At 39.3% G+C, this 131869-nt stretch overlaps 8 protein-coding genes and 1 long non-coding RNA gene across 27 annotated transcripts; 4 read left to right on the top strand and 5 right to left on the bottom strand.

The window, feature by feature from the left end:
* Positions 1–15411: 15411 nt before the first annotated feature.
* LOC144714253 (ubiquitin-conjugating enzyme E2 22-like) lies at positions 15412–22470 on the bottom strand. 12 transcript variants are annotated; one of them, XM_078588963.1, is made up of 8 exons: positions 22256–22470; positions 21830–21890; positions 18746–18886; positions 18513–18657; positions 18329–18406; positions 18008–18120; positions 16517–16620; positions 15412–15940 (listed from the first exon to the last, which is right to left on the bottom strand). In XM_078588963.1, exons 2-8 carry the CDS (start codon positions 21857–21859, stop codon positions 15661–15663), a joined length of 891 nt encoding a protein of 296 aa, XP_078445089.1. In that variant the 5' UTR covers positions 21860–21890; positions 22256–22470; the 3' UTR covers positions 15412–15660. The 12 variants fall into 12 exon arrangements, with proteins under 12 accessions (XP_078445089.1, XP_078445087.1, XP_078445085.1 ...); XM_078588961.1 differs by having other exon boundaries at positions 21827–21890; XM_078588959.1 differs by having other exon boundaries at positions 19063–21890.
* Positions 22471–34954: 12484 nt separating this feature from the next.
* On the bottom strand, positions 34955–41167 carry LOC144714235 (CBL-interacting protein kinase 32-like). Of its 5 annotated transcripts, none has more exons than XM_078588931.1 (15): positions 40981–41167; positions 39923–40139; positions 39749–39811; positions 39609–39680; positions 39361–39477; positions 39196–39276; positions 38485–38538; positions 38256–38381; positions 38087–38176; positions 37868–37990; positions 37685–37795; positions 37485–37598; positions 37345–37401; positions 37198–37272; positions 34955–35352 (listed from the first exon to the last, which is right to left on the bottom strand). In XM_078588931.1, the coding sequence occupies exons 2-15, from the start codon at positions 40091–40093 to the stop codon at positions 35329–35331; spliced, it is 1278 nt and encodes a 425-aa protein (XP_078445057.1). In that variant the 5' UTR covers positions 40094–40139; positions 40981–41167; the 3' UTR covers positions 34955–35328. The 5 variants fall into 5 exon arrangements, with proteins under 5 accessions (XP_078445057.1, XP_078445056.1, XP_078445055.1 ...); XM_078588930.1 differs by lacking the exon at positions 34955–35352 and adding an exon at positions 35802–36228 and having other exon boundaries at positions 39361–39468; XM_078588929.1 differs by lacking the exon at positions 34955–35352 and adding an exon at positions 35802–36228.
* A 3003-nt stretch (positions 41168–44170) lies between these two features.
* LOC144714236 (uncharacterized) lies at positions 44171–46201 on the top strand. Of its 2 annotated transcripts, none has more exons than XR_013584289.1 (2): positions 44171–44312; positions 45879–46201. It is a non-coding gene; the product is annotated as an uncharacterized LOC144714236 (long non-coding RNA). The 2 variants fall into 2 exon arrangements; XR_013584288.1 differs by having other exon boundaries at positions 44174–44312; positions 45883–46201.
* Positions 46202–51513: 5312 nt separating this feature from the next.
* LOC144714524 (RNA-binding (RRM/RBD/RNP motifs) family protein) lies at positions 51514–52110 on the bottom strand. Its single transcript, XM_078589276.1, has one exon. It carries the CDS (start codon positions 52027–52029, stop codon positions 51667–51669), a length of 363 nt encoding a protein of 120 aa, XP_078445402.1. The 5' UTR covers positions 52030–52110; the 3' UTR covers positions 51514–51666.
* An 8979-nt stretch (positions 52111–61089) lies between these two features.
* On the top strand, positions 61090–63732 carry LOC144714486 (RPM1-interacting protein 4 (RIN4) family protein). Its single transcript, XM_078589236.1, has 3 exons — positions 61090–61247; positions 61563–61745; positions 63534–63732. Exons 1-3 carry the CDS (start codon positions 61230–61232, stop codon positions 63579–63581), a joined length of 249 nt encoding a protein of 82 aa, XP_078445362.1. The 5' UTR covers positions 61090–61229; the 3' UTR covers positions 63582–63732.
* Positions 63733–67721: 3989 nt separating this feature from the next.
* Positions 67722–82845, top strand: LOC144714296 (DNA gyrase subunit B, chloroplastic/mitochondrial-like). Its single transcript, XM_078589018.1, has 21 exons — positions 67722–67919; positions 68000–68129; positions 75855–75935; positions 76032–76145; positions 76463–76519; positions 77257–77358; positions 77896–78046; positions 78124–78200; positions 78971–79081; positions 79174–79244; positions 79389–79530; positions 79616–79714; positions 79797–79925; positions 80086–80200; positions 80622–80689; positions 80764–80877; positions 80938–81054; positions 81588–81641; positions 81710–81815; positions 81882–82012; positions 82542–82845. The coding sequence occupies exons 1-21, from the start codon at positions 67780–67782 to the stop codon at positions 82608–82610; spliced, it is 2178 nt and encodes a 725-aa protein (XP_078445144.1). The 5' UTR covers positions 67722–67779; the 3' UTR covers positions 82611–82845.
* Positions 82846–91600: 8755 nt separating this feature from the next.
* ZIGA4 (ARF GAP-like zinc finger-containing protein ZIGA4) lies at positions 91601–99519 on the top strand. Of its 3 annotated transcripts, none has more exons than XM_078588880.1 (14): positions 91602–92080; positions 92166–92227; positions 92684–92771; positions 93778–93839; positions 93925–94021; positions 94121–94546; positions 94627–95214; positions 95300–95407; positions 95503–95643; positions 95731–95814; positions 95904–95978; positions 98560–98689; positions 99120–99168; positions 99271–99519. In XM_078588880.1, exons 1-14 carry the CDS (start codon positions 91985–91987, stop codon positions 99323–99325), a joined length of 2061 nt encoding a protein of 686 aa, XP_078445006.1. In that variant the 5' UTR covers positions 91602–91984; the 3' UTR covers positions 99326–99519. The 3 variants fall into 3 exon arrangements, with proteins under 3 accessions (XP_078445007.1, XP_078445006.1, XP_078445005.1); XM_078588879.1 differs by having other exon boundaries at positions 91603–92080; positions 95297–95407; XM_078588881.1 differs by lacking the exons at positions 98560–98689; positions 99120–99168; positions 99271–99519 and adding an exon at positions 96075–96515 and having other exon boundaries at positions 91601–92080; positions 95297–95407.
* An 88-nt stretch (positions 99520–99607) lies between these two features.
* On the bottom strand, positions 99608–103005 carry MOS4 (modifier of snc1,4). The gene is made up of 6 exons (XM_078588882.1): positions 102715–103005; positions 102451–102617; positions 101212–101295; positions 100076–100145; positions 99876–100009; positions 99608–99753 (listed from the first exon to the last, which is right to left on the bottom strand). Exons 1-6 carry the CDS (start codon positions 102949–102951, stop codon positions 99699–99701), a joined length of 747 nt encoding a protein of 248 aa, XP_078445008.1. The 5' UTR covers positions 102952–103005; the 3' UTR covers positions 99608–99698.
* A 3580-nt stretch (positions 103006–106585) lies between these two features.
* Positions 106586–109243, bottom strand: LOC144714211 (uncharacterized). The gene has a single exon (XM_078588912.1). It carries the CDS (start codon positions 109241–109243, stop codon positions 106586–106588), a length of 2658 nt encoding a protein of 885 aa, XP_078445038.1.
* Between the last annotated feature and the right edge of the window lie 22626 nt (positions 109244–131869).

The following is a 131869-nucleotide window of genomic DNA, read 5'->3' on the forward strand; positions in this document are numbered from 1 at the left end:
CATTAATGATTTAGTTACACATATCAACATTTTACCTCTCATACAATCTGCTCATTACCTATTGCATCTATTCACATTCATGTTTCATATTATTTACCACTTTACAATTGTAGGTCCTGTCGTATTTTAACCCACTTTATCTACTTTCATTACTTTGGGACTTGTAGCTTAAGCCATCATTTTCTCTTAATTTCTAAACCATCCTAATGGGATTTTTATTCATCTCTTCAAAGTTATGTTCCCTTAATATAGTTTCTCATCTTCATCTCCTCCATTGATAAAGATATATGTTTTCATTGCAGGGTATTTAATGTATTTAAATAAATATTATTGGCTAATTTCAGATCACTTAATTCACCCTACATTTGAAATAATCAGTAGCTAGATCTTAGAGGTTTTAATTTATCTCCACTAAAATTCATTATTTGAATCATATCGTTTCTCCTTAACCCAAAAATGAAATTTAGGGATTCATCTTAGGCTTCAAATAATAGTGATAAGGTTAAAGGTATCACTGTAACCTCATCATTTTCAAATTAGATATTCCTTATGTAAATTAATATAATGGAGCAACTACTTTTAGTACAATTATCATTAATAAAGTAAAATATTTCAAAAAAATCTTATAGTTGGACTTTTTTGCTCTCCCTTGCTTGAATTATGAATTGTCATCATTACATGATGATGACATAGGAAGAAAAAAATTAAGCTTTTGAATTCCGATGGCTAGATTACTCAAATTAATGCACTATATATGCAGATAATTTGTAGGAAAATTATTAGGATGATAGAAAAAAATTGAAGAACGATGGAAGTTAAGATGGAAGTTATAAAAAATACATAATAAAAAATGGGAGTTATATACAAGTGCCATGTGACGGTGCGAGTGGTTCTTCAACCATGATGATTTAAAGTCTGTGCCATTGAATTAAATTATATTTTGTCCTTGGATCAATGAATAATGATACAATGGAGTGATGCAACTTCTGAATGATGTCTTTTCCATCCCACTATGCCCTAAATTTTTATGGAAATAACTTTCAGATGCAAGTTAGAAAATTAGACCATATTATGAAAATGGAAATTTTGATAGTATAGGAATACAATTTTAACTTATAGCATTGTCATTGGATTTATTCCAAAGCTCTTGGAGTTAATTGCCACAATATTGACTGATATTCAACATTGCCCTTTTATTAATTGATCACCTAATGATGATTCATTATTCGGGCATACAATTTTATGCATTTTTATGCCTATAAAATATAGCTTTGCTTCATAATACATATATTACTAAAAAATTTCATTTCATGAAATATTTCACTCCTCTTCCCATTTTTTAATTTTAAGCGAAAATTTAATCTTGACTTTGACTTTCTTTAGAACATTTATTCGCTTTGCCCCTTCGCCCCTTTGCTCGCGCCGTCACTTCTGCTCATAAATTCGCACCTTGCGCTAAAGATTTTTCCATTTTCGAAGGTTTCAATTTTTTAGAGTAAAAGTTTAATACGTCTAAGAAAGATGGGCTTGACTTTCGTAACTGAGTATTTCACTCCTCTTCCCATTTTTTAATTTTAAGAAAAAAATTAATCTTTTCCAGAAAAATAATTAATTAGTATAATATCATTATTTATTTGTATTGTTTCATCTATTATTTGACCTTTCCACGTCAAACCTGTCTTCAGCTAATTTTTTCTCGTGAGATATTGCTATTTGGGAATGAATGAATAAGAATGAATCAAAGAAAAGAACAAAAATACTAGAAGAATAAGAATAAAACAATTGGCCTATTGCTGAGGATCAACCCATAAAATGCTCAAAACACTATCCAGAGCACACCAAAGCCTCAGGCTATTAGAGCAAGAGCCATCTCAAAACCAGCTTAAAAAACCAGCCCAAAGGGACATGGGATGGAGAAACATCAGAAGGACATTCAAAAAACATTTAACTGTTTCCTCATAAAGAATATCATTTCATAAATAAGAGATGATGGACTCCGTTTAACAGAAAACTATTTCTTGTCTTCGTAGATGTCTCACTATATAAGTTAGATTTAAACTACAACAGTAGGGGTTCTTTGGGGAAATGTCAATTCCGTTGCTAGTTCCCAAAGCAAAGTGACAATGTGGCAGGGTGATGAGGAAACAAGGGAAAAAAAACTATAAAGATACCGAGAAGAAAGAAGCAAGAGAGAATAAAAAAGATCAGTGAAGAAATGGGTTGGCGTTGGAAAAAAAATAGTAATGTTGGAAAGAGCCTAAATTTATTTTACGCAGATGGCACTTATAGGTGATTACTCGTCAGTGTTTGTTGGCAAGTAAGAACTCTGTCTTTAACACAAAATAATTTCCCGATCAAGAAGTAGTTCGATGTTCAAGAGATATAGGCATAAAATATCGCCAGATAAAGAAGACTCTCTTAGAAACATTGTCTTCATCTTAGAAAAAAGGCCCTAGATTATCTAAGCCCTATACAATGGATGCCGTTGTGAAGACTTTGAGGGGAAAAATGATATTCTTTCTCTATGTTCATCCATGACGACTCTCTCTCTCTCACTCTCTCTCTCTCTCTTCCTCATTTTCTCACTCTTCTCTCCCATCTCTCTCTCTATCTCTCTCTCTCACTCTCTCTCGCTCTCTTTCTCTCTCTTTCTCACTCCTCTCTCTCACTCTTTCTCACTCCTCTCTCTCTCTTTCTCTCTATCTATCTATCTCTTTCTCACTCTTTCCCACTCTTTGTCTCTATCTCTCTCTCTCTCTCTTTCTCTATTTTTTCTCTTTCTTTCTCACTCCCCTCTTTCTATCTCTCTCCCCTATATTGCTGCCATTTTTGGTGATCGATCACAAAAGGCACATTCATTATCATTGTCAATGATCGATTGTCGCACCCTTATACATCAAATTGGAAATACTATTATGGGATTGGCAGCCATGCATGGCTATGATGATGATGGAGAATGATAGTGTGAGAAACAATGCAGATCGGAGTGGTAAAGCGGCATGACAATGGCTATAGTGGAGTGTAAGATATACGCTTCAATATTACCATTTCTGGGTTATCCAGGACCCAAGACCGGTAGGAGTCAGATCTTTCCCTAATTGTCTAGACATAGTCCTCCTCATTGATCTGTATCAGACTAGTTAGACATCTCCTTTAGGCATAGCGAGGCCCACTTAGACAAATGAAATTTGGTTGAGTTCCTGGATGCTTACCTTCTATATGAATTTCATGTAATTAAGAGTATAGGTCACATTAGAATACATTTATGCATCTCATTCCAAACCTGACGTGTGCATCCCTTTTACCTCCAATTGTTTTATTTATTATTTCAATGTAACTCCCTCACTTCTATTAATCTCTCTTTATTGTACATGCTTAACCAATATATTGTCCTGTACTACATCCCTCATTATTTTGAATTCCTTCTTACCATCATCTTCTTGTACTACTGTCATTCTATTCTTTACTATGCCACTCTACTTGCATATCTGTCTCTTCACTTCTCCCTATCTCTATTACATTACGTACATTTTAAAACGTTCTTTAGTTTCTTCTTCTCTCATCATCCATCTAAAATCTAAATATCATTTTCTTGAAACTTTTCCGATATATACATACTTAGTCTTATCTCAAAATCTAAATATCATTTTCTTTCACCATGCCTACCAATGTAGGATAAAGATTTTGACATTTCAGCTTATAGATCCTAGGACATGGATGCAAAGAGGGCATAATGACAAAGCTACCCTCCAAATTTTGGCACAATCTGCGTAGTTGGTTTTCTCATTTCTCTCTCTCACTCCTCCCCAACACCACACTTGGCAAAACAAGTTAGAGAAAGAAACGTTTTGGTGATAGACTTATTATTGGTCGCCATAAATAGGTGTACTAAAAATAGTATTTTTGAAACTTTAGAATAAACAACTGTGAAAATATTAACCTAGAGTTTTGTGTCCTTGGCTTCTAAAAAAATTCGGGCCCATGATTGGGCAGAGAATTATCCAAATACACATTATGCTTTGACACATACCTCACAAAAATATGAAGTAATGAGGCTTTAATAAAATAATAACAAAGATGTGATGTGGCACTGCTAATTTTGGTGCAATGCCAGTGATGTCTCCTCACTCGGCCACTTGTACTTGTGTTCCACAGTTCATTTAGGGCCAATTAACCAACAATTTTTGTGATGCCACGACACACTTGACACATTCCATTGTATATTTTTGGATATTAATCCCTGGACTTTGGCTCACTTCCACATCTCCCAGCAAGAAACTTGTCCATGACTACTGCATTATGGCATTGCAGATTCTAGGACCACAGTGGCACCTTTTCTAATGATTGGGCCAGCAAACCATTCCCAAGTTCCAAAAAAATTATTTTTTCACAGTTTTGAATGTGATGGGGAAATCCATTTAAAACCATTATAAGCCTTTAAATAAATCAAAAAAATATACTCTGACATAGAATGGTAATAGTTTTATAATTCTATTGTCAAAAAAACTATTAAATACCCAAAAAATCCAAAAAAATATTAACCTTCTTCTAATAACAATGAATCATTATAAGCCTAGTAGCCTTCATGTAAGATTAGTTACATGCTAATAAACATATAGACACAATGATAAAAACGTAATAATTAAATAAATTTCAACGTGGAAGTTCTTATAATCCTACTTGCATGTTCAATTTATCTAATGAAGGGTTTTGAAATTCTTCTATATTATCAATTCTATAGTTTCATCATAAACTATATCTCCCCTTTCATGTTGTTTGAATTTTTTACACTGTAACTTGGCCTCATATGGGTTAATTACATGGATAACACTTCATATTACCTTATAATCTGTTATTAAATATGTGCACGGGCTCATGATTAGCACACATGATTAGAACATTCACATGTTACATGATTTAGCCTCCCTAAGGGATCATGTAATAGGTTAATAAGATCTCAAGTGAAATATGTTGTTACATCTTTCATCTCATACATATAAACTACAAAGTATTATTTCATCAAGAACACGTGCTGCCATCTCATCTGTAAAATTCATTATCTTGTTCATGAACCATTATCTGGCCCTCCCTTGATAGGTGAACATCAACTGTTTTAACTATCACTACGGCTAAAAGGTGAAATCACCTAATTTACATATATTCAGGTTACCTTTTATGTATTCTGAGTACATTTTATGTATTCATGGATTAATAGGAAATAATTGATAAATTTGAGTCAATTCTAAATTATTTGTCTCAAAGGCTAATAGAATTGAATCAGATGTATTGAATGACCCATGCATTCTATTTAAAATATATTTAATGATCCGTTAACAAAATTCTAATATTTCCTAACATCCACCGGCCATTTATAGGGATTGAAAACAAATTGCTTCCGCATTTGATGAAGATGGATCCAAGGGACAACCAAAAATATCTAGGCATGGATGATCAAATCTAGGCCCCTACAAAGATTGATTGACTCCCCAGAATATTTATTCTCTCTAAATGAGCTACAGGCCTGAGTAAGCTTAGCTCACTATATAACATGCATAAAAAAATCTCCAAAATCACCTAAATTACTTATCAAATTAATCTCAGTACAAAAAGAAATTATTCAAATCTAGAATGATTAACCACCCTAACATCACTCAAAATCTACTTAGTCCGAGTGCAAAAACTTATTGGATATGCCATTTGAAAAAAATTAAATAAAAATATATGTATTTATCAAAATTCAAATCCAATTTGAATAAATTACTGAAATTATAGAGGATGTATTTATTTCAAGCTACCAAGATAACCAGTATCCAATTTGTAAGGAACTTTCACAAATTATAGTTTAAATTTCGTCTTAAAAACTTACAAAACCAATATCATATAAATTTATGATTCTCTGAATCAAGATAAAAGCCTCTTATTTATACCATTATTAATATATTAAATAATCATCTACTTGCTTTCCCCTAACCCACGATTTGTGTTATATGTATATATGTATTAAAACTGCATTATTTTTGAAATCCAACTTTGTTAAGAAAAATATTTACACAAGTAAACTATAAAATACAGTATTTAGTATAATTCCATGATTTATGGATAACTCTCTATTTCATCGTGTTAGGTTTGAAAATTGAACAAAAATAAGGCCACATTAAAGTACTTTAATATAAAATTATTTATTTAAGACAGATCACGGTTTAATCATGACTATTACTCATCTGAGCATCTTACAAGTATTTTCCTAGTACAATGAACTCAATAAAAGAAAAGAAAGGAAAAATAAGGACAATAAAGTAAAAGGATCAAGATTAACTTGTTTGAACTTTCATGTTTGATGCCTTCTGTAGCCTAAAATGGTTCACTAGAATATTTGGATTTTATTCTGATTTTCATCTATACTAAGGGTTCCAAAATAAGTCAAACGTCAAGAATTTAGATGTGCTTTGTATTCGTATGAAAGTTTTGTGCAGAGAGTTTCCATCGGTGGAACTGGTATTAGGATCATAATTCTGACAAAGGACTTGACTAACATGGCATCATAGAACCATTAATGAGATGTAGGGAAGACAAGTGTAGACTCTAAAGAGAACCATTAAAGTGTAATATTTACAAAATAAGGGATGGAGATAAAAACATGTTATAGTCAAGAAAGATCAAGCTCTCCCTACACGTAACATGATTTCATGATGTATTGATACTCAAACTAAAATAAGAAGATCAAAATTTTCAGCAAAGAGCACTGTCTTGATACCCTGAAACCTTTCCTTTCATGATCCAGAACTTCTGCTCCTTCAGGTAAACTTATGGGACAACTCCGTTGTACTCATTCCCTATTAATTAGAAAAACAGATAAATGAACCCACATTCAAGTTAACATGTATATTAATAAGATTTTTTATTCATGAGAGTTCTTGAGAGATTAATCCGAAATCTTGACATTATTAAAGATATAGCATGAACTAAGGGGAAAAACATAGAGTGAGACAAGAGTGTTTGTGTCTCTTGGGAGGCATCAGATAATAGACTTCAAATGACTTTATGATGGACCAAAATATTTATTCAAAGAAAATAAATTCTAATGGCTAGAGGATAGAGAGAAATGGGAAAATTTAAAAATTATAAGGTGATTACCAAGTTATTGGATTCATGATAAGATTAATAATAGGTTGATTTAATCTAAATTAAATCTTTCATTACTATTTACACATGTAAATCAAATAAAGTGGTCTGTAAATCAAATATACTATTTGATTTTACATTTATTAATTAATAAAAGTATAGGATGATAAAGGGTCTAATAAATATGAATAAATATTAAATTAAAGGGCAGAGGAAGTGTAGAAACAAATGTGTTTCTATGGACAGAGATAAATGTGGACTAAGCGAGATGAAAAATATATTTTTTACAGAGATAAATCATGTCAAAATGGGAGGAAATTGATTTTAAAAGGAATTTCAGAGGAATCTAAGAATGTAAGATAGGGATATTGATAAAAAGAAGTTATGCATTTGTATCTCCAAGACACATGTATTTGTATGCTCTTAGTGATCATAATCTTCAAGAGACATGTCCATGCCTGCTCATGCCTTGGTATTTTTTTAATGCTCAAGGAAAAAATCAAATGATGAAGAAAAAAGTCTACAATTTCATTTTAACATACCATTGAATTTTTACTCCACAGAACGATTGTATCCTTCCTTCTAAACTAAGTTGGAGCAAGCTTCTAAAGTAGTTTTTTACCTTCCCTACCTCTCTAACTAACCAAAAAGGGATGGATACCAAATAAAAGATGAAACTTTTTGCAAGTTGTGAGATGCCGCATATGGCCTTTACTCTTTTCCATCCAGTTATATTCCTCCATGTGTACATGTGTTTGTCAGGCATCAAGTGCATTCAATATTATAAAGGTTCTCAATATTTGTATTGTCTATCAGTTTAAATATTTTCAGCTGTATTGAATATCTATATTTTCTTATCTAGCAAAAATACGTATTTTTAGCTTGTATTTCATGCTAAATAAATCCAGTTATTGTTTCTTTCTGCCATGTGCCCCAGTGCGCTCCTTATTACACAATGAGACAGATGGTTGGCCATTATTCTTCACAAATCAGGATGTCATAATAGCCCATGAATGGAGATGAAATCATTAGCAGAAAGAAATAAATGAATGAGATCACAACACGTGGATGCAGAGATTAATTTGAAATAAATCCTGTAACATTAATAAATGAATTTAATGACTATATAAAATATACCCTGATTTTTAAAATCATTTTCTATTAATGTTTTTTAAAAACCCAAAAATATGAGAAAAATGTGCAATCATTCTAAAGACTATTTAACTCTGTTAACCATTATATGAAAATAGGGTAATTTGGATGCATATTCTTACGTAATATGTGTGATATTTTTAAGAAACTTTTCATGCTACCAATTCATCATGATGATGATCAGACATTCATGATCAGCAAATAAAATAATAGAAGATAAATAGTAGACTTTTTAATATTGGGGCCATTAGATGTACAAAAACCCAATGAGCAAAAGAATCTAACCTCAAGCCATACTATTTCTCTATCATACTAATCATATTTGGTTAACTCTGCAAGCATGTACCTGCATCTTTATACTCCACCCGGTGACCATCAGCATCTATCAATGTTTACATCCATTTACTTGAATCTCCCATTAACTATCCTCAGATTCAATCATTTGCATTTGAATCACCAGGTACTCTGAATGTATGGCCACGAGGAACCTATGATAGTATGCACTAAGCAGGCCACATGCCCAATTTTTGCCAAATCAGATCCTATTTCCCCTAGCCCATATTTCCAATCTTCGGTTGTACATTCTTTTAATTTCCTATATTCCTCATTCTATCAGCGTTTTCCTCTCTTTGTCCAAATTCATCACTGGTTATCTCATTTTCTCTAAAATAAGAAACAACGGGTATGTGCTTAGTCCCATATGCAACTTTTCTGAAAGGTGAAAGATTGTACATATACTGTGATCAACCCCTTTGACCACTTGGGACATCCAATGATTCCCTATGCAAAACCTTTATGTTATATAAGTACCATAATAGCCACCTCAATGCACCCTTCCACATTAGTGGCCAATCTTATATCCCACGTGATGGAAATATATTTAACTGAAAAGCCAATCACACATTCCAAATATCATTGAATATTTATTGATACAAAATATATTCGTATAATGCATGTGTGACCCTTAAAATCAAGTTGAAGAGTACATGATATGACGAAGTGAATAATGATGATATCATAATACGGAGATCACTTATCTTAGAAAGTATTGTAACAATTCTTATTGAAATGATACTCAAGAGGTACATCAAAATATCCAGATAGAATAACACAATATTGTCTCATCATATGATGAATATGGCCGATCGTATTGCTATTATTGTGGTGACATTAATCATAGATATTGTGCATCCTTAAGGAAAAGGAGCTTGCGGAATTGAGCTGTATGGATCTCTGAATGTCATTATGTCATAGTTTTTTAAGAAATCCTTAGACATGAGATACCAAAGAAACCTTCTAGATCAATGATTGTGCTTTGGCTATGACCTATGAGTTATTACTCATAGAATTCTAAACTAATTTTGTTGAGATTCCAAAATAATTTCACAAAGGTGATCGAGTGCTCAATATGGGATTGTCGATCCTTGATATAAGAAGAAACAGACTGAGGAAAATGGTATAATGAGTTTATGGGCCAAGGTAGTGGAATTTCATATAAGAATTCTTAAATATCATATAAGACTTGATGATATCTTAAAACATCCTAGAATGTCATGCAGATGAAGGATTTGACATACATGGTAGCTGATGATGGTAAAGGTTCTAAAACAGATTTGATATACTCCTTTGTATCTTCTATAGCAGAAGGTGGAGCATTGACCCTGTATGTTATGTATACAAAACTCAACCAATCAATTAGTTTAAAGCAGTCTTTGGTTAATTACTATGTACATAAAGATAATTTACAAGGTTAGACAATAAAGGTTAGTTGGCCAATAGAGTTATTAACTAGAGTAATACATGGGCCTTGAGGGTCACACACAAATGATCTTTTGAATATTGATAGATATACATAAAGTTAAAAGGTTTTTATAAAAAAGTTAAATGTAAAGAGGAAAAAACCCCAAGAGTCACACAAGCCAGGGCTCTTCTGGTACCTGTCCTTCTTTTCCCTTTTCTACTTGGGTTACTCTCTTTCCAATGTTATCATAATGCCAAAATGATCAGACTAAATCAATAATGGGGATCATCAAGAGGGAGGAGCAAATTTGACATGCCAATGATTGTGTGGATACATTTAGATGCGGGAAAGTTAAAAAACTTGACATGACTCATGTGGCAAAACAAAAAATTCAAGATATGACCAATAAGAAGGTGATTTAATCATGAAGTTTTTAAAATTCCATTACAAGTCTGTACCGTCTTCTGTTATGCAAAATTTTCAATAGCCTTATGAACCAAGGGCTTAGAACTCGTCACTTAGAAAACAAATAAACATGTGATTGCTTAAAAACCATATATATTGAAATTAATCCATCTATAATTTCAAAATATTAAAAATTAAAAGTGAATAAAATTCTAGTACCAACTTACAAGGACAGAACACTCACAGCTACCCCTCCACCTGGACCTCCTATATTTTATTTGTTCATCTTTCAAATACTCAAGTTTGATATGCACCAAGACGTCAAGAGATATTAAATCTTACTCATCTAAGATGCTTAAAATTATCCTCTACTTAAACTAGTTGCATAGTACATATATTTTCCTTGTAATGAAGCTTTTATTAGTATTTGAGATAACAATCATACATGATAATTCCATCAGGATGACAAGCTCAATGTTCACATGTATAAATGAAATAATTGAATATCTAAACAATTATATTTTATTAAATGTATATTTATTAAAATGATATTAAAGTAAATCATGTTCGATATATATATGTTGTGTTTCAAGGAAGCATTTAACTGAATTGGTTGAATTCAATGTATTTAAGGTTTAAAAAACAAATATGTTCACTGAAATTGTAGAAAAATATCCAATGCCATTGGAATGGTTTTCCTTTATATACATATATAAAACATATTTTAAAATATTCAAATACATAAATACTTCAGCATTGAAAAAATATTTTTTTCTTCATTTACTATACATATTTTAAAATATTTTAATCTTATTTATGTAAACATGGTGATGGAGGGGACAATATTTTCTATCAAAATTGGCCAAGTTCTTTTCTGAATCTGCATAATACATTAAATAGTAAAAAATCCAGACAACCCTTAGTCAACAGTTCTTTAATTTTTTTCATAATAAAATTTAATTTGTAAATTTTGGAATCAAAATTTAACAATATAGTGACTTAAAATTTAAACTCTCTAGATATATTGATTATTCTTAGCAACAATCAAAAATCATACACATCATCTTTATTCTAATGCCATCACATATGTGAAAATAGCTTATTGCCCTATTGGGTTCTAGAGGCCTAGATATAGATGAAGATGAGGATTCCATGTAGCGGAAGACTCATAACAGAATCGAACGGCATCATTAAAACCATCGAAACGAAGTACCTCGGCACAGATCACATTCGTGATTTCTTGGATCCCGGAGCAAGAATAGTCGATCTGCTCAAATATGCAGCCTCTAGATGTATCCACGCGGTCCTCGGCATGTCAGATCTCCTCCTTCTCGTTGACAAGCCCCATTCAATCTCCGTTGCCATTCTTACGCCATCCCGATCGCATCGGGAATGAAGAGGAGTCATGGGAGAGGGGAGAAAAAGGGGAAGTCCCCTGAAAAATTCTGGCCTGGGTGAATTTTGTTCAGGGCATTCCCCTATTTATACTAGGCGTTTATTTTTCATAAAAACCCCCAAAACTTAAGCATATCTTCCGACGTCCAAAGACCATTTGCGTGTGACCCTCTAAGCCATGTATCAGTCTAGTTAATGACTTCAGCTGCCCAACAACCTTTATTGGCCGTTTGAATTAATTAACTATATTATCATATAGATTAATTAATGTCAGATTGATTTTAACCCAATCAATAGGTTAAGTCTCCACAACGTTGGGTGCCAAGATACACCTCATGCTCTAGAAGATACAAAGGAGTGTGTATCTACTCACTCATAGAACATGTTCGTCATCAGTTACTGTGTATAAATAGTTCATCATCTACTTGACGCTCATAGGACAAATTAGGGTATGGTATATTGTCAAACCCTAATAAGTCATCTGAGTTAGTACTGATGCGTTCATAAATCATCGGAGAACTCTTCTCTCGATATTTCATAGCCAAGGACTTCATCGCATCATCTTCTTTGAGCTGTCACCTCTTATACTGAGGGTGGAAAATCCCATCTTGACCACTCAATTGTCTTCGTGAATTTCTAGATGCACCCGAACTAAGACTATTTAGAATCCCATGATTAGGGAGACATATGTCATAGTTAGAGTACAACTGTCCGTCCACAAGACGTATTTAATGTCTCAGGTCTAAGGACCACTTACACAACTGTGAAGTGAATTAACTTGATTGATAGTTTGGTATAATACCATTCAGGGATTCGTACGGATCAATTCGGTGAACTCTTTCTTCTAAAGAGCACCCACTATCTATCCTTAATGTCTCCACACCAGTTGCTATAGGAACGGCCATACTCATCATATGAGTGAGACTAGATAGTGCTATTCTGTCCGGATACTTTAATGTCCTTCTCAAGTATCCTTTGGATGAGAATATTTAGAACACATGCTTAAAGACTAGTGGTCGACATATTATGATCTCATCATAATTCATTCAATCTGATCATGTATTCATGGACTTCATTATAAGCATCATACGTGCACTATATAAATATGTTCTATAAAGGAACATGGAACGAGATATGGAATGTGTGATTGGCTTTCCAGCCACATATATATTTCCATCAGGCCCGACTGAAATTATCATCCAGAATATCTTTAGAGAGCTAAAAAGGTAAGACCAAAATATTATAAGATTAGATATAGGTTGGATAATTAAATGTCTACGACCCCTAGTTATCATGGTCTTCATGATTCCCAAGGATTAGCCAAAGAACTCAGTATGTAAATGTCCAGCCAATGATTTCCGACTTTTCTCTCTTTGATTTCTCTATCTAGAATAGGACGAGCTTCAAATGAACATTGCCTGAAAATTGATTCCATTCTAAAATGAATATTTTCAAAATTTTAAAAAATAATGACTTGAATATTTCTTCATAAGAAAATTTAGGGTGAATTCCTTTTTGTGATTGAATTAGGGATATATAATAATGTATTATAAGCAAGGGGAATTGTTTTTCTAAGATGTCAAATAATTTCTGAATAAACCTGAGTGTAGACTGATACATGGGCATTCTTATGGCAATATACCTCCATCTTTTCACCTGCATTCCCCTCACATGGCCTTACAATCAGTATTCATACCTATACGTTTTGATCCATATTTCACAATAGCTCTGCTTTATAAACTACATTTTCATAGTAATACTACTCATCTATAATGTTAATAATTAGTCTGAACTTTCCATCTTATATTTCTCTAAACATCTGAGTCTTATCGTATTTGAATATTTTTTCTCAAAACCAGTGTTACCCATTTATTCTACCCTTACAATATACTTTGGCAATTAATAAATATTTTTATTAAAATTTATTTCACTGAATATTTTCAAAAGATAAACGTTCAATTGGGTTTGAAAAATAGCATTATTGCCTGAGAACAAGGTGTCTTGAGATAACTCAATTTGATTATTTTTACTTGTGATTATCTAATGTTTCAGAACTACGCCAAAAGAATATAATGTCCATTTTGAAAAATAATGTCTAATCTAATAAAATATTTTAAAATAGCATTATTGTTTCTGATGGGATTGGGTAAAATTTTGGTCTATTTTTTGAATCCATATTCTGGGTCATTTTGATTAACGCATTTTGCATTCATATACTTATTAAGGATAAAAAAATCCCTAATAGAATATAATGAAAGACTTAGACTCAATAGAAGGACCAATCAAAAGCATCAGATATATTTATTAAATTAGATAGCAGTGGTGCCCTAACTTAATCAAATTTAGTATAATTTAAAACATTTAAATTATCATAAATTACATCAAGACAAAATATTATTAGCTTCCTCTTCATAATATAAATGCTTTTAATTTTAATATTTTTATCTTCAAAGACCACATCTAAATCTTTTTGAGTTTGACCAGCAAATAGTGTCCCATAGAATTCATCATCCTATGATTAGGTTTAAATGATATCATAAATATTTTCTTTGCATTGAAATTATTAACAATTTCAAAAAACTAGAAAACGTCCAACGTCTATATCTCAAAGTGTTTAGAATTATGATTTTGTGCCTCCAAGGTATCCTGATTATTTCAATAATTATCTCCAAAATAATATGTGTTTTAATGAATCATAAAACAATACAAGTCAACAAAACCAATCACATATTTTATATACTTAATAAGGGGTTCTGCAGTTGGGATATTCTATCAATCATCAATCAAATTAAGTGTATTCGAATGGATTAATTTGAACAGAACCATGCAATGCCCCAACTGGTTTTGCTGTAGTTTGACTTACAAGTACTGAGAGTGTAAAAGTTGGACTCGCAACTAATGGTGTTGGGTTAAAAATAAAAACTAAGTCATCAAACATACAATAGAATTTGGAAAACTAAATCATAGAGGAAGTTAGTTCACCCCCTGTTAATTGTACAACCCAACTGTGACATAATTTGTTTCAACTAGGATTTGCCATTTTACATGAACTTTGGTAAAACTGGACCAAACTGATACCCTCAGTTTGAAATTCACAGGTTTACCAAAACTTCGCTCAGGATTCTGTCCAAAAAACAAACTGTACCAAAAACCAAACTGAATCAGAGTAAAAAAGACACACATAAAATTTTATTTGCAACCATCAGAATGAAACCCAGGCCTCCTCTACACTTTTGGGATAGCCCTTCTACCTGCTTTTATTTGAGTAAAAGAATATAAATAGAAAATCATAGTATTAAACTTAACATATTTCTGGGCTCTAGATTTTTTAAAAAAACATTTTTTTCTTCTCGAAACTTTATTTTAGATAAGTCGTGCCAATAGTATATCTATTTTTCAGTTAATCCATGATGAAAATGGTGTATTTGCCATCATGAATTGGTTGTTTCACTCTTTTCTTATCATTTGAGCTAAAATTTTGACAATAAGTTTGTATGTTTCTTCCAGAAACTAATACTGAGACCAAAACCATCAGTCCCTAGTTAACCTGGTGCTTTTAGTTTATCTTGCAAGATAAAACTGACACACCCATGATCTCTACACACAATTATTTTCATGTACATATAACCAAAAATACACATAAAGATGTTGAGACCCAAGCATGTAAGAGGAAAGGAGGGGATGACAAACATGTAGAGAGAGATTTGGTTTGTCGAAGTCTCTTCCAATATGGTGTTGTGGCTAATATCCAATGATTTCACAATGCCACTCATCATGAAAAAGTGAGCTGGATGGTTAACCTGATATGTTTTCTATTCCAAAGTGGAGTTCACACTCGGACGAGTTTACAGTCTCTTCAAACTCTTCTTCTGGGCATCTATCTTCTTCTTGTCTGCTGCTGGAGCCTTCGTCGCCGCCTCATCTGCCACCTGCATTCGCCTTGATCCGTCGCTGGCAGTAGGCCTGGGAGCTGGCGACAGGGGCTCCATGGCACTGGCACAGGAGCCATCTGCTGAGGCAGCCGTTCTTGGGCTTTGTTCAACGTTCAGTACCATTGTAGACTCAGAAATTTCCTCCATCGTCAACTTGGGTTTCGGTTTTGTTGCATGTATTCCCGTGTAGAGCCTAGGCAGATGAGAAGTTCATGATAACTGCTTATAGAGATAGAGAGAGAGACAGAGAGCAAGAGGAGTTCATGGTAACTGCTTATAGAGATAGAGAAAGAAGTAAGAGAGAGATAGAGAGAAACAGAGAGCAAGAGGAGTTCATGATAACTGCTTATAGAGATAGAGAGAGAAGTAAGAGAGAGAGAGAGAGACAGAGAGCAAGAGGAGTTCATGATAATTGCTTATAGAGATAGAGTGAGAAGTAAGAGAGAGATTGAGAGAGACAGAGAGAGCAAGAGAAACACAGAGGACTTAAGTGAGATAGTGTTTACGTATGAGTGAGATATACGCCTCCAAGAGAGGTAGAGAGAAAGTGAACATGCAGATAGATGCCAGAATTATGGGTAGAGAGAAGAGGGAGAGACAGAAGGCGAATAAAAAAGAAGAGGGAGGGAGAACCTAAGGGAAGAGAGAGAATGAGAATAAAAAAGGAGTGGGAGAGTGTGCTAAATAGAATCAACGTTAAAGAAAGAATGTGAGATATGGAGGGAGAGAGAAAGAGAGTGAGAGAGAAAGAGAGAGACCGTTGTCTCACCTGGCATGGCGGGCGTACTCCCGGTAGTCTTCAAGCAGCATCTTGGCAGCCTGTTCATTGAGGGCTGACTCGGGAAAGGGTTCGATTAGGAGGCACCGGATGACCTGTCACCATATTTAAATCCATGTAGAGAAAATTATGAAACTAGGGAGATTGAGAGAAAGACGAAGAAAAAGGAGAGTGAGAGATGAAGACGAAGAAAAATAAGAGAGAGATGATAAAGAACAAAGAGAAGGTGAGAGAAACTCTGAGTCCAATGATGATAAGAGAGAGAATGAGATGCTAGAGAAGAACAAGAGAAAGAGAGACAGAGGTAGGGAGAGAGGAGTGAGATGAAGAAAGAGAGAATGTGAGAAGAAAAGATGGTAATGAATGAGCCAGTGAGATGAAGAAAGAGAGAAATGTGAGAAGAAAAAGATGGTAATGAATGAGACAGTGAGATGAAGGAGAGAGAGTGAGATGAAAAAAGACAAGAGCAAGAGAGAGAAGATGATGATGAATCAGAGAGATAGAGTGAGATGAAGGAGAGAGTGTGAGATGAAAAAAATAATGGAGAGAGAGATGGAGATGATGATGAATGAGAGGTATCGAGTGAGATGAAGAGGGAGAGTGTTTGATGAAAAAAAGCAGAGAGAGAAGAAGATGTCGATGATGAGCGGGATAGAGTGAGATGAAGGAGAGAGAGCGTGAGGTGAAGGAGAGAGATTGTGAGGTGAAAAAAAAGAAGAGAGCGAGAGAAGAAGGGGATGATGAATGAGAGAGATAGAGTAAGATGACAGTGACAGATTGAGATTGAAAAGACGAGAGAGAAAATGAAATGAAGAAGAAGTCAAACATCAGAGAGAGAGATGGAAAAAAATAGAGACACTAAGAAAAGAACAAGAAGAAGAATCAGAGAGCAAGTGAGATGGAGGAGAGAAAGTGAGTGTGAAAGGAATAATAATAATAATAATAAGAAGAAGAAGAAGAAGAAGAATGAGAGAGAGACACTGTGTGTGTGAGTGAGTTGAAGACGGAGAGAGAGACTGTGTGTGAGTGAGATGAAGAAAAATTAAGGGGAGCGAGCGAGAGACTGTGCGAGTGAGATGAAGGAGAGAGAGACTGTGTGAGTAAGATGAAGAAGGAAAGAGAGACTGTGTGCGAGTGAGATGAAGAAGAAGGAGAGAGAGAGAGACAGACATAAAGAAGAAGGAGACAGAGATATGAAGAAGAATAAGAGGGGGAGAAAGTGGTGAAGAAGAAGAATAAGGCAACAGGAACAGAAAAGAGACAACAAGAGAGAAAGTGGAAACAATGAAATTGTCTCCAATTCTCCATGACTCAGCTGAACGACGCAACTCCCAGGGAAAATGCTAAGGAGCACATGGAGCCAGAATCAACTGGCTTTCCTAATGATTCAGGCACAGACCTCATAGGAACGAATTATATCTCCAAGTTATTAACGTGTAAGATGGAAAGTAAGAAACTAACACTCATACAAGGAAAACTTACAAGGAGGACATGGCGCAACCCAAAAGTGGGGTTCCAATCCTTTTTCAGTGTATTGACGCATATTTCACCACTTGAGGAGATGTTGGGGTGAAAAATCTTCGTCAGGAAAAACCCTACATTATATGTTTTAACGGATCATGCAAACATTAATAAAGACTACTTTTCAAATGTGCCATCATCATCCCCATTGATCAAACAACCAAAAACTCGTCAACCCCATTGAAAACAGTCAACGTCAGCAACAATGTCATCATCAAGGCGGGTGGTACATGACGATGACTTTTGTCAAACTCTAATTTGCACATCCAAGAGAGGAGGGACCTCTGGGAGGAGACTGCGGAAAATCGCAATGAAACGCAAGCTTCACCCGAAAATTGCCATTTTCATATGGTGTTCCAGCTGAAACATAGAACCCAAGATATCTTTTCCTTTTATAGAAAGTTCAAAAAGGAGATGATAGTCAAAAAGCAGTGATGAGCAAGAGAAGGTGTTGCGAAGTGCGAACCAGGGCCATCAATATCAGCAAATATTGAAGAAAAATCATCATTAATAACGACTACTTTGATTCCTTCTGGCGGAGTCTCATCCAGATTCTTCAATTCTTTAACGAGCTGTTTGATGACATTTGGTGTCAAGTTTTCATTTGTTGCCTGAGAATTTCAACTAAGCAATCAATGTTTCATAACGTTCAATATGATAATTTGAATAGTAGATAAGCTAAAAAAAGATAGTGCTAACCATGAGAGAAAGGCAGAAGTTCAAATTGCTATTGCCAAAAGATGACAACATCCAGCTGAAAAGACATTCCTCCCAAGTTGGCGTCAGGTCCCAACATTGATCAAGTCGCCAGTAAAAAAAAAAGAATGCAGCAATTTTTTCCTAGAATAAGAAGAATGCGAGTGAAAAAGCTTGATTCTCCAACATGAGCAACGCCCATGATCTCATACACTAAAAATACTCGTAGAGAAGATTCAAGAAATTGGTAAAATTTTTAAAGTAAAAACAGATAAATCTGGGTAATTTTATATTTGTGCACAAATTTTGAGGTAACCCACAGAAATAAAAGCACATAATTTCCCGTTGGACATTTCTATTAGCTGAGCAGTTAGAAATCTGAGGTCATCTGGAATCACCTGAAAAATAATACAATTCAAAAATCTAAGAACTCTAGGGATCCAAAAAAGACGATTTAGAATGCCCCGCAAAAAGGACTCAGATATTCTAAAATATCAAGCTAGTTTGATTTAAAGTTTGTCGGATAACCAAAGAGAACAAAATAAACAAAAACAAAACGAAAAACTGATAATGTTCATGAGACGAGCTTAACCAAAGGTGATGAGGTAAATATTTAAAAAGACACATCAGAAATATGACAAAAGTAATTTGGGGTAGAATCCATCTTCATATTTTGTCGCGAGATGATGAAGGTAAAACCTATGCTTCAAATTCTAAATTCTGGAATCTATGAAAGGAAATCAAATTGCATTCAAATATGCAAATGAACTTAAAAATATGGCGACACAAAGATTACAGCCACTGACCAATGGTCAATTTGGCTGATAAACAATGTTATAAGCAATGCATTTTCATAAACTTCTCATGGGATTAAATCCTAACTTTGGGACGTCAAGAGGTCCATACTTTTATAGGGAAAATAAAATTGCCCCTTTAAAATAGTATTGCTGCAGCTGCTCCTGCCGAAAGTTGAGAATCCATTTTGACAAGAAAATTTCAGATGATGTATCCAATCTGATCAAGGATGTTTTTGCCTTATCTGAACTTTGATCATCCAAGGATTACCACAGCATTCACTTGAAATTTGATAAACTCTGGGACGAAATAGAGGGAGAAAGAGAAAGCTGCGGAAACTCAAATATTGTTTGAAACTCAACAGAAGGTAATCATCATAATTCTCTCATTCTTGGCTTCAGATCCATAGCTTATCCTACTTGTTGGATGTTGCGAGGGTAGTCCTTCATGGGCCTTTTGTGTATTGGACTTGGATTCTCACTTCCCTGAAAATAGAGAAGATGAGAACATTTAATTTGAGCCCTCTAGTGTTTATAAATATTGTTAGAGTCCTGATGAGATAACCGATTCTTGAAATTGTAGTGTTATAAATACCCCCTTGTAAGGTCATTAGATGAATGATTACCCTGTGGTTTCTTGGCACGAGTAGCTGTATCTGGCTTTCGTGAGGGCAAGAACTCCCGATTTGGAGGTTCTTGAGAGTTTGTTCACCTATCGCTCTCTCTTCTTTTCTCTTACCTCTTCCATCTCTCCTATTCTCCTCTCTATCCCTCATCCCGTTTCTTGATTTTGTTACATCTCTATGGGGATCGTAACGTTTAAAATTGTTAAGATACTGAAGTAATCTTAACGATTCCAAGGAGCTGGGAATAGAGATCCCGATCAGATTCTGAGGGATCGGGTAAAGGAGCGATCTCAGAATTCGAATGCAACCAATATAAGTTGAGATTCAACGTAGTACGATAAACTTGCACACAATTGTTTCGAGATAGTAAAATGAAGAACAAGAGGGATCGAAGATTGATAGACTATCCTTGGAGTGTCTTGGAGACTGGCGGCTGGATCGGACGACATCAGCTCCGGCGGGGAGGATCTCCAGCCGTGCGATCTCGAAGCTCAACAAATTCTTGATCCCCTTCACGATGCCGCCCATTCTATATACATAGACTCCTTCCTCCCGCGCCTTTCCCGCGCTTTATTCAAATCTTCCCATGTGTCGGATCAATCTGCATGTGTGGAAATAGCAATCTGCCTCTTCTTGGTTTGGTAAGTTATCGTTAGAGGCTTATCAGTCCTTCATGGGCCTTTTGTGTATTGGACTTTGATTCTCACTTCCCTGAAAAAAGAGAAGATGAGAACATTTAATTTGAGCCCTCTAGTGTTTTCTAGTTCCATCTTGTTCGGCTCCCAGGGCGGCGGGCGCCTCCCATTGTCCGGTTTGTATCTCTTCATGCCAATTTCCAACACCCTAATTTATCCCTTCTTAACACTTCTCCAAGAACTCTCAAACCTGAGACCATGTGAAGTCTCTCTCTCCAGTGCCATCTTCTCATAACAATCTTTTGTAGCTGAGAACAGACAACCTTACTTTTCTAACCTTTGGTATCACAAGTAAACTGCCGATGAGCTGATATGACACTGGGCTGGGTTGACAACAAACGCTGGTAGGGTAAGGACCCATCCCACTATTAAAGGACACAGCAGGCTTCACACAAAGAAAGATTTGCCATAGCTGAATTGTGATTTCTCGATATTCGTCTCATCTCTCTTCTCTTTCTGAAGTCACAGACGTTCTTACCTGCACATTGGTGGCATTCCTCTCGCGTTTTGTGAAGATCTCACCTCCTCCCTTTGTCTTCTTCCTCTCCCTCCCCCCACTCTAGTTATTCCCTTGAGAGAACTGTTTGGATCTTCGATATAATTGAAGTTATTGAAGTTAATTCATCGGAATTCTCTGCATTGCATCAATAAAACTTGGGGCCCTATCGTGAGCCTACAGGAATCTACAGGTAAAAACCCAGAAAAGCTTTATCAAAAAAGACAGCAATCTCCCGAGTAGATTCGTAATCTGGACTGTACCCACTTAATGAGGATTTTGGGATTAATCTACTTGTATAGTGTACATGTGTTCCTCCAACGTCAACTTAAGAGTGAGTTTATCGAAATGACAATGGAACCATCCCACTGTCCTCAACCACTGTTCCCCGTATGGATCAAATAAATTTTAAATAAAAAATTAAAAAAACAAATGTGTAAAAAATCCTGTTGAAACTTGAACTCTTGTATCACTACTGCATATTCTTGAAGTGGATATGAACCCATCGCCCTAGACAATGTAGTGTAGTGCTTGCGTCTGAACAATGAAAAGAAAAGAGAAAAAAAACAGAAATTCAGAGTAAGGGAGTAATTACCAAATTCTAACATGGATGTTACAAAATGTAGCTTAATTTACACATTAGGGAAAAAATCAAATGTTGATGCAAGCTGAAAAGATAGAAATTCAAGGAAAACACAGAGACAAAGGCAAGACATCGCAGACGAGATGATCGGACGAGGATCGAGATCACAGTAACAATGCGACCAAAGACAAGACATCAGTGTAAATTGCGATTGATAAATTCTTGAATTGCAGAGGAAGGGTCGAACAAATTAAAACAGTATCCTACGAATAACCCATCTTTGAAACATCCAACGGATCTTGATTTGGAAGTACCTTGCCTTGTTAATCAGTAAATCCTTATAAATTGAGGATTTTTGCGGAAACCCAATCCTCTGTTCTTCACCCGTTGAGAATCCAATTGAGGAAGTGAGATCTTCAGACTGCAAGAGGTGCCCACCGACGGATCGAAGACCAGTTCACCAAGAACATCTTCATCATCGCCCGATTTGACAGAAACGGCTGGGATCTTGCCAAGTCACTCCATCACTCTCACTTCTGCAAACCATCGTAACTGTTGCAACATTAATAGACATTAATATATAGATGTTTAAAATAAGTTGAAGATTAATGTATATAGATTAATCCCTCTCATCAGCCATCTTCCTTACAGCTCTTTCTTCCCATAGAACTATGTTCATCATGATTCATCTCTCTTTTTGCTTAAACTATCTTATCTAATCCTCCTTTCCATATTCCTTGCACATCCACTTTCATCTTCTTGAGCTGTCTCCATAATCAGCTTCTAACTTTCATGACAAATTATTAGTTCATTTTCTTTAAATCATCGTTATCTTTATGTGGATGATAGACTTATCAAGTGTATCCTGTTTTTTTTACTACTGTTTTAGTATTTGATTATGAGACTAACTTTGACTTTGAATAACTGAGTGACCAGTGAGACTAAAATAACATGTTGGATCAGATGGGTTAATGACCACATTGAGATCAGATAAAATTATTGGTCTAGATAGAATTGGGCCACAAGTTACTGGACCAAAAAAGAATAATTGTTCATGTGAGATTTCCTTAGGGAAGTTTCTATGGATATTAACATCGGTTTTTTTAAAAAAAGATGATATATAAAATGGATTGTAATCCTTATAATCATCTAAATAACAACTAATAAAATTTGAATTCACCATGTGTGCATGTATTCTACATCAATATAGGATTTTCCTTTGAATACTGAATAAATGGTACGCTCATAAAGATTCCTTGTTGACCTTTTATTTTCATGGTGAAAGCTTTAACAAAACATGTCTTATCTTTTTATGATAAGTCATATTTTAAATAGAAGTAAGGCCTTTGTTCAAGATGCATGGTCAAATTTATGTACAACTATTTTTTAAAGTAAGATGAAAAAATGGAGAAGGGTCATTTGGGGCAAATACTCAAATTTCTGTTGAGTCACTATTTAAATTCTTGATTAAGAGATGGCATCCTAGAAAGCTGAGTTTATTGGGACCTTTCAGATATTTGAGTGTTTATTAGTCAGCTTTCAGTAGGGGGATATTTGTCAACTTAAGTGACCGTTCAAATTCATGTATTCATAAAGTTAAACAACCTCGGAAATCTTTCTATGTCATCAGCAATTTCTATCTCATTAGCGCAATTCAAATGTCAATGTATTTTAATGAGGGGTGTACTGTAGCATCTCTTGTAATAATTTTTTTTACAGTTTTTTGTGCAATTTTAAATTAACACCCCTTAAGTTTTTTACTCAGCAACAGAGCTCTCATTAGATCTGACTTTTTTCCTTCAAATTGTAATTTTATTGGGTTCCTTCACTTGCCACCTAAGATTTGTTTGAACATTTATTGTCACCCAAGTACATGTAGAAAAAAATATACACATATGAATGTGCTCAAACACCCAAAATACTATAATCATTTCAACATGTATTGTGTCCCAATAATGTGGCTCATGTATCATATTTTTTGCTGAATTTCATCTCTTAATACTAATCTAATAATTGCTCTCCTTTTATCCGATTGTAGATTCTCCTTAACTTTTTATGCTTCATCAAGCATTTGAACTTGAATTACATTCTTACATTTTTCATTCTCCATTCACTTGTAGATTTTTTCAAATCAACAATCGTAACTAAATAATTTGATATGAATTGTATGGCATGGTAAAAAGGTGGGGTTTATACACAATTCAATACTGAAATGATGCAAAAATTCACATTTTTATTAATAGATGACAAAATCAATGTTTTGCTCATTTTTTTTGTTAAAGTGAATATTTCTCACAAAACTAGGTTTATCACATCTAAGTTAAAGCCTTAAATACTAAAGACAAAACAAAATTTTTCCTTGTTTCATTACCTAAATCTTTGCTTCATAATAAATTTGTAAATTTATAGATCTGATTTCTATAAAATGATATGATGTGAAATAAGTTTTAAATCACCTACATAAAAAATGTTCTTCGCTTCCAAAAAACTGAAGAACAAAGTTTTATTATTTTCAATTAATATTTTTTTTGAAATTAGCAAAGTTTGCTATTTGATCAACCGTGATCGATATTTGGGAATTCAATAAAGATTCAGATGAAGAAGTCAGTATGAAGTCAGAAATTACCAAGCAAGAGAGAACCACATGCTAAATGACTTTTTACTTATAGAACGCCATATTGGAAGCTCAGGCGAGTCGCTGCGCCTACAATCTCGACAGTGATTTTGGAAGTGATTTTTCCTTTTTTATTTTTTAAGAGTAAAGTTATACTTCCAAAACCCTATGCTTAGCATACAATAGCTCCGTTACTTACATTACTCATGTTTTATTATGATTCTTCGCTTCGTGCCTTCTATTCTTGCAGAATGTGTATTCTTCTTAAAAGAAGAATATCAGATTTTATTTCTCAATATCATTCTCTCTCCTCACATTTTTGTAAAAATAAAAGCATATCTCCCTTTTGATTTACTAAGGTCCTCTTCAATCAGACTATTCCCTCTCACCACATGGTTTCTTGTCTGACATCCATTGTATATTATGAACATTATTTTAAAAATCATTACAGAAAAAGAGACATTTATTTTTTCTACTTCATTTAAGAAAAAATATATATAATTTAATTTCTACCTGGTTTGATTGTTTCAAATGTATTATTCTATTGTAATAAGGTCTAAGGAATATAATGTGTTCATTAGCCTCATCTATCCCTTTTTCGTTGAGTCGTTATGTTACGTTAATCTCATAAGGGATATTTCTATATTTTCTCTACATTAGACCTCTATGAGGTCATGTAATACTCTTGTCATATTTCTCCTCTCGTACTTCTTACGGCCACATTGATTTCATCTTCACATTTGAAGACATCAAATAGCTTTCATCATGTTGTTATAATATTCTGTAATGGGTTACTTATGTTTCTTAGGCTCATTCAGAAACTCCAAATTCATTCTTGGTTACGATAAATCTGTTACAGAAAAAGAGTAGGATGACAACCTAAAACTTCTATAAGCCAAGGAAAATGACATCCATAGGATAATCCTTTTGAGCTTATTCAAGTAATATTTTTTATTGAAAATCATTGATTTGACAGTTAAAATATCGAACAAAGAAGTATGACTTGAAGGACAACCTTCTTACTTTGCAAAGTCAAACTTTAATATATGTAATTAGGAATTGATTTTTAACCTGATATGAATGGTTTTCAACACCAATGAAGATAAACTCATTATTTGCAAGGATATAAAAAAGGAAAAACACACGTCGCATTCAGATTCAAAGTTAAGTTGCTATGGGCGTAAGATAATTAAAACATCAATATAATCAAAATATTTTGATATTTATTTTTAAAAAACTTTTCAAGTCTATTTAATGACATTGTTAGGGTTATGAGAAATATTTTACAAGGTGGTACAACAATATTTCTTAGTAGAAATGCTTGGCAGTCTAGATTATTTATTGAAAATGTATTCAGGCTCAGTACTTAGACAAGGTACTTTACAATAACACTAGATAGTTTCTTAAACTTGAATAAAAGATGTACTTCTGTTGTATTTTTATCCAATACTGGGTATCAGATATCTCAGAATTCATAATCATTAAAAATTAGGAATGCTACCGATACTGATTTTCAAATTGATATCATATTTCATTTCTGTGATGAATAAAAATGAGATTGGATATCAGATGTGCTGGTGTGAAAACAAGGTAGCATTGGTGTTGAGCATTAATTTTATTGAAATGATAATGACAATGATGATGTTGATTTCAAATCAAATAATGAATAATGTGAGGAAATACTATTTTAATCACTGCAAAACAGTTGTTATCATACCATCACAAATCATGATGCCCTAATGGGCAGTGATGAGCTGATGTGTTTTAATTTTTCTATGCTTTGTATGCACAAGAATGGAATGGACCAAAGCAATATAGATTGAAATATGAATAAATGTGGTTGCAATTACGAAATGACACATGTAGTGATGATAAACTAATTATTCCATTAAAATAATGTGTTTTTCATGTTAATTAGTGAAAAACTATATCTCTTTGTTATCAAGCTTAGAAATGATCAATTCTATTTTTTTAATGGTTTTTTTAATTTTTTGGATTTTTATTCTTTTTATTTTTTGACCTCATATTGGAAAGAAAATAATGACCAATGAAACACTTCGATTAAATTTTATGACATAAATTCATGAATAAATGTTTTTTTATAATTTAGAACATGTATTATAAGAAGTTTCACATTATATTTAAACAGATTATGTTTGACGCAAAAAAAACTATTTATTTACTTAAATATAATGTATGTGATATTTGTTTGTATTTATGATTCTTTCATAGTTTCCAAATGTTTCATGTCATGCAGGAAATGCGCTACAGGAATAAACAAGACAGAGAAAATACGATGGCTGAGAATGATCGAACTTTGAATCATGATCTGATCATCTAAGAGTTTTAGTCTGAGTTTTAAGTGTAACTTCGTCTCTCTCTCTCTCTCCCTCCTATCATCAATATGGCTAGATCTATAAATATCACCCCATTCATGCAAACATCATCGAAGAATTAATCCTATTTTAGTAGGCCAGATGCAAGAAAGTGATTTCAACATCCATCCAGTTTTTTTGGTTTTCATTGTCAATAGACATGGGTGTTCTGTTCGTTTTGTGCGAATTTGTGCAAATTGTTCGTTCTGTTCGATTTTCCGAACAGAATCAAAATCAAATTCGCACAGAACATCGCACAGATCAGTATGCGGTTCGGTTTGTGCAAATGGTGCGAATTTTTTTTGTATTTTTCTTAAAATAATACATCAAAAAATATGTCCCTCCCTCAGTCCCTCCGTCCCTCGTCGCTCTCCTGACGTCTCTCGTCCCCCTTCTCAATTTATTGGTATTTTTCAGCGAGTCGCACGGGCGTCCCTCGTCGGCCATTGATCTCCCAGCCCCCCCTGCTCCCTCTGTCCCTCGTCAGCCTTCGCTCTCCCAGTCCCCCCTCGCTCGTTGCTCCCGCCATCGGATGAGGAGCACACTGGAGCTTTTTCCGGCACTGAACCTTCTCGGTTCACCAGCTGCCTAATCTCTCGGCAAGGTACTAACTTGCCCACTCTCTCCCTCTCCCTCTCCCTCTTCTTCTCTCTTTCACTCACTCTCTCCCTCTCCCTCTCCCTCTCCCTCTCCTTCTCTCTTACTCTCTGTCTCTCACTCTCCCTCTCCCTCTCCCTCTCCCTATTCTTCTTTCCTTCACACACTTCCTCACGCTCTCCCTCTCCCTCTTCTTCTTTCTTCCACTCACTCTCTCCCTCTCCCTCTCCCTCTTCTTCTCCAATTCTCTGTCTCTCACTCTCGCCGTCACTCGCATTATCTCTGTCTTCCTCCCTCTCACTCACTCTCACCCTATCCCTCTTCTTCTCTCTTTCACTCACTCTCTCCCTCTCCCTCTCCTTCTCTCTTACTCTCTGTCTCTCCCTCTCCCTCTCCCTATCCCTCTCTTTATTCTTCTTTCCTTCACGCACTTCCTCACGCTCTCCCTCTCCCTCTTCTTCTGTCTTCCACTCATTCTCTCACTCTCACCGTCACTCTCATTCTCTCTGTCTTCCTCCCTCTCACTCACTCTCACCCTCTCCCTCTTCTTCTCTCTTTCACTCACTCTCTCCCTCTCCCTCTCCCTCTCCCTCTCCCTCTCCCTATCCCTCTCCCTTTCCCTATTTTCTTTCCTTCACACACTTCCTCACGCTCTCCCTCTCCCTCTTCTTCTTTCTTCCACTCACTCTCTCCCTCCTGATGGTGCACACCATCAAGGATCGTCAACGATGCCGTTCGCGCCACCGCCACTGTCATTGAAGGCTGGGTGAAAGAAATGCTTGATTATCATCATTTCTTGTTGTGTTTTGTGTTTTGTTCGTGTTCATCGCACCATTTTCGTCGCTACACGACGCGTCTCTACACCAGTCATTGTTGTCGTGGGGAGGGATCCTTAGCCAACTCGGAACCCCTCCCTTGTGCTCTTTTATTTCTTTCATTTTCTTTGTTTTAATTTCCCTTCTACTTTTTAATGAGGGAGCCCAATTTATAAGGGCCCCCTTAATGGACCTCGTCTTCCCTTTTGTTGATCCATTTAGGGGGCCCAAACCTCTCCCCTATATAAAGGAAGAGGGGGGCGCCCTAAAAATCAGACCAGGAAGAAGGAAAAATTGTTTGAAGTCTATCTTGGTCTCACCTTTAGAAAATACAAAAAAAAGGTGAAAATGAAGGAAAAAAGAAAGAGAAAGAGGAGAGAGAGAATGGGCGGAACGGAACGAGAACGTGTTCACGCCCGTTCCGTCCTGCCCGCGTGCCCATTCAAGGGCTCCGTTTGGAGCCCTAGGCGGTCGCCGCTATGGGCGCGCCGCCACCGGGGCTGCCAAGAGTGACGGGCGCCACCAAAAGCAGCGCCCACGCCGCCTGAGGCGGGCGCCCCCGCAAGCAGCGGGCGCCGCTGCGACCAGCGAGCGGCGCCCCCAGCCGCGGGCGCCGCCCCCAACCGAGGGCGGCGCTAGAAGCGGCGCCTACGCTGCCAGAGGCAGGCGCCCCTACCAGCAGCGGGCACCGCCGCAGCCATCGGACCGGCCGCAATCGCCGAAGCGGCCACAGCCGCCCCAGCTGACTGCAGGCGGTGGATGCTGCTGCAGCTACCGGAGCAGCCGCAGCCACAGGGCGGCTGCAACCGTTGACGCCGGACGCCGCCACCGGGCAAGTCGTTGCCCTACGCCGCCACCTCACTGGGCGCCGCCACTGGACACCTCCACCGTGCCCTGTGCCCCCACCGATCATCTCCGAGCCAGGGCGCCCTTCCTCACCGCCCCAAAGAGGTCGTCACCCCGAGCGCAAGATGTCCCTAACGACTCTTCCGCCGACCTTTACGAAGAGCTCCAGTGTTACTTTGCCTGTCGAGCCACTGTGATCTCTCTGGCAACTCTCCACCCCACCCGCTCTGAATCGCCGCTGACCGTTGACGACACTGCACTACGAGCCACCACCGACAAGGTATGCCGTCCTCTCCCATCGCTCGTTTATTTACCTCTTGCAGTATATCCTCGTCTTGACTCCACCACACTCGGGCTAGGTAGGTGAGAGAGGATGAATTGAGAGAACTACGATCAACTGAGTGTCTTACCGGTACGGACGAGTACGTCCGTTATGTGCGAGCCCTACGGATAGATTCTGTTCGGCCGTAGACGCCTTCATCGCTCTGACGAGGTTCGAGAGGCCACCATCGCTACACCCGGCGACCCCGTCCAAGCTTGGAGGTCTGTGTCTCCCTCGAGTCGGAGCTGGCACGTATGACACGTAGGACGCATCTCATCACGTCGTAGTTACATAACCCGTTAGGGTTTCATCCGTCGGACGACGACACCTTCGAAATTCAATATGATCATCTCCTTATCGGCATCGAGCCATCATACTCGGTGTCGACCAGACGACGCCTTGAGACGATGTCCAACATCACACCCTCTCCCTCTTCTTCACCAATTCTCTATCTCTCACTCTCTCCATCACTCTCATTCTCTGTCTTCCTCTCTCTCACTCACTCTCTCCCTCTCCCTCTTCTTTTCTCTTTCACTCACTCTCTCCCCTCTCCCTCTTCTTTTCTCTTTCACTCACTCTCTCCCTCTCCCTCTCCTTCTTTGCCAAGAAAGAAACAGAGCCTCCAAGGCATTCCATCCAATTACATGGAAGATAGATCAGTAGATACATTATTCAAAATCTGAGAAGATGATGATTTGTTTTTGACTTAGATATTTGTTTTTGAACATATCTTTGACCGCAAATATGTCAACGGCAAACTGTTACAAAGTGTAGCAATTGAAGAGATAGAGATTAAAAATTACAAAAATTAAGAAAAAATATCTAAATATATATCATTATTGAAATCTAATCATTCCACCCTCTAACTAAAATCTAGAAAAATATCAAAGTACACAAATTTTCATATTAGTCATTTTAATGAAATTAATTCTCAAAAAACTATTAAATCCATTAATTCCTTTCTTTTAATACCAAAATGAATTCAGATAAGTCACCAAAATGAATTCAAATGAATTACCAAAATAAAAATGAATTCAGTATAATCCCCCCTTCTAAATAAATTACAAAATGAATTCTTTAAAATAATCCAAATTTTTTTCTTAAATCTAAGTTACAACAATGACATAAACCCCTGACCTATCAGGTACCATTAAACTATAAATGCCATTATCACTAGATTCAATGACCGTCAGATTTGTACCGATAGAATTTCTACTGAAGATGGTGTGTTGTGAATTAGTATAACATATAATAAATTAGAATATTTTTAGTATAATATACTTTGGTAGATGCAAAACAATTTTTTTCAATTTTGTGCAATTTACGAATAATTATATGCAATTTTTGACTCTACGTGTGAATTATGTTCTCTTCGTGTGAATTTTGTTCGTTTTGTGCGAATTTTTTCGTTTGTGTGAATTTGTTCGTTTATGCGAATTTTTTCGGTTGTGTGAATTTGTTCGGTTTGTGCGAATTTGTTCGGTTAGTGCGAATTTGTTCAGTTTGTGCGAATTTTTTCGTTTGTGCGAATTTGTTCAGTTTGTGAGAATTTGTGCGATTTGTGTGAATTTGTGCGATTCATGCGAATTTGTGTGAATTTGTGCGAATTATGCGAATTGTTTGAACACTGTTCTAATTTTCGCACATAAAAATAACAGCACAATGAATAGACCCATGAGTGGTTCATTTGTGGGAATTTTTTGTTCCTTTTAAACGAACAGAACATAATGACCATGTCTAATTGTCAAGAGAATTTAAAAAATGAAAGAGAAGAAGGGCTTTCCCACTGTCATCAATCTCCTGGATCATGACAGAAAATGAGGATATATTGTCAGTCTTCTTGCACTTACTTTGTCATCTTCATCTCCACATGATCTATTTATTAAAATCCACCCATTCACATCAATTCATCTCCATCTACGAATTCACATCCATATATCTCATAACATCTATGTATGTCATCTATCCATCTGTCCTCGTCATTTTTTGCACCGACTTGACCCTTTGATTATATACATTCATTACTCCATCAGTTTATTTTTAATTATGATCATCTTCATCTTATCATATTCCTAATCAATAAATATGTTCTCTCAACTCCTAATCACCAGATAAATGCGTTCTAAACCCAAATATTTATTCCCGTGGAGACAATGTCCTAAACCTTGCTTATCACTAATGAGTCAAGGTTTAAAATTGTATTAATGAACTCAAATAGATGACAAATAGTTGGTTCAAATATGAGTTCATCAGTATGCACTTAAAAATCCATGACCTTAATCTGCATTAAATGCTTCAAATGTCAGAAAAGTGGTGTGACAATGTGTCATAACAACATTGGCCGAAGGGGAACTATGCAGCACATGGCGAGATGTCCCAAGGCCACACATTTAATAATATTGTAATTTATTATTTTTGTATTATTGTGTAAGGACAAGGGTCAACAATCTTTCTAGGATATCGAGGGTATGAAATGGTCTAACTGCTGAAGTGAAGCGATAGTAGTGTTGACAAAGAAGAAGAGATTTTTTAATCAAATAAATGGCCAATATTTCTCCAAATTCAGACCTTGAGATATGAAAATCCAGAAGTTTGATCGAGCTGTAATTTGTGATTGATAACATTTCTCAATGAACCACTTATGCTCCTAAATTTGTGTCTTACAAAATGTTGACAACTTATATGTGTCCTAATTGACTTTGAATCTTCCTTTACTTTCTTTGTGAAAGAACTAAAAGATAAGTTCTTTTAGAAAGAACCAGACACCTGACTTTATAAGCCGTTGTGCCTTTTTGGATTAATTTTAAACCTCTAAAAAACCTGGGGGCCTAAGGTAATTTTTCTTTATTTACATTTTATCATCTTCATCAACACTATCTACGTTTAATCCATTGCTATTTTTAATCACATGACATTTTTATCATCTTCATCACTTATGACACCGTTCATATCACCTCATTTCATCAGGGCACCATTCCTAGACCTACATATAGGTTTACATTCATTTTTAGCCTTAGATATGTATATCTCTATCAACCTTATTATCACATCATCATCACTTCATTTCATCATCCATCTCTCCCATTTTGTCTCTGTAATCAGTATCCTTCATATTAACCATATCTGTTAAATATTAATTATCACCTTCTCACCTCACCGGTACAGTAGTCTCACTACCTTATATTGTTTAAGTATCCCATATCAGCTCCCAAATCACCATTTAATGGGTGTTAACTTCCTAATCACCTTTCCCTGTGGAGATGCTCCTTATTCACCATTAATTAGGCATAATTTCTTTCTGTAAATATAATAAAATTTATTCATTAAAGTCAAAAACAATGACAATGTAAACTAAAATCTATTTTTTTATTTTCTCAAGGACTAAGATGACCTAACAATGGACTCATGTTATCATCATCAATGATAAGTTATAGCAGCTCTAATATACGCAATCACTGCAAGTGTTAAATTTATGGTGTAGCTAACCAAAATGTGGGGCTTAATCATTGGGTGTGTTGGAATAAAGTAAATGTGTAAGATGCTTTCCTTGGCATTTGCCTAGTTTAAAGTAATTTACTCTGATGGGAACACAAGTAATTTCCCCATGGTTGCATCAATCTACATCTCATAGGTGAAAACTGCTTGGCTGACCAAAAAGCACTAAAACAGAGTGCTTATTATAGACACTATTAGACATTTATGTGCAATCTTTACAAATGCCCAAGTATACAAAAATGCCTTTACAACCCAATGATGTCAGTGCATTTTCATCCCTCAAATGTGACGTGGTACATAGAAAGGTATTGAGTCTCTTCAACAGAGCTAATGAACAATATTTTAGTAATGGGTCATCAAATACCTCAAATTTAGATTATAAATTTCGAGTTGGATGGCTCATCAAATACTGTACTTTAATGAAATGGCCATTAAATATGACCATTAAAGGCTTGAACCACGATACATATCTGCCACATTTTATATTATGAGTGCTCCTGTTACGTGAGGCATTATGAATTGTCACTATACATATCTGCAATAGAAATTATGTTGAATACTATTTCTACCAAGTCATAAGTGCATTAATAATTAAGACAATGATATCTTCCCTTTCAACAAGAAAATTCCAGCACATCGATGGGATCTCAACCATCAACTCAAACATCAATAATGTGCTCTTGCCATGCGCCATTCTCTACCATCCAAACATCTATTATGACCGATATCTTCCCAACATCAGCTAAATCTCCCCATTTATCAATCCAAACAACCTCTTCATCCACAGCTTGATGACACATGCATTAGGAGGATACAAATTAGTTTGTGTGCCATACCACAAAGTTTCCTACACTATATCCAAATTAACCCAATGTCATGCAAGCCAATGCAGCAAAACAGGATGTGACAGGCAGTGTGTAAAAGGCCCATGCTCATAGTCACTATGACATGCTGGTTTACGGTAACTCTATGTTCCAGCATCACATTATTAAGTTGTAGAGAACAGTCCAAACTATGACAATATTTCTAGATTCACTTTACTTTACCCGCTTGCTTTCCATTATAATTGCCATTACAGAAATATGGCTCAGTCCTAAGGGCCATGAGGACTTGATGTCATATTCGCCTTCCTCGAGTATCTCAATAGGAATACCATTTGAGTGTAACACATACACTTTTTATTCCGGAGTGAAGCATTCTCCAATAGGCGGCTCTCGTGTGTACTAAGTCTTCCTCCACCGCCGACTAAATTTTGTCGTAGCCAAGCCTAACCAAACCCTCAACGCCATTGAAACTTTGACGTTATAGGTGTGGACAGTGAGAGAATTAAGAAATAAATCATGGATTATGGGAATGAGGTGACAACAACACCTGCCATCACATCATCTACAAGTTCATCAATATGGAATACTTGTGTTGATGTATATGATGAACAATTCCAATGATCCACCAGAAAAATGGTAGTAAAACTATCTACTTGATGCCTCACTATGACAACCTTGATGCCTCAATATGGAATACTCTTACTACAACAGAGCTCACACTCATGTAATAAATCCATGATATTTATTTATAGGGAATTGTTTGACTCATCTTCTTGACACCAAAATGTCTGTAGTTGCCCCCATTCTAATTCATCATTTATATGTTCATCTGTTCAAGGAAAAGTGCTCCGCCGTCTATATGACAACTCATAGCATGAAGAATAAACTCATTAAATAATTAGGAACATTGTCCATCATGAGCTACATGATGTGTGTGAATAATGACATCTACCATAATATATCGAATAAATCCAAAACCACATGGAGCTAGGAACGAGCATTATGAAATAAAAAGACTTTACTTAATGTCATCAGAGCACGAATCATTCTTCTGAATGAAGAAAATTACATATCATCACTAATTTCTTGACTTGGCAATATTTTTTCCCAACATAATGAGAGAATGATGATGGTGTGTATTATTTAACAATCTAAATATTTTTCAAACAAGAATATAAGAATCTGAGAGCTTAACTAATATGCAAATGGATGAACAGATTCCTCCGAATAGGAATACAAGATCGATTTCTCCATATCTTCAATAATTATTTTGAGGAAGATCAGGATCAACCAAGTAACAGAAATGCCATCATTATTTTTAAATCATACCTGATTATATAACTAATTCGAATCTACAGCAGATCATCATTCCAGTCAGTCCTTGAAGCTCTTGCTCAACCCTAGTGGAAATAAGCCACGGACTAGGAAATCATGGCTCCATAGTTAAATCACACCAAATGATAAACATCTCTTCCACGAGTTTTGTTCTGCAGCATATCCCATTTTAACATTTCCCATACTTCATTCCCTTCAAATGAATGAAATTTGAAAGAATTTAACATTTCACAGGATCAGATGTTCTAAAGTGTTCTGAATTTCACCTCAAATCCCTTAAATGATAGAGCCAGTATAAAATGTGCGAAAACAAATCCAAAAATCTATAAGTTCAGAGATTGTCATCTAAGGAAAAATTTGGAAAATTAAATGAAGAGCTTTTACTTGATATAATATCTGGCGCTTCCCATGTTTTGGTTTTGACCTCACAAAACAATAAATTGGGTGGCATATCATAATTAAGCCTTACACGTCCTCTAAGTAAATTTCCCTCCTTTATTCTCATGTTGCACCAGAATTGTATACCATCCTATCATTAAAATAACATCAAACATCATTGGTTCTTCTATCCTCTAGCTGATCCCAAATCTGTGTCTTAAAAAAAACTACTATATTGACATCAAGATGATCCCACTCTTCATGTTGTCTTAATGGTCTAAAAGAGAATTTAAATAAAATAAATTGGATTTACACGCAGTTTGAGGGTCTTTGTAGGTGTCATAATAACTATTACCCACAGAAAAATAATGATGGTAGGACCCAAAATTCAGTGGTTGAGCACATCTAAAATCATAAGACAGAAAACAATGGGGCCAGACAGAAGCAGATAGTAACCAACTGAACCCCACATCGGGACACTAGAATGGGGTGCTAAGCTGGATTGCAAATAGCATCAGGTTCATAGTGACCATCATATTCATGAATGGTTATTCTATCAATACATATAGAGGGGTGATCAGAGTGGCAGATGGTAAGCTTGTGGGAGATATCAATTAAGATCACGGCCTTGTAGATCATCGTCCGACTTCCAAACAACATCTCTAAGGCGGGTAGCTAGGGTCTTGTAGAACTGGAACACAATCCCATCAAAACTTGTCAGAATTGCCTTTTTTCATCTATCCATGAATTAACAATCTAGGTCTCTTTCCTTTTATCCAGATATCTCTCCATCAATCCATCCTTCAATCTCCCTACTTATCTCCATATCTAGTTGTATACACCCATCCTCAAGACCGTGTAATAATATTTCCATCTATCTCTCTAGCATCCTATCAATACATCTGTCAGTCTTTCCATACATCAATCTCCCTACTTGTCTCCATATCTAGTTGTATCAACCCATCCTCAACACCAATAGTTTTATTTCCATCTATCTCTATAGCGTCCAATCAATAGATCTGTCAGTCTTTCCATCCATCAATATCCCTACTTATATCCATATCTACTCGGATATGCTCATCCACGCCTCCATAAAATACAATATCCATCTATCTCTAGCTTCCGATCAATCCATCCGTCAGTCTTTCCATCCATGAATCGCCCTTTTTATCTCCATAACTAGTTGGATGTACTCATCCATGCCACCATACAACCATTCATTTATACATCCATCCATCCACCTATCAGCCAAGATGATGGAAAAAGGGAAACTTGCAAGAACAAGAGGCCAGATTAGTGTCCTATCAATAAATCCATCCACCTATCAGATTAGCATCCATCCATCTATCTCTCTAGCGTCCTATCAATAAATCTGTCAGTCTTTCGATCCATCAATCTCCCTACTTATCTCCATATCTAGTTGGATGTACTCATTCTCAACAACATAAACTAATATTTCCATCTATCTCTCTAGCATCCTATCAATAAATCTTTCAGTCTTTCCATCCATGAATCTCCCTACTTATCTCCATATCTAGTTGGATATACTCATCCATGCCACCATACAACCATTCATCTATCATCCCTCCATCCACCTATCAGCCGAGATGATGGAAAAAAGGAAACTTGCAAGAACAAGCGGCCAGATTAGGATGGGCACCTTGTGAAACTCCAGGGTGTCGCCCTTTGCCTTCCTCACCTCAACCATATGGATGGAAGGAGCCACCTGGAACACCTACATTAACCCTATAAATCAGTCGATTACCCTAAAAGTCAAACAACGTATCTATTTACCCCTATAAATTACCTCCGTCGAAATGTTCAGATTCCCCTTCCTCCCAGCCTTAACGTTTTCCAATCTCATCTAACAAAATTTACCAATAAAATAATTAGTGGCTGCATGATTAAATATTATTGAAGTATTTTTGGAAGAGATCAAGGGATCACCTTGTAGTTTTTTTTCCTGATGTCAAATCCAAGAGGCTTTGCAGCTTCTTCTATCTTGTGGATAATCTCATTTGGCGGATACTGTGACGTGAAGCGCGTATTCCGTTTGAATTCCTGGATTATCAAGAAATAATAATTGTCAAGCACTTTCCGTTCCAAACTTAATATTTCCACATAAATTAAGAAAGGACCTCTCAAACCTGCTCCGGATCAAACAAGTTTTCGAGATTGAGACCTTTGGACATTGAAATTAGGTCAAAGGCATTCATGGTCGCTGGCTGTTGCTCTCTCATTTCTTGAACGTGGTGCTCCTGCTCAATTGATTTCAACAAAATATTAAAAGAACTTTTGCAGAAGGTTGAAGCCTCTTTTCTTAGACTGACCTCTGAGTCTTGAAAAGCAGCATCAATGTCATCCACATTACCCTCGCAATTTTCTTCAAATTTGGTCTGCCTGAAGTCTCTAATGAACCATTCATCCTCCAGTATCTCCGGGATAGTAATCCTCTGTAATTAAAATTAGATTGAAGTTGAATTTACTGTGAATTTGTTTATACAACCTCCATATATTAAGAAATTGATGCAGTAAAGGATTGTGACTACAGTCAGAGGATTCGGATCGAGAATTCTGGTAATTAGCTTTCTTGCGCCAAAGGATAACCATGGAGGGGAAGTGAACTCAGCAGCAGAGATCTGCACAAGTCACCCAAAGAAACATCAAAAGAATGGGAAAAAATCATAAAAGACAACTTTTTTGGTAATTAGCGCTCACTCTTTTATTGAGGATCATTATATTAGGATCATCAAAAGGTAAGTACCCTGCGAGTAGTACGAATAGGATCACACCACATGACCACAAATCAGCTGTTGCACCATCATATCCCCTGTCATTGAGGACCTGCCGGAGAGAAATCGTGGAAGTAAAATTCCCCCTTAATAAATGGTCATAATACATTCGTGATGGATTTACTAAATGAGGGTCAGTTGGCGGAAGGTAAGACCTCAGGAGCAACATAATTTGGGGTGCCACACGAGGTGTGGAATAGACCATCATCCTGGAACCAGACAAAGATAATTTAAATAATAAAAAAATAAATAAATAACATAAACATTTGAAGAAGGATAAGGGCAAGTTCTCATCGGAGGATACTGATACGATATCAGGTGGTTATTATGCCAAAGTCGGCCTGGTGTCAAGGGCCTTCTATCAGCCCAAGGAGGCCAAGACCTGCGACTCTCAACTAGTATAAATAATGGGAAACAAGGCTTCACTGGACAGCCAATTATCACCCGTGAACTTTCTCTCCTTTATTGTATCTGTACCTCTCTCCACCTCTCACTCTTACTCTATTGGTTTTTATCGCCTTCTGCTGTCACCAAGTTGCCTTGTGGACAACGCACTTCAGAGAGATCATCAGTGATTCTCTATCTCTCTCCCTTTTCCATCTTGTTTATAGATCAGATTGAACCTCTACTTCGTTGAATGTAAAGATTTGATACAAATTCCTGTTACATTTGTTATTGTAGGCCTTATGTTCCAAGATGGAATCAGAAATAAAGGAGATTCAAAATTCAAGAAATGAAGAAAAAACTTAATTACCAAGAAAATAATACCTGAAACGTCCTAATTTTTTTTACATTAGAAGTTTATTTTGATAAAAAGATAATATAAAGAAACTCATGAAACTGTGAATTTGAACCGCTATCATTACCCTGACTTGTTGTGAGAGGGCACTCAATCCAAAATCAGAAACCTTCAAGTTTCCACAGGAACCAAGCAGCAGATTCTCTGGCTATCAACACAGATGACGGAAATGATCAACGATTAGCAAAAAAAGAGGTAATTGGGAAAAACACATTCAAAAAATGAATAGAACCTTCAAGTCTCGGTGGTAAACACCTCGGCTGTGGCAATAGTCAACAGCATTAATAAGTTGTTGAAAATACATTCGGGCTTCTCCCTCCCTCATCCGACCATGGTTGACCTCAGACATCAAGAGAAAAGAAATAAGTAAACTATGTAATTTAATGATTTACAAACTTGATCAAATGGGCGTTAATGACAGCGCTTTGGCAGAAATTAAAAGGTTATATATTTGTCGTCCTCAAGGGATGTGGTGCTTACTATTTTGTCAAACAATTCTCCACCGGTGACAAATTCCATAACGATGAAGATTCTGGTTTTGCTTCCCATTACCTGAAGACTGGAAGTGAGAGGAAAAAAAGAAAGAAAAATAGAAAATATTTTCTCAAGTATTACCAAACCTCATGCAGCCGAACAACATTTGGATGCTTTATCAGCTTCATAGTTGCAATCTCCCGCTTAATCTGTTGTATTTGGATCCAAGAAGTTGAGTCAATGATTTAACAAATTAAATATAAAACTATTATGTGTGACTAAAATATATTTAAGGGATTGATTAGGGTTCTTAATCAAACCTGCTCAACCATTTTATGCTTAAGAATTCTCTCTTTGTCGAGAATTTTGATAGCGACAGCCTCCCCAGTCTCCATATTTTTTGCAAATTTGACTTTTGCAAATGTTCCTTCGCCGATTGTTCTACCAAGCTCATACTTGCCCACTTTGTGCTTCACTTTTGAGATACTCATCTTCTAATGAATTGTCAAAAATGCAAAGCAACCTTCAAAAGTGTTCCTATCCACACATGAAACTAAAGTTTTAAACTCAAGTGGGAAATCAGATAACGATATTTATAAACCAAGAACAGAAATTGCCCAACTTTTTTACAGTAAGGGAAAAACTCAAACTAATTTCGAATTACAGAAGAAAGAAAAGGTCTTATGCCTCATTTGATTAACAAATAAAGGGAAAATTTCCTTTTCGATTGGCATTGATAAGTTCTAAGAGATTATGAGGCACGCACCGAATGAAAAGAAAAAGAACCAGATGGAAAATAAGCCATGGTTTAGACGGTTGAAAATTGGATCAACTAATCCCGTCGGCCAACATAAATGACAATCATCGACTAATATGAGGTTCTCTGATATCCAGTCAGTCATGAATGAAAGGAAGATCACTTCACAGATATTGTAAAATGATCCTCTCAAGAATAAGTCTACAATTAGAAATAAAACTGCGAATTCCCATAAACGAGAAAAAATGAGACCGATAGCGGCCGGTGAGATTCAATGTGTACTCAGAAAACTGCCTTCAAGTGATCTTCTGCTGACGGACTATGTTTCAGCTTGAAGATGATCGGAAAGATGAACTAAGCCTTTTCATGCATTCCGAAATGAACGAAAATCGACGAAGAGCATCCAAAGAACAAATGAAAAGCTCAACCACCACAGAATCTGAAAGAGATGACAAAGATCCCAATAATCAAAGCAATAATTGACGATCGAATCTCATTAAAGAAAAATACTGTAGCACATGACGATTGAGACATGATTGAATCGCTGAGGCTCGCCTTATTGATCAGAGAAAGATCGGACAAAAGTAATATAAAATAACAAAAGTATAAGGGAGATTTCACCTTAATAATCAATAAATCCTGGGATGCTCAGAATCTTGGAGAAGAATAAGATATTCCATGAGATCTTTGGAATAAAGAAAACTCCACAGACGGATTGAAGATAGAGAGAGATCAAAATATTCGCATCGAATCAAGTCAAGAAAATCGTCATCATCAGTTCTGGAATGAACGGCTGTCTATACACGTATCTTCTAGGGTTCGTTATGTCCTATACTATTATATATAATAAATATGTAATTTTCTGTTACTCAAGAAAATGAATATTCTTATTATTAAATCTGAAAATACTTTTTTTTTTCAAAATTCCTTTCTCTCTCTAGCTCTATTTTACCTCCATCCCTTGAGGTGATGTCATCATTGACATCATCCCTGACATTTGTTGTGATGGGGACCATCTAGCACTGAAAAGCAGTCTCAGCCAGTGTGTGGAGCGTGGGCTGAAGGAGAGTCTCGGCCTTCACGTAGTCAGCCTAGTCGACGGCCCCGAAAGGTTGACATTATCCTGGTTCGTGCATTTATGGTTTCTTTTCATTGTAGGCCTTGTATGTGAGCCATATGTGTCTTCAGGCCGACGTGTTTGGGCCCAAGTATGGGGCTCTCCATCTAGGGGGGGCACTTAGGACCTTCTCGTGTGGGCCTTATCTTTTTTTTCAAAGGGGAAGGCCCATATTTTTTTTCAAAGAAAATAATAATAATTTGTTTTTATTATATATAATTTTTTAGTTTTCCACTTATTTATGGTAATGCAATCACAAATTTGAAATCCTGGCAAACCCTACCTTGCCGCCTTCGCCATCGGTCACTGCCGCTGCCTGCACCCGCCGTTGTCGCTGCTGCTATGCCCACTGCCACAGCACCACTTTTCGCCGTCAAGGTCAGCCAATGCCGCCCGCCACAGCCCGCCTGCAGTCAGCACGCCTCCCATGGCCATCCTGCCCGTGGCCGGCCCTCGTAGTTGCGGCTGCTTAGCCCGCGGCTACCGCCCGCAGCCGCAAGCCGCGCCACCTACCGTGCTACCCGTGGTTGCTGCCCACGCTCATCTGCGTCGCTGCCGCCTCGCGCTCCTGCCATCGTCGCCCAGCGCTCGCTTGTGCCGCTCCAGCCCCTGCACACGCCTATGAAGCCTTTGCGTTGTTGTCCCACCGCACTACCTCTGCGTCGTTGCGCCGCCACTGCACCTCTGCACTACATCTACGCCGTCACGTTGCTTTCGCGCTGTCGCACTGCCTTTGCGTCGTCGTGTCATCTCCATGTCATCGTGCCATCTCCACATTGTCGCACCGCCGGGTCACACCCGCCACGCTTCGGCACCATAGCACCACCTTCACACCGCCATGCCACCTCTACGTCGTTGCACCGCCTGCACACCAACACGCCGTATCAAGTGCACTCTAATACCCCGGTCATTATTTGCGTCGTCGCCAATAGCTTGGCCCGCCATCTGCGCTGTTGTCACATGCCCCCCACATCCTTGACGGGTCACCTGCCAGCTCTCGTTATCGTTGGCACGGACAATAAGTTCGTGACCAAACCGGTATGCCCTACATCTCTCCCCATTTATGCATTGATTATTTCCTTCAATACTTCCCATGTGCATCTCTATCACTGGGGTTAGGAGAGGTCTAGATAGGATTAGCGCTCTATCGAGCCGTCCTTGGTTGAACCTGACGATGGTGTGCGCACTAGCATCAGTAGCCGTGTTCACACCATCGGTCTTCAACCCGACATCAGGTTCATTGGGAGCCTAAGGGCATACCCAAGACCCTCTTACAGTGGCTTATTGGTTGCCAGTATCTTTGACGCCAAGTTTATAACTTCTCGTTGACTTTTTTGCACGCCCATACACATCATCATCCATGACGGAGGCGAAAACGGGAGTTTAAATTCGTCGTTATATTGTTTTTGCTTCAATCAAATATTTTTTATGAGTAATTTTATTGAGAATTGTATAGTGTAAAGTAAGGTCGTCTCCACAGGGACTGGCCTCGAGGGATGAATTCGATAATGGAGTTGTGAGTTATTAATATTAAAAATAATAGAGATAGTAAGTATAAGAAGAAATGTAAGTAATCAATAAGTAGATAGAAAATAATAGGTCGATAAGAGAAGTAGAGGAGAGACAATATCAGATATTATATGAATATATTTTTTATAGATACTAAGAATAATACAAAAGTAAGATATTAGAGACTAGAGTTAAGGATTTAAGGATGGTATGCATATAGTTAGACAAAAGGTAGATAAGTATTTAATAAGAGTAAGTAGTTTAATAAGAGGATAGAAGAAAGAAGAGAAGTTAGATAAATGTATTAAGAGAGGATAAAAGGGGTTAGAGAAGTATTTATATATACTATAAGAAGAGAGTATTAAGTAATTATCTAACTATAGTAAGAGTGTAGATAAGTACAGGGAAATAAAGGAGTAGCGGAGTAATACTACTAAGTAAGAGGTAATTATATTAATATAAGATCACCAATACTTATAGAATACTAATATAGGTGAAATATTTATTCTAGGATTAATATAGGTACTTTTAGGTATTTTTTTTGTTTTAATATTTTGTATGTATTTTTATAGTTCTTTAAGGGAACTAAGGGGTCGATTTAGTCAAACACCTTAGAGGCGTTCGACCAAATGCCCAAAAGGGGGTTGAAATCTGAGTGAGAGGTATGGTATTTAATTAAAAGTAATTTTTTAATGTATGTTATATAGGTTTTATAAAATAATTGGGTCTAAATCTGAGTGAGATGTATGGTATTTAATTAAAAGTAATTTTTTATGTATGTTATATAGGTTTTATAAAATAATTGGGTAGAAGAGGCTGTTCTATCGAACACCTCTTGGGTGTGTGACAGAATGCCCGATAGAAGTTGGGTACGATAGGTGTTGTGTTTTTTTTAATTGTCACAAGGTTGATAAAATAGAACTTAGGCAAATTGAAAAATAATCATTGAACACATGAGTGTTCGATGAAATCCTAAAACGAATCCACAGTGCAAAATTTTAAGAAAACTCCATATCTAACCAGGTTTCTCAATAAAAATATATATATATATAAGTGGGTAGGCGGAGACTTACCGGATTTCTGCTGCTGCTTGTGATCACCGACGGCTCCTGACCCCACTCCGGCTGTGTCGTCCTTCAAGTAAGTACTTCGAACTCCCTCTTCTTCAATCACTCTCTTCACGTTCTCCCTTAAGATCGCGACACTGTCACTGTCGTCGACTGAGAGAATCGAGAGAGAGGGATGGAGAAAATGAGAAGACTCATGATGTTTCATCCATTGGAGATTGCTACGGCTTATGATCTCGCTTCAGCAAGTCTTCTTCCAGGTAATCCTTCTTGGTTTCTCTCAACTTCTATCACTCTCTCCACATTCTCCCTTCAGGTTGCGGTATTGTCACTGCCGTCGACCGAGAGAATTGAGAAATAATGAAAGGAAAAAGGAAGATCTTCCCCTTTGTCATTCTTTTATTTCAAAATTCATATTCGAGTTTGGTGAAGAAAGATGATGAATTGGGGGCCTTAGTGTCCCCTTTAATGGCTATGGAGGGATCTCCCAGGGCGTTCAATGGAGGGGAACGACCATGGGAGTTCTCCCTAGCCATTGGATCACTTCTCAGCCCCCCCTCGCCACACGAAAACAGCCTCCGGCAATGGCGTGTATGGGATGATGGCTGGGCAGCGTAGAGGACGATATTGCCCCCGCCACCGTTGGATATGTTCCTCAAATGGGTCAACGACTGCGATTAAATTGCAGCCGTGGACCCAAATTAAATTGGTGCTCCCGTCGCCACATATGTTGGCCTCGTCAACTGCCCCATCCGCATATCTTTTCTTCTGATTTGCACGTCGCGGTCCCCCATCCGCGTCACCCTCACCAACCAATCAGGGACTTGGAGATAAAAAGAAAAGAAATTAAAAAAATGGGATAGATCTCATCGTCAGATCTTATTTAAGAAGATCGGATGGTCAAGATCATATCTGTCTACTTAAAATAGCCCGAAAGACACGAGTTTTGGGCTGGTTTGGCTCGAAGCCCAGGCTCAATTGTTCTTGTTTTCTTAAGATCGCGGCCCATTGGGCCACGATCACAATCTTGCTCATCGGCCCGGCCCAATGCGGGCAAAATAGATTGTGGAATTCTGAATCCCGTATAGAAATTTTCTCAAAACAGTTGCACTATATAAATTTTGACAACTCTTCTTTATTGAATTAAAATACGATACCTCTCTTGTGTACCGCGGACTTACAATCTCTCTGTGGGCCTGAATGGGCTTTTTTGCATTTTCTGTGTGTGGCTCGATGGACTTGCCAGCCGGGCGCTGCCCCTTGTCAGATGCAGGTGGCTTGAGCGCCTGCGCTCATTTGCCTGCGGCTAGCTTGAGGGCTGATGCGCCTGGTCGGCTCCTAGATGGACCTGGCCCAATAAAAACATATTTTTGTTCTTTTATTATTTAAGTTTATTTCCTGCAAATGGGATAGATAACAAACTAAGTGGAACATTAGAATTAACAATTTCTTAAATATATTTTATTAAGAGTTTCTCAAAAGTGTTTTAAAAAGTTAAAATGATAGTAAAATGCATTTTTTATCACTTACTCTATTTAGTGCATTGATAACATGCAAATTATTGTAGAAATATCATGCATCATCATAAATATCTGCATCTACATATCCACATTCACATGTTATCATGCTTTAAACTGATTAAAATTGACTTTACTTGTGATTTTTCAAGATTTTATGGAATTTTTACAGATTTATTTGACTTTAGATTCATGCAGAAATTAATTTTGGAAGGAAAATAATACTAATTTGTAATTACTAATAGTGTTCCCTAACTTTTCTAGCCTTTGTTCCACATTTTGTCACATTTTCTAACACTAGATTTGTAGACAGATTCATTCCTTCACGTGGACGGCAAGATGAGCTGGCGCCAATTGGAGGAGAGGGAAAATGAAGAATTCAAATGTCCATGATTCAAGAAAAGTGAAACCTTGATATCTCACGATCCCACTGTCAGATCGGATTGAAATTTGGAGGTAGTTTTGTCTTTTCCTGCTCTTTCAATCTATAGGAGGGATTTCTAAAATAATGTCTGGAGGGGTGGGGGGAACCACTTCGAACTTGCCTCAACCCTAGTTTGCCAGGAAGGACATAGAAAGCTTTTAGAGTCAAATTTTTATGCAGCTTTTGAGTTAATCTGGTGAGTTTCTTCTTCTCCTCTTGTTCTTCTTCTTCTTTGTTGCCAAAACGCCAAACATGGGCAAAATAGTCATGCTCTAGGTGTAGTTATTGAGGGGAGAGCATCGCCCTAGGTCAAGAGTGCAATCTAAAATAAAAACAAATTAGATATGTCATCTACCATTTCTAGAATCTCATGTAGATTGAATCTATTAGTAACTATATCTTGTTTAGCACTTAAATTCAGTTTCCCTTCAAGATCTTGACTCCCTCAAGGGAGATCAATATCAAGAAGGGGTAGGATTTCTTTCCATCCATTTCTTCAGTTAGGTATTGATCCTTTCAAAAGCCCTAAACACTGCAATCATTCTCATCAGCCATTCAATGATCTGAATCTTCAAGAGAAGTTTCAAATTGCTTCATCCCCTTCTCTCATTTTGGTCATCTCTCTATTTATTAGGAATCCCATTAGTTCATATGATTTTTGGCTCTTAGAAAAATAAAATAAGTTCAGATTTTAAGGATAGTTGCCTCCCTGTGGATCGAACCCTTTCTCATTCTATATTTTCTATATTTTGAAAAAGGGAATTTTACAAATTTATTGCGTAAGGTTAAATCCAAACAACACAATTAAAATTGCATTTAATCACACTATTGCTAGGCTAATCTTGCATGAAATGAAAAATTCATAAAAATTGATGAAAAATACACTTGAAATGATCCCAAAATGAATCTAAAATGTGTATAATTACATGCCACATTTTGGGTCGATCAATACACCTACATTACATTTGCAAATTGACACTAGAACAGTCGACGGTCTCAATATGTCATTCCGCATCGTGTTGTTTCGTTAACTGTTCCACCTGTTTTCGTTAGTAGTCATCTTAAGTGATTTTAGGAGCGAGTCGAACTTTAGGAGTGAGGAAAATGAATAAGAATGCTAAGTATCCAGTGAAGATGAAGATTTAGATGCGAGACACTTAAGAGCGCAAGCAAATGAGGAGAAGACAGAAGAAAAGCCAGTCATTAAGTTAAATAATTCAACTTTTTATTGTAGGATGAGGGCCGATACAATTCGACAAAGCTAATGGATGATAACTATCTATCTGATTTTATGACAAGGGGAGTGAATCTAAGCTTATGAAAACACTAACAAGTCTAAGTTATGGGCACCTGGCAGCTGTAGGGTTAGCAGTGGCATTAGGCCAAGGCAAAAATTGTCCGTTGCATGGATTCCAAAAAAATGAATCTAAAAATATAACATGTGATCAATCCTTTTGTTTGTCACCATCATCGATATCGATTGTTCTGTCACCATTGGCATTGCTAATATGGGATAAAGGTTATCTACATTAGATAAATTTATGATATACATCTTAAAATTATCCCAGACTTAAAGGTTCACGGAATAAATGTTCTTTATGTTTTACTCTAGTTTATTAAAAATTATTGTTTTGGATAAAGACCAATCACTAGTCTCAAAAAAATTCTAACTATTTAAAATAGCATGGATCTTTCTCTTTAAAAAGCAAAAAATTCACCAAGCTAAGTAAGTTTTATATATATATTTAAAGGTTTTATTTTGATATGATCCTGTGAGATAAATAATACACCAATGTAGTCGTTATTATATCCATAGAAACATTGGACATTTAATTTATTATTTTAAAACCGTTATCTTCATATTTTTGTCACTAATAGTTAACTGTTCCTCTCTTTTTACTATTTTTTTGTGTGATGGGCAAAGGGAAAAATTATGTCCAATGCTTCTTAGGCTAATAATTATATATTCATTTGAGTGTATCTATATACAACATATACCTGATAAGATAAAGCATACGTCAAGTAAGTAAATTTATGGTACGTTGATGGAGAAGAGTTCTTTTTGGATAATGCCTTGAAAGTGGTGACAACAAATTTATGGGTTGGAATATTTTTTGTAATCCTTTGCTCTGAACAATTAGGATTATATGATAAGGGATAACTATGATTAGGGGGAAACTATTAATGAATCTCACTTGTTGACTTTCCCATTACCCGTATATGAGGTACAGCTCAGATAGGTAGTGTCTTGAATTTCCATCCATATGAAATTTTCCTTGCTAGAGCATGATGTGCCCATATCTGGAGTCTTTTGTTGTTTCATGACAGGTGTTAGCCAATTAGGAAATATTCTAATGGATATATTATATTTTAACAAACTCATACAACATTTCACTCCAATCATCTAATTCATAAGATAAATACGTTAATAATTCCTAAACTTGGATCCTTTCTCCCAAGATCACACATTTTTCTATGCAAGAAAAGGATGAGCAAAAGAAGAACACTTCAAAACACTTAAACCAGTTTGAACAACCAACATTCTTGAGAGCATTTTTCTGCAGTCTTGCTGCTACGAGAGAACTTCCAGAATGATGTAGAGAGAAAGAGAGAGGAAGATAATATTTATACATTGGTCATGATGTAAAATGCCCTTCTATTTTTTTCTTATTTTTTCTCATTGTCATTCCTTGCTCTTTTCCCATTGGTTGAATTTGAATTTCTATAAATCCATTTGAAATTCATGTTCCTCAATAAAAGGGAAGTTATAGATGATTGTGGACGGATCCAGTATGGAGCTCCTTTGAAGCTCAAAACTGAAGTTGCTCCAATTTGGCCCAATAACCAAAATAAATAGCTCTAATCACATGGGACGCTCTACCACCATTAAATAATATCCATGTTGGATTAATAGTTTTCCTTCTTGAAGGACATGAGGTGGGATCGTGCCCCTTTATTTTGTTGCGCACATGGTGGCTGTTGGATCGGGTAGACTTCATCCACCAGATTGCCTAAATGAAGCACCACCAGAATCTAGACGTGACCCTCATATATAGTTCCGGATTGTTTCGGACATGGACGATGGACGGGACGGGACGAATTTTGTCCTGTCCGACGTCCAGAGTAAGTTCAAGGACAAAGGAGGGGATGGTTTTTTGTCCAACGATAAAAAACTGTCCCGTCCAGTCATACCGGAAAAGTTTTTCGTCCCGCCAGTCCTCCCGAGATGAATTTTTGTCCCGAAATTTGCCCTGGAAGAAAAAACCCATTTAATATCTTTAATATATTGATATAGATTTTTTCAAGTTTTTTAGGGAATTGCTGAGAAGATAGAACGCAAAGGGACATATGTACAATTATTTCAGAGTGCGTCCATTTGCACGCACGTAAAAATACAGGGAATTATTTCAGATGCAAATAGTCATTGCGAGGCCACGTGACAACATCTCAGCCATCGGATGTGAATCCAGCGGATTTCCGTCCATATTCGTCTGTCCATCGTTCGAGACCTCCAGACGGATGGTTTTTTCGTCCCACGGGACAAAAACCATCCCGTTCAGTGGTCTCTAAGATGAGTTTTCGTCCCAAAATTTGTCCCCGCACTATAGCCTCATATCAAATAGTTCATAAGAGCCCAAATTTTCTCCCTCTCTTCTCTCCCTTTTTTCTTTTCCCACATGTTTCTATCCCACCCAGATTAGATGACATCAGTACGATGACGTACTCCCTCTCTTGTATCTTTCTCCTCTCTCCCTTCTCCCCTTTAAGGGCGTGGCATGGTAGCATTCTAGATGTCATGCCCCCTTCGAAGGATAATAGGATGGCAATAAAAGATTTCGATTTCTTTAAACATGCACTTCATTTCATTTGAAGTTATCTACATTTTTCCTCCAAAGCACTTTGTTCTTCAACCCTAAGCTTGGTGGATGATGCTCGGCACTTCCTAACCCCTTCTACAATGCAAAATCTCCCAGATTAGGGTAGATCAAACCCATGAAGCATAGATTTTGATGGATAAATGCGGTGCTTGAACCGGAAGCTTCAACAGTGGAATTTTCAATCAGAAGCCTAATCCCACATCAATAGGATCAATTATTTGCCATATTCAGGTTAGTAACACATTGTGTCATCAAATCAATGCTTATTTAGGTTTCGTTTAAGTGTTTTTTGTAGATAATTAGTGTTTATAAGTAAATTTATTTTTCTGTTTTTAAGCTGTATATAATAAGTAGTATATTCAGATATAAATATCCAATATGGAATTGGCCACATTGGCTATTTATTGAAAAATTGATGTATTATCAAACTAAATATTTGCGTAATGACACATGATATATTTATCTATATGTCATACAAACCTCAAGTCCTTATTTGAACACATGATCTGATCTTGAACCCATTAACTGACAATTGAATTGACATAAATCACTTTATACATTCATCAAAACATGTAATTAAGTATACCCCTAAAATGCTCTAATAATTAATTTTCAAAAGTACTTAAATTAGGTAATGCTCTCCTCAGATTTAAAAATGTACATGAGACTTTTGTTGATGAGATTATGAAAGGTACTCAATGCATAATAATTGTATAATTTTATATTTCTAGCTTATTCAGATCCATTTTCACCACAAAATATGGAATTCTTGATGAAACTAGATTTCAAAGTTTTAATCAAGATTAAGCGACAAATTTTGGAACATATATTATCTCTCTTGAATGTGTAATTAGGTAGTTGGCATGAATAAATAATCGCCTTCTCTGATGTAGTTTGTCTATATACTGCTCAATTGGATCTTCATCCAATTTAAATGCATCACGGAATCATAAAAAACATCAACATGATTGGTACACTTCAAGAATGAGGAGAATATAAAGGAAGAAAAATTGGACAATTTCAACTACTGTGGATTGTTGCATGCCCAGGAGGCAACCGCTTACAGTACTATGGGCGATCAAGTTAGAACATCACTACTTTATTCAAGGATTTGCCTTTCTATGATCCATGATTTGAAAATCATAGATATGAAAGATGTCATAGATATGCAGAAGATGCAGTAGTCACAGAGTAGGTTAGAGAGAGGATGTAAGTCCAGCTACAAGTGCAAATCTGCATAAATTTGAATGACGGAGAAGATGTCTAGTTTACCCAAAGAAATAGACATTCTGATGAAGGAAAAAATAACCAGAAACATGACAATGAGATAGGAAGCTACAAGAAAGAGATCAAAGACAAAAATGTCGTAAAAATCCAAAGGGATTAATCGTACCCAGAAAAGAATTTATTGAATGGGAGTCAAATGACACCGGCCTCCTCTTTACAATTTGTTCCAAAATTAGTTCCACCGAAGAGCAAATGAGGCGATTTTCTTCACTAAAAAGACACCCACTTCAACCAGCAGTTCTAACTTACCTTCCAACTACATCTCAGTCATAATTACCAGCCTATCCCATACTTCCATTACATTTGGAATATTAATGACAAAATGGGAATCTACATCATACAAAATGCAAAGGACTCACTCGTACCCAGAGAGTAATTTATATAATTGGAGCTGTAAACCACCGGCCTCCTCTTCACAAAGTCAGTTCTACAATACAGAATAAAAAGGCCAGCTTTTCCACTAAAAAATTCACCCAATTCAACCAGCTGTTCTAATTTTCCCTTTCCACTAAGAAACCCCGTACTTCTCCTGCATCCGGGCAATTTCCTCCTCCTTTTTCTTCTGATCCACCTTCTTGCTCATCTTGGCTTGCTGGTAGTAAAGCACAATAAGATACCTGTTGGCGACGTTGAACCCAGAAAGATGATCAACAGCCGTCTTGGCGTCGTAAATATCTTCGTAAACCACGAACGCCGTCCCGCGGGTGTCTTTGTTGGTGCCGATGCGAATCTGCCGAATTGCGCCGTATTTGCCGAAGATATCGTACATCTCCTCGCTCGAGATGTTGAACGGCAGATTTCTGACGTAGAGCACGCGGTTCACCTCGGGTGGCAGCCGCGCGTTGGCCTTTCTGAGGCTGATCGTCGCCATTGACGAGCAAATCGAGCGATCGCAAGAGCAGAGAGATCGCCTTCGAGAGCTAGGGCTTGAAAGAGGGGAAAACAGGAAGAAAAGGATAATAAAATTTGGGGAAAAGGGAGGTATTTATAGTAAAGTTGATAATGGGCCGAAAGAAGGCCCATGTTTGTGGATGACGATATTGCGACGCTACTGTCATGGGTGTGAGTAGGGTAGAGGATGTCACGTTCCGGACGTGACGGAACGGATGACGACATCACCGTCACCGGTGGCGTGAATAGAACCCTACTTGAACGGAGGGGTATATCTCCAATTATTTATACGCGGTGTCGGTTTGCGCGCGCAAAAAAACAGGGACTTTTGCGCAAAATGCCAGGAAATTGAAATGGACACGTCACATGGCAAACTCTCAGCCGTCGGAAAGATTAAAAATAATGATTTTTATATGTTTTTTCTGTCCATTTAAACTTTTCAAAAAATTCTGTCACAGCCGTCATGCGTGACGGCCGTTGCGTCACGTCATGTGTCCTAGGCACCCCGTCACTGTCACATCCCCATCACGACCACTTCGTCATCCGTCACCGTCACCGTGATGGACCCCTAAAACCGTCACCGTCACCATCACCGTCACCGTCACCGTCACGACCACTTCGTCATCCATCACTGTCATCGTCATGGACCCCTAAAACCGTCACTACACCGTCATGTCATCCGTCACGTTTCATTCACGATGATGCGTGAAGTGACGGATGACGCAGGCCGATCCCTAGACTAGGGTTTGATTGTCCCGATTCGATCTAGGTTTTTAGCAAAGACCTAAACATTACCTAAACTTCGGTCCGGTTCTAGTCCATTCTTGTTCGTTCCCGATCCAGTCTGGACTGGTCCCAGTCTGGTCAGGTTGACCAGTCAATGTCAAAGTCAAAGTAAAAAATTAATGTTCTTAGTAATGTTAAAAATACTCTAGATCAAGCGGGTGCCAACAAAAGGTCAAATTTATGGCGTCTACGCTGAGCTCAAGTTGGATTTGATATTTTTAGAATTTTATATAAAATATTAAATAAATATCAAGTAATATATTTCCTGTTTTGGTCTGGTTTGACCCTCGGACCTAAACCTGTTTGACAAAGTGGTTAACCCTCAAATGAAGGACCTACGGTCCTGGTTTGTCTCTTCATTCGACGTCCTGTCATGGACAAATGACAGCAATGACGAGAGATAGAGAGCGAGATTAAGAGGGACAGACTTCGAGAGAGGTAGAGACTCAGAGAGGGAGAGAGACTAAAAGAGAATGAAATATAAGAGAGACTAAAGAGAGGAATAGATAAGAGAGAGAGATATACTTGGTGAGAGATAGAAACTTAGAGAGGGATGGACTAAAAGAGAGGGAGAGATAAGTGATAGAGACTAAAGAGAGAGTTATAAGAGAAAGAGAAACTAAAATAGAGGGAGAGATAAGAAAGAGCTATACTTGGAGAGAGAGAAACTAAAAGAGAGGGAGAGATAAGAGAGAGATATACTTGGAGCGGGAGAGATAAGAGAGATATATGCTTAGAGAGATAAACTAAAAGAGAGGGAGAAATAAGAGTTAGATATACTTGGAGAGAGAGAGAGAGACTAAGAGAGAGGGAGAGATATACTCGGAGAGAGAGAGAGAGAGACTAAGAGAGAGGGAGAGATATACTCGGAGAGAGAGAGAGAGACTAAGAGAGAGGGAGAGATATACTTGGAGAGAGAGAGAGGCTAAAAGAGAGGGAGAGATATACTTGGAGAGAGAGAGAGGCTAAAAGAGAGGGAGAGATATACTTGGAGAGAGATGGACTAAGAGAGAGAGAGAGATAAGAGAGAGATTAAAATAGAGAGAGAGAGAGAGACTCAGAGAGAGGGAGAGAAAAGAGTGGAAACTTAGTAAGAGGGAGAGAGAAGCGAGGAGACTAAGAGAGAGGGAGAGAGAAGAGAGGAGACTTAGTGAGAGGGAGGGATAAGCGAGTAGACTAAGAGAGAGGGAGAGAGAAGAGAGGAGACTTAGTGAGAGGGGGAGATAAGCGAGTAGACTAAGAGAGAGGGAGAGAGAAGAGAGGAGACTTAGCCAGAGGGAGAGAGAAGCAAGTAGACCTAGTGTGAGGGAGAGAAAAGAGAGAGAGACACTAATATGAGGGAGAGAGAAGAGAGAGAGACACTAAGAGAGAGGGAGAGAGAAGAGAGAGAGACATCAAGAGAGAGGGAGAGAGAAGAGAGAGAGAGGAGACTTAGCGAGAGGGAGAGAGAAGCGAGTAGACCTAGTTTGGGGGAGAGAGAAGAGAGAGAGAGACACTAAGAGTGAGGGAGAGAGATGAGAGGAAACTTAGTGTGAGGGAGAGAGAAGAGAGAGAGACACTAAGAGAGAGGGAGAGAGATGAGAGGAAACTTAGTGTGCAGGAGAGAGAAGAGAAGAGGCGACTTAGAGAGCGAGCAACAACGAGAGGCCAAGAGAGAGCAATAGAGACTAAGAGAGATGTCGAGAGAACGAGAGAAACATATACTATACGAGGGTGAGAGGGAGAGGTATTAGAAACTAATAAATTAAAGTGGAGTAAAGCGGAAGAGCAAAGTAGTATCAGATGAACAAAATGGAGAAAGAGGAAGGAAAAGAATATAAGAGAATACTCATGATATCCCTTGGTGATTTTGAATATTCAATAGATATGTCCATTTATAGGTGTTGACATGAAGCATGTAGAGTCTAAGGTATTAGTTTGCTTTGTTCACTTTTTTCACGGTGGAAGCTACCAGATGCTGAGTTTAGAGTATGTGAAATGGGGCGGTTGTACCTCCATTTCTGTAATCATCAGATAAGTTATCACCTCGTACGTGAAGGCTCATCTACTCTACTGCCTTATTGTATTTAATAAACTCAAGCTCCAATCAAGGTTGAGTTTGGATGTCAATCCAGTTGAAATGTGCAGTAGTCAGTGGTTTTGTAAGAGTGTATTCAATTTGGTTGAGACTCGGGATAAAGGAAATCTCTAGTTCATTTTTGCTACTATTCTCGAAGGAAGCATTAATTGATCTTAATCTAGTTCTTGCGTGAAAAATAAGATTTTTGGTAGATATGTTGCACCTAGATTATCACACCATAGTATAGGGTTTTTTTTGGAAGGAAGATGTTCTTGAAGAAGGGAATTCACATATATGAGCTCAATAGTGACATTAGCAAGTGCTTTGCATTTAACTTTAGAATGCGAGTGCACAACTACAGATTGTTGCATAGATGCCCAACTATGGATTATTTAACTTCTAATGTTTGATTATGAGATTTTAAGGAGTTAAATATAATTTAATAAGAAACCTAGTGAAATTAGTTCAAAAGAATTCTAAGAAGCAGGAAAATATTTTTCCTAATTAACCTAATTTATCCAATTTTGCAAATAATTTTGCGAATGTTACGAAATTTTCTATTGAGAAAAACTAAGTTATTCTAGTTAAATACCTTAGTATGGGCTTCTGCATCCGAGCGATGGTTGATGCCAGAGGACATGAGTGGAGTGGAGAAGATGAAAGAAATACTGCCCCTAATTGTGATAGAGATGGTCGCGGATGCACACCAGTGAGTGACGAGTGAGGCAAGTGATGCAGATTTATCATCGGTGGTGGCGATGGAGATGGAGGTGGATATCTGCCAGTGAGTGGTATAGTCGGTGGTGGCATGAGAGAAAGTGAAAGCCTAGGATATTGATAATATTAACCGAGGAAAAAGGATGATGAGATGAGTCTTAAAAAGACAATGATCATACTAAGCTCGTCGTAATGTGCCCAATTGGTTGAGTGGTGTTTTTTTCGCATGTATTGATTAGGTCATTGCTCCTTCAATCCTTCGCCATGTGAACATGAGAACAATACCTCCAATCAATATTTTAAATGAGCAAAACTATCATCTAATTACAATTAGCAAAAAACTCCAAGGGTACATTTTTACAGGAATAAGGGGTCTATTAATACATCCACGATGGTGGATGGATAGATGAGGCAACGATGGATCTACCCAAAATTTCAGCTCAAAACTTCAGAATTGAGAGCAATCTAGGCCATCCTATTTTATCTCTCCTCTTATTTTTTCTCTCCGTGATCCATGTGGTGAAATTTTTTGATGACCAAAAAAAGTCAAAAACTCCTTAAAATATTGAAATAAATGCAAAATATTAGCTTATGACTTATAAAATAGTTATATTTTCTATTCACTATTGGAGACTTTCATAAAATACCATAAAATCTGGAAAAACCATAATTTCACGCTGAAAGTAGAATACACCCATAACCATATTTAAATATATCTAAAGTATATTTTACAGCTCATAAGATTATTCCTATTATTAATTTATTCTCATAAAATTCCATAAAATAGAAGATAATTGAGCAAATCAATTTTTCATTTTCAAAATATAACAAATCATTATAAAATATTTAAATAAAACTAGATATATATACTATGAATTATAAAAATAGTTTTTATGAAATTAATGTTAGAAAATTCTGATAAAATATGATAACATTGAGAAAATCTAAACTTCATTATAAATCATTTTAAGGCTTAATAACAGTCATCTGTAATCATTTCAATGAAAATGAACACATAAAATATATGAAATTATTATGAAAATTAGCTTTTATTATCAGAGTCTTGTAGGTTTTCATTGGTGCAAATTACTATCAAAATTTGAATGTTATTTATTATTATCAAGGTCTCATAAATTTTATGGTACATGTTTGCATAAGTAACAACTTGATGGCTTATGGAGTTTGGGAGAACACAAAATCTGATTTTCTAATGATGCAAATCAATTTCCAAATTCCAAAGTATAGGCTGTAGCAAGGTGGCTTATATAAATGGTGATGGAAATATATGTGGCCGACAAGCCAATCACACATTCCACATCTCGTTCTATGTTCATTAATACAACATATTCATTATAGTGCACGTGTGATGCTTATAATGAAGTCTATGAATACATGATCGGATTTAGTGAATTATGATGACATCGTAATACAGAGATCACTAGTCTTTAAGCATGTGTTCTAAACATTCATATTTGAAGGATACGCGAGAAGGACATCGAAGTATTTGGATAGAATAACACTATCTAGACTCACTCATATGATGAGTATGGCCGGTCCCGTAGCCATTAGTTTGGAGACACTAATGATAGATAGTGGGTACTCTTTAGTGGAAAGAGTTCACTGAATTGATCAGTACGAATCCATGAATGGTATTATACCGAACTGTCAATCAGGCTATTTCACGTCGCGGTTGTGTAAGTTGTCCTTAGACCTGAGACACCAAAGACGTCTTGTGGGCGGACGGTTGTACTTTAACTATGGCCAATGATTCTCGAATCATGGGATTCTAAACGGTCTTAGTTTGGGTACATCAAGAAGTTTGCGAAGACAATTGAGTGGTCAAGATGGGATCGTCCACCCTCGGTATAAGAGGTGACAGCTCAAAGAAGACGATGTGATGAAGTCCTTGGCCAAGGCAGTAAAATATCAGGAGAAGAGTTCTCTGATGATTTTTGAATGCATCAGTACTAACTCGGATGATCGATTAGGGTTTGACAGTTGACCTTACCCTAAGTCGTCCAAGGAGCATCAAGTGGATGAGGGATTATACATACATGGTAACTGATGATGAACAAGTTCTATGAGTGAGTCGATACACACTTCTTTGTATCTTCTAGGACACGAGGCGTAGCTTGGCACCCCATGTGTCAGAAACTCGACCAATCGATTGGGTTAAATCGATCCGACATTAATTAATCTATATGATGATATAGTTAATTAATTTGGAAGGCCAATAAAGGTTATTGGGCTGCTGGAGTCGTTAACTAGACTCATACATGGGCCTATAGGGTCACACACAAATGGTCTTTTGGACGTCAGAAGCTATACTTAAGTTACAGGGGTTTTATGAAAAATACACACTTAGTATAAATAGGGGAAGGCCCTGAATGAAATTCACCCATGCCAGAATTGTTAAGGGGGCCTTCCCCTTCTTCTCCTTTCTCCACACACACCCTCTCCATGCCCGATGCAATCGGGACGGCGTAATGACGACGATGGAGGTAGAACGGGACTTGTTAAGGAGAAGGAGGAGATCTGATGTGCCGAGGATCGCGTAGATAGATCTAAAGGCTGCACATTTGAGTAGCTTGACTCAGCTCGCTCCAAGATCTAAGAAATCACCTATGCAATCTGTGTAAAGGTACTTCGTTTTATAGTTTTATCGATGTCGTTATAATTCTGTTACGTGTCTTCCGCTGCATGGAATCCTCGTCTTTATCCATGTCAAGGCCTCTAGAACCCAACAGGAAACACATCGGTGTCAAACATTTTAAAGGAATTATAATCAAGAATATCACAGTGAAGACATCATTGGGAACTTATACTGTATGGATAGAGTATACATATATTTGAGGAGGTAGACAACAATTGTTATGCCTTCGTCCCAGAACTTTTGAGGCATAGACGCACGATGCAACATGGGAAGTGTTGTTTCAATGATTTTTAGTGTGTTCTATTGTTCCATTTTGATGTTGAGTGTGAGGATAGGAAATCTCATGATTAATCAGTTGAGCGAGTTGTTATGCTTTGATACCATGAGAAAAATAATGAAGTATAAGTAGACTAGATCAGAAAAAGAGCAACAAAGTATGAAATGAACAAGACAAATAAATAGGAAGAGAGACAAAATAAGAGAATATTCATAATGTCATCTAGTAATTTGGAATGTTCAATACATATGCCCTTTTATATGACATGAATTTTGTAGAGTCTAAGGTTTTAGTTTTCTCTATTCATGTATGTCTTGGCGGAAGTTTCCAGATGTTGTGCATAGAGTACATGACATGTAGTGTATTTTACATGAAACATATGTCCTGTTGGGTTCTAGTGTATCATTTTATATTAAACATTGAAATTTTGCCAAAAAAAAAACACAATTCTAAAGACAATTAAAAATTCATCAAATCACTTTTTCAAGGATTAGTGCTATGCCTTTTTAATTTCTCAAGAGAGACATGTTGACCTGTTTATGTGTCCAACCTCTAGACGTATCCATGTGATTCCTAGCATATCAAATGTTTTCTTTCATCTTAATGATACCCCATCATTTCCGTTATCAATTCCCCATCATTGTTATGTAATTTGAATCACATTCTGAGTGGAGGGGAGTCATGGGAATATGCAAGACGAAACATAGGAATCTAAAGAATTCTGAGCTGAGTGATTTCATTTAGGACCTTCTATTGCTTATAGTTAATAAGAATTTTCAGAGAAAACCCTAAATTTTAAATGTATCTTCATACTACTTGTGTGAGATACTCTAGACCCATGTATCAGCCTCGTTAACGACCATAATTAACCTGTAACCTTCATTTTGTATACCTTATTTATCATATATCAACATCTATATTAATGAATTACGTTTTGATTTAATCTAATCAATAAGTTGAGTTTCTAGCTGAGTGGGTGCCAAGTTACACATGCTCTAGAGGAGAGAAAAAGGGGTGCAATGACTCTCTCATGGAACCTTATTATCATGTGTTACCATGTAGGTATAGTGCCTCATTTGCTTGACACTCCCATGATGACTTACAATACGGTCACCTATCAAAATTTAATTGGTCATCCAAGCTGGTAATAATTTGTTGGGAAATGATTGGAGAAATCCTCTCAAATATTCCACTACTTTAGCTAAGGACTTCATTGCAATTTTTTTCCTTGAAATGTCTCCTCTTACACTAGGGGCAGATGATAACACAAATTATTAGGCTACTGACATGATATTTACATGTTTATGCATAAATATAATAATATGTGTGTGTTATCAAAACTAAAATGATTCAATCTATTTTTTAAAGGATTTTATGAGTTTTATGGATTTATTTGTATTTTGAACTTGGAATTTCGATGGATATTTTGATGTCCTTCTATTTCGATGTCATAGATAATATATTATTCAATTTGGATATTTTGATGTCCTTCTCAAGTACCCCTTTCTAAATAAATTATTTAGAACACGTGATTAAAGACTAGCGATCTCTGTAATATAATCTCATCATAATTTACTTATTCATTGAGTGTATTTGTGAACTTCATCACACATGCATTACACTGAATAGGCTTTATCAATGAAAATTAAGTGAGATATGAAATGTGTGATTGGGTTGTGCACCAGATATATTTACATCAGGCTAGGTGCGTCGTCATTCTTTGTAATCATCAGATATATTGTCACTCATATCAAAAGCATTAGTATGCTCCACAATCTTAATGTGTTTAAGAGAGAGAGATAAGGGAGAGAGATTGAGCGAGAGCATAAGACACATAGAGAGAGAGAGAGAGGCTAAGAGAGACGCCTAGAGAGAGAAATATAGAGAGAGGGGTAGAGAGAGAGAGAAAGAGAGGGAGCATGAGAGAAAGCGACAGAGAGAGAGAGCGAGTGAGAGAGGATAAGAGAGACGCCTTGAGAGAGGGAGCCTGAGAGAAAGCGACAGACAAAGAGAGAGGTGAGAGAACATAAGGGAGATAACGAGAGAGAGCTAGAGATAGAGATAGAGACAGAGAGAGAGAGCACAAGATAGAGAGAGAACGAAAGTGACTCTGAGATAAAAAGAGAGGGAGAGCTAAAGACTCTGAGAGGCACAGAGAGGGAGAGAGAGAGAGAAAGAGCATTAAACACAGAGAACAAGAGCGAGAGACTGAGCGGGAGAAGGAGCCCGAGAGAGAGCGACAGACAAAGAGAGTGGCGCGAGAATATAAGAGAGATAGAGAGAGAGAGAGAGAGAGAGAGAGAGAGAGAGCAAGAAGCTGAGAGAGAGAAAGAGAGAAAGACAGAAAGAGAGACAGAAAGAGAGAGAACGAGAGCGAGAGACAGATAATCTGATATAGAGCAAAAGAGAGACATGCAGACAAAGAGAGAGACATGGCGACGTCAGCCATCTCATGTCAACGCTAATGAAGTCGCCGATGAACGATGAACGGGTCTTTGACGTTAACAATGATGCTATCACCCACAAACATCATCATCCACACGTCAAGAATAGAATTCCCTGTTTTAGCTTGCTGTTTCTCTCGTCTTTCAACGCGACCGAAGAGGTTATATTTAGCGATGAACGCAGACGAAAGTCTTGCAAACCGCCCTTCCTGTTGATTCCATCCAGCCATTTCCCCTTCCGGCTATGGAACACTGGAAGGAGGTATGCCAAAAAAAAATTCTAACGGGATTTTTTTCTCGTTAATTTTGTTTCATTTTTTCTCAACTTCTACAGATGATAAAGCTCTACTTCAATGTTGCGATGCTTGAATCATGTTTTATTTTGTATGTCGAAACGATTTTTGGGTTTTTAATTTGAGGAAACGATTGCTGGGTATGATTATATTCTAGAGATTTTCTGAAAGATGTAACTTCGATGTTGCGATAATGGATATTTTATTTTAAAGTTTGGTGGGATTGTTGTATTTTTTTTATCTGAGGAAACGATTGCTGAGTGTGATTATATTTTAATCTGTAGAAAAATGGCTGGATGGCTGTGCCACAATTTGGAGGGTGGGATCAGAAGATGAACAAGACGGATTATTCCATGGTGTTCCAGAGGGCCCGGGCTAATAGGAAACAGAACAAGTCCCACATCAAATCGTCCAGCTTTGGGAATGAACAGGAGTTCATTGCTCATGTTCATGAAGAACCGCTATCGGTGAGAACAAACTTCTGTTTTTCACTTCTTGTTTTATCTGAATTACCTGCTCAGAATGGTGAAAGCATCGCAACATTGAAGTTACATCATTTTATGTGGGTTTTTACCTTGTGGAGGTGTTCATAAATCCATCGTGTTTGAGTTTTTTTTCAATTCATAAGGTGACTCCATGAATTTTGGCTCCATCAAATGGTACAAATCCATCAAAGATTTGAATTTATATGCACTATTTATTTAATGGTTAGTCTCAGTTACAGCATTCTATATGGGTTCTCCCCTTATGGAGGTGTTCATATATCCGTCATTTTTAGGTTTCTTTCAACTCATAGGGTGACTTTAAGAACTTTTACTCCATCAAATGATTCAAATCCATCAAAGATTTAAATAGATATATATATGTACTATTTATTTAATGTTTAGTCTCAGTTACAGCATTCTATATGGGTTCTCCCCTTGTGGAGGTGTTCATATATTCGTCATTTTTAGGTTTCTTTCAACTCATAGGGTGACTTTAAGAACTTTTACTCCATCAAATGATTCAAATCCATCAAAGATTTAAATAGATATATATATATGTACTATTTATTTAATGTTTAGTCTCAGTTACAGCATTCTATATGGGTTCTCCCCTTGTGGAGGTGTTCATATATCCGTCATTTTTAGGTTTCTTTCAACTCATAGGGTGACTTTAAGAACTTTTACTCCATCAAATGATTCAAATCCATCAAAGATATAAGCATATATGTTTTATTTATTTAATGATTAGTATAAGTGGAACGGAAATTTATAATGTAGAGCTAAAGACATTGAAAGTGTGACAGCATTCTGTCATAAAAGTAAGAATTTTCAGGCCATATCTTTCCTTAGAATGGAATTACACAATAGATAAAACTTAAAATACTTTTTTAATAAAAACCATCATTGCTTCTCTTGCACTTTAATTTCATGTTTACTTTTTCTGTAGTTTTTTATTTTTTTACGATAGATGAACATAATTAGAAAGCAGTGATAAAAATTGGCAATCATCATGTCTTATCATCTCTTGCGTTTGAAATGTCTGTTGAGTTTTTCTGTATTCAAAACCTATTATAAATACAGAAAGCCCTATTATAAAATCAAAACCTATTATAAAATTAGAAATCATCAGGGCTTATATACTCTTGTGATTGACTTGTATGTTGATTTTTCTGTATTCAATTAAAGTCAATCCAATAGAAGAGAGGAGTTAAAGAATTTTAATAAAATAATAAATAATCAGGATTATCTCTCCCCGACATTGAATTGTATGTAGAGTTTTCTGTGTTCAGTTAGAGTTTATATATAAGAGGAATGCAACTGAAGTATATTCTAAAATTAGAAATCTTTGGCGCTTATTTTCCCTTGTAATCGAATTTTATGTTGAGTTTTTTTCTAATCAATTGGAATTTGCATAATATAGGAATAAATGTAGAAAACTGTGCTAGAAATATAAGTCTTGTGGCTTATCTTTGCAATTGTGTTTCATTTGGAGAAAAGTAGAAAACTGTGTTAGAAATATAAGTCTTGTGGCTTATCTTTGCAATTGAATTTCATGTTGAAGAAAATTAGAAAAACTGTGATAAAATATAAGTCTTGTTGCTTATCTTCACAATTGAATTCCATGTTGAATTTATGTATTCAATTATAGCTTATAAACCAGAAGAAGAAAAAATCGGCATGAAAAACGGAGATCTGAATTAGTTAATGGAAAAGTGATGAGGGGAGGAGTCATTTTTTACTAATATTTAGATGATATTTGCTATTCTACAGAGGAGAAAGAAGCTTCTGCGCTTCCTGAGCTGTTGTGGAAAGGCTTGACAACTGATAAGCCTACTGATGAAGATGAAATTCTTTAGCAAACTCATGTTGTCGAGGTGCTTCGTGTCCAGTGCGTGTATTATTGTTGGGGCGCCTTTATTCATAACGTTGAGTGAGCTTATATTTTATGAGATACAAAGGGGTTATCTGATTGGTTAAATGTTAGTTGTTATGTGTTCACCTTCTTAGATTTTAGTAAGAGTTAAATCCAAACATAAATATGAAAAATATACCCAGTTGTCTTATTATTAGGACTTATAAGCTCCTTATGCTTTTGCATGGCTTGCTTAGAATATAGTCTTCCGACCTCAAATATATAGGCATGTAAGGGCAATTAGGTAACCCATATGTAATCCTTCATGATAGTGTTGCAGTCTATTACAAAAATTTCATGACACTATTTCAATATAATTGTAATAGTTATGTTTGTCATTCAATTGGATGATCGCCTTGTTCCACCAACAACATTAGTCATCAGTTTATTACAATAAGATCATTTAAATATTAAATATTCAAAATTTTCCTGTTGTCTGGTAATGTCTTGAATGCTTATATTTCGGCTTAATCTACTATTTAAGTTGCCTTTATTTGTGATTCGATATGTTTTTTGGGTATTTTATTTTTCTACCAAGCTGTTTAGGACATTTTGGGCCCCCAGTTGTGTTTTTAAGTTCTTTAAAATCTTGCGTGTAAGAACATTTCCAATGCTTAACAATACTTTAGTGCAAAAAAATAGAAAGTTCTATAATGGTTTACATTGTATTAGTTTTATGGTGGATATTATTTTCTATATAAAATTTTAATATAATAACTTAAACTAATTGTTAAAATGAAGGTAAAAATTTAGTCACATTTTCATGGATTTTTAACTCATTGGATTATATATATAATTTCTCACATGGTTATAAATAAAGTGGAGTTATTATCATTTTTTAGTATAGAAGTGACTAGGGTATTAACCTAATGTCATGGAAAGGCTAGAGACGGTGAGGGGAAAATGGAGAACACGAAGGATGAATGATACCAGGGTGTGAGTCATTGTGAATGAGTGAAATGATTTAAAAGTATACAATTTATTTGTCATTGAAATGTTAATTGATCACTTGTGATTTTCAAGATATATCGATAAATTGTCCTAAGTGTCATTTATAATGTGAATTATGTTATAACTCAATACATTTTCACATTGAATCATTTAAAATTTTGATATACTTGTACTTTAAATAGTTGAATATCAGCGTAAGTTGTTGGGTTACAGATAATATATCCAAATGTATCTACATTTCACGTGCTTCCTATGCCATTCACCAACATACTATAGTAAAAGTGAGTTGATGAATACTTTCAGAGAGTTCTCTACGTGAGTCACCACTCGATCATGATAACTATGCTATATTATTGTATCCTGATGTTATACTTATATCACTCAAGCTATGTTTTTGGAATTCAACAAATATATAAAATTTTATCAGAATTACATGATATAAACAACTTTTAAGGGTGTCACACTACAACATACATAATCCTCAGAAGTTATGTCGAATTTCACTTTGGGAATCATGACTAATAAGATTAAATATAGTTATTTATCAAAATAAATCATGGACTTGGAGTCATACAATTTAAGGGGAAATCTGATATTTGTAAGAATGAAATTTAAGAGAAATATTACCCCAATCAGGTGTCTCGACTATAATTACTTGTACTTGTTAATCTGAAATTTAATTGGTTGTGTCATTTGTTGCATATTATACTTAAAATGGTGATTAAGACGATTATTTGGGTAAATAAATTATGAACCAGAAGATGTTAACTGACCCATGTAAAATATGACATATTTATGGAATCCAGGATAAAATATCAGATATATAAGGGTGATGTGATTGCATCACGCTACATCTTGATCAGGATAATAAAAAATTAGTTGGGATATTTTCCCTTTGATTATCATTTAAAATAAAAATGACATGTTTATTTCAATCAAGAAATTCTAGACGAGGAGACATCGAGAAATGAATTGAAATTACAATACTGCTGTTTCTGGGAATCAAGAGAAAATAAAAAATATATAAGAATACAATGACAATACTATACTGCATCCCAAAAAGGTAAAAAATTATTAGTTGGAACAACTTTAGTTTTTTTATCATATACAGTGAACAACTAACATGATTATTTTAGCAATAAATTCTGGACCAGAAGGCGTTGACCACTCAGTTGAAAACAACTGAAGGAATTCAACAAAAAATATTAAACCTATCAGGGTGTCATCACCACCTTCTTTCTCAGTTGGACAGTTGAATTTGATAACTATTCTATTTAACATGGTTAAAAATATCAATACTTTTTACAAGGGTACATAATTTGTCATGCAAGGAACCATAATTAGCGTGGTTCTAGAAATCAACTGTTCCAACTGATAAAAGGAAACAATAAGTATCTTTTAAAACAAATAAGGTTACATCATTTGTCATGCAAGAAAAAACAAATAGTAAGGTTATCAAAATCAACTGTCCCAACTGATCAATAAAGAAAAAAAATATTTTTTCTTTTTTATCACAGTTTCATGGGTACATCATTTTTCATGCAAGAAAAAACAAATAGTATGGTTTTCAAAATCAACTCTTTCGACTGATAAATAAAGAAAAAATCTCATTATTTCTTTCTTTACCATGGTTTCACATGGATACATCATTTTTCATGCAAGAAAAAACAAATAGTATGGTTATCAAAATCAACTGTTCCGACTGATAAATAAAGAAAAATTCTTATTTTTTCTTTATTTACCATGGTTCCACATGGGTACATCATTTGTCAAGCAAAAAAAAATAGCATGATTTCCAAAATCAACTGTGCCAACTGATAAATAGAGAAAAAAAATATTTTTCTTTATTTATGTTGAATTCCAGCTGTTGAACTGTGGTGGCTGTCAAGGGTTTTGGAAGAACAACTGAAAAAGTTAAACTAACAAATAGTGTTTTCCCCTATTTGTGGGGTTACAAGTGGGCCCGAAGATTACAGGGCCCATTAAGACATAAGTGGGCCCGAAAGGAAAGAAAATGAATTAAAATAAAACATAAATGGTGCTGGTTGCTTCCAACAATTTATCATGGTTTCACATGGGTACATCATTTATGATGCAAGAAAAAAAATAGCAGGGTTATCAAGATGAACTGTGCCAACTGATAAATAAAGAAAAAAACAGTTATTATTTTCTTTCTTTATTATGGTTGCACGGGGGTACATCATCTATCATGCTAGAAAACACAATTAGCACAGGTATCAAAATCAACTGTCCCACCTGATACAAATGAAGAAATACAATTATTTTTCTTTCTTTATCATTGTTTCACATGGGTACATCATTTATCATGCAAGAAAAAATAATTAGCATGATTATTAATATCAACTGTCCCACCTGATAAAAAAGAAAAAAACAATTATTTTTTCTCCTTTATCATTGTTTCTGATGGCTACATCATTCATCATGCAAAAAAAATCTTGATTATCAAAATCAACTGTCCCAACTGAAACAATGATAAAGAAGACAAAATTTTTTTTTTCTTTTTTCTCAGGTGGGACAGTTGATTTTAATAATCATGCTAACTATTTTTTCTTTCATGATAAATGATGTACACATATAAAACAATGATAAAGAAGACAAATATATTTTTTTCTTTTTTCTCAGGTGGGACAGTTGATTTTAATAATCATGCTAACTATTTTTTCTTTCATGATAAATGATGTACACGTATAAAACAATGACAAAGAAAGAAAAAATAATTGTTTTTTTTCATTTATACTAAAGAAAAAAAAACAACTTTTTTCCTTCTTATCATGGTTTTACATGGGATCATCATTTATCATGCAAAAAAACAATTAGCCCACCTGCTAAAAAAGAAATAAAAAACAATCATATTTCTTTATTAATCATGGTTTATTTAACATGGCTACATGATGTATCATACTAGAAAAAAAACAATTAGCATGGTAATCTCCATGAAGATATTAACATGAGAGGGCTATTTTGGGAATTTCCCCATATATAAAATTTTCAAGCCCTGTTCTATGGCGTAGGGTTTTTGGGAGGGAAAAAAATTAAGTGTTATTTTTTTTTCTTCTTCTTCTTCTTATCTTCTCCACTCTCTTCCAAGAGCGAGACTGAAGAAGGTGCAGGCGTGAGAAGAGGAAGGCACGGATGACGCTTCTCAGAGCCGCTCCCGTCATCCAGCTCCGTCATCTTCTCGCGCGCCACGTTCTCGCGTCGTCGGCATGCTACTGCCGTCTTCTCCGCTGTTCATCTCCTCTGGGTATATCCCGAAGCTTCTCCAAGACGAGGTATTTGAATGATTCTTAGGGTTTTTCGTGCGATTCGGGTTTTTTTGGGTATTGGGTTCCGGTTAATTTTTTGTTTTCAGGGTTTCCGGCTGTGCTGTGGCCAGGATTAATGGACAAGGTACGAGCCGGGCGTTCATGTCCTCGGCTCTTGCTTCGGAAGCTTTTCAGGAAAAAGCTGAATCTCTGGCTTATGGCTCAGAGCAGATTCAGGTGTGTTTTATTTTTTGTTTTTTTCTTATTATTGGGCTCCATTTTTTGTGAATTTTCTCTTTGTAATCGAGGAAATGGTATATTTTATCTTGTTTTGACGAATTTTGAGCTGATATACGGCATGGCTTTTCTCTGAACTTGGTTTTTCCAATGGGATTAATCACTGTTGTCGATTACTCATTGATCGTGATTGGATCGTAGAACTGTATTTTTCTGTTAATATGTGTGGTTCGAGCTTCAGTTCTTGGCGATGGCAGTTAATAGTAGAAACAAACAAAGAAAAAATCGAGACATGTTTTAAATGAATTTCAATCGAGAAGAACAATTTTGATGATGTCAGTGAAATTTCTCGCCTAGGACGAGTTCAATCTTGCTTTTACATGGCATGAATTTCATGGGTATTGAATGATTTAGTCATCCGATTGCGTGATTAATCTTCAACGAGTCTATGAGTGACATTTCTAAGGGCTCTGGTATCGTCTGAAGAATTCCTGTAAACAATCTGTGGCTTAAAAGGCTTCTTGACCTAGCCTATTTACTTCCTCGTGGACGCTTAACTTTCATGAATTGATTCCTAAAGGGCACCTAATGTGATTAATCATCTTTATTAAATTTATTGAGTTTATGTGAAGTTCTTTCCATGCGAAGAATTACGAAATTAATTTTGGATATGGAATAAATTTTCGTAGTAAAAAAATCCTTTATTTTTTACTGCCAGAAAATAAAATTTCGTGATTTTGAAACTTGGGTTACAAACATGACACAAAGGCCTTTGCATGGTTATGGCGAGCAATTGGTAACTGAAGCAAAATATCACAAACAGCTGGCTCATTTCGGATGGATAGTCTTTGGAAGCATGTAGTTGGAAAATCAGTTTTTTTTTTAAACAAGTTTGAAAATTAGTTATTCAGAATCTTTAGCTCTTGATGATGTCTTTCAAAAAAAAAGCTCTTGATGATTCTTTTTTTTTGAACTGAGCTCTTGATGATTCTAAATGATGCATTTACCGATGGATAACTGTTTGAGACTCTGTTTTCGATCCTTCCCTGAGGGGTTGGACCGAACAAATGGATGATGAAAAATAGGCTCATGGATTCTTAAGAAAAAGGCTAATTGATCAGAGTTTAATGACGGGACAGAAAGGGATGGGAGTTGGTTAGGGGTTAGGTTTGGCTTTGTCCGATTCTGTTTGTCATCATGACTGATGGTGGTTGGATTTTGTCCCGTTGCGTTTTTCAACACTTCCCCGTTCATTCAACAATCGACGCTACTTAATGAAGAATTTCGTGTGAAAAACTTTAATCAACTGGAAGAAATGTCATCTAGCATTTGTCAGCTTTGATGGGATTTGAAGGTCAGATTGAATTTTTTCATGCCGGTAACTTCGGTCGATTTTCTTGATTGGCTTGTATCTCGTATATTCTTCATCTCTACTGGCAGAATTAATATCCCAAAAATGGCTGAGGCAGACATCAACGAGGAGAGCGAAAAAAATGAAAATCGTCATTTATTGTAGGAATTTCAAGATTCATTATATGTGTAAAGCGAACTTGTCATGTAAAACAAAAAAATGACTGAATTTTATGCCCACACTATATATATTTGTATTCTTTTGTTGAGTCCCAACTCTGCCCTAAAGTTATCATGCTACAGTGAAGGGTGGGTAGAGAAGGGCTTTGATGTTTAGAGTTTGATAAGAGTATGATGATACTGTTGTATGATTTGTTGCAAATTTAATATCAACATCCCTAAGATGTTTTGAAAACGTCTTTGGGGCCTGTGATTGATTCTGCCCGGACTTCCATGTGTTATGACTTGTGGGAGTTTTTTGACCGAAGTGATACACTGTTGTCTTCCAGCCAATTTTCCGACTGAAGTGTTTTCGTTTTCTATTGCGATTTGTAATTTCCCATCCATTCATAAATTTCGGTTGCTCAGCTATATTCAGTACAAGTACAATGGTGATTGCTTTGTCGACTTCATTGTAGTTTGGTCTGCTCTTAATGCATCGTATCATCTGATTTCTCATTTTCTTTCCAAGATTGATACCATTCCCGTGGTACCTTAAGGGCATTCCAGACATTTAAGCTATCAAATCATTTTATTCTTCTTTTAATAATATTTACCTGTATCATTTGTAGAAGTGACATGCTTTGGAAATAACCAATGGTTTTTTCTGAAAACTTCAAACGACTCAATCTATGGTTTTTCTCTTCAAACGAACTGTGGTTTCTATGTCTTTTTTCTGAAAACTTCAAATTTAATGAACACCTTATCGTTAGTTTTTACTTACATTTCTGTTGGGGAAGAGAAGGAGAAGATAATGACATAACTTGAGCAGAGTACATGTGAGGGTATATGTACCCTAAGAGGGAGAGAGGATAATAGGGCTAATGGGCTTATAGAATAGGGCCCATTAGCCCATGAGGGATAGTCTATCACTAACACCCCCCCGCAAGCGAAGTATGGATATCTTCCATACCGAGCTTGGAGACGGCACGTTGAAGAAGAGGGCGGGAGAGTCCCTTGGTAAGGACGTCCGCTGCCTGGTCGGCGGATGCAACCAAGTCCAGGTCAAAGATTCCTTCGTCAACTCGCTCCTTGAAGAAGTAGCGGTTGCGCTCCATGTGCTTGATGCGGCCCTGTTGTCCAGGGTTCTTGGCCAACGCGATCGTCGACTTGTTGTCGCAGAAGAAGTGAATCGGGCCAGCATACTCCACGTGAAGATCGTGAAGGATGCCGTAAATCCACTGGCCCTCAGAGGCCCCATCGGCGAGTGCGCGGTACTCAGCTTCGGCGCTAGAGCGGGAGACTTTGTCCTGCTTGCTACTTTTCCAGCTAACGAGGCTGCCAAAAACAAACGTGCAGTAGCCCGTGGTAGACCGATGATCCACAACAGAGCCGGCAAAGTCAGCATCAGTGTAGACTTTCACTGTCTGGTCAGTGCTGCGAGGGAAGAGCAGGCCCTTTCCGGGGCAGCCCTTCAGGTACGCAAGGACCCGGTGGGCGGCCTGATGGTGAATCTCCCGTGGGGAGTGCATAAACTGACTGAGCAGGTTGACACCGGGCCGAGTGTGCGTCAAGTAGAGGAGCTTCCCCACCAGCTGCTGATACCGGTGGGAATTCGTCAGCGGCGAATCCTCCCCTTTGCCCAACTTCACGTTGGGATCAATGGGAGTGCTCACTGGCGCACAATCTGTCATCCCTGTCAGTGCCAGTAAGTCGACGGCGTATTTCTGCTGCGAGACGAAGATCCCACGGGGGGAGTAGGCTACCTCAAGACCAAGGAAGTAGCGAAGAAGGCCGAGGGCCTTGATCTCAAACTCCTTAGCCAAGGCAGTGTTGAGGCGGACAGCTTCGGCAGCATCAGATCCCGTAATAAGGATGTCGTCGACGTACACGGCAAGAATGGAGACACCGTTCGGGCGGTGACGGAAGAAGAGAGAGGCATCTCCATTGCTCTGAGTGTACCCTTCGGTCTTCAGAACAGAGGAGAACCTCCCAAACCACATGTGCGGGGACTGCTTGAGTCCATAGAGGGACTTCCGCAGTCGGCACACGTGACCAGGGGGGCCGAGTGAGTAGCCCGGGGGTTGTTGCATGTACACCTCCTCCGTCAAGTCGCCGTGCAAGAAGGCGTTCTTGACGTCGAACTGGCGGATGGCCCAGTGGAAGTGCGCTGCAAGCGCCAGAAGAAGCCGGACAGTCTCCATCTTCGCCACGGGAGAGAACGTCTCGAAGTAGTCCACGCCATAGGACTGAGTGAACCCCCGAGCCACAAGCCGAGACTTGAGGCGTTCGAGAGTACCGTCCGCATGATGCTTCTTGGCATGAATCCACTTGCAGTCCACTACCCTCTTGCCCGGAGGTAGTGGAACGACATCCCACGTGTGGTTCTTGAGGAGAGACTGCATCTCCTCGTCCATCGCCGCTTTCCAATGGGGAGAAGCGATAGCATCGGCTAAGCGTCGAGGAACGGGATCCGACTCGATGCGGGTGAGGAACAACCGGTAGGGAGGACTCAGCCGGTCAAAGGAGAGGTAATGAGAGAGAGGGTAGAGGGGGGCCTTAGTGCACTGACGGACCCCTTTCCGTAGAGCAATAGGCCACCCCAACTGATCGTCACCATCGACAGGAGAAGGAGCGGAAGCAATGGGGGACTCCCCGGGAGGAGCAGTAGACGACATACCGGGAGTCGTAGGAGACTCACCGGAGGGCGAGGGTAGACCGGGAGGAGGGGGTGACGAGGGTTGGTCACCGAGAGAGGAGGGTGACGCACCGGGGTTTGACAAGGATGGGGGGCCGGAAGGAGGAACGGAGACCAATGGGAGAGGGAGAGCTGCCGAAGGGGGGAAGGGCAGGTAACGAAGAAGAGGTAGAGGACACGTCCAAGGACCCCGCAGGAGGAAGTGAGGAAGATGAATCAAGGGGAGAAAGATCCGGAAGTGAGGAGGGTGGAGTGGGAGTGGTGGACTCCACGATCGGACTGGGCCCCAAGGGGGGGCCGAGGGAGCCTCATCCAGCGGAAGGCGTGATGAGGTAGAGTAGTCCCCAAAATAGGGTTCAAGCTCGGCAAAGGTGACGCTTGCCGAGATGAAGAACCGCCGAAGGCGGATGATAGCACCGGTACCCTTTTTGGAGGAAGAGTAACCCACAAACACACACCGGAGTGCGCGTGCATCAAACCGTGCGTGTGGGAGAAGTATCATGGACGTAGGTGGTGCAGCCGAAGATACGAGGCAAGAGTCCCGTCCGCAAAGAAGCATTCGGGAATGCCACAGTCATCCGGTCCAAGGGGCTGGAGAACTCCAGGAGTGGGGTGGGGATACGGTTAACGAGGTGAGTACTCGTCAAAACCGCCTCTCCCCAATAACGCCCCGGCGCCTTGGAGTCCAACAGCAATGTCCGCGCCGTCGAGGTAACATAGCCGATGCGACGTTCAGCCATGCCATTCTGCTCGGGCGTGGCCACACAAGAGGACTCGTGGAGGATGCCCCGGTCGGCAAAGAAGGAGGCGAGGTCAGCGTTGAAGAAGTCCCGAGCATTGTCGGAACGAAAACGCTGGATGCCTCGACCAAACTGTGTCTGTACCATGGCGCAAAAGTGTCGAACATTCTGCGCAACCTCCGACTTCGCAGTCAGGAGGTAGACCCACGTATAGCGGGTAGCTTCGTCCACAAAGAGTAGAAAGTAGCGGTGCCCTTTCAGACTGATCTGCGGTGCCGGCCCCCAAACATCACTGTGGACTCGGAACAGCGGGGTCGATGTGTGAGACGAGGATGAAGTAAAGGAGGATCTGCGGTGCTTGGCTAACTGACAAGGTTCACAAAGCATAGTCTTAAGGTCCACGCCCGAACACAACGCGGGAAAAAGACGCTGTAAAGTGGAGAAAGGTGGTGTCCAAGCCGCTGATGCTCCATCAGAAGGCGCCGCCGACGCAGCTCAGCCACCGAGAGAAGAGTCCGGTGCACCATGAAGCACTGGGAGCGGCCTCCATCGTCCAGCATCAGCAGTCCGTTCTCCCGCCTAATCGGTGTAGTCCGGCCCACCTTGTCAGACAGAAACATGCCGTCAGGTTGTAGGTGGAAGGAGCAGGAGATAGCATCAACTAAGCGCTGCGGAGACATAAGCACGGCCCCCAGGTCAGGGACATGGAGAACGTTGTGGACCACACCGAGGCCGTCCACATAGACTGCCCCGATTCCGGCCACACGGAGACGTCCACCCCCGGCCGTGAGGACAGTGCGGCCACCACGATGCCGCTCATATGATACCAACCGGGCATTGCTCGGGGTCATGTGTTCGGTAGCCCCCGAATCAAGGACCCACGTCGTATCGGAGACGACAGGTGAGTGGAAGGCCGTATGGCCACAGTACCATGCATCTGAAGATGAAGGAAGGGAAGACGCACCAAAGCCGCCGAAGTAGGCCATGGACGGATTCTGCAGGGCAGCCATCTGGTCACGGAGGCGGGCCAAATCTGCCTGAAGCTGGTCCATAGTCACTGCGGAGGGGCTGGCGGAGGAGGAATCAGAATGGGCCACCATGGCCTTGCCTTCTGCGGCCTCTTTCTTCTTTCGCCAGTCATTCAGGCGCTTCTTGCACTTGTTCTTCCCGTGGCCCGGTTTGCCGCAATACGAGCAAATCGTCGTCCCAGCTGGAGGAGCGGCGGAGGTGGGCGAGGAGGATCGACGGTGCCTTGCCGCCTGAAGGAGTGCAGAAAGTAGTGCGGTCGACGCACCCGGGGGGCCGGAGGAGGGAGTCCCATGGAGGAGGAAGTGGCTTTCCTCTTCTTGAAGCTCCTTCACCAACTCCTCAAGGGCAGGAGGACCTTCCTTGCGGTGCAAGGCACGACGACGTACGTCATCATACTCGCGGTTTAGGCCATTGAGGAAGCCCATGATCCGCAGAAGAAGCACATTCTGGAACGTCTTGGACGTCGGATCGTCGGGCGGTAGGTAGTAATCCACTTCATCCCACATCTTCTTGTGGGCAAGTGCATATTCAGAGATCGTCAACGACCCCTGACGGAGATTGCTGGCCTGACTTGCAAGGGAATAAAGACGCCACCAGTCTCTTTCCCGGCCACAGAAAGAGCGCACCTGATCCCAGAAACCTTTCACCGTTTTCTGATGCGGAAGACGGTCGCGAAAATCTGGAGCCAGGGTTTACGCATACATCCAGCCGAGGATGAACTGGTCCTCAACGTCCCACGCTGCATAATGTGGGTGGTCGATGGTAAGGGGGTCTTCAGTGCAATGCTTGAAGAGCTGGCGCGCCTTCAAGGTGGTCTCGACGGCGCATCCACGGGAGTAGATTCGGGCCCGTAAGAGTGTCGCCTCGGGACCAACGGAAGCGGATGAGCCACCTTGTAGGACAGTGGTTTCTCCAGGAAGTCGGTCTCGGTGAACGGCATGGTGCTGTTACGGCGCTGCTACGGTAGTGCTGCGGCTGCGGCTGCTGTGCGTGCGCGGCGGGTGCAGGCTGCGGCTGCTGGGCGTGCGCGGCGGCTGCGGGCTGCGGCTGCTGTGCGTGCGCGGCGGGTGCGGGCTGTGGCTGCTGTCGCGTCTTGGCGGCTGCGGGCTGCGGCTGCTGTGCGTGCGCTGGCGGCTGCGGGCTGCGGCTGCTGTGCGCGCGGCGGCTGCGGCTGCGGCTGCTGTGCGTCTTGTGGCGGCTGCGGGCTGCGGCTGCTGTGCGTGCGCGGCGGAGTGCGGGCTGCGGCTGCTGTGCGTCTTGGCGGGTGCGGGCTGCGGCTGCTGTGCGTCTGCGGGCGGGTGCGGGCTGCAGCTGCTGTGCGTGCGCGGCGGCTGCGGGCTGCGGCTGCTGTGCGTGCGCGGCAGCTGCGGGCTGCGGCTGCTGTGCGTGCACGGCGGCTGCGGGCTGCGGCTGCTGTGCGTGCGCTGCGGCTGCGGGCTGCGGCTGCTGTGCGTGCGCGGCGGCTGTAGGTGGGCGATGTCAAACCCTAGGGAAGGAGCTCTAGAGCTCTGATACCATGTTGGGGAAGAGAAGGAGAAGATAATGACATAACTTGAGCAGAGTACATGTGAGGGTATATGTACCCTAAGAGGGAGAGAGGATAATAGGGCTAATGGGCTTATAGAATAGGGCCCATTAGCCCATGAGGGATAGTCTATCACTAACAATTTCCTTGTCGGTGTACTGCCCATTTTGTTATCATAAACTGGGGTTTTTGTCCCTCTGATCATTATTCTGGTTTTTGCGCAGGTTCTTGAAGGCTTGGATCCTGTAAGGAAAAGGCCGGGGATGTATATAGGGAGCACAGGATCTCGTGGTTTGCACCATCTTGTACACCTCTTGCCATTAGAAACGCTTTATGAAGTCAATTGCTGTTTCCCACTTATATATTTCGCTCATTCATTCTTTATTTCCCTTGATGATCAGGTGTATGAGATTTTGGATAACTCTATTGACGAAGCTCAGGCTGGCTTTGCCACCCGGATAGATGTTATCATTCACGAGGATAACTCTGTGAGCATTTCTGATAATGGACGTGGGGTAGGTGTCTTCTTCATTGACAACTTTTTTGAGAACAATGGAAATTGGATGGACTTGTTCTTGGATCAGAATCACTTCTATCGGCAAACCATATTTTATTATCTCGTTTGAATGAATCATGATATCGTCACTTGAGGAATTATATTTGACATGCGTGATTTCTAAGGGAAGTAAATGGCAAACGAGACAACCCTATTTAACCGGGCATATTCGTTAAAGTTCGTTGATTATTTGATTGATTCTGTTGTCCCCCATTTAAAGGGTTTAACTAAAGAAGGGATGTTGACTAACGTGGCATTATGTTATTGCAATTTCAGATTCCTACTGATATACATCCTGCTACAAAGAAGTCTTCTTTGGAAACTGTCCTGACGGTAATCTGTTGGTTCTATTATGTTGCTTCTTATGACTGAGTTATTATCTGAAGACGCATGAACTGTCCTGGAAAGACCCGTTGGTCTTCCTGTTACATCGGGTGGTTGACTTCTTTTCTTCCTTTTGGAATTTTAAGAGTGAAATTTGACAATCTTTGGTGCTCTATGTTGAAATACAACTGCCTGCTTAAAGATGAAAAGTAGCGCCCTTGCTATCAGTAATAGATTTTAGCAAAGTTGGTAAGCACTTGAATGCAACATGGTATCAGAATCAGGTGTCAGGTTCAAATCCCCTAAGGAACGCATTGCACGCTTGGGCCATTAATAGGCCAGCGGCAAATGTAGTGGGAAGTGTTGAAGTACAAAATCTTGCTTCAAGAAGAAAAGTACTACCCTTGCTATCTGCTATAGCTTTTAGTACTGTTGGTAAGCACTCGAATCCAATACTCAGAATCCTGCCAGTACCTTGTATTGGTATTAGTATCTAATTCTCATAGAAGCTGTCGACTCTTTCTTTGTTCTGTCTGCTGAGTGGTGTGCTTGTTGGTACAGTTGATATGTTTTCAGAATAGTTGATCTATGAAAACAGTTTTAAGAGTTTGATTGGGGTAATATCTCTGTCAATGTGTACTTATCATTTTAGTTTTTTTAGTCTGTATTATCATAATTTTCGTATGAATAGTTGTTTTGAATTCGAAATGTTATTTTTTAACATCCGACATTTTTGAGGCATGCAGGTATTACATGCTGGAGGCAAGTTTGGAGGTTCCAGCAGTGGTTATAGTGTCTCCGGGGGGCTGCATGGTGTCGGTTTGTCCGTTGTGAATGCACTTTCCGAGGTCCATGTCTCCTTCATATTTATTATTTTCTCGACAATTTTTTTGTCAATGGGTCTTATAAACAAGTCTTTATGTTAATCGGTTCACTTGTACTTTCATGTTTCACCTCATGAGCAATGAGTAAATTGGGCGAGAGACCGAAGTTTTTTGAAAATCTATTGGAGTGTGGGCAAATTTTGAAGTGAACTTGGTGTGTTATTTTTGAATTAATATAAAATGACGTACTCCATCTGAGTTTACGCACCTTCTGATCCGAAGGAGATATTATCTTGTTCGCTATTGTATTTTAGCCATGACATCTTACTGATTTATTTGGTTTATTGTGAGGAAAGTGAAGTTTACAAAATTTTCTGAAGTTTACACGTCAGAAAAGAGGAGAGGAGGTCAAAATTTTTCATTTACCTATAACAGAAAACTATTAGAGAATAAGTGGCAGGCCCAGAATTTTTACAACTCCGCAAAATATGCGTCTAATTGATTGAGTCATTTACTTGTCCTGGTACTGTCTTAATCTTTTGTCTCCGTTTGAGGATCCAGGTTCTAGAGATCACTGTTTGGCGTGATGGCAAGGAGTATCAGCAGAAATATTGTCGTGGGAAGCCATTAACAGAACTTTCATCACATGCACAGGCAGCTGAATTTAGTGATCGACGAGGAACAACAATCAGATTTTGGCCAGATCAAGAAGGTGCGTTACCTCCACTTTTCTTATGTTGTGGCTATTTTGGATTGCCTTGCGTGCTAATACTTTGTCATTTTTTGAAGTCTTCACCTCCACAATTGTATTTGATTATAACACGATTGCCAGTCGCATCAGGGAATTAGCATTTCTTAATCCAGAGGTACATGTTCATCGTCTTACTGTGATAATCTGTCATGCTTTTCTTAACATTGTTTTCTATTTATATTCCGTCGTATAACAGTCGAATAAGTATCATTGGAAAATGCCTTCGTAAATGTTTAATACAAGCAGGGAATATAAGATCATTTTAACATTTTAAAAAAGATTTATGACATATGATTTGCATCAGTACGCTCTTAAGTTGAAAAAAACGTTTTGAAAGTGTTGAAGACAAATCCTGCCGTCGACCCAGAGGCTTGGATAGTCCGGAAGGTCAGGGAAGAAGATGAAGGAAAGAAAGTCTTCTATTCAACCAAGATTAAAAACTCTATTTTGTGGGAGCATACTGCCTAATTCTATGAAAAGTAATGTATTCAAACAAGTTATCAGGATATGGTTTAAGGAAACCATGTAATATACTACAGTTGACGAGGTTAGTATCAGATCATGATGGGAAACCTGTTCAATACATACTGAAAATAGGATGACATAAATGTAAATAATATCCACAAGCCCTCTACAACTGTGCAGATTTGGTCTGTAAATTTGGCTTCCATCTATAATTTCCATAAATAAGTTTTCGATTAGTATTATGTCAAGAACCCAGAAAATGAGATATCAAACAATAGAATATTTTGAATACATTTTTGGATAAGCATCATTCTTTAATTTCATTATTTAGTGGGTCTACCTTCTGACATTTTCTTCAAAAGCGTCTGCCATCCAGTTCGGGGTCAAAATTTTTACTACTGTTACACATCATGTTCACAGTTGACGATCACCCTGAAGAAAATCGGGGATGAACCAAGCAAGGCTCAGTATACGGAGTATTGCTATGCTGGTGGCTTGTTGGAATATGTGAGATGGCTCAATTCTGACAAGGTATCAATTATGATGAAAATCTTTTTCCTGACAGCACGCTCTGATTTATGCTCTGTTTTTGTTTTAATATAGATTAATTTTATTTGATCCAGAAACCCATTCACGAGCCTGTAGCTTTCAGAAAGGAGACAGACGGCATTACCGTGGATGTTGCACTTCAGTGGTGAGAAGGCTTTACGAATTTTATCTCGTGTGAAGTTCAAGATTGAGAAATTCCTTTGAATTTTATCTCTTTGTAGCAAATAAAATAGCCAATCTGCCTGAACTTTGCATAAATATCCGTGCTTTGGATTTCTACTTTTCTTAGGTGTTCGGATGCATACGCGGACACAATGCTAGGATATGCAAATAGCATACGCACAGTGGACGGTGGTACACATATTGATGGCATGAAGGCTTCTTTAACTAGAACAATCAACCACTTCGCCAAGAAATCTAAGATTATTAAGGTGCATAAAGCATCCAGTTTTTTGCAGAAATTCCTATTTTTTAAAATATATCCATTTATTTCATACTTGGGTTGTTCTGCTGCAGGAAAAGGATGTCAGTTTCAGTGGAGAACATGTGCGGGAGGGTTTGACCTGTATTGTTTCAGTCAAAGTACCGAACCCTGAGTTTGAAGGTCAAACAAAGGTGTGCGCCCTTTTTCATTTTTTTCTTAAAACATCTTCTTGAAAGATCCTGTTTTTCTTATTATATTTTTTAATTGTGGCAGACACGGTTGGGAAATCCAGAAGTGCGGAAGGTGGTCGAACAATGTGTCCAGGAGCAGATCACAGAGTACTTTGAGTTGCATCCAAACGAGCTAGACATGATCCTTTCAAAGTCTCTTAATGCTCTAAAGGTCTTTCAAAATCTTCACATTCACAATTTCTGTTCATTTATCTGACATGTTATTCCTTAAAAATTTCTGTCAAAATTTTTTTTATTCCTCGAAATTGTGGAATCTTACTCCAATTAAGCACTTTGTAAGGGTTTCTCATATTATTATCGATGCCTTGCAGGCAGCATTGGCCGCTAAGAGGGCCAGAGAGTTGGTTAGAACGAAAAGCGTCCTCAAGTCATCTTCTCTTCCGGGAAAACTTGCAGATTGTTCCTCAACCAATCCTGAAGAATCTGGTATGTTTTCTAAATTCAAGGGGTCAGCTATAAATCATTTTGTAATTTATCCAAGCCCATTTGATTGATCAAACCTTTCTATCCAATCCTGTACTATCTGATCTATAGATTCGCCTGATCTGATCACATAGAGTGGATTGGTTCAATCACAATCAGAGCTGATCAATCGATTCGACCTTTCGAAGCTATCTGATTTGATCATTGACTCCTAATCATTATTTTATCATATGGTAAGCGCATTAGCCTTATCTTGACTGGCTGATCCAATTGCGGATCAGGCTGATCGATTCGATGTGACCTGATCCGTTTAACTACCAAATTGATCTGATTGCCGACCCTTAATAACTATTTTATCCCATGATAGTTCATTAGCCTTATTGCTTTGCTTCTTACTTATCGTCTTACATTCTATAACCTTCAGAAATTTTTATCGTGGAGGGTGACTCTGCTGGTGGCAGCACAAAGCAAGGCCGTGATCGGAGATTTCAGGTCAGCTTGTACCTTAGACTCTTTCTTTTAATTTGCACCCACTCTCACGTAGTCTATGATTCTTTGGTATTCAGGCTGTTCTTCCTTTAAGGGGTAAAATCCTTAACATCGAGAGAAAAGACGAGGCAGCCATCTACAAGAACGAAGAAATCCAGAACCTCATTCTCGCCCTTGGACTAGGAGTGAAGGTTCTGTCCATTTTTTCTCCTCTCACTCCTGAAAGTCTCTCTCAGATTTAATTGTTCCAGGGAGAGGATTTCAAGAAAGACGCCCTCCGCTATCACAAGATCATCATCCTCACCGACGCCGACGTTGATGGGGCCCACATCAGGACCCTCCTCTTGACTTTCTTCTTCAGATATCAGGTGAGTTTTTCTTTAATCAAAGCTTCTATTCATAAAGTATTCCTAGGGTGTCCTGACAGATGAGAGAAACCGTTATGGGACGGGATGGGATGAGACATTAGGGTCAGACGGCGAAGAAAATTATAAAAGTTAAAATTATAATTAAAATAAAATGAGCTAGTAAGTCTTGGGTGTGAGGCTTCGCCGATTAAAATTATCCATCCATGTGTGTTTTCTGTTCCAAACTGTATGCGTCTGTTAGCAGTTCCCATCCTCTAACGGTTCTGGAACCTGTTCCATTTCGTGCCACCCACTTTCCTGAAACTGGCGTTGGACTGACAGAAAGGAAATTCATCCCGTACTGGTTCCGTCCCGAAACCGTTCCGTTCTAAGAGTTATTTGTCCTGGAACCATTTGGGATCTGGACCGTCCGTTGTCCAGACCCCTGGATGGGACGGGATGGGATGACGATTTTGGATGGAGCTGATGACCGATCCGTCATCCGTCTACAAATCCTAACCCTTCCACCTACTATCTTTGATAATGTCCTGCAGAAGGCCCTGTTCGATGAAGGATGCATATATGTGGGCGTCCCTCCTCTTTATAAGGTTTGGAATTCTGCATCTGTCCTCTTTGCAGAAAAAAATGGATTAGATTGATGAAATTTTGTTCTTAGGTTGAGAGGGGAAAGCATGCCCACTACTGCTATGATGATGCTGAACTTAAACGCCTCCAGAGCAGCTTCCCTGCCAATGTAAACTACAACATCCAGAGATTCAAAGGTTAGGGTTTTGGAATGAAGTTAGCCGTCAGGTTTTTTTCTTTGGTTCATACTAATAATCTCTTAGGTTTGGGAGAGATGATGCCTCTGCAATTATGGGAGACCACGCTGAACCCGGAGACGAGGTTGTTAAAGCAGCTTGTTGTGGACGATGCTGCAGAATCCAATGTTGTCTTTTCGTCTCTCATGGGCGCCCGGGTAAGTCACAGATCCTTAAACCATATGACCTTTGAACACTAAATTTTGGCTCAGAACCCTAGTTCCCAAACCCTTTAACTGTAAACCCTTTTTTTCACTTTCCGATGGGTGCCCTATTAAGCCAGATCCTTAGACCCTGTTACCTTAAAATACTTAAATTTTGCACAAGACCCTAATTCACAATCACTTTAACTGTAAACACATCTTTATCCCTCTCATATCTGCGCGCAGGTTAGACTCAGACCCTTAAACCCTTTAACCCTAAAACCCAAAAAATTGCCCAAAACCCTAATTCCGAATCCCTTAAACTGTATACCTCTCTTTTCTCTGGGGGCCTGGTAAGTTCTAACAAGCCCTAAAACCTGAAACCCTGAACCGTTAAAGTTCCATCTTCTGGGAGGCAAAATCAACCCACTCGTAAAATCTAAGTCTTTGGATGCAAACCCTTCTCATTTATGTGTATTATCAATCATTCTGGTTTTTTCTAAGTTCCATCTTACGGCTTATTTATCCATGCTTGTTCGAACAGGTGGATGGGAGGAAGGAGCTGATACAAAATTCTGCTAGCTTGGTCAATTTGGAGCATCTTGACATCTGATTGGTTGCTGCGCTGATCATCTGATTATCTGGCTTTTACCTCTGCCAGGTTCTCCATTATTACACTTTTCTTCTCATTCCTGATGATTTATTGGCCTTGTGGTTAGTCCTTCAAGGTATCTGCATCAGAACACATTTTTGACATATCCTTGAACTTGAGATTGTAAATATACTAGTGTTCTTTCAAACCTTTCAACGGATCATTCTGTGTTCTTATGAAACAATTTGTTGCTCAACCCCAACTTTCAATATTAACTAGTGTTCAGTGTTCGTCAGCCAGCATATCATCATAAGCAATCTGATCCATGGTGAGGTTGACTGAAACTATCCATGAAATTGTGCGCCGTGTGAATTGATCGCCATTCTTAGCAGCGACTCAGGTTAAGCTCAATGTCTTATTAGCCGAGACTTGAAGTCATTGTGCGGTGATGATTAAAAGATCCAATATCCTTTTAGTTGGGTGTGAAGACGCATGGGGAACCCCAATATCTTTCTTCATGTTAATGTCATCGACCGTGTTGCTGTCGATGCATTTTGGGGTGGTTGAGAGGGGGATGTATGACGTCAGATGATTTAAGTACTGGAGATTCTAAAAAAACAACTTTCAACGTCAACCGTATGATGATGACAATTTTCTTACACTTGTTGACATTAAGTATGATATCTAGTGTTTTTGTTTGTGGGTTCATGAGCAAAATTCAAATAATTTAAGTATGGAGAATTAAAAAGACAACTTTTATGCCTCTTAAAAGAAATGATGTACAACGTTAGTGATAGACCATATACATGTGAAACATAATTAAAAAGCTATGCAAAAATATTTATATTAACTGGTAAATCTTAAGAATTGGTTTTGTTAAATAAATATATTTTGTTACTTGCTACATTTAAGTGATGATACCTCTATCTTCTAAATTAACTAATAATTAATGACCAGATATATAAGTAATACATATCTCAAAAGTTCTATCATACAACACTAATGCTATGATATACCATTTTATTGTATACAAATGTGAAGTGCACAAAAATAAATAAATTGGTGGATATTTATATTAATTATTTATTAATGTGAGTTTGACGTGTGAATTATGATCTCCCCTGCTTGATCTTTGGAGAAAGTGATTTTTTTGTAAAGGCATTACAGGTAATTATGCTTTATAAGTTGCATAAAGCTCTACTATCTCTCCGTAGTAAGCCTTAATCTATTTGTAGTTGAGCTATGCAATCTAAGGATTTCTTTTCTGGTTTGGTAATCTTCTTCTTTGCACTTTCACAATTAAATTATTCAGGAGTCAAGTTCTTGTTTAACTGAGGAACCAAAGTTTCTTACTTCTTCCTTATTATATTTATCCATGTTGCTTCATGAATAGGTAGGGCCATGCTTTCTTTAGGCAGTATTTGCACAGAAAACCTGTTGCAGAAGAAGAGTTGAGTTGCAGTTTAATCATTCAGTGTTATGAGAATCTTGGATAGCAAATCCTATTCATCTATTCTTTTATCCTGGAGGATTTTGTGGGGAATTTGTTGGGGTGATGCCCATGGAACTCCTAGCGAGATTGCTGCACAAGGGGGATGTGGATCATGAGATTGAACTACTCCCTGGTACACGTTCGCTTGTGCGGGCGCCATACAAGATGCCGCATGCCTACCTAGAGGAACTACGGAGACAACTACAAGAACTACTAGAGAACAGACTGATTTGGCCATCCAAGGCACACATTCGTGCACCAGTCCTCTTCCAACGAAGAAGGATGGGTCGTACTGACTCTGCGTGGACCGAGTGCTCAACAAGGTAACAATGACAAATAAATATCCAGTACCGAATGCTGAAGAGCTGTTTGACAGGCTCGGGGATGCTTGCTTCTTCTCACGGATGGACTTGAAGAGTGGGTACCACTTGGTGCAGATCAAGGATGGAGATGGGCCGAAGACTGCCTTTGTGACGCGTTATGGATCTTTTGAACTTTGTGTCATGCCCTTTGGACTCACAAATGCTCCTACGACTTTGTTGTCTGATGAACATAATTTTTCAGGATTATATCGAGGATTTTCTGGTGATGCACTTGGACGATATTCTTGTATACAACCGAAGCTTGGATGACCATGTGAGGCACCTGAGAAGGTGATGGCCAAGTTGAAGGAGCACGAGCTCTACCTCAATTCAAAGAAATGTGAATTTGCCTTGCAGGAAATTGAGTTCCTCGGATACCTAATCGAGAAGGTAAGTGTGCGCATGGATCCCTCTAAGGTGAAGGCTATCTGGGATAAGGTAGCACCAAAGGGAGTACCACAGTTGAGGTCCTTCCTCAGGCTAGCCAATTATTACTGGAAGTTTGTTGAAAGCATTTCCTGATTAGCTGCTCTGTTGACATACTTGTTGAAGAATTATGCGAAGTGGCTTACGAGAGCCAAAAGTTGAAGGACTCAAAAAGAAGATATTCGGTACACGAGAAGGAGATGAAAGTCGCAGTACATTGCTTAAGAGTATGGTACCACTATTTCCTTGGAGGTAACTTTGTGGTCTACACTAACAATGTGGCCACAGGTTTCTTCAAGTCCTAGAAGAAGCTGAACCCGAAGCAAGCCATATGTCAAGATTTCTTGATGGAGTTCAACTTCGTCTTGAAGTACAAACCAGGGTGTGCAAATCAAGTAGCTGACGCCCTGAGCCACAAAAAACTAGAGATTTCTGTGGCCACACTTTCAGCAGTCCAAGGAAGCATCCTAGATGAAATTAAGTTGGCCTTGAAAGATGATCCAAATTCGTTCACCTTATGAAGCGCATTATTGCGGGCGAGACGAGGAGATTTAGGATGGAGGAAGACGTCATATATGCCAGTAGAAATTGACCATATGAGCTGCATGCGGGTGGGTTGCGTTGTAAGCTCTTCTACAAAGCACACAACGCACCCCACGCTGGACACCCAGGACAAGCGCATACGCTTGCACTCTTGTCCAACATCTATCACTGGCTAGGAATGGAGCGGGATGTGGAGGCTTATGTCCGCTCGTGCCTGGCGTGTCAACAAGATAAAACTGAGAAGGCTAAAGCTACAGGAACACTAGAACCTCTCCCAAGGGTGAGCAGACCGTGGGAGTCCATCTCGATGGATTTCATCACCTGTTTTCTACGCGTGGGTGGGCACGATGCTATCTTGGTGGTCGCAGATCATTTTTTAAAATATGCAACATTCATCCCTACCACGTCGGAAGTGCACGCAGATGACGTGGCTCATTTCTTTATGTCCCATGTGGCGAAGTACTAGCTCTTCCATTGGACATCATTAGCGACCGTGTGACACTATCTCTTGGAACTGATTGCCATGGTGCACAACCTACATCGGGCAGAGATGTTCTTTCCAATGATTACCCCACGCCTGAGAGGCGAGCTCATCTATAGAGCCCGCCTGGCCAACTACATCTCAACCTGCTGGGTTTACAAGGCTGATGAGTTCTCTAAGATGAAAGGTGATGTCAAAATTTAGGGGTTTATGTTGTTTTTTAATTTAGTCTTCAAAAATATTTTATAACAACTTTCCACTTAATACACTATAATTAATATAGGGTAAATTAGGGGCCAATCCATAGGGAGCAGTAATTCAATTACAGAATTTTTAAAATCTTGAAAAGAAAAGAAGTAAGATCACAACTAATATATATGTATATCTAGGAAACTTTGGATTTTAAAGAATTTATGTTCGATAAGAAATTGATTAAAAATATTATATAAAATCAGTTTAAAATTTTATAGAATTAAGTTCTGAAAAAAATAGAGACGGTAAATAATATTTTTTGAGATTTCTTTTTAGAATTTATTTCAATTAAAAATTAGTATTGCTTAAAAATAGGTTTTTTCTATTAATGGTAAATAAAAAAAATATCTAGAAATTGTAGATTTTAATTCAACAATATTTTAGAATATTTTTTGTATATTTTATTTAATTTTTAATTCTAACATGTAACTTTTGTAGGAGCAGGCAGCTCCTTCTAAAGAACTAGAATTCCTCTTGCTTTTTTATCTTGTTTTTCTTGCGTTTTTGGCTTCTGGTTCAACTCGTTGACAAACTCCACTTGCCAAATGAGTTTAACTTTCAGAAATTCCCATTATTTTTTATATATTATTTAGTACATATTCAATTATAACTCCATACTTACCCATGAGGTGAGCTAGAGGAAGCACAACCCCTCGCCTAACGCATTGCAATTCAGAGGCTCGGTAACTAAAAAACTCCTAGGCTCTTTGACTTCCTTAAATAAGAGAAATGCAAAGTAGCATACTTCCTATTCCTAAAGTCACTAGAGAATAAAAAGGGATCCTTGAATCTAAGAATTCGAACTATCAGGATTTTGTAGTTATCTATTCATAAGAAAACAAGCTATAAGGCATACTTTTCTTTTATATACGGTTTAGGAATGGGCCCCAGGTCAGAGGGATGCCCTGGTCAAAGAGATCCCTCATAGAACCAAGACAGCCAAAATTTGGCCAAATCTGGTTAACGGAATGGGCTGGGGTACCCTAAACACAGAGGAAAATTTGAACGGGATTTGAACAGAGATAAATTAGAATGTATGTTCCAAACCAGCTGGCTTCAATGTGGAGGAAAGAGAAATAAAATTTAACAGTTAACATTGGGCTAACTTCAAAATGCAATTTCTAGAGATGCAGGTATAAAATTGTGTGAAAATTTGGAGCGTAGTTTCGTAATACTACAAAACCAATAGGGAGCCTCCGAACGAAATTTTTTGTAAAAATATGCATGTTTGCCCTTTCAATTTTACATTTATTTTTCTACTATTTTTTAACCATTATAAATATTTTTTTGTTTCTATTACATCTCATAGTCAAGGGAGGAGTATCCAAGAGAATCACGAAAATTTCCCCTCATCTTTACATTATCTTAACTACCTTTAATCCAAACTTTAACTTGGTAACTGACTCCATTATCTACTTGTTATACATTGTTCGAGGGACATTAACAGATCTTGATTTTAAGATGTTGGGTTGGATTGGAAGAGCACACATGACAATGAGAATGATGCATGATACTCAATTAGATTTTCTTATACATTCAAAGTGTCCTCTTCTTTTTCTCAATGATTGAATTAAATTGTTGAAAATTTTGTGAAACTATGAAAATTCATAGTGTTGTCTATTAAGTTTGTTCCATGTTTGATGAATTAAACAGTTCACCTGCTATATATTCAGCCTCAGCTGAGGATAAAGCAATCGAGTTTTTTTTTTTAGATGTCCATGATATGAGGCATCCCCCAAGAAATGCACTAGTGCCACTTGTGCTTTTCCTACGAACTTTACATCCTGCAAAGCGTGAATCACAAAAGTTGACCAAGTTCATCTCTTGATTCTTAGGGTAACAAATCCCTAAATCAATGGTCCCTTTCATATACTGTAGCATTCTCTTCACCGCCTTTAGGTGTGATTCTTGGGATCTCTCTAAAGCCTAGCACAAGTACATAGTAAAAAGTATGTCTGGTTGGCAAGCTGTCAAGTATAATAGGGATCCAATCATTCTTATGTACATCCAATGCTCAATACTTTGACGAATGATGTCAATATCATGGATGATAATAATATCACATATCTGTACTTTAGCAACCAGTATCCTCAGATATATCATCATCCTCATATCATATATTGGTAAAGATGGATATCTAATTTTCAGATAATGATATCCAGTTTACCATCCATCTCGATAGTATAATTGAATATCAGAATCCACATAGGAGAACACTTACTCAACCTTCACAAGAGGCCAAATGGGCCACGATCAAACTTTTGATGAGTTATCTTTGGGTTCGATTGATGATAGCTGATAACAAATTTATTCTTATATTAATATTGTACATTTATAAATTAATTATAATGAAATGATGACATATGCTTGTCAAGCTTAGAGGATTGAATCTGTTTTTAGAATGCTATTATGATTATTTTCATTTTGGGTATTTTTATGGAATTTTATGACATCATATTTGTAAAATCTGAATCAAACTACTTTTTATGGAATCATTTGACATGATATTCATGTATTAAATATTTTTCTAACATTAGGACCAAATTTTTTTTCTGGTATGGTCTAACTGAATTTCAGACCCCAAAATGTTATTCCCTAATTTGTTAACTGATCCATCAGTTGACTAACCCAACTAGATTTCACCTCTTGATATCCGTCCCATATCTGATATTGTAAAATATGACATAATCTTCAAAGAAATTAAGACAATTTTCAGATGCAAGTGTTCAATATCAGATAGAAATCAGATTTGCTTGTATTAGCTATCGGGACAGATGCCGAAGGGGGTGAAGATAGTTGTGTATGATGATATCCTATATCAGAATCCAGTATACATATATCAGATTCTGATATCTATACTGACTAGTGATATCTGTACTGCGTATTGAGATCCATGAGATCCAGACATCAGTTTTTTCCACAAAGAGACAATGTCTCATGAAATAACTTTCCTGAAATTTTTTTTTTCTTCATTCATAGATTTTTGGCATATTAAATTTCTTCCATGTTTGATAAATCCCCAAGTGTCTTTTTTAGGAGATTAGTCAAATTGAACTTAGACCATGCACGATATAAGGTTGTATCTAAACAGGGTTCAAGGGTGATCCATATACATTAATGGTGGATTGTCTTGCCTCGGTTCGTGGGTGGGCTATTTTGTCTACTCAATAATATACAATGGTAACAATATGATATTCATGATTAAAACTAATTACATGACAGACTAATATTTATTATACATTATTAACTTACATAATAATACAAATAATAATTTGATTCATATAGAGAAGAAGATGAATGGTAATTAAATTAATTAATAATTGATATTTATATTTTTGATATAAATAGGTATATTTTAAATGACAAGTCAGATATGGGAAAAAACTGATATCTATCACCGATATCTGGGTATCGTCATCCAACCCTCAAGATGAAGGCAGATGCTGCTATCATGATGGATTGTAATCCTAAAGCATCCTATATTCAGTATCTCATCTGATATCCATATTGGTAAAGGTGAATATTAAATTCAAGCTACCGATATTCATTTCAGCATTAATCTTGAAATCATCATTCAGTTTTGGTATCCATTGAGACAAATACTACAGCCAGCATACACTAGAGCTGGATGTAGTACATTCAACTTTTGTTATGTTATCATTGGATTCTTTGATGATGGGTGATAACACAATAGTTCATACATTATTATCACGAGTTTTTGTGTTCATTTGCATGAAATTATTGCATGTGCATGTTTCAAGCTTAAAACAGTTAAACATATAGCTTTATAGTGATATTGTAATTTTAAGGATTTTTTGGTATTTAATGGAATATTTAAATATCCTATTTTTATGCACAAGGACATATGGCATCATGAAATAAATAGACTATTAAAATCACAATCAATTTGATTGAAAGCAAGGACAAATGGCAGCACCACAAGGCGACTAAATTGCTACAAATGTTGTGCAAAGTCTGAAAATGCATGGACACGTGGTATTGCTTCATTTTACGCGAAAACAATATTGCATTCACTTGGTCACATCGCCACACCACACATTACTTTTGGATTAAATATAGTTTTTTAATACCGTTGTAGGGACACATATGAAGTACAAACGAAGATTAAGGAAAATACATGGAAATCAAATCCAATCATAATTAATTTCAGAAAAAATTGAGTAATCTGACTGTTTCAAGGATTATGTGACACTCATGATCTAGCGCACGGATCAATGAATGATAAATAATATCAACGCCTCAGAATCATCTAACTTCAAAATGTGATATCTAACGACCCAGAAAGAGTTAAAAAATATCAAGATATATTTTTCTCTTTTTGTCATTATACCTTTTGTCTATCTTTGTATCAATCTATACATTTATCTCACTATGTCTCAATATATATCTTATATCCAAAGTCTATATCTAAAACTCTTATTTCTCCTGTCTCTATTTATGTCTCTACCGCCCTTTCCATTTATATATATACATATATCTTTCAATACTTCATGTATCTATATGTCTTTATCTGCCACATCTCTTCCCTATCTATATCTTTATGTCTAACACTATTTTGCTATCTGTGTCTCATTATCTATTTACATAGTATATAGCTAGCACTACTATCTTTGTCTACAACTCTATCAACATATATCTCTCTCTAATATAATATCATTCCATATCTATATATACTTCTCTTTCTGTATAGCTACGTATAACTCTATGTTAATCTGTTTGTTTCTCAATTTTCTCCATAATTATCATTAAGCAGTTTATCATGGAAACATCAAAATGTTTTGAAAACTTATAAACCAAAAAAAAAAAGATAGGACGAATTATATAGATCAGGAACAAAGTTTCACCACCAATTGAAATTTTTTTAGAATTGACTTGTCAGTCCTCTTTGAGGGCATGTCGTTTATTTCGCGAAGTAGTCGGGCTGGAGCTGCAATTTAGCAGAGATGGCGAGCTTGAACAAGGAAATGGAGACGCGGGAGACGATGACAAAGATGATGACAAAGATGATGACGAACATGATGACGATCACATTGAAGCATCATGATATAGGAGACGGCTGCTGAGCTTCCTTTCTCTCTCTCTCTCTCTCTCTCTCTCTCTTCCTCTCTCTATCTCTCTCTTTCTCTCTCTTCCTCCTCGTTCTTTAATTTCTTTTGATAATATGGTTGTTCACCAATCTCTCTCTATATATGTTGGTCTATAATTATCCATGTATATATTGTATAAAGCTTGCATTACTGTCTTTCTCTATAACTCTATCACTATATCATTGAGACACCACAGTGTTTTGAAAACTTATAAACCAAAAAAAACAAGATTGGATGAATTAATTATATAGTCCAGGAATAAAGTTGCACCTCCAATTGCAATTTTTTTGAATTGACTTGTCAGTCCTCTTTGAGGGCATGTCTTTTATTTCGCGAAGTAGTGGGGGTGTAACTGCAATTTAGCAGAGATGCCGAGCTTGAACAAGGAGATGGCGACGAGGGAGAGATGACGAAGATGATGACGATCACATCGAAGCAGCATGATATAGGCGATGCCCACTGAGCTCCCTTTCTCTCTCTTCCTCTCTCTTTCTCTCTCTATCTTTCTCTCTCTTCATCTCTCGTTCTCTCTCATCGTCTGTGGCGCTTTCTCTCTGTTTTTCTCTTGATTTGGGGGTTCTTTTTTGGTTTGGGCTTGGATTGAGGTCATGGAAGTGGTTGATCATGGGTGTTGATTGGCGGTAGTTATCTTTGATTTGACTTGCTGGTCGCTTGTTTGAGCGTTATTCCAATCTAGGGTTTGTTGTCTCCGGGGTGTGAATTTTGCAAGTATGAGCAGCAAAAGGGAGGAGGAGAAGAATGAAAAGATCATCCGCGGCCTCATGAAACTGCCCCCAAATAGGAGGTGCATCAATTGTAACAGCTTGGTGAGATTTTTCTTATTTGACTTTGCATTTTTTGCTGGATTTTCGGGTTGGGATGGGCTGTGCTGATGGGTTTTCTCTTGTTCAGGGTCCGCAATATGTGTGCACTAATTTCTGGACCTTCGTGTGTATGACTTGCAGCGGGATTCAGTAAGGAATCTGTTTTTTTTTTTGCTTGCTGTTCTTATTTTTCTGGTTTCTCATTTTCAGTAGAACTTAATTTAGGTGAATTTTCCATGGAAATGGATTATGGGAATCTGAAGTTTTTCAGCGGTCCTTTTGAAGTAGCTGTTCTTTCTCTTGTTTGGCTCAATCTTCTGTGTTTTTCTCTGAAACGACATCAAATCTTGAAGCCAATCTTTTTTCTGATATAATGGTTTTGACTGTTGTAACAAGTTTCCTCGTAGTTCAACTTGGAAATTTCTCTTCTTTCGGAACTTGGATCTTGAGTTAGTGTCAGAATGCTTCTAGTGTAAATGGGGAATAGACTGATCTTGTTTGGATTTGAAGAGATAATTTTCTTCAAAAAAAAAAAAAGGAGAGAAGACATAATTCTCGTGTAGGTTTCATTACATTCCTTTCTCTTTGCTCTTCTTTGGCGTGCAGCCGAGAATTCACCCACCGTGTGAAGTCTGTTTCTATGGCCAAATTCACATCAACGGAGGTTGAAGCCCTTCAAAACGGGGGTAATCAGGTAAATTGCAGAGTTCCTCTTGTTTTCATTCTTGTAAGGGTTACTAGTGGACAAGGTTTGGACTCATCCAGTATGATGACAGTGATGGTGACAATAAATCATCATCGTTGTCGTCAGCATACATCGAAATCATCCCATGAAAAATTCCTACTCACCTCATCATTGCCTCATTATTGTCTCATCATCATCTCGCCATTCATCTCAACATTGTCTCATGTAAGAAACAGATGGCAAAAATTGGGAATGATAATGGCGATGTCGAAATTGCCATCCATTAGTGATGATGGATGATAATGAATTGTCATCGCTGTTGGCATACATCCGAATCATTGGATGACAGGTGCATCATGATCTCATCATCATCTTGCCATCGCCTCGCTGGCACCTCCTCGTCTTGTCATTCATCTCCTAGAAAAAACATGTGTTGAAATTTGGGGATGACGACGACGATGAACTCCTTGCTATCGTCATTTGTCATTGCCTCGTTGGTCTCCTTGTCATCATCACCTTGTCATACATCATGTAGCAAAAATGATGGAAATGATGAATTCATTTTCATTCAGGACGACACTGCAGATGCATCTACATCATCATTGCCATTCACCAAAATCATCTCGTGAGAATTTCATCATTTCTTTTTCATCGTCTCATCATCCTCTTTTACCAAGATGGCAAAATTTGGATGACGATGGCAATATCAATTAGTCATCGTTTGTTCAAAAAAAAAGTAATTAGTCATCGTTCAGGACAATGAATCATCATCATCATTGTCATCATATCTCCAAGTCATCTGACAACAAATTCGTGATCACGTCATCATTGCCTTGTCATCATCTCATCAATGCGCCATCATCATCATCTTATCATACGTCCAAAATGTCAATGGACGATGACGACAATGACTTGTCACCGTAGTTGTACATCCAAATCATCTGATGATGAATTTATCATCGTCCACCAACCCTACTGTGGACATTTCTTCTAATAATTTTTTTTCCTTTTTCAGCGAGCACGAGAAATCTTTTTATTAGACTGGGATTTCCAAAGCACGAGATTACCTGACAGCAGGTGAAATTTTGTTTCAGACTTCATTCCATTTTTTTCCACTATAAGCATTTTTATGTTCCTGTTCTCATTCCCGTGTTACCTGCAGCAAACCTGATAGAATAAGAGAATTCATCAAAAGCGTGTATGTGGAGAAGCTGTATTCTGGGGGAAAGTCCTCTGATAAGCCACCAAGAACTACACAGGTGCTCATAATAAGTTTTCTACAGCAGAAAAAAGATTAATTATTGAATTATTTCAGTTAATTGATTCTTTCTTGGTTTGATCTTATGGATCTCCAACAGAGCCAGAAGGGCTTTGTTGAAGACCATCGGCGTGCTAGTTCTTACCATTCATACTCTCAAAGCCCACCATACGACTATCAGTATGAAGACCGACGTTATGGAAAACAAAGCGGGATGCTCTCCAGAAAACCTGGTTCAGAAAGAGGGAGTTTTGGGAAACTTTCTAATCTCATTTATAGCCCTGGCCAGCAGGCTGAGCAGATGTATGAAGACAGATTCTCCAACGAAATTTCTGACCCAAGGTTATCCGATTTTTCACGGTCCAGTGATAGTGATATCTTAAAAGTTGATGGCCAATCACCGAATTTTCAGAAGGATAGTATCTTTGTCAGTAATCCTCAGCCGGTGAGGGATATACTTAATGAAGATGGGACTGACAGCGTAGCACCTCGACAATCACAAACACACCATCTTTCCCATCCTCAGGTTGGTCTCTGTCTTCTCTTATTTCTTATTTCCATGCGAATGCAGGCGGCCATAACATGAAAAAAATGAAATTATTTCAGAGGAGCGCATCTTTGGGCAGCTTAGGATTGTTTGATGGTAACTCGGTGCCCTTGAGATCGGTTAACTCTAGTGGGTCACAGGAATTTGCAGTACAATCTTTGCAGCCAACAAGAAGCCTGCCTGGAGAATCTTCATTTTCTTCACAGCTGCAACCTTCTCTCTCTAATCTACCTTCTGAAAAACCAGAGCCGTCTCCACTATCATCTTTAGATCTTTTTGGCGAGGTCAAGTACTCTTCTATGAACATCAGTTCCTCTTTTGATCAAGAAGTTGAAGTCTCTTCTTCAACTGCGGTTGTAGATTTTTTTGCTGAATTCCCTCCTCCATTATCGAAACCCACTTTAGAGAATTCCACCCTTGAACCATTCCCCAGAGAAGAGGGGTGGGCTACTTTTGAGTTGTCACCACCTGTTTCGGTTCCGGAGTCAAAGCCTACATCTTTTATTTCGGGCCAAGGCAGTGGTAATCAGATACAGAAGACATTGGAACAGAGTTCCCTAGCTCATGAATCTTCTCCGTCAGTTCACAGTCAATGGAGTCCAGTGACAGGTGGACTTGAATTACCTTTTGATGTGGCAACTCTCCAGGTAAATGATCTCATTGAGTTAATCCGTTAATCCAGAAAATATTAATTAAGAATAGAAAGATTTACACGGTAATTGGATCCAGAAGCCATCTGATCAGAGTTCCCTAGCTCGTGAACCTTTTCCGTTGGTTCACAATCAGTGGAGTTCAGCGACAAGTGGAGTTGATTCGCCTTTTGAGGCAGCAACCAACCTGGTAAATGATCTTATTCAATTGGCCAGTTAATCCGTTAAACCTTCATTCAGACTGGAAATATTTCAATTGGTTCCTTGTCCTGCCTTTCTCTTCAGACATGGAATGCTTTCGGTGAATCTTTCAGTGGTCTGAATCTCTCTTCATTTGAGACGTCAATGCCAACGAATGATGTTCAAGTTACTCCGCACGTTTCTTCTGCAGTTGCTGTTCAGCCAGCAGACATGAAGTTCCAAAAGGTACGTCTTTTACTTTCTTTCTTCTCTCTTTCATGAGGAAAATATGAAGGTTATGACTATGTTAATTGATGTCATTTGGTGCTTCAGGATTTCGATTTAGATGTATTGCAGTTACCGAGCATCGATGATAGAACTATGGAAACATCGTTTTTTTCATCCGGCCCTTCGATGGTGTGTGTCTTCCCATTATGGTCTCGCTCAAAAACTTACTTTTTGTAGGACACAGGACGAAAATTCATTTTTTAGGTTGTCTATTTCAGGGAATTAGCCATCATGAATTAAAATCCACAAATCCATTTGATGTTCCTTACGATTCTGATCCAGAAACTTTTAAGGTACGCGGCATTTATCCCTCGTAATTTTGAGTCCTGTTTGGAGACTATTTCTATGATATGCTTGTTTTTGTTGAACTTTGGAGTGCCGTTGGACAGGTGGAAGCAGGGCTGTGGGAGGAGCCTGTTTCCCTAGAGCTTGAAAATAGGATTAGGAATTTATATGTTTTAACTTCACTCTATGAACTGGGTGAGACACTCAAACAACAAACCCTGATGTAGGGGATGACGATTTAATCCTACTGTCTGATGATACGATCCAGTAAGCCCACTAGGGGCATTTTCGTCTTTAGACATTCCCTTTACATTTCCTTTAAGTATGTAGCCCTCCTTGTGGGAGGGCAGGACATGAATTATTAACTCATTGGCTTCAAGTAGTCTCTCCTCTCCCTCGGCGACGTCCACTCCGTCGAGCTCTCCGGCGACGTCCACTCCGCCGATCCCGCCCTGCCGTAGTCCATCCCGGCACGCCGACGTCCACCCCGGCGCTTTCACTCTCCCTCCACCGTCTTCTCACCGATACAAACCAGCAGGTTCATATCACATCCTCAATCTGGTAAATGAAGCACTTCATTTGCCAGCTCGGAGTTTGGACACAGGGTAGATGAAGTTAAATGAAAGATCATGCCAATGACGTGTCACCTTCAATGAGTGGCACCATTAATGACATTGCGGTATCTAGCAGATGTTCTCTTCCCTGGTGATATGTTGGTCACGCTGATGGCCTGCCGCACTGACGTGGTCTGCTTTATAAACATGTCCATCTGATGATGTGGCCAGCCATCCTGATGTAGCACCCCTGACATGGGGGTGTGGTACATCCAGCTTGTATCACAAAACGAATTAACTAAGAATAACACGATTGAGCTCAATTGCCATCAAATCATGAAATATCAAAGAACGTTCTGATAAATCTGTCTTGAGAGAGATAGAGAGACGAAAAGAAAGGTAGAAATGGAACCCCTGATGGACGAGTTCCCCTCTGCCGCGGATGGATCCTCCGCTGCTCCGCGCGCTCCGCCGCTTCTTCCCGGTTTCCAGTAAGACTTCCAAGAAAATGCTCTCCTCCTCCTGGCGTGGGCTGTTCGTCCTTTTAAACTAATCCACACGTGCGAACATTCGCACGTGCATTCTGTTGGGCTTCTTCCTTTGGAATGCCAATGATACGTTCTTGTAAAGACCGTATCAGGGTGCCTGCAAATGTGGTGATCCTACTGATATGGCTAACTCCACTGACATGGTCGGCCATCTGTTGACTATGTGGCTTGTTCTGCTGAAGCCTTTTCTCTACTGATGTGGAACTTTCTGCTGATGCAGCTTTTCTAATTATGAATCATTTCTGTTGACGCGTCGCGGTACTGAAGCTGCTGCAGCTATCTTGCTGTGAGACTATGACATGTAGCTATGCCATACATGGCGCTTCACGCTGATTTGATACTCTTCTGGAACTGACTCGGTGCTCTCTGGGACCGACATGGCACCTCTAGGTGCTGACTTGGCATTCTTTCATGCTGACATGGCACTCCTCAGTGCTGACTTGGCTCTCTCTGGCACTGACTTGGGCCTCCTGTCACACCCCTCGAGTAACCAACCCATGATCAATCTGTGGTCAGCTACGTGCTTTTCGTGGTATACCTGCTGTAAACCCATGTCCATGCCAGTACACCTGCTGACAATGCCATGTTCACCCCCGTGTTCTACGCTGCGGTCAAAGCTGTGGTTCATCTGTGATGCAACCACAGTTAAATCTGGGCTCCGTCCACGTTATAAGCCGCAGTCCACTGTTAGAGTCCTGATGAGATAACCGATTCTTGAAATTGTAGGGTTATAAATACCTCGTAAGGTCATTAAAGGGACTCTTGATGAAAGATCAACTCGTGGTTTCTTGGCACGAGTTGCTGTATCCGGGTTTCGCGAGGGCAGGAACTCCCGATTCGGAGGTTCTTGAGAGTTTGTTCACCTATCGTTCTCTCTTCTCTCTTACCTCTTCCATCTCTCCTATTCTCCTCTCTACTCCTCCCATTTCTTTATTTTGTTAGATCTCCATGGGGATCGCAACATCCACCCACAGTCAATGCCAAGGTCAATATGGGGGTCAATGCTGTGGTCCATCCCATGATCAACCTTTTTATCAGGCTGCTGTAAATCCCTGGCTATTACAATGGGCCAGTGGGTGCCGGATGACCCTTTGGGCACAGAGATGGTGCCGATTTTTCGTAGATATGATGCCTATGTACCATAGGTCTGGTACCGATGTAGCGCCGAAAATGTCATCCCACAGTCACTGAGCTATAAATTAGGTTTGTCTCACTCCTTACTGATGCAGCATCTTCTTCCTTGCTGACAAACCTTGTTCTGATACCATTTTGAACTTTATGCGGGTAATACATGTCTGCAATTTGCCAATTTGTTATATGATACTTATGTTTATACATCTGTTTGCTCACAGATTGATGCATCTATTTATTCAACTATTTCTCATTACAGCTCCATCTTTTATCTATTAATATGTGCATCGTTTGTCCTGACCAAGATGAAGACTTGGATCTCGACACTCTAATAATTTGGCTTGTCTTCTTCCCAGTTCCTGGACATGGCACCTCTTCAAGCAACGCTGCCCTCAGTTCAGTTCCCACCCCCCTTCAGCAACCTCGGCCAACCTTGGTTTCCTCAGAGTCCCATGCCACCTTTTATAGCTCCAGCGGCCTCTGCAGGTGCGTTGAAATTTGTCCACAAAAAATTAACGGGATAATGAAGAATTTTTTATAACCTCAGTCATGTTGATATTTCTCTAATCATCTTGATTTTAACTAAGTTTTATTCACTCAATCCTGAATGTTGGTATAGTAATAAAGGATATTTTCCAACTTACTCGGCACACTCTTCAATCCTGATTGTTGGAGTTACAATTTTTTCTTTTTTTGTTTTTCCAAATTTCCTCGTTTGTGAAAAATATATGAAAATGTTGGAATAATCCTTTATGGATTATGAAACTTGTCTTTCATGAGTCGGGTGGTACTTTTTGATAAATTTTGGCTTCAGATTTCTTTTTCTGTAAGTTTCAGACCTCAGTCAAAGACGACAATTTCTTACTCTCTGCAACTCTCTGACATTTATTTTCGTGTTCTTGGAAATTCCTCGCAGGAAGCGTATCTTTCATGGGTGGTGGTCAACCTCCAACATCCCAGCTCCCGTGAGTGAAAATATACATAAAAAACTTGCTTGTGTGCATCTTTTTCCAGAAATGAAATCTCCTAACTTCATGTATTGTTTTTGGAAATTTTGGGCTTTTTAGGGACTTGCCAGCGCAAGGGTCAGTTTCATCCATCAGGGGAAACCCATTTGCATAGACACCATGAATTAAGCTCATCCCCAGAGCAAGAAGGTGGCCTGATCAGGTCAATTCATGATAAAAAGAGTGAAAATATTTGTTATTTTACACAATGATGATCACAGATGAGTGAAAATATTGGAGGCGTTTGAATTGTCTGCTATTAAAGGGTAAATTTTGGCTTTTCACTATACTAGATGGGTTTTCATTGAATCATCTGGCTGTGGATAACTTATGAAAAACTTGATAAATCATTATGTTTATCGCACTTTTCCCCTCCGTTTCTCTCTCTAGACCTCCCTTGGTCAACGGACATGAATTACCATAATTTCCTAAAGTCAATGGACATGTTTAAAGACAGGGAATGATAGAGAACATATGGGGCTTACTAGCTACGCCGCCGCCGCCCGTTGACCCGTGCCGCCTGTTTCATCAATGTCCAGGCCGCTGAAAAGAAAAAGCCAAGAGTTAACCTTTATTTTTTATTTTGATTCCTTTCTTCCCAGTTTCCATTTTTCTCTTTTATTTTTCTAACCACATATAGAAAACCCCACAAAGCTGGCAAGCACCTCTCTTTTCCATGTATTTTGAGCTGCTCGATGTAGATTTGCAAATTTGTGCAGGCGGCCTCAATTTCTATGTTCTTCTGGCAGAGTTCCCTCCATTGAGTGGTCAGCGCATTTAGCTGTACCGCTGTGTTTTGCTGCAAAGATAGATATTTAATTTCGATTATGACTAAAATTAATGTTCATGAAGTATATTTACATACCTGATGGAACTTCCTCTCACGGTTGACGGTTGCTATTTTTTCGTTGTATTCCAGAGTAATGCCTTGCATACTGAAAGAAGCCGGCATGAATTTAGGTTTGATGTTTTTTAGTTATGCAAATGTCAAGCAGAGAGCTGGGGTTTGAGGTGGGAAGAAAAGTAAATGGGAAAGAAGATAGACTGAACGACCAAGAACTCTTTTTAATAACTGAAGAGGAAATTAAGGATCAACAACGAAATACAAAGGAATATGAGGTCAATGAACCTGTTCATGGAACATACAAATCTTTTCGATTTCTAAATTTTCAGCTAGGAAAATGGGGAAGAATGTTGCAGTCAGAATGACCAAGAACTCCCTTTAATTTCAAGATAGCAAAAATAATACATAAAAGAAAATCAATTGAATCATGAGTTTTCCTTGAGACACAAATATTTTCTTGTTCCTTTTGAACTCCGCATAGAAGAGTAAATACAATGACTAAAAACTCCCTTCAGATCGTAAATTAAAGAGCTTTCAAGAAAGAAAACCGACAAAACAACGTAAATAAAAGAGTGAGTTCCTGAAAAAAACAGCATTCTTCAGTTTCGAAAAAAAAGAAAGAGAATGTAAAGAGATAAAAGAGTAGAGAGAGTGGTGAAGGGAGAGGGCAAATAGAATAAAAATCAGAAAAAAAATGAGCTGCTCGCAATTCTTGGATAACCAAAAAGCATCGGAAAAAGGAAAAACAATGGAATTTATGGCGAAAGAACCAATTCCTAAAACATATTAATCCAACGTTTAAATCTTTAAAGGAAAAAAAATCCCTTCAGAAAAAAGGAAAACGAATAGAACTGTGGGATCCACCTGAAATAGCCTGTGCCTGAATTATATAAAAACCCATGTGTCTTTTTTTATGATAAAAAGGGGGAGTCACCCGACAAAGCAATAATCACTCAAATAAAAACTTGTATATCTAAAAAGCTGTAATTTAGAAAGCATAGCATTTCGTTATATATTTAAAAGAAAAGCCCAACGTTAAATAGTTGAGATTCGAAATGGGGAATTACAAGATAGCCTAGAATGCAAGCATTTTGTTTTAAGGGAGACATCTGTTCAGGAACTGATTAGAGATATATGAATATGAACATGAGATCCACCTGGACAAAATCGATTCCAATCTTTTGATGTGTAGCTTCCAAACGTCAACACCGTGCTTCAACATTAATTCCAGATTCTCGATTCTGAAAAGCCAAGTTCCAGAAAGAGTACATTGAAATCAAAGAAAATGGAAGTGAGGCATTCATCGAAGATAGCAGTGATTATTATAAGAAGAAATTCAGTATTACGATTCAGAATTGTTTAAATCTGAGTAAAACTTTTGGGATTCTGGGAATTGGAAAGAAAAATCTGAGTAAAACTTTGAAAGAGCATGACATTCTTTTTCTAGACATCTGATAGAGACCTTGGATAGATCTCCGTGGAGAACTGGTCTAGGAAAGGTAGAGAGATATATATATAGATGGAATGAGGAACGTATCAACATCTCATGCCGAATGATTGAAAGTACAACATTACATAAGTAGATGATCCCACATTTCAGCTTTATATTACCTCCAAGTTCATGAATTGTAAAATAGAAGTAACTTTTAGAAATATTTGAGACACAACTGAAAATGGGTTAGATAATCCATTTAATTTCAGTGTTCCAACTTCACCCTAGGGTTCGCAGATGACGCCGAGTTTGTCATCACCATTGCCATCCCTGAATCTCACCATCATCATCATCATCATCATCTATGTTTGGGCTTTGATGAATGACAATGTTGATGATGATTCATCATAAGACGATACATGATGATGTCGGTTCTTGGAAACCAGATGACAACGGCAATGATGAATCATCATCATACGCGGATGATGACAAATTCATCCTCTGTTTTCTAATGACGTTGATGATGATAATGGCACTCATTGTTGTAATCATTGACGCCAAATCCTCGTTCAATATACCTTCATGTTTTAATGTTGGGGATGTCTACTCTTTTTAACGCAATATTCATTGACTAAAGCATGAGCATCAAGGGGTAGTTCTCCACAATTCAGAGCAAAGAACCATCCAGCATAAAAAAAAAGAAAATAATAATTCTAACTGAAAAATATTACTGGACAAAAAAAATTGTATTAGCCAAGGAAACAATAAAGAATGCTACAAGCGCATTAGCAACTTAAGAAGCTCATGTGAACCTATACTGGGTGAAAAGAACCTCTACAATTCTAAATACATTAAATACTACAAATGAAATGGAAAACCAAAACTCCACTGACAAAAGACCCCTAAAATTCCACAAAAAAAATCAATTATAACTAAGAGACCTCGAAGAATTCCCCTTGCACACCTCACAACTTGATGCTGAAGCAGGCTCTGGGCATTTCTAACAGCGTTCTTCCAAGAAGAAACATCATTGCGCTTGGGCGGTTCAAGCCCATATCTTGACACATCCAGCGCCACCGGCGGCTTCCCGGCCCTGATCCTCTCATACTCTCGCGCAAGCATAGGATGATTCTACAGAAAATCCAGCCAAAACCCACATCCAAAACCCTAAAGATGACCCAATAATCAACAAACAAGAACCCTAAATCTACAAAAAAGGGTAAAAGACCTCGAAATTGAACTTGGGCATGGGGGGAAGGTCTCGGAGGAAGTCTGCAGGCCTCTTGGAGCTTCGACGCATCTCGTCTTCGACGAGCCTGTCGACTTCTTCCTTGACGGCGGGATCGGCGTACTCGTCGTCGATGTAGGGGAGCGCGTCGACGAGGTCTGCTCTGGGTGTGACGGTCCACGACTGGCGAGAGCTCTGGGGCGGGGCTTCTAGCATTAGCACGTCGCCTCCCGCCATTGAAATCGCCGGCGAGCTTCCCGAGCTTGGCTCTTGAGAAAGACAGTGAAAGAAAATTCCTCCTTGAGCATAAAAAAGGCCTTTTTTAAAAAAATATTATTATTGAATTTCATCACTCTCACTCTTGTTCTTTGTGGGTACATGGTTGTTCTCTTCTGCTCGTTTGAAACCAACGAAAGATTTGCACAGAAGAAACGCACAGGGCTTTGTTCTTTGTTCTGTTCTTTTTTTTTTCGAAAACAAACAAAATTCGTACAAAACTAGAACATAATTTGCACAAACTGAACAAAAGAACCGCACACAGGTTTGAGCGATGTTCTGTTCGAATTCGTTTTTTTTATGTTCGGAAAACCGAACAGAACGAACAATTCGCGCAAGTTCGCACAAAAAGAACAGGACGACCACATCTAGTGGGTACACATCTCTTTTTCACCCTTGTTCTTCTTCTTTATCTAAGTTCATACTTCATATTCGTCTATTTATATAGTGCAAGGATATGGCCGGGACGGATTTTTCTTCCCAGGATGAAAAAATCGTCCCGTCCGCGAGGATGGACAAAAAGTTCGACGTAATTTGTCCTGAGACCGCCAGACGGGACAGTTTCTGTCCAAACAGGATGAAAAAATCATCTTCGTCCAGAGGTCTCGGACGAAAATACTGTCTTGTCCGCGTCCCTACATATTTTTCGGATGAAAAAACCATCCATTCCCAGACGATCCAGAACTATACTCATCTTCTACAAGGGGGAGATAGGGATAAAAATGTGGGAGAGAGAGAGAAAGGGAGGGAGAGAGAGAGAGAGAGAGAGAGAGAGAGAGAGAGAGAGAGAGAGAGAGAGAGAGAGAGAGAGAGAGAGAGAGGAGAAGAATAAGCTTGTACGACTTCGCTCCTGAGAAATACATGTGACAGAAAACTCCGCTTCAGAGCATAAAAAGCATTTTTTTTAATTTCATCGCTCTCACTCTTTGTGGGTAGGGTCGGGAATTAACGACCAAGAACTGGTGAGACTGTAGGTCTTCCATTTGAGGATTTATTGGTTTTTCGGGCAGGTTTAGGTCCATGGGTCAACTCTAACACCGCAGGAGTGTTTTGATAATATTTGTCTTGTCAACACGGCCTAAGCTTAGCCCTTATCTACACATCACCATAGCATTTTTACTATGGGAGATAAAAAGGGCAAGGGGCTCGTTTTGCAATGTCTACCATGAGTGCTCTAGATGCCATGCGAGGTGTCAAGCCATGATTATAGAGAACTCACCGCCTCGTATTTCCCATTGCCTGATGCTCACTACATGTGTGTGACATCCTCCACACCTAAAGATTCTTGATTGCTTTGACCCACATCACCGCCCGGCTATAGATCGTCCATTGGCACCTAGGTGGATGGTGCAGCCAAAGAGGACCCGGGCCAACCCGATGGAGGTGGTATCATCCAAGATTACACATGGAATATCATTTTTGCTTTCCCACATTTCTATGGAGTTCAGACTAATGCATCAGCTACCTCTATGGCGACACGTGATGGCTTGATCCTTTGTGAGGAGCACAACCTTTACAATATCATCATAGAATCAAACTCACAATTGTTGGTCGATATGCTTTGTGTAGGCTCATGCTCCCAATGGCGTCTCCAGACGTCATGTAGGGTCACGCACACTTGACTGCCATTCGTCACTAGCTGTGAGAAGGGAACCAATTGGCGGATGCACTTGCCAACAATGCGATATGCTCTCGCACCCCTTATCTCTATATTGCATGGCAGATCTTCCTTGTGAGGGCCGCGACTACCATTGCATCAAGAGACTTGGCCTGCAAGCTCTTTGCACACGCCGCACTCTTGGGCTTGACGGCCCCTACAAGTGGCATATTGCCTGAAGCACTAGATGCGAGCTTGCACGGAGTCCTGGCTAAATGTTGTACCCTTTTTACACCTTTACAATGATACCTGATGATGGCGCAAAGAATGCACCTCCTCCGTGTATCACCAACTCCAAGGAACAAGAACAAGTTGCATGCGCCTGAGGTCTCCTCCACAACTGCATTATAATTATTCTCATCTTTTTTCCTTTGTGTCATGGGCGTGGGCAAGTAGGGTATGTGTGTAATTGGGATACTTGCGCTCGCTCCACGCCTATAATCTCATATAAACACTCAACCTTAAATATATAGAGCCCCCCCTAGGTGGAGTTCAGGGCACGACGAGATCAGTCTAAAAGCACAAACTTTGGGTTGGGCATACTCGACACTATGTTTCTGCCAGAAACAAAGAAAGGAAGGTCCATGGGTCAAGCCGGACTGGAATCAAAAAGTAAATTATTAAATATTTATTTAATTTTTTTTTGTAAAATTCTAAATATATTAGCTCAACATAGCCCCTCTGTATTTGAATGTCTGTGGGCACCCACTTAATGAAGAGTTCTTATAAATTGGATTGAAGGAACCCATCAAAACCTCTTCCGCTCTTGGAATTTTCTTCCTTCTCTATTAACCCGGTAGTTCCCTATGAAGAAATGGAGGCAAGTAGGGAAAGAGACCTAGAGAAGGAGATTGAGAGAGGGGGAAGAAAGAAGGGAGACGAAGGGGTATTCTATCAGCAGTTCTAAGGCTTGTCATGTTGATATTCAACATAACTACTGATATAAAATTTCTATTTTGACTTTGACATCGATTAGTCAACCTGATCAGACCGGGACCTGATTGGACAAGATCTGGACTAGATTAGACCAGAACGGGACCGAACAAGAGTGGATCAGAACCAGACCAAATTTTAGGTTAGGTTTAAGTCTTTGCTAAAAATTGGGGCCGAACTGTAATTGTCAATCCCTAATTGTGGGAGCATAGATATCTCTTTCTATCTCTCTGTCCATCTATTTCTCACTCATGCACACACACACATACTCAATCCATCTATCTATCTATTTATCTCTCTCAATACATCTATCTATCTCTCACACATGCACATACACACACACTATCTACTTCATAATCTCTCTCTCTCTCCCTCACTCTCTCACACACACCCGATATCTCTCTCTCAATATCTGTACCTTTCTATCTCTCTCTCACTCTCTCTATCTCTTTCAGACACATACACATACTCTCTCTCACTCTCTATCTCTCTTAGACACACACTCTTTATCCTATCTACATACTCTCTCTCTCATGCACTCTATATCTCTCTATCTCTGTACCTTTTTATCTATCTCTCACTCTCGCCATCTCTTTCAGACACAAACACACACACACACACACACTCTCTGACTCTCTCCATCTCTTTCAGACACACACACACACACACTCACACTCACACTCACACTCTTTCACTCTATCTCAAACACACACACTCTCTCTCTATCATTCACTATCTCTTTATCTCTCTCTCTCTCACTCACTATCTCCCTCAGACACAGACACACACACTCTCTCTCACTCTAAATATCTCTTCTATCTTTTTGTCTCTCTCACTCTCTGTCTTTCTAAAACACACATTCTATCTCTCTAACCATCTCTTTCTCACTCTCTATCTCAAACACACACTCTCTCTCAGTGGCGGAGCCAGGATTTTGCATCAGGGGGGCTCACCCAAAAAAATCAAAAAGAGATAATGTATTTTCAGAATGAATAGTAACACTCTTCACGATTTCATTGCGTTAAATCCACTGACGACACTATCAATGGGGATGTTGCGGGCAATTCCCTTTTCTATGTAGATCGTAAGAAGATCAACTAACCATGAATCACCCATCGATGTCCTCAGCCTGGTTTTCACAATCTTAAGAGCAGAGAAAGATCGCTCTATTGTGGCGGTTGAGACGGGCAATGTAAGAATCAGTCGAATAAGGCGAGTGCAGAGAGGAAAGTTGACACTAAGTCCGCTCTTGATGACGATGGGAAGCAGATCAGCGATTGACTTAAGTTCGATTCCGAAATCCAGATGGGATATGAGAGTGGACTTAAAGGAACGGAGTTCTGATTCCAAACCCAGGCGATCAACGTCCGAGAAATCTTTTGAGTACACTTTTGCAAGGCGAAGGATTTTCTGGTAGTCAAAACGATGGAAGTTGTCATTCGGTTGCAGACATGATGCTAAGTCCATTAACTCACCCATAGTCTCACTGAACCGACAATCAAGTTCGGAATGGAGTTGGTCAAGAACTGGAATGAAAACCTCCAGCCGAGAATGATCTTTGTAGGATAGTTCACGACTTTGAGGCGGTCTGCCACGCATGCGTCTTCCAGATGGTTGCCACTGTTCATCTAATGGCGGGACTACAATACCATGCAAAAAGGAGAATGCCACCGACCTATCAAGAATGCCTGGGAACCCCTCATCTCTAATAGACTGAATTTCCAACTTTTCAGACTTAATCATCACACATGCATTCACTAAGTCTTGGTCTTTCTTCTGAAGCGATACTGAGAGCGTATTGGTAACGGTCAAAACTTCTGTCATCAGCATCAAACCAAATGCGAACTCAAATGATGAGATCTTCTCTAGCAGATGATCAGCCTCGACACGTTTTTCAGGTGCAACAACATCTTCAACAACCATTTCAAGAACATCGCAGATTGCAGAAAACAAATTAGCGATGGATTTCAATGCTGACAATCTGTAGTTCCATCTCGTGGAAGAAATCGAACCAAGACTTCTCATCTGATTTTGCCCCTTACCAGTAACAACGTCCCCTAATTCAATGGCTTTTTGGATAAATTTGGCATGAGAGCTCCGAAGCGCATCGTTCCGTTTGCATGATGCTCCGCAAATGTTGAAGATATGTTGGACTGAACAGAAGAACTGGGTGATAGAATGAACCTTAGTCGCCACGGCAACAATAACAAGGTTCAGCCGGTGAGTGAAACAGTGAACATAAAAGGCAAATGGAACCTGAGATCGAACAAGGGTCTGTAAACCATTGAATTCACCTCTCATGTTCGAGGCACCGTCGTAAGCTTGCCCGCAGAGACGTTTAATGTCCAAGCCAAAATAGTGAACGAATCCCATAAGATGCTGAAATAACGTCTCAGATCTTGTATCTTCCACGTGAATGGCGCCTGCGAACCTCTCACGAATTTCTCCATGCTGATCGACGAAACGCAGAACGACGCTCATCCATTCCTTCTTGGCCTCACATCTGGCTTCATCAACAACCAAGCAGAAATATCCATCACCGAGCTCTTCCCTGATTGTTTGTCTTACAATATCTGCAACAGCTTTTGTCATCTCCTTCTGGACATCGGGAGATGTATATTTTGCATTCTTAGGCAGGCATGTAATTGACTTTCGGAGATCTGAGTCATTGTGTACCAAGAAATCCAATGTTTCAAGAAAATTGCCTCTATTCAAAGATTTGTGCCTTTTTTGGTGACTGCGGAAGGCCAAGCCTTGTAATGCCAGATGAAGAACAACCTTGGCAGTGGTGACAACTTGGGCAGCTTGTGCTGATTTCTGGTCACCATCTAAGTGACTTAGAATGCAGGGCAAGACTTTAGCCTTTCGTCTTTCCATAGTGGCAATCGCATCGGTGCGGTCGATAGAGTTGTTGTGCTGAATGAGGCCTTTGTTTTTCTCCAAAGCGTTTTTCCATCGCTTAAAACTACCTGTGATGAATTGAGAGCTTGAGCGAGCTGTCTGTTTTGAAGGACTGAACAGATAGCACACAAAGCAGAACGCGTTGTCATTAGCAATGGAGTACTCTAACCACGCGAAGCGCTGAAACCAACTCGCAGAAAAAGACCTGCCTGTCTTCAAGTCGACCGGATACTTTGATAAGCGAGGCTGGAAGGGGCCGAGCTCTAGGTACTTGTCAATAAGAGTCTCTTCACTGACAGATTGGCTGTGAATCAAATTCCTCATTCCACGATCTCGTTCCAAGCCATCCTCGGTTGAAATTGGATTGTAGGCGATGGGAGAGATAGGAACAACAACTTCTGATTTTGCAGTGGGCAGCAATGTGGCACCGTCGGCTGGTGTTTCAGTAATTGGTGCCAAAGGATGCTTCGTTTTCTGTCTTTTGAAAAAGAAGCTAGTGATTGAGGACTGCAACATGTTTTCTGATCTATGCCTTCCTTTTTCCATGGGGGAACATGTCCGCAGATGCTTTTTGTATAGTAAGGCAATGCCGCAAGTGCTGAAGTTCTCAAGATAAGAGTCGATCAAAGTGAGAGCATGCTGACAAATGTCAGGCTGGCTGGAAGCAAAAGACAAGAGATTGTTGTGATCAAATCCCAGATCGTCCAACTCTTTCTTGAGATTAATCAGTGATTCCTCTTGAGATAGGCTGCAGGAATTCATGGCAACATAATAGAGCAAGAGCGAGGCAGCTACCAGGAATATAACAATTCAAATGAGATTCATAGTTCAAAATTGAACTTGCATAGAATAATCAAAATGAAATTGGATGACGATTTGACAAAAAACTGGAATATAATAATATTTATAATGCGGTGGATAATTTTGGATACCCAGATTGATGATTCTTTCATCAAAGCCATCCCTTATTTCAAAATCATTGAAAAAGTATTTTGCAACCACGAGCTGCGAAACTGTTTCTCTTACAGATGTTTATGATTCTTTGATCAAAGAGAAGTTTGACAACATTTAAACGATAATCATTTCAGAAACATTTAAACGATAATCATGAAATAATGTAAACAAGAGGAGTGGTTTTACTTACAGAATCGGAGTCATCAAAGAGGAGTGATGCAAAACGAGCCGGCACATGTTATTTAGGGCATCGCACAGCTTCAGCCAATCATTAGATCTCAAGTCCTCCAACAATGTTTGTGAAATTCAACAAGATTATGTATCAGCGACATCTATAATCGCCGGATAGCGCGTAATTACGTTCAAGTAAATAGGATTCTTCCATATAAATACACGACCCAATATTGGATTAAAGAAAAATAATTGAATGCTGGGAAGAAGAATAATCTTCATCTTAATCAAATCAAGGCACGGGAACGGGAGATTTAGCACCACATCGCAACCTTTATGATGGCCTGATTGGAGTTTTTGAATCAAATCAAAGAAAAAACCCATCACGATGCAATTTGGGGATAAACGAAGACTAGGGTTACGATGATATGAAGAATAATCTTCATTTAACTAAAATCACGGAAAAATTCACTCGGATCCTACCTCGAGCTTCTTCTCAGGATCGTCCAACGGCTGTAGATCACTGAAAGCGACGTACTCCACCGATGCTTCCGTGGAGATGGCCGCCGGCGCCAGGTTCTCATCAATGGCAGAGAGAGCGGTTAGGGGTGCTGTGGCTGGGCTCTGGTGGGGCTTTGGCGGGGATCCGGTGGGGCCCTGGCGGGGATTCGGCAGGGCTTTGGCGGGGATTCAGCAGGGCTCTAGCGGGGATTCGGGCGGGCGCTCCTTTCCTCTCTCTCGAAAGAGAAACAGAGAAGCTCTCCCCCGACCTGAATAAATTTAATAGGGGGTGGGCCCCCCTACTAAATTTCTTCAGGTCATTTTCGCTAGGGGGGGCTGGGCCCCCCCCAGCCCCTCCTTGTCTCCGCCACTGCTCTCTCTCATACATTCTTTATCTCTCTCTACCTCTCTATCTCTCTCACACTCTCTCTCCCAGCCACACAGACACACACTCTCTCTCATTCTCTATATATCTTGCAGACAAACACCACACTCTCTCTCACTATCTCTCTTTCTCTTAGGCACACACCCACACTCTCTATCTCTCTCTCTCTCTATCTCTCCCAGACACACACCCTCTCTATATCTTTATCTATCTCTCTCACTCATTATCTCTATCTCTCTCAAATACACACACATACACTCACTTAAACAGATACTCTCTATATCTCTCTCTGATGTAACACAGAGTGCCGGGATCTAATGGCTCGTGTCACACCACAGGGAGCGAACGAGAATGCATGATGCAATGTGAATGAATAATGTGTTCGTGTGAAAATTCAATGAGAATAATGTCGGAGAAACCTACTGACTTGGGCGGTAGTTCCGATAGTGACACGAGGGGTCTAGGCCAGGGACAAGCTCCCAATGACCCGAGTGATTGACTCGAAGGCCGATGAAGTGCCAGACGGTCACTGCCTGTGAGTGTCCACGTCCGTCGCTGCGAGTGATGCAAATCCAACACCACCAAAAGGAAACTCCTAACATGAATGGACTCTCGGTAGCAGAGCAGACAAGTACGTGGCTTAAGAATGTAATAATATTGCAAAATGAGGGGAGGGGAAGAGAGAATGACCTTCAGGGCTGGGAGCCCGATCATTCGAGATGGTGGTCCTGTCATTATCGTGGAGGACTGTAAAACCCCAATGAATGTGATCGTTCAGATACAGATGACCAGTGTGAGGAGACCTTTGTGAACTGGTGAGCCGAAGATGAATAACCAAGACCTCGTCTAAGGGAAACCAGGTGGCGAGCTCGCACAGCCAATGACGCCCCAAGGAGGGACAAACGAAGGCCGGTGCTGACACCGAACAGGGTAAAACCAGAATCACCGAGCGTGGTTGATCTGCCTACCAGCCGTCAACAAAGTGTCCAGTGGTGCAGGAAGTGTCATCCCCGCAGTCTTAGTGGAGACATTCTCGTTATGCTGTGTCGGTGAGTTAGGGGGTGCTCAACTATCATTTGGTGGTTGATAGAGGGTCCTACACTGTCGGCATTCTTGGGGCGTTAGGTCTTTGACATCAGAATTAGTGCGCTGGCTGGCAACGGTCAACAAGGCGAGAGCCAGAGTCAGGCAATGGAGGTAAAGGTCTACAAGCGACTCAGCGGTGAGTCAACGAAGGGGAAGAAGTAGAGACCCCAAGAAGAACAATATTTACTTAGTTTCTTCTCCTTGAATCTCAATTCCAAATGATAACCCCACCCCCTTTAAATAGTAGGGGGTGTTGGGGGCGAGGGGTTGCCCTAATGGGACTTCTTAGGGAGAGGTCAAACGAGGACTCTCCCCCAAAGAGTCTTAACAAAAGAAGTACAATAATAGCAAAACAAAAGAAGGAAACACAAATACGGGAGGCCTGTATAGGGGGGCTCTGTATCGCCAAAGTAAATGATACGTACCGAATGGAAAATGGCACTAGGAAGCTGTCGTCAAACATAATATCGGAAAATCTGGTTCTTCATGTTGGCTCGAGCTTCACGGCGTGGTTGTTGACGAACATGGGCTTGATCTTCTATATGTTCCTCCATTACTCTCTCTCACTCTCTCTATCTCTCTCAAAGACACACACACACTATCTCTCTCTCTCTCTCTCTCTCTCTCTTTCTTTCTTACTCTCTCTATCTCTCTCAAGCACACACACTTACTTTCTCTCTATATATTTATCTCTTACTCTCTCTCTCTCTTAGATTCACACACTCTCTGTATCTTTCTCTCACTCTCTTTCTCAGACACACTCTCTCTATCTCTCTCTCTCTCACTCGCTATCTCTCTCATACACAAATACTATTTCTCTCTCTCTCTCTCTCTCTCTCTCTCTTACTCCCTATCTCTTTGAGACAAACCCACACTCTCTCTATCTCTCTATCTCTCTCGGTCACTCTATCTCTCTCATACACGAATACTATTTCTCTCTCTCTCTCTCTCTTAATCTCTATCTCTTTGAGACAAACCCACACTCTCGCTATCTCTCTCTCTCACTCTCTCACACACATACTCTTTCTCACACACCCACACACACTCTTTTTGTCTCTCTCTCTCTCTCTCTCACTCACACACACTCTCATACACACACTCATACTCTCTATCTCCCTCTCTCTCACACACTCTTTCTCATGCACACACACACACACACTCTATCTCTCTCTCTCTCACCCACACACTCTCTCTCAAACACACACTCATACTCTCTTTATCTCCCTTTGTCACATGGTCGAATTCTGAGCTAGGAAACAATGCTTGAATCTGGCGCATGCCAGCCTTAGTGATATCAGCACAACACTTAGCAGCCTCGATCTGTTACAACATAAGCCTTTGCAATAGCTCAAGTACACATAGAAGGGGTTAGAGTAGAAGGTGGGGATGCATCAACATCAAGGAATAAAATCATTGCATTAATATCATAAAAAAGGTTACGTCGTAGTCATGGATCTTACATGGGAGAAGACGAGGGATGATATCGAAGTAACAAGGCGAGGCGTCACACACCTTGGTAGGGTCGTGCCTGTGCCTTGAGGCCTGACCCGTCAGCCCCGGTGCTACATGCGTGCCTATGAGTTGGCCGCCATGCGCACATGGGCATGGCGCTCAGCCATCTCCCGCCCATCCCAGCCTTGACTCTCCACATGCCGCCATCACTACGCTGACACTTGTCGCGTGCACTATGTCCGAACGTTGCTGTGCTCGGCACCTCAAGCTGCGCACAGCGTGCCTAACACTACCTGCGCTGGCGCCAAGTGCCCGCGCCATCTCAACACTCTTTACTTTATGTGCCAATGTCTTAGTTTCCTCTCAAAATGTCTTCCACCCTTCATCCCGGCACATGCGATGCACACGACGTGCGCGCGCAACTCATGGTTTACCCACACAACTCCGCGTGTAGTGCCGCGGCACTGCTGCCCAGCCTGTGTGTTCCACGCATGCACACTCTCGGTGACTAGTGCACCCAGCATGCACAAGCCTCCCCTGATCTGCTGTGCATAAGCACCGACATGCACGTGCACGATAAGGGCGATGGCCTAAAAGGTCAGGGTCAGGCATCACCACTCATAGAGCGTGTTGTAGTGTCGTTGATGCGGGACATCATCAAGGATGTCGTCTAGTCGGGTATTGAGACGATGCTCTGATACCAAGATGATGTCGAACGTCGTCAATGACTTCGTCCGACGGGTAATTCACTAAGGTGAATGTAACTACGTGAGTGAAAATGACCTAGGGGAAGTGTATGTGCAAGTCTGACTTGTGGAATTCGCCGAGTTCTGAGCTCTAGGGTGGGCGACCGATGACATTAACAGTGACCTTCTGACCCTCGTTGAAGCGATAACGATGACTAGGTGCTGAACAGAATAATTCCATAGGGGCTCGCACGTAACAGACGGGCTCGACCCGTTGCAAAGAAGTCACTCAATTCATAATTTTCTCAATAATTTCTCTCACCTAAATTAACCCAAATGCGGTGGAGTGCACCCAAAGATATACCATAGAAAGTAATCTAGCTGACGAGCAAAGGGGAACAACGTACCTCTTTGGTAGCGGCGTTCGTCATCGGAGAATCCGTCGGTGCAAAGGCCGGTGCAGGCAGATAAATGGAGACGTGCTAGAACGGGCATTGATATGGCTCGATTGGCGACGGTGTAATGGTACATGAGCGTGTGTCAGTAGGGCAGAGGCGGGGAGACGAGAGTGACGAAGAGAAGCGACTTAAGCAAACGATTGGGGTTAGCAGGCGTGTCGACTATAGTAGAATGACGCGAGCAATGGCCATTAGTGGTTGCTAGCGGCAGTGGTAGTGCGAGGACTAGGCAATCGGCTGCAGCGGTCGTCGCTCAACTGGATGACATAGCAGCACTTGCAATGGTAGAGTCGGTCGATGCAGCATTCACGCAATGCTAAGGCATCAATGAAGTTTCAGACTCATGCAGGGCAGCAGCCTGATGTTGGACAGCGTAGTCGATCGTTTGGAATGATCGGTCGACACTCTGGTCAATGGATTAATAAAACAGGCAGCACCTGAAGCAGAAAATCTGAGGCGTCAGAGTTCTGATGAAATATTGGCCCAGGACTCACGTGCGGATGGTGTACAACCAGTCAGACTCCTCAGAGCATTGACCCACGGGAGTGTACGACAGCCTAGGAATCAACAAAAATGTTCAACCGGAGGGTCGAGATGATGGTCGCCATCGACTGTAAGAACTTGGCAGTATACTCTTGAAGCTTGCTGATGCACAGTCCACCCGAGTGGCGTGTACTCCTTGACTACGAGCAATTGAAACCTTTGTTCGCAGACGAATGGTGCAATGTCAATTTGCAGATGTGGAGGGAATATCCGACAGAAGGCGATGACTCTGTAACGCAGCACTGACATCAAACAATGGACTTGGCTCACAGGATTTCTCGGAGAGGATTCCAGCAATGCGCAGTCACGAGGGATCGTCGCGCGGGTCCTTCAACAATCATCTAGCCGCACAGGTTTGTTGATCGTGGTCGGTTGTGCCCACCGTGGGTGTCGTGCGGATGGTAAGACAAATCACTGAACATCAACAGAGTTATTCCTAGAGTGACGGAGATGACACAATATTCAACATCACTGTCCGAGTGGAAATCTCATCTTCCCCTTCTTCCCTTTTCTCTCTTCTTCTTCTCCTCCTCCCTCTTCCTCTCTTCTCTTGGGCGAGATCTGAAAACGACGGTAACTGCAACAAACAACTTCCAGATCTGACTGTGAACATGCCCATCATGGCCTTATATAGGGCCATGATGAGCCCATTACAAGTTTCACATAAGGGGCCCAATAAGGGACCCCTTTTTACAACACTTAAAATGACAAAAAAAACATAGGGGAAGCATAAAATGATTTCAAATTAAAACAACGAATAAAAATGCGACAATACGGAGGTGAAACACGATGAGCACGGTGAACTCGTTGTGATGAACACAAAACATGAAATTGGACAAACAAAAACAGATAATTACAATGCGAACACGTGCGCGGAGGTGCTCTACCCGGGGTATTTAAACTCAGGCATCTTCATGGGTGCTTTGGCATGCTGGTCGGCTGGACTCGGACCAGAAGTAATGCTGATGATGGCAAAGACTGCTCTGATGACGTTTCATGGATGTCGTTTAAGCGCACTCCATCAGTTGCACTAAAGGACTTAGTCTCCAAATCATGAGTCCAACACGTGGGCATGTCCCCATAGTTAGCACGCCAGCCTTTGTGCAAGAATGCCACATACTTTGGGGCCTTACACCCTCAGACACACGCTCTTTCTCATGCAACCACCCACACACACCCACACACTCTCTCTGTCTCTCTCTCATTCTCACACTCTCTTGCTCACACACACCCTCTCTCTCTATCTCTCTATCTCTCTCTCTCTCACACACACACTATGTCTTTCACTTACAGTCATATACTCTCTCTCTCTCTCTCACTCTGTCTTTCACTTAGAGACATAATCTCTATCTCTCTCTCTCTCACTCTGTCTTTCACTTACAGAAATATACTCTCTCTCACACACACACACCCCCTCTGTCTTTCACTTACAGACATATACTCTCTTTCTCTCTCTCTCGCACACACACTCTGTCTTTCACTTACAAACATATACTCTCTCTAACACTCTGTCATTCACTTACAGACATATACTCTCTCTCTTTCACTTATACACACACACCCTCTCTCACACTCACACATTTTCTCACCCACACACACACTCTCTGTCTTTCCCTTACACACATATACTCTCTCTCTCTTTCAATTATACACACTCTCTCTCTTTCTCACTCACACATTTTCTCACCCACACATACACACATTCTATTTCACTTTCACACATATACTCTCTCTCTCTCTCTCTCTTTAACTTATACACTCTCTCTCTCTCTCTCTCTCTCTCTCTCTCTCTTTCTCACTCACACATTTTCTCACCCACACACACACATTCTGTCATTCACTTAAACACATATACTCTCTATCTCTCTCTCTTACTTATACACACACACACGCTCCCTCTCTTTCATTCACACATTTTCTCACCCACACACACACACGCACACACACTCTCTCTCTCACACACAAACACACACTCTCCCTCTGACTCACACATATTCTCACCCACACAAACACACACTCTGTCTTTCAGTTACACACATATACTCTCTCTCTCTCTCTCTCTCTCTCTCTCTCTCTTTCACTTATACACACACACACACTCTCTTTCCCACTCACATATTTTCTCACCCACACACACACACACTCTGTCTTTCACTTACACATATACTCTCTCTCTCTTTCACTTATACACACACACTCTCTCTCTCTCACTCACACATTTTCTCACCCGCACACACACTCTCTCTCTCGCTCACAGTTTTTCTCATCTACACAGACACACACTCTCTCTCACCCGCACACACACTATCACCCAAACACACACACGCACACTCTCTCCCACACAGAAACTCTCTCTCCCTCGCACACACACATGATAATAGCATAAAAAATATATCTAAAAAATTAATAAATTGATATCATCTTGTACAATGTGCTCATTTATATGCCACCAAAATCATCATTTTATATTTGAGAGTTTTTATTGTACACATGCATAAAAGAGGAATTTCTGTACATTAGTTTTTGAGGACAAGCCTAAAAACATCAAGGAAAAATTCTTTGGATCAAGGAAGAGCAGCTGTCCAAAGACACAAAGAGAATTATCATTATTTCTTAAAAAAGGAAACCCATAGTTAATAGCACCTTTGAATATTGTAAGAGGTGTTTCACGAAAGTCGAATGTTCAGGTGTTGTATAGTGCATGTGTTGGCATGCACGATTGACAGCATATGTTATGTCAGGGTGAGTTAAAGCCGCATATTATAGAGCTCCGACGGCCTGATGATAAACAATCACATGGGGCAAAGGAGAGGTTTTGATTGTGAGAGAAGAAGAGATGTAATATAATGTGACTGAGTGTGCATCATACCTTGAGAAAAACCAGTCGGATCAATGCCTAAGAAACATTTGGCCAAACTAAGATGTTTGATAGAGGAAGATTGAGCAAGAGCAACAATGACAGTGTGAACAACCCGAGAGCTGGAACCAATGACCAGAATGTCATCAACATAGATGAGTAAAAACAAAACAAAAGAGAGGGAAACTTGAAAATACAAAGAAGAATTTGTGCAAGAGCCTTGGAAGCCAAGCTGTGGTAATTGTTGAGTAAACATCTAGTGCCAAGCTCGGGGAGCTTGCTTAAGCACATACTGGGCAGGGGATTTGAACTGATCATTCATATGTTTGAATCTAAACCTTCATGAAACCCACAATTGATTCAATTTGTACTCAATCTTTGCATCGTGTGTGGATCGTATTTTCTGAACCGGCCGAATGTTCAAATCGAACGATACAATTCAATTCGATTCAACCCGGACAGTTCGAATTGGATCGATCGAATGAAAAATGCAAATATGAATAATAAATGAAATGAGAGAGATAGTAAAGAATGAAACGAGATAGAAAACGCGCGAAAGAGAAAGAACGTAAGACGAGAGGGAACACAAGATAGAGAGTGAGAGAGAGAATGAGAGAGAACAAGGCGTAGAGAGCGAGCGAGAGAAAATGAGAGAGATATCAAATGATAGAGAGCGAGTGAGAACTGTTAAGAAACGTGAGATGCCCCATAACCAAGAAGATAGAAGTAGAGAAGAAGAAGAGAGAATGGGCATCTCACGATCTTCATCAACAAGCCATTTAGGCTGAATCACCGAACAGAAGGTAGAGAGGGATTAGAGGAAGGATGATAACATGCATCTTTAGTGCCTTATATTATTATATTTATGCGTATTTATGCATTAAATTACTCATATTTGCATGTTATCAAGCTTAAAATGATTAAATCTATTTTTAGAACAAATTTCTGAAATTTTTCTATATTTTAGGATTTTTCTAATAGTATATTCTAAAAGAATATAATTTTTGAGAAAGAATATGATTTTTATGGAATTTTTGGATATTAAATTTGGAAAGATATGATTTTTCTGATTCAAAAAATATATTTATACGTATTTTTTGGGCTTTTATTTGATTTAATATGAAATTTTAAGTATTTTGGTTTTTATGGCATAGTGTGACATGGCGTGCGGATGCGCCGCCACATCAGCATTGAGAAAGAGATTTTTTCTTTGTTTTTTGTCCTTTTGACATGTACATGTGGCACGGAATATGAAAAGTCGCGGAATACGAAAAGCCACGGAATACGAAAAGCCATGGAATATGAAAAGCCACAGAATACAAAAAGGCATGGAATATGAAAAGCCACGGAATACGAAAAGCCACAGAATACCAAGTGCTTTGACTTCTTAACAGGCACAAACTGATGACATTGATGAAGAGAGAGAAGAAATTAAAGGCTAGGATTGCTTCAACTTCCAACGACCATAACTTTTCATCTTCCCCTCCTCTTTCTCTCCATACCCTCTAATCTATAAATAGAGGCCTGGATCATTGTAAAAACCATCTTGAACTTGCTTCCCACTTTTTTTGGGCTGATTGAAAGAGAGTGAGTTTTGAGATCCATCAAGAGTGTTCTTGGTGTCTTGGGTGTGTGGAAGAGACAAAAGAGAAGAGGGGGGAGCTTACCGGCACTCGCAAATCGCCGTGATCCTGGCGGAACGTAAGGATCTAAGGTAAGTGTCTTCGCCTTACGTTGTTTCTCTCCCAACATCATCGTTATCATAGTTATAGTTTTTTTTTATCAACGTTTCATTTATCACTTCACTCACTTACGTCCCCACTCTCTCATCTCTCCATCCTTGCCATCGTACCATTCCATATCCAACCACTATCCTCGTTCATACCATAGTTCATTATCGTGTCCGTCACAATCACTTACTCTTTTATTTAAGTTAAATTAACATATAAATTAAGTACTTCTTAATCGATATCACTCGCTCATATCCTTGAATTGTGTTTTTGTCGATCGCTCATTTATCATCACTAGTTTAAGAAAGTAATTCCTTAATCATCGTTCCCTGTGGAGACGATCCGTACTCATCACTAACTACGTATTTTCAAGTACGGTCAAATATATTTTATTGAATAATCTCAATCACCAACGACAAATTTTAACCCTAAAATTGAGATTATCAAAGGACAGGGCGACGGGCGGAGCCACCGCCCTGGGAGACACAATAGAAAGAAAAGCCTCGTTGATCTAATGGGTTACACAGTTATTTATAGGCCTTAATATGACCGTTGTTGATCCTCTGTTGAGAAATATCAAGCCGACCGTTGTCCTGCTATTTTGAAATAGCAGCAATGGACCGTTATCAGCTGTCGATCAGTGTCCGCCTTTTCAGACTGGTATTGTTATCTCCTTAACACCCCCCCTCAAGGCCATGGTTGGCACAACCATTGGGCTTGCTAAGGAATTCATTTAGGCTGGAGCTTTGGTGATGGGCAAAGCTGGTCGGTTGAGCTCCTTATCAGCAGATATGCTTGCCATTGAAAATGCATAAAAAAAATTAAGCATTATCCTGCTCCTGCAGGCGAAGCCTTGGAGACGCTCTATTTCTCGACCCGGGGGGTGTTAAATTTGTACTTGCTGAAAATGAGAGAGATAACAAAAGATAGAGAGCGAGTGAGAACAAGGGATAGTGAGTGCGTGAAGGAAAAGGAGAGAGAGAGAGAGATAGCGATAACTAGATAGAGAGCAAACAAGAGAAAATTAGAGAGAGATAATTACACAGAGATCGCCAAAGGAAAAGAGAGAATGAGTGCGACAGAGAGAGTCAGAGGAATAGAGAGAATGAGAGAGAGAGCCAGAAGGGGGCGGAGAAGGATAGCAAGAGAATGCCGGAGGGAGAGAACAAGAGAAAGAGCCAGACGGGGAGAGAGAACAAGAACGAGACAGAGACCCATAGGGAGAGAGAGAGAGAGAGAGAGAGAGAGAGAGAGAGAGAGAGAGAGAGAGAGAGAGAGAGAGAGAGAACAAAATCGGGGTAGAGAGCCATAGGGAGAGAGAGAGAGACAGACAGAGAGCGAACGAAGGAAAGATCCAGAGGGGGAGAGAGTGTAAAGATCGCACCTCGCTTGGAGAAATTAGGAGAGAGATAGGGAAAGGAGGGATATGAGAGAGAGGAGACAGCGACACCAAGATGTAGTTAGATCTCTTGATTACTCGAAATTACCATTAACATTGGTTAGTATTTATACAAAATAGAGTGATACTCTATTTAGTAAGTGTTTAAATCATAGCCGTTATATCAAATATAGACAGGGCAAAACATAGATAGGAATCCAACGGTCACGGTCATAATATGACATAGCCGTTATAATAGTTATAACGGTTATGATTAAAACAGATAGAACGATCTAGGTCGTTCTATCCATAGCCGTAATACTAGTTATCCTAGTCTATCTTTAAACTTATATGTTTCCTATCTAGTTTCTAACGAGTATAGGATACTTGCCTTATTACTATTGACTAGATCTTATTGAATCTCCTACTGGCCTGCTGGCGAGTTTCGTCCGTTACCCCACTAGTTCCTCCTTGCTTTGTCTTCTGAGAGAACATAAACGAGACAAAGAGCCATAGTGAGAGAGAGAACAAGAGAGAGAGAGAGAACGAGGGGAAGAGCCAGAGGGGAATAGTGAAGAAAAATGAGACAGAGAGCCATGGGGAGAGAGAGAACGAGTGAACAAGAGAGAGAGAAAGAGAGAGAGAGAGAAGTAAATGAATAAGTCACTCGCCAACTCAGCAGCAATGCTGACCAATCCGACATTAGTTAAAATATTTAGTAATACACAAGCACCACATAGCCATACTCCTTAAAGAGAACTAACGATGAGGACTTAATCCAAACTAGCAGTTATAAAGTAGTTTTAACGGCTAGGATTAAAGTCTACTATGGACCCTACTTATGTACATGATTAGATTCAAATATCTCACCAAAGTACTTTGTCAATCGAACATGGCCCACTACAAACCTTCAGCCACTCCTCGTTGGGTCTCCCTCTTCCCAACTTTTGATGCCTTCATTAACCCCACTTTATCTTGGAAAATTGTGGGATATCTCTAGTATCTCTCACTCACTCGGCCCGATATTTCCTTTGTTTTTAACACAACTTTCCAGAAAATGCATGCTCCCACTTTCGATGACTGGAAAGCCTTAAAACATTTGCTTCGTTATCTCAAAGGCGTTGTCCTCCATGGTTTATTCATTCATTCTCAATCAGATCTCACTCTTAATATATTTAGTGATGCAGATTGGGCAGGCGATCAGATGGACAAATTCTTCACTAATGCTTTCCTTATCTTTATCGATCTCAATTTGATCTCCCATAGCTCTAAGAAGCAGCCTACAGTCGCCCAATCCAGCACCAAAGCTGAATACAAGCCTCTGGCCAATGTATCTGCTAAAGTTATCTCAATTCAATCTCTACTTTGTGAACTGCACCTTCAGCCACCATCTACACCAACTATCTGGTGCGACAAGATTGGCACTTCATATTTAGCTGCCAACCCCATCTTTCATACACAGATGAAGCACACCAAGAGCGACTTACACTTCGTGTGTTAACAGGTTGCATCCAAGGCCCTCCATATTAGGTTTGTGCCTAGCGACGGTAGCTCGTCGGTGCCCTCACCAAGCCTCTATCACTGGCATGCTTCATCCAGCTCAAAACCAAGTTCAACGTCCTCCATATTAGGTTTAGCGCAAATGAATCAGTCACTCGCCAACTCAACAGCAATGCTGACCAATCAGACATTAGTTAAAAGATTCAGTAATATGCAACCGCCATGCACCCATTCTCGTTAAAGAGAACAAATGATCATGATTTTATCCAAACTAGATGTTATAAAGTAGTTATAACGGCTACAATCAAACCCCAATATGGACCCTAAGGACGAACACAATTAGATCCAAACTATTCGTTATAATGACTATAAGCACCCATACCTAGAATCTAAAACTATAAACACGAAGAATGTTGTGCTTTTCAAGGTCATGGAAATACAATATTATAAAACACATCTCACTATATTCCTGCCCTTTTCCCTCTTTTTCTTCTCCTTATAACCTCTTCTAAATCCCCTAGATTTCTCTCTTGTCTTACGCTCATTCCTGGTTATAATTCAGAAAACAGATGGATCTCAATATGGTATCAGAGCTATGTCCACAGCAGACGCGAAGCTCACTAAAGCCTTTGCTAGCTCATCAAAGCTCCATGTTCATCAGCATTGGACAAGCTCCATGTATCATTCCACCAGAAATGACCATCTCAACAAAGCTACATTCAGACAACTATGAGTCTTGGAATGGCATTATCCTACCTCTTCTAAATGGGTATGATTTGAATAAATTTATAGATGGGACACCTCTTCCTATCCCAATTGCAGCTCGACAAGGCAATCTTGTCGACAATCCAAAGTTCAAGATCAGGTGGCCAATTGACCAACCAGTGCTCGGTTATCTGCACTCAACCATATCGAAAGCAATTCTTCTGTGTAACCAAATCCAAGTCTTCAAGAGAAGCATGGGAAAATCTAGAAAGTATATTTTCCAACAGACAGCAATCACAAGTCATTGACTGCATAGAGAGAGTCAAAGGAGGAGAGAGAGAGAGAGAGAGGGAGAGGAAGAGAGAGAATGAGAGAGAGAGTCATGGGGGAGATCGAGATCCATTGGGAGAAAGAATGAGAGCAAAAAAGAGAGCGAGCCAGAGAAAGAGAGAGATAGAAGGACAGTAAAAGAGGGGGAGAGAATGATAGGGAGAGAGAGAGCCAAAGGGAGAGAGAATTGTCAATAAATGTAGATGATATTTGTATCATCTGATCTATAGGTCTTCATAAAACAAGGGCACTAGAATCTCTGACCTTGGCTTGGCAAATGAACGATGATTGATATCTTATGAGAAGAATGCCCCAAACAATTCAACAAGATGGCTGCTTGAGAGCAAGAAACAAGAAGCTCATTCTCATTCAAGAAAGGAATATGAGGGTTTTCTCTATTCATGAGGTATCCAAGAAGATAGAAATATATGTGGCTGGCAAGCCAATCACGCATTCCATGTGTTGTTCATGTTCATTAATAGAACATGCTCATTATAATGCATGTGTGATGCTTATGATGAATCGGACTTACTGAATTATGATGATATCTTAGTACATAGATCACTAGTCTTTACGCATATGTTATAAATATTCTTATTCAAAGGATACACGATAAGGACATCGACGTATCCGGATAGAATAAAACTATCTAGTCTCACTTTTATGATGAGTATGGTCATTCCCATAGCCCTTAGTGTGGAGACACTAAGGATAATTAGTGAGTGCTCTTTTGTGGAAAGAGTTCATTGAATTCATCTGTAATAAACCTTGAATGGTATGTTAATCAAGTTGATTCACATCATGGTTGTGTAAGTGGTCCTTAGACCTGATACACCAAAGACAACTTGTGGACGGACAATTGTACTTTGACTATGACCTATGCGTCCCTAATCATGGGATTCTAAATAGTCTTAGCTCAGGTGCATCAAGAAGTTCAAAAAGATTATTGAGTGGTCAAGATGAGATCGTCCACCCTTGGTATATGAGGTGACAGTCAAGGAAGATGATGCGATGAAGTTCTTGGCCAAGGTAGTGAAATATCAGGAGAAGAGTTCTCCGATGATTTCCCAATGCATCAGTACTAACTCCGATGACCGATTAAGGTTTGATAGTTGACCATACCCTAAGTCATCCTAGGAACGTCAAGGGGATGAGGGGCTATACATACACGGTAACTAATGACGAACAAGTTCCATGACTGAGTTGATACACACTCCTTTGTACTTTCTTGAACACGAGGTGTAGCTTGGCATCCCATTTGTTGGAGACTCGACCTATCGATTGGGTTTAATCGATCCGACATTGATTACTCTATATGGTGATATAGTTAATTAATTTGGAAGACCAATAGAGGTTATTGTGGTGCTGGAGTCATTAACTAGACTGATACACAGGCCTAGAGGGTCACACGCAAATGGTCTTTGGATGTCGGAAGATATACTTAAGTTTTGGGGGATTTTATGAAAAATTCTCACTAAGCATAAATAGGGGAAGGTTCTGAATGAAATTCACCCAGGCCAGAATTGTTTAGGGGCCTTCCCCTTCTTCTCCCTTCTCCCCATGACTCCTCTCCACTCCCGATGCAATCGGGACGGCGTAACGACAATGACGGAGGTTGAACGAGATTCATCGACAAGAAGAAGGAGATCTGATGTGCCAGGGACTGCATGGATACATCTAGAGGCTGCACACTTGAGCAGCTCGACTCATCGCGCTACGGGATCTGTGAAAAGGTACTTCGTTTCAATGGTTTTATTGATGTTGTTATAATTTGCAAAAGTTTTCTACTGCGTATCGTTTTGAATTCTTCATGCAGATCTAGGCCACTAGAACCCAACACAAGAAACCCCCGATGTAATTTGTATATACATTGTTTTTTAAGTTCTAAGTACAAGGAAAAAGCATTTAAATTTCACATATTATGAATATGTCCTAAGGAATCTTAAATTTTAGAAACATTGGGTTCTGTTCATTTGTCGAGTGTTCTTTTTCTAAAAAAAATCAGAGACAACAAGAGAGGGGCACCCACGAGAGAGAGCCAAAGTGAGTGAGAGAGAATCGGGGAGAACAAGAAAGAGAGAAATAATGAGAGAGAGGGAGAGATCACGAGAGAGAGAAGCAGATGGAGAGATAGAATAAGTGATAGTGAAAGAGAAAGAGAGAGGTGATGAGAGCCAAAGGGAGAGAGGTGATGAGAGAGAGAGAACATGTGAGAAAGAGCAAGAGACACAGGGAATGATCAAGAGAGAGTTAGAGACAAGGCGATCAAGAGAGAGAGATAGTGAGAGAGAATGAGTAAGAGAGAGAAGTTCTCATTTTTCTATCACACTTTTTCATTTATTTAGAATAGTTTGAATAAATTTTGATTCATTTAAAATTTTCAAATGAAATAGATCCAAAATATAGATCAAACTCGATGTATAATCTTTTCTAATTTAAAAATTCAATCTGTTCAGATTCAATCTCATTTTGATCGATCGAAACAGTTGATCAAAGTTTGATCAATTCAATTCGACCCAAACCAGTGATGAGGAAATTGAGGTTGAGTAAAGCTAGATGGTTGCAACATGAAAAGAACTTTCAGTGAGATAACCATGCAAGAAGGGATTAGATATGTCAAATATTTCTATATCCAGCAATGGGAGTTCTCGAGAGAAAGAAGAAGACATGCCATAGAGTGCTTGATGACATGAAAAAATGTTTCAAAGAAATCCAGTTTAGTAATTTGGCAAAAACCTTTAGCGACCAGAAGGGTCTTACAACAATCAAAGGAACCATGGGAATGAAACTTGGTGCAAAAATTTATTGTCGATGACATGATTATGAGGAGCGAGAGGAACGACCATAGACGACCACCAAAGCTTTTCACAAAGAATAAATACTTATCAGTATGGATATTGACATAGAAGAATATATATTATATACTTATGTTAGTAAATGTGTAGATATAAAGTGATGTACACAAGTATGATTAATCCCAATTGATGCATGAAATTCTATATAATTTAAGGCCATCTTGGTATCATGTTACTCATATTATCCTAATCTAAGGTGAATTTAAAATTCATGCATAACTGGACCATCATGTTAGAAATACATATTTTATTAAGATTTTTACCTACTTTAGATGCCCCATTATTTTTATGCAATATGTGTTTTAGCATTATTGATTTTAATGACTTTAAATATTCTCTCAAGTTGGTTATTTTATGTTTTCACAGATTAATTTTAAATAGATATATATTGGGCTTTTAAGTGAAGTGCCAGCTGCATAGCAACTCAAACGCATCTGTGCTCAAGCTCTAGGTGGGGCGACGGGCACCAACACACAAGTAACAGCCCCGCACATGACAGCAAATAAACATAAGGGGCCCATAGAAGCAAGCCTAATGACCCGCTTAAGTAGGTGACACAGACATGGGCGGGGCACAAACATGGGGAAGAGAGGGATTTATTCATTGTTCAATGAGACTTGACATTAATATAGAAAATATTTATTTTACATTTTATGATGTGGGATTCACTATCTTCATGTTAGATAAGAAACAAACCCTAGGGGCTGCGATCTTAAGAGAATTGAAAATAAAATATGAATAGGCTTTGGGCTGCTCAGTCCAAAACCTGTGTCATATTAAGCCAATAGAGCTGACTGGTCGCTACCACTCAAGAAGGACAGTGGGACCCATCAACATGTGAATTGTGATGAAGGATGACTGACAAGGCTTGCTTATTGGGCTAGTGATAATAGAGGTACATGGATGTAATTTTAATTGTAAATGTGTTTGGTCAAATGCTCTGGGCAGATCTGTCCATCTTCATCCCTCGGTGTCAACTGCGTTGACCAGATGGTGGTTTCCATCCAAGAGAGGCCACCAAAGGTTATCCAAAGGCCCCTGGTGATCCCCAAAGCAAGAGTACACCATCTACGCCCATCAAAACTTTTCACGAATGATTAATAAGGAGTTTGACCCCAATTTCACCATCTTCTAATGAACCTTCTAAGTGGCAGCAAGACATATGTCCTTTGATTTTCCAGGCTGACTAGGGCTGGTAACAGTTCCCAAGAGTCTTGGGGAGATTAATATGGATCTGGTGGAGCTCCAAATCATTGTGGATATGTGTTAGCACAAAGGAAGACAGGGAAGATCCATACTGATGTCGGGGAGCGGTGATTGATGCCGCATTCTGTACCAGCTTGAATGAGGGTGATTTAGGTAAGCTGTTGTACTATATAAACCAAGAAGAGCATCTTCTTGGTGAGTAGATCCAAGTGAACCTTCAATAGAAGCATTGTAACCCAACAATGGTACAAGAGCCAAGTTCTAAGTGCTTTGATTGAAAAGAAAAAGAAAGGAGCCCCAGTGGCATCCAAAATTTTGATTTTAGACGCTAGTTGGGGTGTTTTTCAGTGCTAGCGACGACCATCACCAATGTCAGGTAGTACGAGCGTAAGCTTGTGCTATTCCAACATCACATGGAACTGTACATGACAGTTGCACACAATCGTGCGTCATGACCAACAACGCTGCGCGTAACTGCTGGCGGCCGCCGGGCATGACTATTGGTAACCGCTGGTAATTGCCAGTGGCTGCTCATGTAGGGTGGGTGGACATGAGTTTGGAAGCCACAAAGTGGCGCACATGGATCAAGTCTGACCTGATCCACTTTTGGTGAGTGGTCTCAGAACTAACCCGACTTGATATGATCGGGTAGAGTTGGTATGATCTAATCTTTTTTGAGCTATGGTCTACAGATGTATGTTCCTCAATGGGCTTCTCACCTGAATTATATTAATATACAAGAAGTAGATAACAACATTCTTTATGTGATCTAAAAAAAACATATGAATCTATACGACTATCTTAAAGTATCTATAAAGGCTACTATGAATATATGTATTGAACACTTTCATGGTGTACTTAGATATGAGAGTAAAAACCAAATTATGCTACAAATAATTTTTCTTACTTTTACAGTTAAGAGTATATATCACACTAAAAAATGTCAATTAATACCTCAAATGATGGATGAATGGGAGGTTTAACGAGTTTTTAAGAATCAAGGGCCGATATCATGTAATTCATAATCATTAAACATGAATTCATAATCACTATCATTCAGAAACCTACAATAATTGTATGAAATCTTTAGAAACCAAAGAAACGAGTTTACTTTGATATTTTAATTAAAATAATATATTTAGGCCTTTTAACTGGAATTTTGGAGGAAATGTTTACAATAATTAATTTTAGTAATTTAAATTTATAATCTTTGGTCATGCATGATAAGTTTAAAGTTGGAGAGGCCCATTTTATTTGTGATCAGATGAACTATTGTTGTGTCATGAATAAAAATAATCTGATTTCTAGGGTGCTATCAAACCTGGATGCATGACATTGAGAAAGGTTTCTCAACTAAGAGTATGCTAGGTAACCCATGAAAAAACCATCAGGTGACCATTCCAGATTATGCAATGCTCCTTTGCACCAATATTTTGATCTGTAAGATATGCCAGGTTGCCTTCCTCCACGTATGATTTAAGTAGGCACATATCTTCTCAATTTCTCCCCAAATCTTCCTCTTGTCATTCTCCTCATCCATGTAAGGGACACCTATTGTAGATATTATGCTCAAAATGGTTTATCATTGGCTATCATGCAGTCAAAAGCTAAGAACAATGGTCGGATAGAATACATGTCAGCCTCAATGCTTGGGCAATAATGTTCAACTGCCTTATCTTGTACAACAAAAGTCTCTTTTGGATGCTTAAAATTGCTTGGGGTTAAGGCAAAAGGTAGGGCTAGGCCCTTAGGGAAATATCAGGATGTTTTATTATCATGAGAAGAATTACAAAGGAGGCCATAGCCATTACATGGGGTGATAAGCAAAATTGCATTTTAATTAGCTAGGTTAATTACTATTGTTGTTTGTAATCAACGTATACAATAATATTTATAATATGTTAAAATGTACATGATGAGTAGAGGGTTCTTCCACAGGGATGCAGAGTTCAAGGATTTAATTCAAGCTATTTAGAATATAGATTTAGTAGATTTAATCCTGATTAGATTTGATCATAGGTGAAGATCATATTTCACAGGTTAAATGGGGATATTTATTATTTCAATTCTAAATAAAAGATAGATTCTTAGAGATCATAAAGGAAGACAAATGAGTAGAAGGAGGCAAGAGAGATGAAAGAATGTTAAAAGAAGATCCAGAATCAGAAGTGTAATGAGATAATGAGAGTACTTAATGTAAGGTTGTTCAACATCAATGGTTGGTGAAGAATGTGGAGATTTAGAGGCAATTGAGGAATAGATAGTTCATCTAATTTATATAGTATTCTTCTACATATTCATTTGATCATTAGCTAATTTCTTTCTTGTATCAAGACAAGGACTAGTACATTTTGCCCTAGCAAGGTGATTTAGGAGAGCACAAATCAAGATCAATTAAGATGGAAACTAAAAATCAAATAAAATACCAGGTCAATAGTTGATCCAAGGAGAGCTTCCCTCTGAGTGCAGACTGTGGGCGAGCATCCAAGAATGAGAAAAAATAGAAAAATAGGGTTTATACCTAGGATAAAGGGGAGAGACAATTCCAGTTCTACTGGTGGCGACGACGTCAACGCACCAACACCAGACGCACCGCCAACGTCATCCGACACACCGGGCATGCAAACTCGTCATCGACATCAACTAAATAACCGCCAGAATGACAAGCAATTAGCGCATCAACGACACGCAAACCACCTTCGGACGTGCCACCACCGCCTCTCGAGACGTCTGGCATCATGACACGTCGCCAACGACAGATCCAGAACTGCCCTTTGACGTGACATGATTACACGTTGCCCAGATTTTATTTTTTTTACGTCATTTCTCGTATTTTCTCTTTCCTCCAAGGCCTATATGAAGGCCAATGTTGTAAGAAACATTTGGCAGAGTTATATTCAAGAATTGAGTTTTCTCTTCTTGGAGGACTTGCCCTAATCCCCCCCCTTCTTCCCCATATCACCACCGCTGTCATCGCCGACACGTGTCGTCGGTCGTCGCTCTCTCTCTCTCTCTCTCTCTCTCTCTCTCTTCTCGGCCTGTACGTCCAGCACTCCAGCATCAGGGCCGCCCGTGCCAGGCTTCTTAGCGCCGGCCGCCCCGCTGCACGCCCTTCGTGCCAGACATCCCATCGCCAGGGCCGCCCGCGCAGGCATCCCAGCGCCGGCCGCCCACCTGGGCTGCCCGCGCCAGGCGCCCTAGCGCCCATCTGCCCACCAAGGCCACCCAACGCCGGGTGCCTTAGTGCCGTCTGCCCCGCTTAGGGCCGCCTGCGCCAAGCATCCTAGCGCCGGCCGCCCCGCCCGGGGCTGCCCACACCAGGCCTCCCAGCGTCGGCCGTCCCACCCGACGCCGCCCAAGCCAAGCACCCTAGCGACCAGCTGCCCACCAAGGTCACCCAACACACCGGGCACCAACACCGGTCGTTGTCGACGCCGTCCAAAGCTTCGAGCCATGCACGCTCTGCGCTCTCTGTGTGCATTGCACGCCCTCCGCGCTCTCCACGCGCGCGTTGGCGCTCTGCGCTCTCAGCACCCCCGCGCGCTGCTCCACGTGCTCCGTGCACTCCGCGCACCCTACGCGCGCTCCACGCCTGAATCTCCGACAACGACATCAGATAACCTCTCGCGACAACCCATTGCCGGACCGCCTGTTATGCCAAACAGATCACCGGCACTGCCTGTCTATCTACATTCACTGCTCGTGTGCCACGCCCAAGCACCCCGGCCACCAAGCGATCAGGCTTAGTCCGACCATCCCATCACCAGGGCCGCTCAATGCCCGGATCACCAAGCTATATCATCCAAGCGGGGCCATACAATGCCCGGATCGCCAAGCCATGTTACAACCAGAATTCCCCTTAATCTCAACACGCACTCTAGTGTTTAGGTACGCCTGAACTCTTTGGTTTCTTGTGTTCTTTGTCCAGTGTTCCACGAGAATTCTTCCACTGGCGTCGGATTTGCTTTGAATTTCTTGGAATTTCAACGATTAGTGGATTAGGTCTTTCGTGAGTTTTCTCGCGAACGTGAATTCGAAAGTATTGGATTTGGTGCTTAGGCATCATCGTGGTGGTTGAAGACGATACTCCCGCCCTTGACGAGGAAAGGGGCTGCACCACTATTATTTCATCAGATTTAAGTTTTCAAAACCAACTGTGTGGATTTGCGGTCTGATTTATCCCTCCATTCCTAAACCATACCAGGGTCCAGAACCTATCATCGTCCTTCATGTCTCCTCAGTCATCTGCTGCCATTCGTCTAGCTGTCCTACATCATCTACCCTTAAGTATTCTTTAATTTTCCTTAATTTGGGGGGCTCCTCTTGTCAATTCACCCATACAGATAGAAAGAGGATACAACGAAGAACTAGCCCTCAAAATTTGAGCTCAACCCGACGGTTGGATCTTCAGATATTAATGTTTGAATCTACAGCAATCTATGGCATTTGATCCTTTTGGCCTTCTCTCTCTCCACGAAATTTGCAGAAAAATCCCTCCACTTTTGCAAAATTTTATTTGGATGCCGCCCTAGAAATATTTGGCTATATGCCCCTCCTCTCCTATTTTAATCATAAAAATGCAAAGAACTCC

Source organism: Wolffia australiana, chromosome 17 (genome assembly GCF_029677425.1).
Source record: "Wolffia australiana isolate 7733 chromosome 17, ASM2967742v1".
NCBI classification, from domain to species: domain Eukaryota; kingdom Viridiplantae; phylum Streptophyta; class Magnoliopsida; order Alismatales; family Araceae; genus Wolffia; species Wolffia australiana.

Coding starts and splice junctions, on each gene's coding strand:
- LOC144714296 (XM_078589018.1), top strand. CDS start 67,780: ATGACGCTTCTCAGAGCCGCTCCCGTCATCCAGCTCCGTCATCTTCTC. Junction 81,055..81,587: donor CTTTCTTCTTCAGATATCAG/GTGAGTTTTTCT, acceptor AATGTCCTGCAG/AAGGCCCTGTTCGATGAAGG. Junction 82,013..82,541: donor CGTCTCTCATGGGCGCCCGG/GTAAGTCACAGA, acceptor TTGTTCGAACAG/GTGGATGGGAGGAAGGAGCT.
- ZIGA4 (XM_078588879.1), top strand. CDS start 91,985: ATGAGCAGCAAAAGGGAGGAGGAGAAGAATGAAAAGATCATCCGCGGC. Junction 92,228..92,683: donor ATGACTTGCAGCGGGATTCA/GTAAGGAATCTG, acceptor TTTGGCGTGCAG/CCGAGAATTCACCCACCGTG. Junction 98,690..99,119: donor AGCTCCAGCGGCCTCTGCAG/GTGCGTTGAAAT, acceptor AATTCCTCGCAG/GAAGCGTATCTTTCATGGGT.
- LOC144714211 (XM_078588912.1), bottom strand. CDS start 109,243: ATGAATTCCTGCAGCCTATCTCAAGAGGAATCACTGATTAATCTCAAG.
- LOC144714524 (XM_078589276.1), bottom strand. CDS start 52,029: ATGGCGACGATCAGCCTCAGAAAGGCCAACGCGCGGCTGCCACCCGAG.
- MOS4 (XM_078588882.1), bottom strand. CDS start 102,951: ATGGCGGGAGGCGACGTGCTAATGCTAGAAGCCCCGCCCCAGAGCTCT. Junction 100,010..100,075: donor GTGAGAGGAAGTTCCATCAG/GTATGTAAATAT, acceptor CTATCTTTGCAG/CAAAACACAGCGGTACAGCT. Junction 99,754..99,875: donor AAAATACATGGAAAAGAGAG/GTGCTTGCCAGC, acceptor TTTTCTTTTCAG/CGGCCTGGACATTGATGAAA.
- LOC144714486 (XM_078589236.1), top strand. Junction 61,746..63,533: donor TTCATGAAGAACCGCTATCG/GTGAGAACAAAC, acceptor GCTATTCTACAG/AGGAGAAAGAAGCTTCTGCG.
- LOC144714253 (XM_078588961.1), bottom strand. CDS start 21,859: ATGGGTTCATATCCACTTCAAGAATATGCAGTA. Junction 18,658..18,745: donor ACTTCTGCCTTTCTCTCATG/GTTAGCACTATC, acceptor TGAAATTCTCAG/GCAACAAATGAAAACTTGAC. Junction 18,121..18,328: donor TCCGCAGTCTCCTCCCAGAG/GTCCCTCCTCTC, acceptor CATATAATGTAG/GGTTTTTCCTGACGAAGATT.
- LOC144714235 (XM_078588929.1), bottom strand. CDS start 40,093: ATGAGTATCTCAAAAGTGAAGCACAAAGTGGGCAAGTATGAGCTTGGT. Junction 38,382..38,484: donor CAAATTATGTTGCTCCTGAG/GTCTTACCTTCC, acceptor TCTCTCCGGCAG/GTCCTCAATGACAGGGGATA. Junction 36,229..37,197: donor ACACCCTGGAGTTTCACAAG/GTGCCCATCCTA, acceptor ATTGTGTTCCAG/TTCTACAAGACCCTAGCTAC.